This window comes from Pelodiscus sinensis, chromosome 3 (assembly GCF_049634645.1).
Source record: "Pelodiscus sinensis isolate JC-2024 chromosome 3, ASM4963464v1, whole genome shotgun sequence".
NCBI classification, from domain to species: Eukaryota; Metazoa; Chordata; order Testudines; family Trionychidae; genus Pelodiscus; species Pelodiscus sinensis.
In genome coordinates this window covers 106,446,926-106,566,354 of record NC_134713.1, presented here as the reverse complement: position 1 = coordinate 106,566,354, position 119,429 = coordinate 106,446,926, and the positions used below count along the sequence as shown (strand labels likewise).

The 119,429-nt window shown below is 43.1% G+C and overlaps 3 protein-coding genes across 9 annotated transcripts; 2 read left to right on the top strand and 1 right to left on the bottom strand.

Annotated features, from left to right (window-relative positions):
- The first annotated feature begins 201 nt into the window (after nt 1-201).
- On the top strand, nt 202-33,539 carry LRP11 (LDL receptor related protein 11). 4 transcript variants are annotated; one of them, XM_006115025.4, is made up of 9 exons: nt 205-990; nt 8,083-8,240; nt 14,240-14,381; nt 17,715-17,840; nt 19,499-19,705; nt 21,020-21,190; nt 23,404-23,460; nt 31,486-31,581; nt 31,918-33,539. In XM_006115025.4, the coding sequence occupies exons 1-9, from the start codon at nt 213-215 to the stop codon at nt 32,070-32,072; spliced, it is 1,890 nt and encodes a 629-aa protein (XP_006115087.2). In that variant the 5' UTR covers nt 205-212; the 3' UTR covers nt 32,073-33,539. The 4 variants fall into 4 exon arrangements, with proteins under 4 accessions (XP_075780538.1, XP_075780537.1, XP_006115087.2 ...); XM_075924421.1 differs by lacking the exon at nt 21,020-21,190; XM_075924423.1 differs by lacking the exons at nt 21,020-21,190; nt 23,404-23,460; nt 31,486-31,581; nt 31,918-33,539 and adding an exon at nt 20,357-21,005 and having other exon boundaries at nt 202-990.
- A 3,696-nt stretch (nt 33,540-37,235) lies between these two features.
- On the bottom strand, nt 37,236-98,840 carry PCMT1 (protein-L-isoaspartate (D-aspartate) O-methyltransferase). 4 transcript variants are annotated; one of them, XR_012902720.1, is made up of 8 exons: nt 98,603-98,838; nt 73,883-73,987; nt 69,163-69,194; nt 60,166-60,270; nt 51,738-51,858; nt 48,230-48,315; nt 43,710-43,939; nt 37,236-39,526 (listed from the first exon to the last, which is right to left on the bottom strand). XR_012902720.1 is itself a non-coding variant. In XM_075924424.1 (8 exons), exons 1-8 carry the CDS (start codon nt 98,832-98,834, stop codon nt 39,514-39,516), a joined length of 864 nt encoding a protein of 287 aa, XP_075780539.1. In that variant the 5' UTR covers nt 98,835-98,840; the 3' UTR covers nt 37,236-39,513. The 4 variants fall into 4 exon arrangements, 3 of the variants coding, with proteins under 3 accessions (XP_075780539.1, XP_075780540.1, XP_075780541.1); XM_075924424.1 differs by having other exon boundaries at nt 43,770-43,939; nt 98,603-98,840; XM_075924425.1 differs by having other exon boundaries at nt 43,717-43,939; nt 98,603-98,837.
- Nucleotides 98,841-104,271: 5,431 nt separating this feature from the next.
- On the top strand, nt 104,272-117,546 carry NUP43 (nucleoporin 43). Its single transcript, XM_075924420.1, has 8 exons — nt 104,272-104,499; nt 105,403-105,525; nt 105,786-105,863; nt 106,882-107,062; nt 110,182-110,317; nt 111,476-111,627; nt 113,739-113,861; nt 116,362-117,546. The coding sequence occupies exons 1-8, from the start codon at nt 104,380-104,382 to the stop codon at nt 116,571-116,573; spliced, it is 1,125 nt and encodes a 374-aa protein (XP_075780535.1). The 5' UTR covers nt 104,272-104,379; the 3' UTR covers nt 116,574-117,546.
- Nucleotides 117,547-119,429: the final 1,883 nt, after the last annotated feature.

Sequence of the window (119,429 nt, the reverse complement as noted above, 5' to 3'; positions counted from 1 at the left end):
GGCAAGAGAGTCCGTGGTGGTTTATCTACCATGGGAGTCCACCCCGCCCCCTCCAGATTAAATGTAACAATCTGAGAGCACGTTGACATTGGGAAGTTGAGGACAGGAAGCGAAGTAGAAGTAGAAGCCCGGGAGACGCGGCTAGAGGCGGGGCAGAGGGGCCGCAGTAAGCAGGAGGGGGCGGGGCCTGCTTTGGCCCCGCCCCGGGCGCGATGGGTGGGCGGGGCTCCCGGCGCTGTCCACGGGAGCTGGTGCTGAGCCTGCTCCGGCGCTGCCCGCCGGTTGATTCTGCTGCGTCCGGCTCCTCCCCGCACCTCCCGGGCGGGCCGGGCCATGCCGCCGCCTCCTGCCGCCTGGGAGCCCGCCCCCGCCCGCTAGGCCGCCCGCTCCCGCTCGGGCCCGGCCCCGCTCCCGCCCGCCGGGTGACTGCGGCAGGCGGGCCCGCCTCGCTTCGCCCCGCCATGGCCGGCCGGCTGCTGCTGCTGCTGCTGGTGGCGGCGGCGCTGTGGGGCCGGGCCCCGGGCGGGGAGGTGGCGGCGCCGCTGGCCGAGCTGCGCTCGCAGATCTCGGGCGTGGAGGCGCTGCTGGAGGAGTTCCGCCACCAGCTGCAGCCCGACCAGCCCGGCGGGGCCCGCTGCCGGGGCGGCGCCTTCTCCGGCCGGCCCGACTCCATCATCCGCACCAAGGACTCTCTGGCGGCGGGCGCCACCTTCCTGCGGGCGCCGGCGGCCGTGGCGGGCTGGAGGCAGTGCCTGCAGGCCTGCTGCGCCGAGCCGCGCTGCTCGCTGGCCGTGGTGCAGCGGGGCCGCCCCCAGGGCCAGCCGGGGGCGCTGAGCTGCTACCTCTTCAACTGCACCTACCGCGGCCGCGCCGTCTGCCGCTTCGCCCCGCACCGCGGCTACAGCAGCTACAGCCTGGGGCCCGCCAACCGCACCCAGCCGCCCGGCCCCCGCGGCAGCCCGCTGCCCGCCCTCCTCCCCGAGGCCGCAGGTAAGGGGGGGGGCTGCGCTGGCACCACAACGCCGGGGGCTCGCTGCTTACATGCCCCTCATTGGGGGGCTGAAGGGGGTGGCCCTGTGCCGGGGCCCTCAGCCAGTTGGGGGGTTTGGGCAATGGGCTGGAAAAAAAACACCTGGCAGGGAGCGTTAGACTGACTCGGCCGTGGGGAGGGGAGATATGAGCGCCCAACAGTTCTAGGATTACAGCAGCTCCCAGCCCGCCTCCATCCCTCCCCCTTCAGAATCCTATTGTGTCAGATCTGGAAGGAGACAATAGCTCTTGTTCCACCGAATTTACATTGGCAGCACTGTCTGGACCTGTTCACCTTAGCTGGCTGTTCACAGGGACAACAAGGCCACAGGCTTTCCCAGAATTCAAGCTGTTGTTGTCTGATAAGCAGAGGGTTGGGCCATCTGTTAGTGTATGAGTGTGGAATAAAAGCTTTCAATAGCAAAATTCTGGCACTGTTTATGAAAGGGGTTAAATAAACAGGAGACTGTGAGGAGGCTTGTTTTAGGTGTAATATTAGTAAACCAACAGCCAGACTGCAAGAAGCTATAGCATAGTTCTTGATGGGAGTGTAAATTGCACCCTCCCCCCTTTTTCTGGGAATTTTACAGGGGATGTTGTTGCCTGTGCATCTACATATGATTTGCTATCTCCTAACAGATTTGCCCCTGTCTAGAACAGTCTGATAGAGGGAGTCAGACCTTCAAGGTGTTAAGCAACTCCACTCATTTAAATCACTCAAGCTTGAGCACATAGGCACTAATTCTGCAAGGTATTTGAGCACGTGGCTTCCTTTAAGAGTCTTGAGCAATCCCACTGACACAGCTGTGTTAATGAGATCACATTTTGTTCTATGGATGTTACTTCTGTGATATCATAGGCTCTTCCCCTAACTTGATATCTGTTTTTGTGGGAGAAAAAGATCTTTATTATATACAAATTCTGGGTAAAATCCTGCACTTAATCATATGACTAAAGTTACTCAGGTGAATAGTGCTATTGAAGTCCGTTGAGTAGCTTTACTGGTATGTAGTTGTTTGGATGATGTCGCTTATACTGCACTAATTGTGAGTATAAAGAAGATAAGCTTTGTAGCTTTACCTTGCAATATTCAAGATGGCAATTTAATGAAGAGCAACAAATTGGGTTAAAACATTCATGAGTCCAGCCTTCCTTGCAAGAATAAAATAGATCATATTTATAAGGGTCTTGTGTGGAATTGTGAGTCCTAAGTATATTTGAAAATTGAGCCTCATAGTAATAGAACCTAGCACCATAGAATTTAAGGACCTGTACAGTAGCTGAGCAAGTTAGAGAGCTCACACAAAGACAAAACTGTTAGAAGAAGACTTCTACAAAGCAAACCCAGGACGGAAGATGAAGGGAACCCAACACTGTTTTCTTAGTTTTGCCTGCTTAAGAACTTCACTATCAGATCTTATAAGAGCAAAAAAGGAGGAAGAGACTCCATAGAAATGGAGCCTAGAAATGGTACTCTTCATCTTGAATCAGACAGATTAAGAGAAGCAGCTTCCAGAGCAATTCGAAGCATAAACACAACACAAGAAATCCTGAGCACTGAGATCTAGAAGAAAATGTGCATGGACCCAGCATTTAAGACTTGTTCTTGTCAGGATTCTTGACATCTGAAGCAAAGCTCTTTGACTCACCACTTCTCCTTCTACAAATGTAACTTAAAGGACAATCTGTTAAGCATAGTTATGGTTTCAGTAACTTTTGATGAAAATATTTTCTTATACACGAGGAATTCAGTATGTGTACCCAAATAAACTAAGGGTACGTCTACACTGTGTAGCTATTTTGGGATATCCCAAAATAGCTACCCCATGTCTTAACAAGCTGTCCATTATTTCCAAATATTTTTCTAAATAAGGGCTGTGTGCTATTTCGGCAACCCTGTAATCCTCGTTCTATGAGGGTTAAGGGATGTCTCAAAATAGTGCATTATTTCAAAATTTGGCACTGTGTAGACGTGACAAATTTCTAAACAAGTTATTTCGAAATATAATCGCAATAAGATATGCAATTTGCATAGTGCAAATTGTGTATCTTATTTCAAGTTTAGGGTGCTGTGTAGATGCACCCTTAGTGTATGCACATGATTGAGTAGCATGACATTTCAGAAACATGAAAACACCTAGGGTATGTCTACACTATGGGACAAAGTCAAATTAAGATATGCAACTTCAGCTACATTAATTTCATAGCTGAAGTTGAAGTACCTTAACTTGGCTTTTGGTACTGTCTACGCTGCAGGATGTTGAAGGAAAAACACTCTTCCTTTGACTTCCCTTACTCCTCATGAAATGAGGGTTACAGAAGTCAGAGTAAGAAGCCCATTATTTTGAAACAGTTTCAAAATAACGGGCTTGCTGTTTAGACATACACACTGTTATTTCAAAATAATGCTGTTGTGTAGACACGCCCCTAGAAAGCATCTAGGGCTATGTCTACAATACAGACCTTACAGTGGCACAGCTGCATCATCACCGCAAGGCCTCTGCAAGCAGGAGAAAGCTCTCATTTTGGTATTATTAAGCCACCTCCAATGAGTGGTGATGCCAACATGGCTCCATCTACACAGACTCCTTTTGGGGGAAACTCATGTCAGTCAGGAGTGTAGTTTTTTTCCACATCCCCTGGCCAACAAAAATTTTGCTGGCAAACATGCTAGTATAGACAGAGCCTAACACTATTTGACCAATAGAACTGCTTATTGGGGTGGAGACTTTGAATCTGATTTTTGTAGTCTGTCGCACCAGTTTTATGCCACCACAGCTTGAAGCACGTGGATACTGAATAGTGAATATTCAAAATAATTAATATAGTTATATAACTACTTTATTTTAAATTATATTTCTATTAAAATCGGTGTACAGTCCCTTAAAAGGTAGCTTTCATGCTTAATGCAATTTTAATAGCAATATGAAAATGAGTAAATTTAGCTCTAATTTATGCTCTTTAACCAGTTATGTTTGTCAGCTCAGGATGTCTGATTTACTCATTGATATAAAAATGTGTACCAGTAATGTCTGGCCTGCACTCATTTACCTCATTTGCACAATTTCCATTTAAGTCTGTCTGAGCAAAATTTTAATATCTGATCTAGAATAGTCTTCTTCAGAACCTATTTTTTGCTCATGATTGTAGAATGAGGATAGAAATTTGTCTCTTGGCCACACCTCTGAGGTGATCGGTGTCTTGGTTTTTCCAGTCTGTTTCTGTATGGGTTGGCTGTGATATCATAAATGGAATTATAACTATTTAATGCAATTAAGTAGGAGTCAGAGCAGAGCCGGGAGGCAGAAAGGTAATTTATTCAGATGTTTGACATCCCTGACATACACCAGGAAAGAAAAACTGAAGATTAAGTTATACTGAGGTCTAATGTGGTACTGCCCTTTCATTTTTGAATTAAACTGAAAAGTTATTCTGAAAATTAACATTAACATATCATGCAGCTACTGGCTTTATGATAATGTGCTCTATGTTTCAAGATTTTCCCCTCATACTAAAACCATACTTTACCTATTTTTGTTTTGATAAATCATGGGTTCATAACACACAGAATCTTTTTACATTTTCTTTTTGAGATATATATTTTTTAAATATATCTTTTACAAAACATAGCATCTTTACAGTTCTGAACTGTGGTGATCGCTAATGTTTCACTGCTGAAAATTACTCAAATAATTTAACAATCTCAACCCAGTTGTATTTGTAATTCTGAGAATACCTGTTGACAGATTTAGACTTTAGTCCAATGGCATCCCTGGGTTAATTTCACTGAAAATCAGAGGAGTTATGCTAGACCTTCTGTTTTAACCTGATACAATCTCTCTCTATTTTAACGTCCATATTCTCATGGTGTTACTTCACCTGCATGCCGATGTAACTCAGTTGAGTCAATGGTTGTATATTTAAATAAAATCTAGAGTAACACAGTTTTGAATCTGAGCCTTCATGTCTTTAATGATATGTTAAAAAGAAAAAATGAATTTATTAAAAGGAGGGGTTGTCTTTTTTGTCTTTGGTAATACTATTAGTCTTCTTTTAAAACTTTCCATGTCTTAAGAAGGGAAAGGGGCCCTGAATTTCTGACCAGCAAGTTAAGTTTCTTTGGGGTTCTTTTTACTCATGAAAAGTAGGGAAATTAATATTCTGGTAAACTGATGTCAACAGAAGTGTAAGAGCTTTTAATAAAGTGACCTTTTTACAACAAAGCCTCCATTCAGATGCCATCCAGTACTGCCTAACAGTTTTATTGGAGATGCTCCAAGTCTGTGAAAGAAACAAAAGAAAGGAGATCTGTTTAAATCTGCTGTTTTCTGCAGAAAAGGAGGCAGTGGTTTCCAAAGCTATCACTCCTTTTCTGCAGGCAGACACAATTTGAGAATGTTAAGTTATAAAATCTGCATATTAATATCCATTCTTAAACATTAATAAATCTTAAAAAAAAGTTGAAATTCGCACTATGAACTTGATTTTCCCCTTGTGCTTTGTCATCATTTACATCTGTGCAGTGTGAGTGTAAACTTCTACTAAATGAGAATCATGGCATTTGTATTCACTTTCTACACATCTAACTTATGAAGGTTGCCTCACTCTTCCCAATGTTCAGTTGCTTATTACATTGCCAGACATAAACCCCGTTGGCTGAAGTTTTTCATGTTGCCTGTCTGACTCAGACTGAGTTTTGAAGGATTCAGCAAAAATGGTTCACCTGTTCTTGAAAATGAGATTAAGGAAAATATGGTTCAACTTGTTTGTTACTGTTCAAAAGATTTCTACAGTTTTTTCATTTCTTCTTTAAGGATTTGACATTTGGCACAAGGTTACTTTGGTGTCAGGGATATTCTTTTCCTTAAACAAATTTGGATAGATTTTCAAAGTTATAGGCCAGTGAAAAATTGTTTCTACGTGTTCAGCATAGGTTGCTACCAAAATTCTATGTCCACAGAGAATATCCCATTCCTGGTGAATGGAATTTCTAAAACTGCTACTGTGCTGAAGACTGAAACTAAGTTCACAGAGACTTTTTCTCCTCTTATTCCCCAATACTGCCCTCTTGGCACCCAGGCATTGTGGAGCTGGAGGAAGTAGTGTGATTCAAATGCAGAGGGGTGAGGAGCATCAGATGGGGCAGAGACAGGCACAGAAGAAGGAAAATGGAGGCTTGCCTCAGTCTGAGCACAGGCTGGATTGCATCGAGGGAATAAATTAGGAATGCACAGTAAATTCAGCTTGTTTCTGTAAGATACCTGCATCAGTTGTTACCGAGGTTGGAAGATTTGTTGAAGAGCAGTTTTGGAAGTTTCCCATTGGAATGACTTCCCCTCCACCCCCCAAAAAAAAACCTTTGGAAAAATTGTTTTGCTGCAAAGTTTTGATTTTTCTATTTAAAAAAATCAATCTCATCTCCACAGTGCCCTTGTTTTTTTAATAGTCCACCAGGTGGGCTGCTGGGAAGCCTGGCTCTGGAACAGCTTGCTTGGTAGGCTGCTTCAGAGCTGGGGTTTCAGGATCCTCAAATCTGGAGTGGCCCTCCAGAGCTGTGGCTTCCAGTGCTTCTCCACTCCTTGGCAGCTCACCATATGGACTGCTCTGGATCCAGGGCTTCCAGGGTCTCAGCAACCAGACAACCCCCATATTGCCTGGCTCCCTGCTTGGTTCCACACCATTTAGGGAGCCTTGGAAACATTTTGAAAATAAAGATTAAATGTCATTTCATCTGTCACAATGAAATTTGGGCATTCCTGTTTGGTGGGAAATTTTGTTCCAAAAACAATGTGGAATGTCCCACAGAATGGGAATTCTCCACCTGCTGGCCAGTGGTAGTATGTAGTGAATGAGGCAGGGAACTGCAAGAAGGAAAAGGATAATCCAATGCTTGCGTCACTTTTAATGTTGCCCTGGGGATTAGAATCTGCCTCTGCCACAGAATTCTTGTGTGTTTCTGGACAAGTCACCAAAGCCAGTGTTTTCCAGCCTGCTGTTGACATCGTTTTATGGACACCCATCTTGAGAGACTGGTGGTCTGCTTTGCAGAAGTGCTACATGCTCACAAGTTAAATCAGTGAAAACTATGCTTTGAACACAAAATGGTATAAAATTCTAAATAGTCCTCTAGGATGTCCCAAGTTAGTAATTCAAAATTAGTGTTAGTTTTCTGGCCTTAATTCCTGTGCTTCAGACCTGCCCTCTGCAAACTAATGATAATACCACTTCACTAGATTGACTTATTTTCAAACAATTCATGTTTATAGAGCCTGAAGTTCCTAGAGTGATGAGGACCATGAAGAGGCTGCAAGGAAATTAATAATCCTGTATTAAGTGTTGGATCTGGGAGATGTAAAGCTCTCGGACCATACATTGTATGTTCTGCTTGTGTATTTTATATAATATTTATGTTTGCATTGGTCCTCAAATTAAATAAAAACTCTTCCAACCATCCTACTTGCTGTATAACTATTGCAACTGAAACATCTCTGTTTGCACCTGAGGTTTCATAACATGAGGATATACCAGTTTGCTTTCTAGATAAAGCTGGGATATCTTTCAGCTGTTTATCAGTATTGCACTTAGACATAATTAAACTTCACATTTTAAAGTTAAATTGCTTGCTTTTGTTATTGTTTCTGTCTCTTGGATTTGAAACGGTATGGCATCAGTTTACACTGTAAATACTGTTTTAAAAGCCTCTGTGTAGGAGAGAGAGAATTAATTAATGCTTAGCTTCTGGAGAACTTCCATGGGTATTTTTTCCCTTCAGCTTGTGTTCTGAATATGGAGTGCTTGTAATCAAACTTCTGATTGAATGCATTCAAATAACAGGCACACAGTCACTGAACTTATTTAATGCTGAATTGGCTGAACTTATTTAATTGGAATTCATTTTGAGGGACAGAAAACAGTGCTGAAAGCTGGTTTTCTCTACCTTTCAAATTAGAGAAAAGCAGAGTGAAAATGTCTTACAGAGAATATTTACTTTCAATTATATATAAAGAAGTCTATTTCTTCTGATGAATAACTAAGCTATTTTATTTTTTAAAGAAAATGATGAGCTACCACACAGCAAGGCAGGAGAAGATATTGTGCTGCAGTCACCAGTAGATTGGGTGATTTTGGATGGCCGAGAAAGCTTAGATGACCATGGAATCATACAGTATGAGTGGACTTTGCTGCAAGGTGATTCATCAGTTGATATAAAGGTACATACAGTATTGCATGCAAAAAAATCAGTTATTTAACTGATAACTATTCAGTTCAGTTGTAAATGTAGATGTCTCGTGTTAGTCTATTCACATAGGTGTGATTTGTGATCAATTAGGATAAACAGTGGGGGGAAAAACAGAGCCTAATTTTTCTGACTTTCCAGTAATGGTATGAAAAATTATTGTCAAAGGCGTAGAGCCAAAAATATATTAACTTTCTCTTTTCCATACATGTTAGCTTCTTTTTACTGGCAGTTGTTCAGCTTCCAGGATAGGATACTTCAATAACTTAGGGCTTGTTTACACTAGGAAATTATTTCAAACTAACTAAATTGAAAATAACTCTCAAAAATAACTATTTTGAAATAAGCTTATTCCCCAAGGAAAGCAGGCTTAGAGATTTTGAAATAATGAGCCCATTATTTCAAAACAACAGGCTTGGTAGTGTGGGTGCTCCGCTTATTATTTCAAAACAAGGGGGTTATTTCAAAATAACTCTGTAGTTTAGACCAGGGCTTAGTTATTAAAACAACTTTTTAAATATTTTCACCAATGACTTGTTGGAAGAGCTCAGAGAGAAGCTCAAAAGCAAGTCACAATAAAAACTATCTTAAGAGACTGTTTTAATTTATTCCTAAGAGTTCCAGTACCATTTTATCTTGATTTGAAATTAAACACCAAGGTAGGGATACCACATATCCCTAAAGGCCCAGATCCTGTATGCTGCCATGACAGCACAAAGAGACCAGAAGAGACCTATTGATGGCTGGGGAGACTTCCAATGGGGCAGGTAGTGCATAAGGTTGTGTTTGTGGCTTTACCCAGGACCAGTGTTCCCTAGTCTGTGAAGCTGTGCTGCCCCACAGGTGATTAATCAGCCCCACCCAGTCAGAGTCAGTTCCCTGCAGGGAGCCCTGAGCCTCTGACTGGGCTGGGCTGATTAGTCACCGGGGAAGCTTAGAGGGAACACTGCCCAGGACTCTTCACTAGTATGAACATTGAGGGGGTGCCTGTGACTCAAAGAGAGGAGGGGGTGTCAGGTATGGAAGGGAGTGGACCACGAGACATAATGCTTCTGAGATTCTGTATAGTGCTCCTGCCAAGTTGTTCTAGGAGAATCAGGAGGTCCTGAATGCCATTTAAAGCTCTCTTAGCCAACCCTTCCTCTAGGATGCACCTGTGTATGCTGTGCCTCCGAGAGGTGCCTCATACTATTCACTCCATGTCAAATTCTTCTTATTTACACTGGAGCAAATCAGAACTAACTCTGACTTCAGTGAAGTCACTCTGTATTTGTAATAGTGTAATGGAAAGCACTATTTGGCCCAACAGTTGTCAGGCAATCAGACTTTTAGTCTTAGGGTACGTCTAGACTACAGGGTTTTGTCGACAGATGTTTTGTCGACAAATACTGTCGACAAAGTTTCTGTCGACGAAGAGCATCTAGACTACATTCAGTTCTGTCGACAAAGCAAGCTGCTTTGTCGACAAAACCCTGTAGTCTAGACACAACCCTACATGCAATAACACCTTCTGTCGACAGAACTCTGTCGACAGAAGGCGTTATGCCTCGTAAAATGAGGTTTACTAGCGTCGACAAAACTGCTGAGTTTTCTGGAAGCATAGTTCTGTCGACAAAAGTATAGTTTTGTCGACAAAAGTCCACTTTTGTCGACAAAACTCTGTAGTCTAGACACACCCTTAGTTGATTATTTACGGTTTACTCTATCTGCATATGGATTCTTGCTAAAGGTCCCTGTATCAAAAGCCAAAAAAGAGCTTCTTTATAAACTGATAAGAAAGCATGTAGACTTCTCCGATAGCTAGTCATTGAATTTATGCACAGAAATTAATTTATTGCCACACTACTTGCAAAACACTCAGAATGGGATTTTTAAAAACTCTCAGCATTAGTTAACCAATGAAGAGCAGTCCTGAAAGTTTCACCTGCTATCTGGACCCACATCACAGAAACTACAAACACAATCAAGTCAATTGCCAATCATCCCAATACTAAATGACTAGAGGGGATTTCAAAAGTCTGGTATGTCACATGTCAATGCATCATAAACAATCTGGTTTATCTTAATTTACTATTGTGTTGATACAGAATTTAGGAAGTCTGCAAGGCATTTATTAGGTATACACTTTCCAAGTACTTTAACACAGGGAAATTGAATGATATTCAGAGAATACTTTTTACCTATATTGTGAATAACTGAATATCATTATCTAGCCACCTTTCAGGATTACTACATTTAGTTAAATAATTTTTATAGAATGAATAGATGAAAGGAATTGGCTATTATACAAACGTTTGTTTTTAAAAAGTTCCTTTAAATTAATATTCACTATGGGAGTATGCTTCCAGAAAACGAAACAAATCTAAATCTAAAGTTTAGATGTTAAAACAATACACATTATGTTTTTATGCTTAAGTCAAACCAAAGTACAGTAAAAAAATGAAGAGGTCAAACTTGGAATTTTGTAAACTTACATAAGTCACATTAGAGTCAATGGTGAGTCACATTAGAGTCAATTAGAGCTGACTGTGTGAAAGAACCACTGTATTGGAGCCAAAGTAAATACCTGTGAAGAGGTTGATCTGTTCAACAAAAATGAACACTTTTCACAAATTCATGCTTAAAAAGTGAAATCTTGGTTGCATCAAAGTCAATGGGAGTTTTGTCATGGTCTTCAATAGAGTCATGATTTTACCCGTTAAAGGATAATTAGCAGAGACCACATTCATTTGTTAACATTTAATTAATATTCATAATTATTCATATATATATTCCCTGTTTTTTATTTTTACTGCTTTGTGGTCCATTTTTTAAACGGTACACAAATCCAAAAGCATCACGGAGTCTGGAACGGTATGTTTAAGAGAAAAGACAGTTGTTACATTGCACTACGTAAGTACAAAAACGCCAAGTGGATGGCATAGGAGGACACAGGGGTGATTATAAACAGATCTTATCATATTGCAGCAGGCAGTCAGTAGAAAGAAACTGTTTTATCTTTCATGATAATTTAGCTAAAAATAATTTGTCAAATTGCTGCCTATAGAATGCAGCCATTGAAATATGTGACAGGTGGGTTATTATAATTTTCTGAGAATTTGCTGCTTAGTTTCACCCAAGGATTAGAACAAACAAGATAAACCTTGGACCCAATCCCAGTGCTAGGCAAAGAAAAGACCAAAGCCTTGTAACAGGGCTGGCCATCTCCCATGCACTGCCTTATGGCCATTGAAAAATCATGGCAGACAGGGGAGATTCCAGAAGACTGGAAAAGGGCAAATATTGTGCCCATCTATAAAAAGGGGAATAAGAACAACCCAGGAAACTACAGACTGGTCAGTTTAACGTCTGTCCCAGGGAAGATAATGGAGCAGGTAATTAAGGAAATCATATGCAAACACTTGGAAGGTAATAAAGTGATAGGGAATAGCCAGCATGGGTTTGTGAAGAACAAGTCATGCCAAACTAATCTGATAGCTTTCTTTGATAGGATAACGAGCCTTGTGGATAAGGGAGAAGCGGTGGATGTCATATACCTAGACTTTAGTAAGGCATTTGATACGGTCTCGCATGATATTCTTATTGATAAACTAGGCAAATATAACTTAGATAGGGCCACGATAAGGTGGGTGCATAATTGGCTGGATAACCGTAGTCAGAGAGTTGTTGTTAATGGTTCTAAATCCTGCTGGAAAGGGATAACAAGTGGAGTTCCTCAAGAGTCTGTTTTGGGACCCGTACTGTTCAATATCTTCATCAATGATGTAGATATTGGGATAGAGAGTACGCTTATTAAGTTTGCAGATGATACCAAACTGGGTGGGGTTGCAACTTCTTTGGAGGATAGGGACATAATTCAAAATGATCATAGCAAGTTAGAGAAATGGTCAGAGGTAAACAGGATGAGGTTTAATAAAGAGAAATGCAAAGTGCTCCACTTAGGAAGGAACAATCAGTTCCATACATACAAGATGGAAAGCGACTGTCTAGGAAGGAGCATGGCGGAAAGGGATCTAGGGGTCATAGTGGACCACAAGTTGAATATGAGTCAACAGTGTGATGCTGTTGCAAAAAAAGCAAATATGATTCTAGGTTGTATCAACAGGTGTGTTGTAAGCAAAACTCGTGAAGTCATTCTGCCGCTCTACTCTGCCCTAGTTAGGCCTCAGCTGGAGTACTGTGTCCAGTTCTGGGCGCCACATTTCAAGAAAGATGTGGAGAAATTGGAAAGGGTACAGAGAAGAGCGACAAGAATGATTAAAGGTTTAGAGAACATGACCTATGAAGCCAGGCTTCATGAACTGGGCTTGTTTAGTTTGGAAAAAAGAAGATTAAGGGGGGGACATGATATTTTTCAAATATCTAAAAGGGTGTCACAAGGAGGAAGGAGAAAATTTGTTCCTCTTGGTTTCTGAGGACAGGACAAGGAGTAATGGGCTTAAAGTGCAGCAGGGGAGGTTTAGATTGGACATTAGGAAAAAATTCCTAACTGTCAGGGTGGTCAAATATTGGAATAAATTGCCAAGGGAGGTGGTGGAATCTCCCTCTCTGGAGATATTTAAGAACAGGTTAGATAGACATCTGTCAGGGATGGTGTAGACGGAGCTTGGTCTATAACACACCTGTTGCTATAACACACCTGTTGATACAACCTAGAATCATATTTGCTTTTTTTGCAACAGCATCACACTGTTGACTCATATTCAACTTAGGTAATTTTAAATATGTTCTCCCAATACAGCACAAATTTATGAATCAAATGGTATATCATTCTAACATCGAGTATTTCAGTTATTAGAAAAGTTGTTTCACAGTGTGAGGAGAAAAACTATTTGAATATTTTGTCTTTTTACCATCAAAATTATTGGGCTTGTAGAAATATATATATTATAATATGCAGAGGTTCTTGTAATGTTTAATATATTGTCTCACAACAGATGGGATAGATAGTACTTCCTACTGTTCAAGTTTCCCTATACTTTCCATTATTTAATATAGTTTTCAGTTGCTCATCCCTTTGGCAAACTTTAACAGTTTGGTCTCACAGTTTTCATATTAGCTGCCTGCTTCAGACTGAATCTTTCTGGAATAAAGATATAAAGAATACAGCAATTTTTTATAATAAAAATCAGTCTTCGGGTTTACCAGGTGTTTACTTGCCAGCTTCTAGCAATTGATAGATAGATAGATATACATTCAGATATGAGCTTGCTTCTCTTGGAAGTTTAGATAGACTCTTTACACTCAGAAAAGCTTTCTTTTAAGTGTAGTGATTCTGATGTGACTGCATATTGTGAGACAAACCTAGGCTACAGATGAAATTTGGGAAACCACTTTCTAAAGCACTCGTTAGTTGCATATGCAGTATCTCCAAGCCCTTTAAATACTTTGGCCTAGTTTTCTAGCCAAATTGGAGCTACATATTTTTTACAATAAAAAATAAGATAAAATAAGCTTCCAAATTGGATTTTACCTATCATTCCAGTAGATACTTTAAATGTTCACATATCCTGTTTGTGTACTTGATAGCCACAGCTTCAACACCTGGTAATCAAGTATCAGAGGGGTAGCCATGTTAGTCTGAATCTGCAAAAGCGACGAGGAGTCCTGTGGCACCTTATAGACTAACTGAAGTGTAGGAGCATAAGCTTTCGTGGGCAAAGACCCACTTCGTCAGATGCATGTCACCTGGTAATTGAATACAAAGAATTATTACTAAGACCATGTATGCTAAACATGTGGTATTTTCAAGAAGGCATCAAGAGATCTAAATGTTATGAATTAACTATGTCTGACTGATCTGGCCTGACTTAAAAGAGAAATATTTAATCTTCTTGAGAAGCATCATACAGAAATGTTTCAATTATTGGTAGAAATTTATGATTGGTCAGATTTTGTTATGTTTCTATGTCAGTAAATGATACAGGACTAGAATTTTAAAAATGAACTTTCTGGCCCCTCTCTTTTGCTCAGGTACCACAGCCGGGAACATTGAAGCTTTCTCACTTGCAAGAAGGTGTTTACATTTTTCAGTTGACTGTGACGGACACTGCTGGTCAAAAGAGCTCAGACAATATCTCTGTGACTATTCTTCCAATGGTTCACACTGCCTTAGGTGAGAAAATAGTTGCAATAACAACAGCTTGTGTGACTGCTGCTGGGAGACATCTCTGAAAAGTCTCCCGGGCTAGTTGGGAATGCAGATACGTATCATAATGTTATTTTGTATTTAATAACTGCTTCCTTTCTTTTGTATTCCTATTTCCAATGGGGAAGGGGTTATAAAAAGCTTTTGAAACAGAAAAGGAAAATCCTTTTATGTGTTTGATTAATCTGTTCATTGCAGATGAATATGCAGGGCAGACCACGCAAAACATAGCTTCAGTATTACCGTCTGTATCAGGCATTTTATGATGTCTATTCTACATTCAATGCAAGATCAATAGAACATGGCAGGGCATATGCAGTTGTGAAAGACCCCTAAAGAAACAATTAGTAAGTGTAAGATCCATAGACTGTTGATAAAAAATTCTTTGTGAATTTTTATTCAAACTAAAGCAGATTTGGATTGTTTCTTTTTCTTTAAAACTTCCCTCAGAAGGACTTTTCAAATCTTGCACATGAGATTGGGATGTGGGGAGAGGGGTAACAAACTGCATGAACTCTGATAGAAACATCCATTCTGGAAGTTCCAGTTTTAGTACACAATGGACCTCCCTGGTCCCAGACAAGGGAGTTTTCCAGGCGAGGGAAGGTGGAAGGGGAAATCCCTAGCCTCTCCAGTGGGCTTCTCTCCACAGCCACCTGGCCCTGCCACCCTACAGGCTCTGCAGCCATAACTGCTCCTGCAAGCTCCGGCAGCCCTACCAGTCCTGTGAGCACTGCCAGCCCTGCTGGTGCTTGCAGCCCAGCAGCTGTGGACTCTGTGCCCTCCCCCTTTCCCAGCTATGGGCTCTACCCCCCTCCCTGTCCCATGGGCTCCAGCGGTCCCACCGGCTTCCTGGTGCAGTTGGCTGTGGGCTCTGTGCCCTGCGGGCTCTGCAGCTCCGCTGGCCTCACCAGCTGGCTCTGTTCCCAGCTGCCCACAACCTCTGCACTGGGGCTCTCTAGTCCAGCAACATCCACGGTCCTAATGGACCATGGATGTTGCTAGACCAAAGTCCTGGGCCACAGAGGTATGAGTCTTTCTACATTCGCATTTGTATAACGCTGATTCATGTGCAAAGCAGGACTTACACTGTTAGAGCATATTTTGGAATGCTACCAGATTAAGCTGCACCAGCACAGTACTTCTCCTTTAGGTGTTTGCACTAGTGTAACTAGTTAGATGAGTGGAAAAAAAACAATTAATAGCTTGTGCTTTCTACTAATTAGTAATATAAATGTGTTCAGGATTTTTCACTGAGAAGGGCTACATCATTATGGCACCTCTCTTGTGCAAAAGCCTATGCAAATGAAGCATGGATTAACATATTGCCACACTTCATTTGCATAATTAATTAGGGGCTGACTGCTCCTTTTTGCATAAGGAAGAACAGCTCTTGCACAAGAGGGGTTTTTTGCGCAAAAAGGAGCCATCTTCACAGCTCCTTTTTGTGCAAAAATGGCCTAATTAATTATGCAAATGAAGTGTGGCAATATGCTAATCCACACTTCATTTGCATAGGCTTTGCTTAAGAGAGGTGCAGTATAGACATAGCCAGGCTGTTTTTTCAAAGAAGATGAGGTTTCCTTTTAATGTTTCCCACAAATTATTGCAATCCAAATGATAATGATGTAATTATACTAGTAGATTTCCTTAATGCAGACAGCACCTATGGGCTCCGTCTACATTGGCAAGATTTTGCGCAAATACTTTTAACGCAAGAGTTTTTGCGTTAAAGTATTTGCGCAAGAGAGCGTCTACACTGGCATGTGCTTTTGCGCAAAAGCATCCGTGCCAGTGTAAATGCTTTCTTGCGCAAGAAATTCATGTTGCCTGTCTACACTGGCCTCTTGCGCAAGAAGCACTGATTTCACACATTAGAACGTCAGTGTTCTGCGCAAGAACTCCCCGCCACTGTACACAGCCAGCATGTTTTTGTGCAAAATCAGGCGCTTTTGCGCAAAATCATGCCAATGTAGACACAGCCATGGTGTTTTTAGCACTAAATGTTATAAAGTGTGAGTTTCCAAGTATAGTTTTTAGCTGACAGTGTACATTCATGCTGAATTTTCACTGTAGTTGCTGTTATGGAAGACATCAGTGTGTAGTAACTGCTCATTTGAGTTACTCCTGCAGATTAATCTTCTATTCCAATCTTAACGAAACACCGGAGTTGAGAGCATTTTACAAATCAAAGAAACATGCTGCCATTGGGAGAACTGCTGCAAAAGTGATTTGAAAACACTTGATAATTACATGGTCAAAATGTGCTGCAGGAAAGCCTTTACTATTTAACAGCAGTGCTGAAATGTCCAAGACAGACATTCTCATTATCAGAGAAATTTAAACATTAAGGAAGGCAGCAATCGAGTTCTTTCCAGTTAAGATAATTTGCAAGACCATTGGCTCAATGCTACTCATGTACATGCTACATTTGAAATTACTGGAGCTACTAATATGAATAAAGGATGCAAGATCATGTCCTTCATAAGTCCTAAAATCAGTTTTGACAAAATGCAATAGGAAGACACACAGCTTAGAAAACAATTGAGTACGTCTGTGCACATACAAATTCATGTCCATTCATAGATAGGAAATAAATATTCAGCTATGAAATGGTGTGTGCAGCAAGTGGAATTAAATCCACATCATTCAAAATGTTCCTATTTATTTGACTTGGGACCTGTCCAGGGTTTTTCAACTGATAGTCTAGGTCAGTGCTGTAGAAAGTGTGGTATTTGCTGCTCTGGATTTGTGTAGAAACAAAACTACTTCCACCATTAAGAGTTGTTGAGCAGAGCCCACAGGAAGGAAGCCAACTGCTGACTGTTGTAGCCAAATCTGTGCTCCCTCTGCTATTTGAGAACAGTTCTGAAGCAGGTTAAAACATCCTTCCCTTTATAGCAGCAGCCTAGCTAAGCCCCAAGGCTGGCTCTGTTTTTTGTTTTTTTGTTTTTTTTAAGAGAGCGCTTATCAAACTCACTCACTGAAGGAGCAGAAGCTCAGAGCTAGCTAATGAAAGTCAGGGACACTGTTTTGATATCTCCCAGTACAGAGTTTGAGGTGTTGCAGATCTCAGCTCGCAGTCTCGCTGTAGAAGGGCTACCAAAATAATGAAGCGGGTGCGGGAACACATACATAGTGTGAAATAGCAGCTTCATTCTAGTCTTTCTGCAGCATTTTATTTTACATTGTCTTTCCTGTGTTTTGCTATAACATTAAAATACAAATATCTCATTAGACTTAGTATCCTGTCTTTGGGCTTCCTTTCCTTCTTTTAATTTGGGAATTGTTCTAACACAGGCTGTGCTGGAGTTTGTTCTCGCTACCAATTTATCTGTGATGATGGCTGCTGCATTGACATCACATTTGCATGCGATGGAGTGGAGCAATGCCCTGATGGATCTGATGAAGCTTTCTGTCACAACTGTGAGCAAATAGCATGCTGGTTTCAATCTGGGAAGCAATGGCTGGGGGTTCTAACAAGAAATGCAATAAAGTGAATATTGAGTGCACCATTTGCTCTTTCTTTCAGTGGAACAAGTGGAATCCATTTCTTACACTGTGGAGAGGGAGGGGACACTAACAGGGAATACATGATGACCCTCCATGTGACTGTTCCCCACCCAGCCTGGGGACCCACATTCTCTCCAACCCCTCCCCAGGATCCACCATCCTTGCCTGGGAAAAGGTGGAGCTCCATCCTCCTGCTGTGTTTTGGCACTGCAGCAGGGAAATAGCACAACCCCTCAGCCTCACACCCTGCCCTTCTCTGGAGCTGCATCTTTGTACAGCAGTCCCACTGGAGGACAGGGTTGGGAAAGGAGCAGAACAGCAACAGCTCTTCTGGCACAGCTCTATTGCCCCCGCCCCTTCCAGCAGGGCTACTGTACAGACAGCAGAGGACTGTATTTGCATAGAGGGCTGGGGCGGTAGAACTGTGCCAGAGAGATGCCAGCATTCTCCTTTCCCTACTGTGGTTCCCAGGAGAGCCCTGAACTAGGGTGCTCTCCTAGGAACTGCAGCAGGGAAAGAAGCTGATGTGGGGCCACCAGGAAGCCCCATGTCAACAACTCTTCCAGTGCAACAGTGCTGCTGTATAGACAGAGAAGGTCTTGTGTGGAAAGACTGAGGGCAGTACTGCTGTGCCAGAGTTCCTGCTGATGTGATGCTATCCGGCAGCCCTGTTCTGCTCCTCCTGTGTTTTTCTGGTAGGCATATCAGCTATAAATATCTTGCTGGTACAGTGTACCGGACCAGACCATCCTGCTTGCACTGCTGTTAATCAGAATTGCTATTCAGAACCTTTCACTGAAAACTAAAGCTGTACTGGGTAGCTGTTGTCTTATTAGGTGTTCAAAAATTAACTGAAGTTTAAATAACTTTAGAACTGTTAAAGATTCCAGAGATAACATAGTTCTCAACACAACATTTGAAAAATAGTTCTTTCTTCACTTTCATCCCGATGCCATGGTTCTTATTTTCCTCTGAAGGAATAGCTAGTCTTTCTGCAGCATTTTATTTTACACCTTGTCTTTCTTGTGTTTGGCTATAACATTAAAATACAAATACCTTGATAGCCTTAGTATCTTGTCTTTGGGCTTCCTTCCTACCGGCGTTCTGGAGGTGGGAGTGTTGCTGCTTCCAGTGCCCGCCCTCCCTGTGCTCCAGAGTTGGGGAGGCTGGAGCCACGCACCCTCCTCCTTTCCCATGCTCCAGGGATACTGGGGATGTGCACTTTCCTCCTGCCCTCTCTGTGCTCTGGGTTGGGGGAGGCTGGAGCCATGTGCACTCACCTCTCCTTCTCCTCTTCCAATGGTGGGGGCGGTGCGGGAAGGCAGCTTGGCTCCTGTGGGGGGACAGGGCCTCAGTGGAAGAGGCAGGAGTGGGGGTGAGGGCTTGCCTTCCTCAGCCCTACCTTCACTGACTGCCCATGCTGCCATATAATAGGGGGTCTAAATGCTAAGTGGTATCAAAATCTGATAAACGTATTAAAACTTTATGCCCAATTCTGCCGACGTGATCACAACATTCTCATGCACTTTAATTCTACATATCAATAATTATTTTTATTTACATTAATTTAGTCAGCCTGGGCCGAAAGACAGTAACTCATGCAGCAATCAGCACTGACCAGCAAAGGACCATAGGATTGACTAAAGATGCAGACAATTCTGTGGAAAACACCCAGAAAAACACTATACGAAATCAACCACTACTTGCGCTGGATGCAGACAAGTCTAACCAATCTCTTTCTCAGGGACCAAAGAAACAAGTCAATGGATTTATTCCAGGTAAGAATAATTTTTTAAAAAGTTTTAAAGTTTACCAGGAATCATTTACAGCAATTAGTAAAAAGAAAAATTCCAAAATGCTAGAAATGCAGTCTAAACTGGTTTAGAGGCAAACAATTCAAAACACTCAAAGAGAATAAATTTGGAAAACTTCTGCTATTGTTAATGATTTATATTGAGCAACATCAGCATGGTAGGCAGTTTAGATGTGTAGGAAAATCGTTTCATTGGAACTCTATAGGTAGGATCCCGTGCTTCCCAGGAGAATGCCTTATTCCCTAGTCCACTCCAGAACCCACCCCACCTCCCTATCTTCAGAGGGTCACTTATCCTTCCTTATGCAGGAGGTTGCTCCATCCCTGGGGGAGCCTGTATTGGCTGTCTGACCCCTCCCAGGGGCCCCAACCCTGCGCTCCTCAGGCGAATACCCTATCCCCTAGACCACTCCAGAACCCACCCATCAGCCCTATCTTCAGCAGGTCCCCTTAGCCTGCTTTCATAACTGAACTGATCCAGAAAATTCCTTATGGTATGGTCACTTCCCTTTATAGAACTGCACTTTTAAGACTATGTCTGGCTGATGTCAATGTAGAGAAAATTCAGTATCTGATATAGCAGTCTTTTGACACACCTTTGTATTTTTACCAGTAGAGACCAACCCCATTCTCCAAAACTCTACATCCTGCTGCCTTTCTAAAGAAAGAAGCCTTTGTGAAGTAGAAGAAAAAAAAAGATCATCTCTGTTGGAAGTTACAGAACACTATGGATGTGTCTACACCATAACTCGAAATAAGCTACGCCAATTGCGTAGTTTTTTTCAAAATAGCTTATTTCAAATGTTGGTGCGGTCTACACAGCACTTATTTTGAAATAGAGCACTCTTCCTCAGACTTCCCTTACTCATAAAATAAGAGTTACAGGAGTTGGAGTAAGAAGTACTCAGCTTGACAGTATTTCAGCATTGTGTCAAAATAACTGCCGGCGGTGTAGACGCAGCCTATGTTATTTAGAAATAAAGCTAGTTATTTCGAAATAATGTTGCAGTGTAGACATAGCCTAACTTAACAAAAGCTTCAGCCAAACTGGACCTTTCAATGCAGTTAAAGGATAGGCAGTTCCTTTGCCAGAAAGCGGAAACAATCCAATATGGTTAACAAATGAAATTAACTAGAGCCTTTTATTAAAGAGTAAGTTATAAGTACACACAGAGTACCAGACCCTCACACTTAAATGAGTTTTTAAAGTTTAGATGTGTGTTTAGCTTCCAGAGATACAGCTGATTAGATATATGGTATTGTTTTCTTGTTGCAACAGAGCAGTGCTTAGTGCCCCCTGCTGTCGGCCCTTGTAAAGGGCACTTCCCTCGCTGGCACTTTGATGTTTCTTCAGGCACTTGCCTACATTTCATCTATGGTGGCTGCCAAGGGAATGAAAACAACTTCCTTCAAGAATCTGACTGCCTCAGTGAATGTGTAGGAATTCATGGTAAAAATTACCTCCATTGGGAAGAAGGGAATATATCTTTATAAAAGGTTTTATTTATTCATATTTGCTCCAGCAATGTAAAATGAACTCCCCAACAAAGGCTCTTCAGAGGAATACATTGAAATTTGCTATTCTGCCAGACATCCTTTTACCTCTTACATTTATTACTAACACCTAACATTATAACTGAAAGATGGAGGAAAATGGAACGGTAGCTTTTATTGAGTTTGTTTCCTTTTTGCTGTTGTCCACACTTCTGTACTGACAGCATCAGTGTTTACCTCTATCCATTCAGTTTTGTGGTCAGCTTCCCCGGTTATGTTCCTTTTTGCACACAAAGAGAAGAAATGAAAAAACATGTCTAAAAATGGGAAACGGATTATAAAAATCACAGAAATTAGTATGAGGAAGCAGGAATAAGAATAGCACCTGAAATTACTTATGTTTCTTAAGTGAACAAGATTTCCACCTGACCATCATTCAATTCTTGTGCTTTTATCATTACTTTTTTACAAGTTTGTTACAATTTAAACTTATTTCAGTGAACGTTAAGAATTTCCTTGTAGATTAGAATCTCGATGATCCTCTAACCCAGTACTTTTAACCAAAACAATGGTAATCTCTGCCCATATGTCAGCAACGTTATAATAGCTTAAATTTCTTAAGACTTCATCACCCTCACAATATATGCTTCAGTACTTTTACATAAGAGTAAAATTAACTAATACTTATAAAAATAATTGAAACAAATGTATTTTGTGACAAAGTACTCTTGAATTATCAGGGATTAAGTAAATAAAAGTATTATACAAGTGTTAGGAGTAACAGTGGGTTTGTTGGGCACTCATATAGTTAGCAAGTGCATTATTGCTTCATAGTCCCATGTTGGGATGTCTGCATTGATGAAGTACTAATACAAATCTAAATCTCGGCACATTGGGTGCTTGGGGTTTAAAAACTTAAGATATAAAAATTATCAGTTATTGCACCTGTAGGAAATACAGACTTGGCAGAAAGGTAAACATTTTGGGAATGTGATGTTTCTGTAAGACACGGTCAGGTTGAACCTCCCTGGTCCAGTGCCCTTGGAACCTGACTGAGCTTGGATGAGGGATTTTGCCAGACCAGGAGAGGTCATTTCTCCCTCACCCCATGGGCTTTCTGGCTCCCCCCACAGCCTGGCTGAGGCCACCCTCCCATAGTCCAGCTGAACCACATGCCAGCTTGTACTCCTACTCCTCCCCCACCACACAGCTGAGTCTCATGCCACACCCCCCATCACATCGGGCTCCTGGCTCCCAACCCCAGCAGTGTACTCTGATCCTAAAACATTGATGGTTCTTCTGGACCACAGATGCTGCCAGCCCAGAAAATTCCAGTTCTAGTTTATAGAGGTGCAACCTGTATTTCTTTTCTCCTGAAGAACTCTGAAGAAATCCACTAATACTTTGACACAAAATAATTACATGAAGCTGTGTGGTATGAGCATCTCAGCCTCAAATGATTTGACTCTTAAGACCTGTGTAGCACGCTCAGAGCACTGAAGCTTATACTTTAGTCTACCTTGTGTTTGATGTGTTTCTGTTGGTTTAGTGATAATCCCTTATTACAAAAAAATCCCAATAGTGACTAGTCTGGTGGTGATTTCATATAGAGGAATAATGGTAAATTTTGTTTCTAGCCCTGCTGCCTTCCTGGCTGAAAAGAGCCAGCTGATGAACAGCATTGTTAAGCTTTCAAAGACACTTCTTTAGTCCCCTGATTGAAAAGTTGTGGCTTCACTATGCCACAATTAGGGTTAAAAGCAATAAAGCCCATGAAGGAAAGATGGAGCCAATCTTCAGTGAAGAGAACACTGAGAAGAGCTAAGGATAATGCGAGTAGAAGCCATTCAGGTTTTTCACTCAATTCTACAAATGTGCTTATGTGTAGTTAACACTTCCATGTTAGTATTGGTCCCCTCTTAAGTTGGTATATCAAATTTTCTAGTGGCTCTCCAAGCAGGACCACATATATATCATGTTTATATCTGTGAATAACTAGATGAAGCCCCCCAAGCTAATTTTACCTGTAAGCTCAATTAAATTTTACTGTCTGTTGTGGCAAAGGTAATGTTATAAACCTCTGTGCCTCAAATATATTAAAATGAAGTTTTAATCTCAACCAACGAGACTTTCTTTGCAACGTATGATTTTTTTAAAATGTATTAACAGGTGCAATTTCACAACAGACTGCAACGGATCCATCATCTCAGTCCAATTCAGATCCAGGTTTGACTTGTTTTTAAATAATTATTTTGTATATTGTCACAAAATCATAGGATAGGAAAGGTAAATGAAGTAGTTTAATAGATGCAATGACTGGAAATAGACACTAGGCAAAAATCAAACAAGTGCAAATTTTAATAGCAAGGGTAGTTAACTATTGGATCTTACATAGGGATGTGGTAGATTCTTCATCAATTTGAATATTTTGAATCAAAACTAGCTGTCCTTTTGTGCTGTGTTCTAATTCAACTGTAAGTGATGGATTTGTTGCAGAAATTATTGGGGTAAATTTTGTGGACTGTGTTATGCAGAAGATCAGCCCTAGAAAGGGCCCCTTCTGATCTTAATCTAGAAAGATTTTCTTTGAGAGATTGCAGGAAGCAACCTTACTCTTCACTTTAAATTACAATGATTGTTAACAATGCTTGCAGGGACATGTTACACTTCCCTTCTCCCCACTACTAGGTACTAAGACATTGCTAAATAAACCTCCTTACTACAGGTGCTCAGAGAAGATAGTGTGGGCAGCAGTATAAAACTCTAATTAAATCAATCATTAATGTGTCTGTCTGGATTAACTGTGGACCCCCTGGCTACATTAGAAGAATTGACTAACTCATTGTCCCCTGGCATCCTCCCCAATTGGTGTTGGAAACAGTTTGACCACAAAATAGACAAAGCTTGTGATAGAAAAGGTAATGGACCAACTTGTGCAGAAAGTGCGCTTTCTGTAGTAGGACCATGGCTTGGCTCTGTCTACACTAGTACCAAAAATATTTTCATCTGTCACTGATATCAGATCCTGGGGGACTGGCTGGGAATAGTGGGCTAAGGGAAATTAACACCCTCTGAGTTGCGTAACTGTAATTTCCCGAGACCAAACTCATGTCTGCATTGCAGCTACTAAGTTGCTATCCTGAAGTTGCTCTCCAGCGTGGTGCTTACAATTGACAACATAGTGTGGTGCTATTATATTGATGAGATAGTGTCATAAAAGTTTGCTTGCAGTTAAGTAAACTGGAGTGACAAGCTGGCTGTGAGTAGCAAAGGCAGCTTTAGTCCTAGAGTGAGAGTTTAGGACTGCCCCATAGACTTTCAAATCCTAGGATTCAGGATGCATAAGTCACTATAGCAACTTTGCATTCCTCAGATTTCATGTGTCTCACTGTATCTAAACTGGCCTATGCCAACTGCCTTGCTGCCATTTGTTGAGGAAATTACAATCCTTGATTGACTCCCCCAAGCCATCACTTTACTCATGCTTTGGAGGCAGTGCCATCCTTACCCATACAGAGCTGTCTAGGTCACCTGAAAATTTGAGGTGCTGCTGGATCTTAATTGTCCATCCACCCACCCATCTTTTCCTATCCCCATTCTGTGGCTCTGCTTCGTGCCCAGAGTATCTAGTTAACTTAAAGGTGAAAAAAACCTGTCAGACCTATTCGCAGAACATCAAACCTATGAAAGAGTCATTCAAGTGGTGATGAAGCCAGTGGGTCAGTTTCTGAATTTACTGTGTTAGTCTACAAGACTTTAGTTCAAAATTTGTTTTTAAAATATGTCATTAGTGTGCTGAAGATTATACAATCACATCTTTTAAAAAAACCCTGTTTGGAGGCATATAACGGCATGAGTAAAAGCCTTCGCCCCTGTGATCCTGAGGAACCTCTTCCTACTGCTCCAAGAGATATGAGCAGCTTCTTATACAGGAAATGTGGTCACTCTTGAAAAAGCGACAAGGAGTCCTGTGGCACTTTATAGACTAACAGATGTATTGTTAGTCTATAGCTACAGGACTCCTTGTCGCTTTTGCAGATCCAGACTAACATGGCTACCCTTCTGATACTTGACTCTTGAAAAAGGTTCAGAGTGGGGAAGGGCAGAAGGGAACAGAATTGGATAGAATATCCCCTCTCTACCATTCAGAGCATCAAGCAGATGAAGGTGATGCACAAATAAGGCAGGATGGATCCAGTACTTTCAAAAACAAAAAAACAGTTACTCACATTTGTAACTGTTGTTCTTCGAGATGTGTTGCTCATATCTATTCCAACTAGATGTTCGCACACCACATGCACAACTGTCCAAAAGCTTTGCCTAGCTGCTACCAGCCAGGTCAGCTATAGAGCCCCCAGGAATGGTGCAGATGCAATGCCCTGTATAGGACCCTGCCGTCAGACCGTCCCATAGCACCTTCTTGCTGGCTACTCTGGCAGTGGGGAAGGAAGAGTGGATATGGTATAGATATGAGCAACACATCTCAAAGAGCAACAGTTACAAAGGTGAGTAACTGGGTTTTTTTTTCTTCAAGTGCTTGCTCATATGTATTCCAATTATGTGATTCACAAGCCTTTATCCTGGAGAAGGGGTCAGAGTCACAGTCTAGCTGATTTGAGAACTGCGGTACCAAGAGCCGCACCCAGATATGATTGTTGCATGATGACATAGTGTGACATGAATGTATGCCCTGAAGACCAAGTTGTGGCTTTACAGATTTCCTAGAGGGGTACATGAGATAAGAACACCACCGAAAATGCTTGTGCTCAGGTGGAGTGTGCAGTTAAGTGGTGGTGGAAGGACCTTGGCCAAGTCATAAGAAGTGCAGATGCATGCAGTGGTCAAAGAGGAGATACGCTGCAATGAGATTGGCTGTCCCTTCACCTAATATGCCGCTGGTACAAACAATTGCTGTGTCTTATGAAAGGGCATTCTGATGAGGCTTAGGGTAAAACATGGGAAGAAAGATATCATGCCCCCTATGAAAGCTGGAAACCATTATAGGGAGAAAAGCTGGGTGAGGGCGAAGCTGAATCTTGTGAAAACTCTGTACGGCGGCTCCAAGACCAGGGCACGAAGTTCAGAGACCTTGCGAGCAGAGGTGATGGCAACCAGGAAAACCACCTTAGAAAACAAGTAAAGTAAAGGGCAAGTTAATGAGGGCAGAGAGGATGAGGCTGAAGGCCCAAATGGGGACAGAGCAACAAGCTAGAGGGTGGAGCCTGTCCATCCCCTTGAAGAAGTGCTCTATTAGGGGGCTTGAAAAAACCATGAGGCCTGCTTTTGAGTGAAAAGCAGAGATGGCTGCCAGATGCACACAGAATGAAAAGGTCACCAGATCTTGTTGCTCCAGTGATACCAGATAGGCAAGCAACTGTGACTAGTTGTGACCAAAGAACTGCCAAGATGATTCAATTTGGCTCTCCGCCTGATGACAAGTGGCCTCACAGAAACCAATCTTGAGGTAGAGGAAGACTTGGATTCTCTACCATTGCCACGCACTTGGTCAAGACCCTCTATGCTGTCAAGGGCCCAAAGGGGAGGGCAGTAAACTGGAAATGTTGGTTGCCCACCAGGAAACAGAGGTAGCATCTATGCGAAGACGTAATGGTGATTTGTATATAGGTGACCTGCAAATTTTAGGTGGCATACCACTCTCCTAGATTCAGGGAGGGGATGATGGAACTCGGGGGCACTATCTGGAATGTGAGGTTGGCCACAAATTTGTTGAGTTCACTTAGATCCAGGATAGGCCGAAGGGCCCCCCCCCCATTTTGCCTTGGGGACAAGGAAATAACAGGAATAAAACCCCCTACCTCTGAATTCCTGTGGAACCTCCTCCACTGCCCCTAGGCTGAGGAGTGTCTATACTTCCTGCATCAGGAGTTGCTCACGAGAGTGGGCCCTGAAGAGGGCCAGGAGGGAGAGGAAGGGAATAGGGTAGCCCTTTCCAATATCCAGAGGACCCAGTGGTCCAAGGTGATTCCAGACAGTGGAAATAGGATAGTCTATCTCAGAAGGGAAAGGATCCAGCTGCACTGATACTCTCTTTTGGCACACTTTCAGAAGGCTTGCTTGGACCCCAAGGAAGGCTTGGACGGATCCTGGTTGTTACCCAACTGAGGCGCAGATAGCTTGCAACAAGACTAATGAGGGTGCCAATGTGAAGAGTCAGCCCTGGGCTGGGATGAGAAGGGCCTTTGCTGAGGCTGGGGCTTGAAAGCCTCTCTCTGAGTGGCTGAAGTATGCATGCCCAAAGACTCCATCATTTTGTGGGAGCTGGTCTGATCCACAATAAGGCAAACCATAGCAGAGATGGTCTTGAATTGTTTTTTGTGCCTCTGGGGAAAGGCCCAAAGTTCGGAGCAACAGCACACACCATGTGGCAATATCAAAGGCTAGGACCCGTGCCGCCATGTCCCCAGCATCCAAGAAATCTTGGATACAAGTCTGGCGATTCTACATTGCCATCCTGAACAATAGCCACAAACTCACTGCAGGAGTCTTGGGGTAGCTAGTCCTGGAATTTCAGGAGGGAGAACCAGGCCTTAAAGTAGCTCAGGATAGCCTCCTTGGTTGCCATAGGAAGCAACGGGCCCTCTGTGGAGTAGACCTTCTGGACAAAGAAGTAGAGGAGCTTAGCGTCCTTAGTCTTAGGAGCTGGGGCCTGGTAGCCTTCATGCTCCTTCTCATTCATTGCCTCCATGACCAGGGAACAAGAGTGGGTGACTGAAAAGATATTCAAAGCCTTTAACCAGCACAAAATATTTCCTTTCTACATCCTTAGCCTGCAGGGGGAGGAGAGGTGCAGTGGTGGAAACGAAGTGGGTGTTTGCTATATGGTCTTACCAGATGCCATCATGATCTTAATGACTGTAAGGGCCATTCTGAAGGGGCCTTCCATAATCAGGATGTCTATGATGGGGTCATCCTGCTTGACCACTTCTTTCACCGGGAGGGTCAGGCTAATGGCAACCTTTGGGAGCAGATCCTGAAGGGTTGCGTGGTCCATGGGAGGAGGGCTCAAGACTGAAAAGCCTGCCACTGCCTCATCCAGTGAAGAGGATGAGGAGGCCCCTAGGAGCCATTCATCCTGTCCCCCCTCAAGTTGGTCCTGCACTTGGCCTGAGGGTCTAAGAGAAGCATTAGGGGTGATGGGGGGGGGGGGGGGGGGAGACAGGGTCTGGCGCCAAAGAGTGGATACTTGTTGCCTCAGACTCTGGGTTTTGAAGGGACTGATGGAGGCCCCACAGGTAATGATCCCTCGGCTTAATGGTATGTCCATAGAGTCCAAAACTGCCACTGTGGAACAGGTTATTCCCTCAGAGGAGAACCAGCAGGTGTGGACCAGTCCAATGTCATCAAGACTTTTCTCTGAAAAGACACTAGTGAGTCCAATCTTGAAGGCCATGATGGCACCAATTCAGTAGCTGATGAGGAAACACACTGCTGTGTCCCAAGGAGTGCTTGGTGACATGCACTGGGATGAAGACCTCCCATGAGATCATGTTGGAACCTGGGAGGAAAGGCATTGAAACAGGGATCGGTGCCAAGACAGGATCACCAACTACAGTGGGATTAATGGCGAGAGTGAGATCAAGACTGGTGCTGAAAACAGTACGTTGACAATGGGTGCGTTGATGACTCAATGTTCCAAAGAAAGGTGCCAGAATGCTGAAGTGTAGTGCTGCTCCAAAGAGCAGCGTTGAGCGATGTACAGTGCGGTGACAAACTCAGAGAGAGATGGCAGCTCTGGGAGAGGTCACAGAGGGCACTGTCCCAGTGCCTCTGGTGGCATGGGGTCCTATGGAACGGTCAGAGCATTAAGACCGCACCAAACCAGACCAGCTCACCATGGGAGCTCTTGAATGGGAATGGCTCAGAGATCCAGCTGTAAATATGATGCCACAAGTCAGACCTATGGCACCAGGACTCTGGGAAAGGAGCAAGGGGCCCCCAATATGATAGGCTTTTCCTGTGAAGTCTGGTGGGGAGCAGGAGGTTTGTCTCGAGGAGACTGGGTCATCTCAATGAGGCCCCGAACATCCTCAAAAGGTGTCCGGCATGGAGGATGGTCCTACAGGCACTTCCTCTGCCCTGGAAGAGTCCAGGACAATTGGGCTTGCTGTATGGGCAGAACCCAATGCTTCTATGCCGCAGGGCCGAGAGTCCTATTTGCCTGTTGACATCGATGTTGCCAGGCCAAGAGTCATCAATGGTGCCACCAGCATAGACTCAGCCACCTTGGACAGTTGTGCCAGAGTATGAAAGGTGCAACTCTGGAGTCTTCGGGGACTTCCTGCACTGGGAGTCCTTTGGTGCCAATCCTGGAACCGAAGATTGCATGCTGTGGATTGAGGCGGTTGGTGCTGGGTCTGTGCAATGTGGATCCAGAGCAAATTCCACAAGGAGTTACTATAAATGATAGTCCTACGCCTTTCTAGTAGGAGGCTTAAAGGCCTCGCAGATCTTGCACTTACCTGTTTGATGAGATTCCCCCAGGCAGGAGTTGTAAATTTGTAAATTTAATTGTAAATTAATTTAGTTGTAAATTTTAGTAAAACTCCTTACATATAGGTTGACCTTCTTAATTTTAACTGTTCCTTAACCAATATAAAATGCCTTCTTATCCCTCTAGAAAAAAGACTTTTATAACAACTCTTCTACATTAAGTTGAAGAGCCCAAATCAACACATCCACTCTCCTTAGAGTATTTTTCCCACAAACTACCAGAAAATGTTTAGTTGCAGTATTATAAGATTTGCTGGATAGGGAGATAGGGCAGAGATAAAGGGCATTTATGGGACCTAACTGAATTTCCTGACTTAAAAAGATTAATTTTTTTCCAAAATTTTAACCATAATTAGAAATGTCCTGGTTTTCAAGTATTGTAGCTATGCTCTAGTGGTGTTTTAACTGATATTTGGTTATATCCCTAGCCACATCTTAGGCCTTGTCTACAGTGGCACGTTTTGTGACCAAAAACTGCTTTTTGACAACAAAATGGTGAGAGCATTTATACTACAATGCAATTTTTATCGGGAAAAAACAGCCAAATTTGGCAGCAAAAAAATTCCAGCCCTGCAAGAGACTTCTTTTCCCCTCCCTTTATTGTCACCAAAGCGCTAGTGTAATTCTGATGTTTGTTTTGTCCCGAGAATTGGCTTGCGCCATTATCCCACAGTGCCTGCCGCTGATGGCTGTGCTCAGTGTTTGTGGTCTCTGCTGTCCTGCAGGCATGTGCCCCTCCTCTTTCAAAGCTCCAGGAAGTATCTGATAGCTGCGTGCTGCTCCCTTTGGGGAACAAAGAACACATCATTGGAATGCTCCTGTTCTGCCCTGCTAGGAATGTAGCAGCAGGCAGAGATCCAGCTGTAGGATAATGCTGCAGGAGGAGGGCTGGAGAAACTGTTATGCTACTTCATTCTTTAACATGAAGAGCTCACAGACCTAAGGGAACCCCAAGAAGGGCAGTTATCAGCTCTGCCTTCCCACAAAACTGCACTGTGGAATGCTTACTCACATTGCTTTGCTGTGTCAACAGCATGCTAGCAACGTGGCCATGAAATGTTGACAATGGGAGGCAGGAAAACTGATTTGAACAGTTTTCCCTTTTGGCAATGTTGACAGTTTTCGTCACCAAATCTTCCTGATGTAAACATAGCCATAGTGAAGATTTTTGCTTGGAATTTGTATCTTTTGCCTAGCTAGTACACAGTTACATTAGGGATGTCAACATGTAGTCAACTACACAATTAACTGATAAGCCTGGGGTTTATCAGTTAATACTGTTGACTATATGCACTCCCCCACTTGCTGTCTCCAACAGATGCAGGGGCAGGCAGGCACAAGCTGCCTGCCCCTCCCTTCCATTGTCTCTATCAGAGGCAGCAGCCCAGAGATAGGGACAGGGGAGGCCACTGGGAAATAGCCTCTGTCCACACTGGGCCCAGCTCCCCAGAGACTGAATTGGCATCCCACAGAGCAGCCTCTGCTACCCTCCCAATTGTACTGCAGCTTCTGGAGGTAGCTCCAAGCCGGTACTCAGGGGGAGCCAACTTTTAAACCAGCTCCCCCTGTGGCCTTAATCAGCGCATAATTTTCAAAATGTATTAATATCAGCAGTTCTTTAACTTGAGCATGGTAAATTTATCCACTTGTACCTTGAGTACATTTTCACTGACTCAGAAGCAAATCCGTTTTCTCAATCACTGAATTGTAATATTAATCTTTGTATCGGTTTTTATGCAGGTAATATTTCCTCAGGGAAAAAGACTAAGAACGAAAATGGCATAGCTGTGTCAAAAAGTGATCAGGCTGCAGCAGGTCATCCAGTCCCAGAAACAGGTAAGACATTTTTTACCTACAGATTTTCTCTTATTACCTTTATGATATATAAAATCAGATCATTATCAGTTCAGCTAGTATTTTTCAGGTAGCTGTGACAGACCCAGATAAAAATAAGAAAAGGAGTCGAGTAGTACGCTACCCCAGCAGCATTTCTGCTGATATGTGACATGTGTATGCCAGTTTTCCAATGTAAGGTATACAAGATAGTTTTGCTGGTAGATACTTCTGCCAGGCAGCTGTGCCGATTACTTAAAAAATGCAAGAGAACTGTTGTTTTTTCCTCCACCCCATTTTTAGTATGTTAAAGTTTAAACTTTTTTAACTTCTCTTTAGGTGCTGTGCTACCCCTGGCTTTAGGGTTGGCCATCACTGCTTTGCTCCTGCTTATGGTTGCCTGTCGCCTGCGTTTGGTGAGACAAAAACTTAAAAAAGCTCGCCCCATTACATCTGAGGAGTCTGATTACCTCATAAATGGGATGTATCTATGAAGATGTAATCTTGGTTGCTTGTTTTCTCTACTTTGCAGTTTTCCATAAGCCTCTGCCTGCAGCAAATGACCATCTCTTTAGCTTAAAAGAAAACCCTTAGAGAAATCTTTTTAAAGTCTACAAGATGAGAACCTGTTCATCCCCTTTGGTTACATAGAAAAATCCTACTATCAGTTGGATAGACCCTGATGTGGTAAAAAGCTAGTGCAGATTATGCCTGAAAAATTACCTTATTTTAATCATATACAATAATGCTGTAGGCTGGAAAGCTAACCACTGGATGGCAGACTCTCTTAGTCTTTCACCTATTTACTCCCATCCAGGAACACAACTGAACAATTACATATTTCATGTGTGACAGTAAGCCAGGATTAATCAATCAGTATGGAGACACTGACAGACCTGTGAAAGAAAGCAGGTACAGTGCCAACCAATACCTTGCCTTGCTCCTCCTCAGTGCTGTCAGAAGAGCTGCCCTCTAAAATACACTTTCAACATGTTAATATACTGTCTGGGAAGGATTTGTGCATCTGTTAAAAATGCAGTTTATGCACTGGAAATACTCTTAGAGATTTTTGTCCTTGTTAATTAATAGCAATCTGTATCTAAGCAAAAAGCCACCTTTTGAATTGCAATTCTGATTTTGTAAAAAGTATTTCCCTAGCCTCCATAACTTAAATCCCTTTACATTGCAAACAAGTTTCACTCCAGTGAAAATCAACAGCATATTTGGACCTATCCAGTGCCAACAGCACATGTGTGAGAGATCATGAGACTGTCTCCTCCCATAAAGTTCATAACTTGTTCAGTCTTTTCTATCCCTAACCCAACAGAGAATTTTTAAAGAATTACATGAAATGACTTCCGTTTGTTCTTGAGCCTGGCCCTTTTGTTAGAAAAGGCCGGATTTGTTCTATTCGGTTTTGTCAGTTATAAGTAAAGTTAGTTCCAGCCAGACTTACACTATCAATGTTATTGCTGCTTCTACTACAGTATGCTTGATTCTCAGGACTACACTTTCCATATAAATACAAATGAGACATTGTTCCTACTTCTGGAGAAGTTTCCAAATTTTATCAATTGAACCTTTTAGCTCCCAGCAAAGCTTCAAAGCTTCAGTAACTATCCCAATAAAAATCTAGAATTAGAGCAAGTAATTGATGTGTGAATGAATTTAAAATGTGCTAACAGTAAAATGTGTTTAATACCTGTTAAATATATGCTGTGCTGCTTATCCTGTTTGTCTGAATATGCAAGGGTGTCATATCCACCAACAGTCACAGTTAAAAAAAAAATAAAGGCAAATGAGGCATGCATCTTTTTGTATGTCATCCTTCGTACTTCAAGGAATTCAAGTCAATTTGAATGTTGCTGTGGGATAAGAATCACTAATCAAGAGGCCCATGATGTTCAAGTCTTGATTACCTTTATGTAAAATAATGATAATAAACCTATTTTATTCTTAAATTTTGTACTGTGTTCATTTGCAGCTAGTTTAAATTCTCATGGTAACACTGTCCTCAACACACAGTTTGTATTTTCCTGGAGGAAAGGAGAGATCAAAGCATCATGTCAATAGTGTATTCACCCCTTCCCAAACACCATTAAAAGAGGCTCAAGTTTTTATTTCCCAGAGTGGACTGATTTTAATCAAAGCTACTAAAGTCACTGATTTTAATCTTTTGCATTTATGCTTATTTTCCTGAAAAAAAGGTTGATTTTTATCAGTAAGCAAGCATTAAACCATGTTGATTTGCAACTAAATATATAATATTTGGTGCTTTTTTCTTAACTAAGAGGATGTACTAACTATACCAATATGAGGGATGTGAAAGTGTAACTGTGTACACTGTTAACAGATGAGTCTGTATCAGTGGCAGCAGTACAGGGACAGGGGGAGGCAGGGAGAAACCACCTCCATCCCTTCCCACCCCCCCAGCATGTAACCATATAACAACTGAAATTTCCATCGGTTACACATTTACTTACATACATTTCAACATCCCTACTCAATACCCATTTAAACAATTAAATAGTGCAACTTATTTAGCAAATTATTTTTACATTTTATTATGTTAGGAATGGGTGAATCATACATTTCTTATATACTACACTGATTTTTTACATATGATTTGCATCAAACCCTATCTGAATGGAACAGAGACCCTTTGAAGTTTTTCAACACACATGCACACACCAAAAAAGGAAAATACAAATCATTAGCCACCACAGACCAGCAAATGATTAGAGTACTCATGTAGAAAGACCCAACCTCCAGTCACTACTCTGAATTAGGTAGGTTAAGGACTAGTCAACTATCCAATAAGCAAATGCTGCCTTTATCAGATAGAGGCAGCATGGGGTGGAGAAATGGGGGGGGTACTTCAAAACAGCAGCGCCACACAGAGCCCGGGATCAGCTGGGGAGTTCCCAGCTGACCCCAGGCTCCATGTGGTGCTGCCCCATTGAAATGCCACCACAGCATTTCAAAGGGGCAGTGCCGCCCTATTGAATAGTCGATGCAAAAATGCATCGACTATTCAATTAGTCAATTACATGCTACAGGCAACCCCTGACATGCGACCACCCCACATTTGTGGTCGCCCTGCTCCAGGAGCCGCAGGGCCACCTACGGCCTGGCCCAGCCCCCAGCCGGCTCAGGGCTCCATTTGCACTGTGGGGCTGCCTACTGTCCAGCCCAGCCCCCGGCTAGCTCATTGTGCTGTTCATGCCCCAGGGCCGCCTACTGCCCAGCACAGCCCCCAGCCGGCTCAGGCGCCATTTGCACTGCGGGGCTGCCTGTTGCCTGGCCCAGACCCCGGCTGGCTCATGGCGCCGTTCACATCTCACCGCTGCTTGCTGCCCAGTGTAGCCCTGGGCTGGCTTAGGGTGCCCTTTGCGCTGCGGCCTACTGCCTGGCCCAGCCCAGCTCAGGGCGCCATTCACGCCGCAGGGCCGCCTACTGCCGAGCACAGCCTCCTGGCTCCAGGAGACTACAACTTCCAGGAGGCAAAGCGGGCCAGGAACGGAACCCCCATTCATAACATTGCCCCATGGGCAATAAGGGTTCGAGTTACGATGGCCCTACTTACAACTGTTCTCCAGGAACCAATCAGGTCGTAAGTGCGGGGTTCAACTGTACTTAACATCCTTACTCAGAAACAGGCAGAATAGAGAGCTTGAACCTGAGTCTTTTATATCCCTGATGAGTGATTACACCAGCAGAATACAAGTCATTTTGCTCTCTTAATCTCTCCTGCTGAAGCTGTTCCACTCTGTATAACTAATTAGTCGTTGGACAAGAAACATTTTATAGACCAGCTGTCGGGCCACTGACCCAAGATATAGGAGCCTCAATCAAGTTCCTACTCCGGTACAATATTTAATTTATACAAAGTAGAATAGCTCCAATAGGAAAGAAACTAGGATAGCCAAGAACCTGACTGATGGAGGACTCACATGGGTTCTAAGAGTCCAAATTCAAATCAATGGATTGAATCAGCTAGGCTCTCGAATCCAGGGCTTCGCCATCCTAGTCATAGCCCTTACCAGCTAGCTATTTGGGGCTGGGGTAATAGTTCTTTTAGCCAGAAATGTTATCCTGGACTTGAGAAGCAATTTTCTAAAAGACTATGCCAAAACTATATATAACTCAGTGGTGTCCAACCAGTAGATCAGGATCTACGAGTAGAACTTGGAGCCTCTGACAGGTGATCTTGACTGGTTTGGCCAAGAAGCTGTCAAGGGCTGGCACGTCCGCTGCCCCTTCCTCCACTGCTGTGCATCTCCTGCCCTTTGCCTTCAAGCTGTTCCCCTCTCCCACTCTGTATTCTATAGCCACAGAACAGAGGAGGGGGGCACAATGGAGTTTGGGATGGCGGGAGTTACTGGCTGCTTTTGGTAGTTGTGCAGGGCCAGGGCAGGGGTGAGCCTGCCACAGCCACACTATACCACCCCACAGGAGCCATCTGTGTTAAGTAATATCCAGCTGGAGCCTGAACCCCTGTCCCAGTCATAAACCCCCTCCTGTACTCCAAGCCCCTGCCTTAGTTCTGAGCCCACCAGAACCTAGATTTCCTTACCAAGCCTTACCCTGAACCACCTATGGCACCCCAACCCGTGCCCCAGGCTCAGCTCAGAGCCCTACCCACACTCCAAATCCTTAACCCAAAACCAAAGCCTATGCCCCAACTCTCTGCCCCGTCTGATGAAAGGGAGGAAGGAAGGATGGAGTGAGCAGGGACAGGGCTTTGGATAAGGGGCACGTAGGAGGTGGGGCAAAGGTATTTGGGTTTGAGGTAGATCCTAGATTGCACTTCAATTCAAAAAGTGATCTCATACTTTAAAAGGTTGGAGACCACTGCTGTAACTCATATGCAACAGCTATTCTGCTCAATTTTTAAAATCAAAGTGCAGAATTAAACCAGATTTGCAAATACTGCTACTTTTAAAAATGATACTTTAAGCGTGACATTCATATATTCACAGAAATATCTCCACTGATTTCAATGGCTTAGAAACTGAAATCCCTTATATTAAACTCCTGTCAGGAATCTTATTAGAACACTGCCAAGAGCATGAGAGGGCTACCCACACTAGCCTTTCACAGAGCAGACCACGGATGAAGGCTCTTTATTTTTCTGACTTGCTCTCCCATCACCTGCAACTCTAGAAATTTCTGTTGAAGAGAACATAACTGGTGTAACTAGGGAGAACTGCAGGTATGTGATAAAATGATGGGTGGCGAGGAATTAGCTGAGCTCATGCCTGGATAATGCCTTACTCTAGCCAGTACTGACATTACCTTGGTAATTCAGAAGCCAAACTAGCACAAAATCTCCTAATGGCACTGAATCCCACAACATAATTAGGACTAGTCTATGAGCCCTAATTATGAACTGATTGACACGAGTATGAATTTCAACCAACATAAATCAGTACAAGGAATTAACACCAATATAAAGCTGATGTGAAATCATTAAGCTTACTATCTCAACTATCTGAGCATAGCCAAATTAGGTCAGTAATTAATTTCTGGTCATTCTCTAAATGAAAACCTATAAATATGTAAATGAACTATATATTTCTAATCATTTTTGTGTCCAAAGAGAAAGTGACAGCTTGATGTAAAACTACTTGAAAAGAAAAAAATACTTATATGGGTTCCTCTCACTCTTAATTTTATTTGGCAAAGTAGCAATTCAGAGAGTTTACACCACATTTATTCAAGCTCTTCAAATCCTATGCATTACAACTTCTATTCTCCAAGAAGCCTTTAGACAAGAATCATTGCTTCAATCCCCACAGAGGAATCTCAACTTTCAGATTCTTAATATTATGCGTATATTTATATGAAAGTAATGTTGAAAGCATCAACCCTTCCTGTCCAACAGGCATATTACTCCAACAGCCTTAGTCCAAGAAATTTTGTAGCTCCTGCCATGTGCATCTCATACACAGAAAATTTCAGATCATATCTACCACATCATCCAACATAGGCTACCTTGTTACATTTCATCTGGAGAGAAGAATTTGGATACATTTCAGATCTTACTCTTCATTTAACAGATTAAATTAGTAAGAGACAAAGTTGAGAACTTAATTAAGAATGACAGTGACCAAAATGTTAAATATTAGGGTTAAGCTCATGTTATGTTGAGCTATTTTATCCTTCTGCATGTATCATTTCAAATATCACTTTAACACTAAGAATAGAATCACAGTTGATTGTCAACTAGCACAAATTTGGCATTCAATGCAAAACAATTTTTTTCATTGTAGTTGCTACAACAAGTACCCAGTAATTAACTGACTTCCTTAATTTGACATTAGTCTGCTTACGGAATGATTGTTGAGTATGTGCTTCCAAACATCAATTCAATTATCAAGGGGAGGTGATATTAACCTCCTAAGTTTTTAAATAAATGATACAACAAATATATTTTACCAAGGAATAGAATGGGACTGACGTTTGCATGAAGGTAATTTACTTGTTCTTTCGTATTTCAGAAGCCTTTCAACAATACCCTTCAGACGTTTAATAATTAATTCCATCACAGAAAAAAGTCTGTTTTAACATAAGCAGGCTGAATACTTTTCAAAAAGAAACACTGGCCCCTTTGAACCAAATCACACAGGTTCTTATTCATCTCACTCTGCTTTTTTGTAATAAAGGCAAAAGAGCTCAATATATATTTTATCACTCAGGCGCTAGTGATCAGGAGTTGCAGGAAGAACACATGCACCCTAAAGCAATCCAAGAGCTATATAGTTTTTAAACTTACTTTGGATTTTCCTGATGTTATTAACTGCAGTAAACAGAAGATAAAACCTGGGCCTCAAGAATGTTAATAAAAGTCTTTCAATTACTCTAAAATGGATATTTGTAGTGTAGTGTACACACTACATATTTATTTGGCCATTGTTTTGGGATTTATCAGCTTTCTCGTCTATAAAAATTTAAGTTAATCTAAAATTTTAACCCAACATTTTTCCATCACTGCCTGTATTCGGAAGTAGTTTATAAAACCATAAAGATTTTGTGTAAAGCAACTAATTTTTAAACTAAATGGATGTTACTTTTATTGGAGTACAGTGTTCTGCATTCCAAGCAGTTATACTTGACATACTTATTCTGATATTCCATACAAGAAGCACACAAAAATTTTTTTGCTTTTAACTTTATTTGGCAAAGCAGCACTGCATAAACTGTTCAGTGATTAGGACATAGCTTACACAGTATGTGTTATGTTAAATTATATAATCAGCAGTGAGCTACAAAATAACACAGCTACAAGTTTCTTATCAGATGGAAAAAAAAAACTATGTCAGTTATGTCCAACCTGAACAACAGAGTTTATAACAAGAGCTGTCACCTCTGATGTCTTGAAGTTGAAGTTCACAAATGCCCACTTAAGGTACTAAAGCAGCTGATTGTATCTACTACATGCTAGTCTGTGACACCGTGTCAAAAGCTTTAAAAAGGAACTTCATCTCATTTTCTTAGTAACATCTAGCAGACATCTGAACATAGAGAACCTGCCATTGTGCATGTAGTGTTATAAGGTGCACAGAAGCAATTTTACCAAGAAACAATGGAGCTGAAATAAAGTGTTCAAAAAGTACCCGCTATCAAAATTAAAGAGTTCACAAACAGTAGGTCTTTGCATTTTTGCAGAAATTCATTTCTTTAACCAGATGAAAGTAAAAAAAAAAGGCATGTTAAAAAGAAACAGCCCAAATTTAAACTTTCCATCATTTCTTTACCAGATTTGCCACAAGCCTCTAAAAAAGTAAAATAAAGACACCACGCTTTTCCATGCTGATAACAGTAAAACAAAATCCAAAACAAGCTGCAATGCTGTTGGTTTTCAAAAAGCTATTAGAACTGGAGATGGGCAGTCCACTGTAACACTATGTTTGGATCAAGATGATGTAGCTTTTACAATTCATCCCTGCAGAAAGAAAATAAATGTAGTTATATTCTTCTCCCCAAGGAGTTTGCTCTTGCAATTTAGCTATTAAAATCAATGAATATGCAGCAGTGCTCAAATACAGCAGCAAAACTTCAGAAATCTCAAGCATTTATGCCACAAGGAAAATCAACAGCCATCCAACAATACCTCATACTACTACGGATGTATTGTGCAATATGGATCCTTTTTCCTTCACTTTAAAGTATATCATTTGCTTGCATGATAAGTCAATAAAATTATCAACAGCTTAAAAAAAAATACATGACTACCTTTTGTCTGAAGAAGTGACTGTCTTACACTCTGGGTCATTTACTGGAGAGAGACTTGTTTGAAACTATGGTCCAATTATTCTCGGTACCTGCACAAAAGGCTGCAAAATGTGAAACCTGAGTTCAAAGTTAAACTTTAGTTGTAGTGTCTGGTCAGTGCTGGGTACATCTCACGCTGATGAAAAAAATTGGAAAAAATATGGCACTATCTATATGTTTTGTCTACTTATTTCACAAAGCAACAATCAATTCCTGAAGAAACTACTTAGGCCAGGGCTACAAATAATGAATGCCTCCATCTTCTGAGTGAGAAATTAAAAGCAGGGAGGAATAAAGATTCAGACTAAAATAAAAGTAACAAAACAGTTTCTCTAATCATGTTTTGACCAATAGGATGACCCCAAAATACCAAGGTTTCAATTATTAATTTTGGTTTAAAAACAGTGAAATACAGAACTCCTATTCCAACCATGAAATGAAGATCACTAGATCCCAAATATTCTTTTTTTTTTTTAATTAAGAAGCACTTATTTCAATTCAGAATTTTCCTACTAGTCAAAGCTGATAGAAATGTCCATAACTATACTGTCCATAACTATCATCACAAGGAAGTTTTATTACTATAACAAAATAGTAGGTTTGCCTTTACCTTCAGAGAATAAAATACTTGCCCAGTTTATTTTAGTGTACTCTACCTCAATAATATTAGAAAAGGCACAAGACGTTTTGATTAAGAGCAACTATACTAATGTGATTCCTGGCAGAATACAACAGTATTTCAATCTATTAACGCAAGCCAGCCCACAAAACATATAGCTACATGCATATAAGTAAAAAAGTGTTCAGATCCCAAAGAGGATGCATTTTGATTCATAGCACGGAACAACAGCATATGCAACTTCTTAAAGTCAGCTGATGAAAGGCTTTACCTTAGCAAGACTAGAGTTTAAAGTTTGAGTTTTCTGAAGTTGATACTAATTCCTAAAGCAGTCAGACATCTGCAACCCTTACAGTAACTGGCTGCTTAATTTTGGATCTGAGAAGTAAATTTTAAGGGCAAGGAGAGGGATTTAGTGGTGCAATTATAGGCAGTTTTGAACATATGGCTAAACTATTTACAGCTTTTAGTGCCACAGCTTGTAGTATTCTCCCCATCAAAAAAGTTTGACTATTTCACCCTAGATATTGCATTTTTCTTAGTTGCAGGTTACTGTTTTCCGCCCCGCTACCCCTTTGCATTTGTGTTCTCAATGATGGTTACAGCACCTTCCAATTCAATATCTTCAGCAAGTTTCATTAAGATGTAATTACCTGCCCCTTCTTGATTGATAAATACTAGACCGAACACATATACTTGCAACATCCTAGTAGAAGCATACAAAACCTGAAACATTGCCTTTTTCACTGTCCTTTGTAAGCTCATTAATTAGTGTTCTGACAGTGTTCATATGCAAGCCAATTGGAATTGGCACAAGTGCAGTGTTTTATAAAAATCAGTTTTCATCTACTAGACCAGTCAAAATGTAGTACGTGTATGTTTCTTAATCCACGGATTTTTATTAAACTGAAAAATCTATACATTTTCTGGGGAGATTGCCCTTCCTCTCTTTGAGTGAAAAACCTAGTCTTAGTAGTGTAAGGAGCTTAAAGGAAATCCCACACACACCTCATTGAATTTGAATGGAAACTGGGCACCTAAATTCCTTAAGGTCATCTGAAGTACAGTAGACTTCCGATAATGCGGAACCTATGGGACCTAGGTGGTGCTGGATTATCAAATATGCCAGAGTATCAGGAGGTACTGTAAACTGGTTATGTATATACAGTATATACTGTATATAAAGTGTCAACCCTTTTTATTGTACATACTGTATACAGTATACTGTAATGTTTTAGTTTAACCCTTTTTACTCTTTTCGCTCAGTTCAGCTGCTGCCGCTGTTACCTTGTGACTCATTCTTTGCCGAAGCTCACTCACTAGGCTCTTGCCATTTTGATGCCAGACTATCAGACGTGCCGGATTATTGGATGCTGGACTATTGGAGTTTTACTGTACTGACAATCAACTTATTTCTCTAACCAGAGACAGATGTAAAATTATTAACCTTTTCTGAAAAGGTAATTAAACATATTACACAACTGGGGTGAAATCCTGAGTCCCCCAAAGTCACTTTTGCTGTCACTCAGCAAGAAATTAAACTCATGGGTTTCTCCTTTATGGGTTACTTCATTTTGAATCTCAGAAGGGTAGCCGTTTTATTCTATATGTGCAAGAACGAGGAGTCCTGTAGCAACTTAGAGACTAGGTACCACAGGACTCCTCATTGGGAATTTTGAATAGGATTTCTTAAAAATCTCAGTTAATGCAAAAACAAGAAATATATTAAATAAAACACAAAGTCAAATCTGCTATATAAACATTTGGTGCTTATGACTTATTATCCCCTTCTAAATCTGCTCTTCATATTAATGTAACTATTACTAATAACTGAAGTCTTCTGAAGATAAAACAAAAGGGAGATCCTAATTTAAATAGATGGTAATTTAAAATTACAATCAGCCAAATTTTAAATTCCAACACTGGGAGCTGTCAAAAAAGGAAGCTTCCAAATTACAGGACAAAAGCAGGAAATCCATCAGTACAGTGCAAACAGAGCATTGGGTACTTGCTATGACAAGGAATTAATGTTAAATTAGCTTTAGAAGCTATTTGCTAGATAGTAACTCATTAAACTCACTCTACAGTGCTTTACTGTAAGTGGCAACTATGGAATAATCAGTCAAAAATTGAAGTAGGCTTCAATAAATAAACTGTATTCAGATTAAACTAATTGCTTTATTATTATTGACATTTCTATAAAGTAAATGCTAGATGTCAAAGCACTCAGTACATGCTATAGATAACTGATAGTAACGAGAAAAAATATTTATCGAACAATTAATGTCAAAACTTGCAACCTATTTGGAAAGCTCAGTGTGCACGTGTGTACTTCAGTTAATGAAGCTAATGTGTTCACAAATATATTCACAAATATTTCTACTCAGGAGGCAAAAGGGGACTTTTAGCTTATTCATTTGCATACTAATGCCTGGTATGATCCCCCCCCCACCCCGAGTGACAGCTGTGTTGTATCTTTTCTGGATTAGGAAGCCAATAAAATTAATTCCACTACTCCTAAAAGTGACTTATTTAGAACTGATGGACACTTGCAGCTTGCTGTATCAGAAAATACAATATGCCCAAATGACATGACAAACTTTAGCAAGGCATGAATAAGACAGGATCTTTTGAACATTTATAAAACCACCATCTGTCTTATGTTTGGGAAAGAAAGGGCATATAGTCTCTTCACTATTATTTTTAGGGCCAGGAAATTAAGTATAATTTAGAAGACTAGCTATACCAACTCAATAAGGATCCTAAATGACTTTCCTTAATCATCAAGTCTTCAATAAATGTACTGTAATTGATACATTTTCTTTTTCCCCCATTACCTATTACAAGTAGATCTACTTGATAAAAACATAGCAGCTCTATGAAGATCAGTGCAAACTCATATTTCATCTCAAGTATCCTTTTATATTTTATCTTTGCTATCTGTGTAAATATAACAAAAACAGCTACATTAGATGAGATGTTTAAATTCAGGAACTACTGCGTTCAAAACAATGGAGATAACACTTCAGCACCAAAACAAAACCTCAAGAAGCCATGAGTTCAAATGAAAAAGCACAACCCATGCAATATTTTATCTGCCTTTAACTTTACTCAAAAAAATTGGCAGAACCTCCTCATAATGATGTAACTATACAGAGAAGGTCACTTTCAATGGTATGGAAGAGCAGAAAGCAGTGACAGTAGCAAAGGCAGCCCATCTGCTTAAAATCCACACCTTTCACCTTGTATGCGTGTATGTGTGGAAGAAGAAAGTGGAACAGAAAATCACTTCCACCTGGACCATTGCTTCTCTTTATCTGTTAAAGGCACGTATATCACTCCCATCAGAGGCTTCATTTTGACACTGCCATCTTCTAGTTTATCATATTGTTCCAGCATCTGGTTTCCACCTGCTGGGCCGACTGGTAATATCAATCTTCCACCAGGTTTTAATTGGTCTATGAGCTAGAATGCAACATACAAAAATAATTAGAATATATATGTATAGCCGTCCACTTCGGAGAATTTGAACTTCATTCACTGCACAAAAGTAAACAGTTCTACAATATTTTATCATTGCTAAAACTGCATAAAAACACTATTTCAACTGTTATAAGATATTGGCCTTACAAAGCCAAAATCTATTTTTCTAATTTAAGTGCATTTGACCTGTTGGTACAGCCACTGGTATTTAGAGAATTTATTATAAGTATCTGAAATGTAATAACTCATGATCATTTACATAAGCTGTAAATAGAATAGTCACTTGTTAGCAGTGATATAAAAAATAGTTTAAAAACATAACTATGTAACTGCTAAAAATCCTAATGGTTACAGTTACACGTGATGCGGGCTCTGAAGTATAAAGTTTAAAATAGAGCACTCAGGGAAGCTGCATAAGGGGGCCGGGCAGGCCTGCCTTGGACAGGGGCTGCGCCAATTGGCCCGTCAGAGCAGCCCCTGCCTGCAATGGACTCTGTAGGACTGAAGCAGCCCCCTTGCCTGGGGTGGGCAAGGAGCTACTCCAGCCTCCTATCAGTTAACAGGAACCACTAAGCCTCATCTGTTAAGGCTTACTGGTTAACCAGTTAACCATTTTCATCCCAAATAGTTACATAATAATGGCCATACTGTGTTAGATCATAGGTCCATCTAATCCAGCCCAGTATCCTGTCTTCTCACAGTGGCCAATGCCAGGTGCCCCAGCAGGAACGAACAGAACAAGTAATCATCAAGTGATCCCTCCCTTATCACTCACTCCCAGCCTCTGACAGAGGCTAAGGACACCATTCCTACCCATCCTCACTAAGAAGCATTGATGGACCGATCATGAATGTATCTAGTTCTTTTTTGAACCCTGTTGGAAGTCCTGGTCTTTACATCCTCTGGCAAGGAGTTCCACAGGTTGACTGTGCATTGTGTGAAGAAATACTTTCTTTTGTTTGTTTTAAACCTATTACCTCTATTTAATTTGCTGACCCCCTAGTTTGTATGTTATGGGAACAAGCAAATAAGTTTTCCTTATTCACTTTCCCCAAACCAGTCATGATTTAGTAGCTATGTTTTTGTAATTCTGGTTTCTCCATAAGAGCAGAAATTTTACCTGAACATGGTTACAATTGACTTTAGTGTAGACATGGTCTTAGTCTGCTACAGATTACCATTAGAGAGCTTACTGCACTGCAGCACAGCTGTACCAAAGCAGCTGTGCGACTGTAAGATCTCCCATATAGCAATTTTATGCTAATGGGTCAGTGCTCTCTCATTAATATAAATTAAATCACCCCCAACAAGGAGCAATAGCTATGTGGTGGGACAGCATCTCCCACCAACATAGTGCTTTTCCACACTGGTATGTCTGTCAGTTGTAACTTCTGTTACTCTGGTTTTTTTCCACATCCCAAGCTCAATTTCTGTCGAGTCAGAACAAGGTACAATCTAAGACTATGCACGTACTACAAAAGTTGATATAATTTAGGTCACTCAGGGATGTGACTAAGCTTCCCCCTTATGATATGCAAGTTATGCCAACCTAAGCACTGGTACGGATAGCACTATGTCATCAGGAAAGACCCTTCTGCCAACACATCTGCTGCTGCTCACAGGCACTGCATCAATATCACTGAAGGTCTATAATCTAGCAACAGCCTAACAATATAGGGCTGCTGATCTCCTTGAACATCGTGATCATTTGATCTTGACTTGAAAAGCTATTTAGGGACCAAAATCTTTAAATAAAACATTATGTTAGAGAAAGACAGTCTCACTATTTAACTACAGGCAGTCCCCGAATTACGCGGATCCGACTTATGTCGGACCCGCAGTTACGAACGGGGTTTTTCTCGCCCTGGACGATGGGAGCGGCGAGACGCCCAGGTGCGCCGCAGTCCCACCGCCCGCGTCCTCCGGGGCGAGAAAAGCTGCTCCGCGTCTCCCTGGTCTGCTGACCCCCGCCCCCCCAGCAGACCAGGGAGACGCTGAGCAAAGCCGCGGAGCACGCGGGCAGAGGGACAGCCCAGACGCGGCGCGGCTGTCCCGCTGCCGGCGTCCTCCGAGGCTTTGCTCCCCGTCTCCCTGGTCTGCTGGAGAGGAGCAAAGCCACGGAGGACGCCGGCAGCGGGACAACCACGGCGCGTCTGGGCTGTCCTGCTGCCCGCTGCTCCGTGGCTTTGCTCAGCGTCTCCCTGGTCTACTGGAGACCAGGGAGATGCGGAGCAAAGCCGCGGAGGACCCGGGCGGCGGGACCGCGGTGCGTCTCGGTCCGCCGCCCGCGTCTCCCTGGTCCACTGGGGGGGGGGGGACGCAGCTAGTGCGCCCCCCCCTCCCCCAGCAGACCAGGCTTTTCTCTGGACACCTGTGGTAGAGTAGCTGGGGCGCTGCCGGTTGGTCCCGCAGCGCCGCTCTGGGCACTACTGGACCAACCCGGCAGCACCCCAGCTGCTCTGCCCCAGGCGTCCCCAAGTCAGCCGCTGCTGAAACTGACCAGCGGCTGACTACAGGAAGCCCGAGGCAGAGTTGCTCTGCCCCAGGCTTCCTGGAATCAGCTGCTGATCAGTTTCAGCAGCAGCTGACTTGGGGACGCCTGGGGTTCTTAAGTTGAATCTGTATGTAAGTTGGAACTTGCGTCCAGATTCAGCCTGTTGAAACTGATCAGCGGCTGATTCCAGGAAGCCCGGGGCAGAGCAACTCTGCCTCGGGCTTCCTGTAGTCAGCCGCTGGTCAGTTTCAGCAGCGGCTGAATCTGGACGCCAGTTCCGACTTACATACAGATTCAACTTAAGAACAAACCTATAGTCCCTATCTTGTATGTAACCCGGGGACTGCCTGTACTTGGCAATTCTTGCCTTTTCCCATAAAAAGCCACCTCTTTCAATGCTGAGGGAATGTGTTATGGTCACTAATGAAACATCTAACCAAAGACACAATTTATCTGATGGTAGGTAAGAAAGGGAATTGCCTGGAGTAGGAATAACTTTTCCTAGGTTTTCAGTCTCTTTTATGAGCAAAACAGGTTTCTAGCAGAAACGGCAATAGGGATCAAGTGTCTAAGTTACATTGTGACATTATGGAAAGAAAAGGTTTTTTACAAAGTTGAAAGGAAGCATTTTACTAACCTGTTAAGACTATGTATTTTTTGTTATAGTTTCACTGTTGAGCAAGGTTAAAAAAAAATTAAGATTTTCACCTGCCAACACCTATTGCTTTCCATTGCAAAAGTAACTGGTGACGGCTAATCACCCCACAACATCCTAAAATGCAGTCACAGTTCCACGACATCATTTACTGAAGTTTACAGGGATTTTCAATTATAATTTACCATGCCACTACCTTTCTGAAGGTCACATTAGATCAGTGTTTAACTGTGCCACATCTCACCACTCTCTTGGAGGAAAGGGAGAAAAAGAAGTTTCCCTTTCAGAACCCTAATTCCCACCATTTATACTTGCTTAAGTCTGTGCATTGTCCACCATCATTTCTTGAAAGAACTAATGAGACTTGTTTTTAAGATAATAAATTTTACTCAGTCACTCTCTTTTACCAACAATGGCAAAAGCACATTACTCTGCATAACACTTCCAATCCTTTCCAACCCAAGAAGCAAGGAATGAGGAAAGTATTTATACTTTATTCACTAACAGTTGATAAAAAACAAGGGATTCTATTAGTTTATTTAGCCAAAGAGTTCCAAACAAAAATAACAACAACAAAACAATATGTGTAAACCATTGTTAAATATTCTTATTTAGGGAAAAAGTGTAACATCAGGCAACATTTTCATACGGACTGGAAGTCTAATGAAAGGTTTTTTTTTTTTTTTTTTTTTTTTAAAGAGTCTGTGCCTATGGATATCCCAACTATATACAGTAAAACCTGTGTTATCCGGCATGCTTGAGGGTTAGGGCGTTCCAGTTATCTGAGGGTACCATCAATCTAGGAAAAACCAATGGACAGTAATAGTAAAACTCAGGTTTTTAATATTGGTAGTTTTGTAGTGTGAGGCAATTGGTCTCACATTTCTATTTTGAGTTAAAGATGATTAATGCTTCTTAAATAAAAATTGTTAAGCCAATCATGGTAAACCACACCAGGCCTGTGCACCTGAAGATGTGACAGTGTTGTGGCGGAGGGAAATGCCAGTTAAAGTTTTCTGTTTTACAGAAAGCCGGATAACAAAGATTTCATTGTAAAACTGCCCGCATTTTAATTACGAAGCTAACTAATCAATGATACACTCAAAAACATAAAAAGGCTTACTGCTTGGGGCACAACTGGTGCTGCAGCTCCTACATGAATAGCATCATAGGGAGCTTCTTCTGGATAGCCCATTCTTCCATCTCCCACTGCAAGAAAGAAAATCCTTTTAACTCTTACTAGGGATGTGCAACAGCTGGTTAACATTTTTCAACTTATACTAAGCTTCAAATAAGCGGCTAACTTCCATTTTAACTGAACTGTGATAAGAATATGTGACAAGTCACTTTAATATGAAGCATTTAACTGTAGTTACACATGTAGTAAGCAGGGATGTAAAATTCTGTTTAATCAGTTAACCGGTTACACGTTATGTTTAGTCAGTTAACTGTTTAAAATGGGGTAAGCTGGGTAGGAGCAGTTCCTCCCCTCACCCTGTCATAGGCAGAGGCCTGCCAATGGACTAGAGCAGACCTTCCCTGCTGCGCTGGAGCTGGCCTCTTCTGGCTAGGATGGAGTTCCTTGCCCACACTCACCTGTGGCAGTTCCCATTTACAGCAGGAGCCCCTCCAGCTGGGCAGGGGGATGCTCCAGCCACTGCTGGTTAACCATAACCAGTTAACCATTCACATCCCTAATAGTAACTTCAATCAATGAAGAAAATATACATAACAGTAACTGAAGAACTGTTTTTAAACACCTGAAACCATGAGAGGTTAATTTTAAGAAAGTAATCCATTTGCTCAAGGAAGTTAACTGGTTGTGATACAATACAAAATAAGCAGCATTCAGGCTACAGAGAATATGATACAAGTTTTTTATTTTCTACTATTTTTGTGTACCATCATTTTATTAATCATGTTTCTCCTTCTATTCAAAAGGAATGACATTTTCCTTAGGAACAACTAATGTTTCAAATATGGATATTTGGATTTGCAACTGGTATTTTAAATACAGTTTTTTATTTAAGCAGCAAAATAGAACATCTATAAATGTTACTTCCACAAAAAATTTAGAAACATTTGGACTTTTGCAGTCAACATCTACAAGTATTCAATATGAGTACAGAAATTAACCAGGATTTGCCTGACTCCCTAAATCAATGGGAAACACAAGTTCCTGTCTGTGCTCAGTCTCTGGGCTGGAGCACCTGAAAACTCTGCAGAAGAAATGTGCTCGGTTTGCTTGGAGGAAAAGAAAATGACCCTCATGTCACTTAGCAACTTCTATCAGGCAATCTAGACCTCTGATAATGCGAAGCCTCCTAGAAGAATATTAAAGGTTTTTGAAGGATGAAACATGCCTTTCAACTACAAACATTTTACAGAAAAAAATATTACCCTCACACCAACCTCCACTTTACCCAGGCTCCTACTTGAATATTCAATTTAGGTTAGCTATTTGGGGTCTTGTCTATACTAAAGACTTCAACTGCTATAAGTAACTACATCATCTCTACACTAGCTGTTCCGTTTTAGGAACATGAAAGTAGAAATTCTGCCTTGTTTCTACACTAAAACTATATGCAGTTGTGATGCTCCCTGGGTGCCTATCCTGTGATTCACAGCACAGACCTTAAGAGATTTCAAAAAGGCCTTCTGAAAGTCCTGTGGAAATTGTGGTGAGTCAAGGTCAAATTCAAAATGTGAGAATCTTAAAAGTCCCCTGGCAATACTGGCATCATTTCTAAGTCCTTCTGTAGCCAAGTTAAACACTTAGCTCTTGTTCCTTGCTCAGCAAGAAGCATTTCTTTTGGAGCTTTTGATGAGCATTCATGAGGTACCTAAGGTAGTTGTGAAGAAGAGTGCAAGATAGTCCACAAGTCCTAACTATCCAGTTTTCTGAGCTCATGACAATGTAACCAAATGTCATCTTTTCTACTGTATCCATGACCTTCTCAGGGTCCTGACTCCCACCCAAAGAGATTCCAAAATTCGAGTGTTTGATACACTATTTCCTGACCTGGCACTTTTTTTAGTTCATCCAGTTCACAGAATCACTGTTTCCCCATATCCCTAACAATCTAACTGTCAAGACTTGCTGTACTTGTTCTATCTGTAACAAAATGGACTAATGGACTAGCTAGTTGGCAAAAGCCAAAATAGTGGGGCCAGATTATCATGCAATGGGCACATTTTCTACCGTGAGTTATTATTGTCGTCTTGGGGTTCATTATAGGCCATCAGTACTTTTACTGTCTCATGGCACTATCCATCACAGCCAGCCATTTGATCACTAATTATGCACTTACATATGACAGTTCCGATGGCCTTATATTTTAAGAGATGGCCCCTAGATCCTGCCAATGGCTTTGGCATACCTAGCAGCACATTAGTAGGATAGTTGTCTTACGATATATTCTGGTGACAGAACAAAAGTGCAGAAACAAAAGATACTGGATGCTGTGAAAACACACAGCTCAGCTGCACCGGGTAGTATACTGCTATACTCAGTTGTGAGAGTTTCAGGGACCACGACACCTGTGCAATGGAGTGCAGAAAACAGACCAGATAAGCCGCCTACACAGCAACTAATGCACTGTATGATAGTAATGGGAAAACTATTTGCACTCTGAAGGCTATTACAAAAATGATATCTGTGCACTCTGGCATTGACCAGATTAAGATGGTGAAGGTTAACACCACAACGAACCTCGGTCAAAGAATACCTAAATGAAGTGGTAGTGCACCATGGGAAGTACTTGTACATGGAAGCAACGTGTATTCATAGGCACGCGGTCACAGGGCAACCATATTGTGATGAGCACATAATTTCTCTAGTTTAGAAAAGATCTGGAATATCCACACTTTTTGGAGAAGAGAAACAAAAGTCAGAATTTTTGGAGAGCACCGCAACCATTGGAACCAAGTATAAGACAGAATAGTTTGCTAGCAAAATTTTATAATTATTATTATTTTCACAGAAGCACCTAGTGATCCAGCACCAAACCACTTAAAATACACCAACAAATTGCATTTTAGTTTAGTAATTATTATGACGGAGCATTCTTCCCTCACCAACACTGATTTAATTATACTGCCTTGGTTTCCATTTATATTACCAAAATATAGACACTGGTAGTACATTTTAAGAACTAGGTAAGCTGATTAATTCAATTAGTGCACTTTACTATTTTAGTAATTTTCACTTTTGCAACTTCATGCCAGTAAGACTTTCAACTATTAATGTACACGCACAGAGTGCCGATACTATAAAGCTCTAATTTTGTAACCAAGTTCATTCTCACAAATATAAGAAAGCTGTCAATGCAGGTCTGATTTTAAAAAGCATTAACATTTTAATTAATTCTCGTTCAGTTATGTTTTACTACATACACTATTATGTCAGAGAAGTGCATTCAGTCTTTTTTTAAAATGCTAGAAAATAAAGGTCATAAAAAGGGAAGGGAGAGATTTTCAAAGGCCTAAAGGGTGAATCAGATCTTCAGCTGTTGTTGGGTACCTAATTCTTTGTATCTTTGAAAATCCTCCTCAAAGAAACAAAACCAATTAGGTTTCCAAATTGAGGTCATTTGCAGTCAGCTTTTAATATCAAAGTCGTTGATACTCACCAATTAGTTTCACTCTTCCTGAAGACAGCAATGTAGGATCATCCTTTTTGACATTATTTATCGAGTCATCTACTAACTCTTTGATATGATCAATTCCTACAACTTGTCCTTGGGGACCGACCTGGAAAAAAATTACATAGTTGAATAGTTTGCTAGATTTTTTTTAAATGTCACTATTTCCATTTTCTAAGCTAGTTTGTTTCAAATAAGTTTACTAAGCTAGTAAAGCAATATATTACCCCAGCGGTTCCCAAGAGCTGGTCTGTGGACCGGCAGCAGGCTGTTAACCCCCTGCCTGACACGCTGCAGCACACTGCCACGCCACGCCCCCAGCTGCTACTGAGACCCGTCCACTGGGTTCCCCATAAGCTGCTGCCTTCACACGCACAAAAAATTCTCTGACTGCCCTCTTCCCCATTCTGCAGCAGCGTGAGTGGCACAGCAGGCAGCCAAGGCTGCAGTGAGGCTGTGCCTACTGTCCCTACTGGGTTAGCCTCACCATCGCCCAAGTTCCAGCTTTGGAAGCTGCTACACAGCCCAGCTGGATGGCCACGTGACCGGCAGCGGAACCGCTATGCAGCCCAGCTGGCGGGGCCACATGATGGGTAGTTGAGGCGCTCAGCCAGGGCCAAGTACCATGTGGAGGGCAGCTGTCCCAGAGAGCCTATTCTCCTTCCTCCTGCGCTGGCACTGTCAGGCAGTTCCCTCCTCCCTCCCCACTCATTGGGAGCCTCCCCCAGCCTCCAGATGCTCCCTGCCAGCATGCACATGAAGGAACCTGCTGCCGCTCAGCTGAGCTGAGCCCTGGGAGTTTAATCCTTCTTGGGGGCTTCTCATGCATAGAAAGCCAGGGAAATCAGGGTTCCAGGAATCCAAAAAGCAAGTCACTTCCTTGATTTTGACATGCACTATACATTTACTTTTCTTATCCCAACATGTGCATTTTATATATTTGAAGAGCTCCTTATTATACTGGCATTACAATTCAAGAATTCATCATCTTTATTCCTCTGATAAAGTCCACAACAACCCCAGCCCTGTTAGCCAAGGATCCACAAAGCTGTCACTCATTTATGCATGCTGCAGTTTCATTTTTTCCCTGGCTGAATGCTGCTGACATGAGGGTTAAAAGCCTACTGCCCCATCCTGCGCTGTCATTAATGTTTTATGAAAAGAAAGCATTGTCCATATTTTTAGTGATGTTTTGTAATTCTTGAATACTACTTTGGGGGGGAAGAATAATACTTTTAAAAAACTGTTACAAGATATATATTGTTAGTGTACAGATGCAAGGTAGAACAACACAACTCCTTAAAATGAGTTACCACAATAAATATGCAAATAAATTACCATGGTGAATCTGAAAAAGTTTCAGTGCCTGTCTGCCAAATATTTTTCAATGAGTTTGCCAGTCCACAGTATGAAACAGTTTGGGAACCATTGTATTATCCCAATCCTAATACAGCTAATAAGGATGTTAAATATCGAGTAATTGACTAGTCGACAAGCACTTCCATATTCCGGCTTTGAAATGAACACGAGCCTCCACTGACATTTCAAAGGAGGAATGAGGAACTCCACGTGCAGCCCAGGGCCAGCTGGAAGTCCCACTGGCTCTGGGCTGCACGCGGTGTGCCAGCTTTGAAATGTACACGAGTCCCCAGTGGGGGCTCTTGTGCATTTCAAAGTAGAAGCTGACCACAGGCTCCATGCTGCGCTGCCACTTTGAAATACCATGTGGAGCCTGGGATCAGCTCCATGCATTGATTGCCAGGTTTGGGAGGTATCAGGTTGCACACATGCAGAATAATGAGTGCACTATTATAATGTTGAAATTCAGCACTGGAGGAACATGCTTGAGAGGGTGATCTCAATTACCCTCTTATTATTCTTTGCATGGAAGACTTTTCAGGATTTAATAGATAAGTTAATGGAACAATGATAATTTCCTCAGTTCAGTAGAGCTCCTTGGGAAATACAATGTCATGTGTGATCACCTACGTTGAGTAATTTGTAAAAAAGCTATGGCCCATTATTGCAGTGATAATTCAAAATGAACTGATTGACCTTATGCAAGGAAGGTACTTGGTAAAATATTGATGTGACTTAGCAAAGCCAAGTACTACTCCGTAATAATGGAGTGCACTCCGGACATTAATTACAAGGAGGAAAAGTCATTTACAGTAAGATTTGCTGGCAATGAGAATGCCTGTATCCAAGTAAACAAATACTGTTTCCAATTTATGCATCCAATTTTCAGGATTAACTATCGGGTGGAAGATCTTCATGGACAATGTACAATGTTACAAATCTGACTAAAGCCACTAGGTCAGGGGTAGCCAACCCATTAAACGAAACAGCAGCGGAAAAAAATGCGAAGAGCCAAAAGTTCAACTAGCCCAGTAGCCCGTCTGCCGACAGTGGCCAGCGCCAGGTGCCCCAGAGGGGGTGGACCAAAGACAATGATCAAGCGATTTGTCTCATGTCATCCATCTCCAGCCTCTGACAGAGGCCAGGGGCACCATTCCTACCTGGCTAATAGCCTTTTATGGACTTAATCTCCATGAATGTATCTAGCTTCTCTTTAAACTCTGTTAGAGTTCTAGCCTTCACAGCCTCCTCTAGCAGGGAGTTCCACAGGTTGACTATGCACTGTGTGAAGAACTTTCGTTTATTAGTTTTAAACCTGCTACCCATTAATTTCATTTGGTGTCAATCTAGTCCTTATATTATGGGAACTAATGACTAACTTTTCTTTATTCACTCTCTCTACACCACTCATGATTTTATATATCTCTATCAGATCCCCCCTTAGTCTCCTCTTTTCCAAACTGAAAAGTCCCAGTCGCTTTAGCCTCTCCTCATATGGGTCCTGTTCCAAACCCCTGATCATTTTAGTTGCCCTTTTCTGAACCCTTTCCAAGGCCAAAATATCTTTTTTGAGGTGAGGAGACCACATCTGTCCACAGTACTCAAGATGTGAGCGTACCATAGTTTTATACAGGGGCAGTAAGATATTCTGTCTCTTATTTTCTATCCCTTTCTTAATAATTCCTAACATTCTATTTGCCTTTTTGACCACTGCAGCACACTGTGTGGAAGTTTTCAGAGAACTATCCACGATAACTCCAAGATCTCTTTCCCGATTTGTCGTAGCCAAATTAGCCCCCATCATATTATATGTATAGTTGGGGTTATTTTTTCCAACATGCATTACACTTATCCACATTAAACTTCATTTGCCATTTTGTTGCCCAGTCACTCAGTTTTGTGAGATCTTTTTGAAGTTCTTCACTGTCTGCTTCTGTCTTGACTACCTTGAACAGTTTAGTATCATCCACAAACTTTACTACCTCACTGTTTGCCCCTTTCTCTAGATCATTTATGAATAAGTTGAATAGGACTGGTCCTAGGACTGACCTTTAGGGGACATCACTAGTTACCCCTCTCCATTCTGAAAATTTACCATTTATTTCTACCCTTTGTTTCCTGTCTTTTAACCAGTTCTCAATCCATGAAAGGACCTTCCCTCTTATCCCATGACAATGTAATTTACACAAGAGCCTTTGGTGAGGGACTTTGTCAAAGGCTTTCTGAAAATCTAAGTATACTAGGGTATGTCTACACTACAAAGTTAGTTCGAACTAACTTTCATAGGCGCTACACTAGCGCTCTGTTAGTTCGAATTAAATTCGAAGTAACGGAGCGCTTAGTTCGAACTAGGTAATCCTCACTCCACGAGGATTAAGCCTAGTTCAAACTTACTAGTTCGAATTAAGGGCTGTGTAGACCCTTAATTCGAACTAGTGGGAGGCTAGCCCTCCCCAGGTTTCCCTGATGGCCACTCTGGCCAACACCAGGGAAACTCTATTGCCCGCCTCCCGGCCCCGGACCCCTTAAAGGGGCACGGGCTGGCTACGGTGCCCGTGCCAGGTGCAAGCCTGCCAGCACCCAGCCAGCAGACCCTGCACCTGGCACGGATCGAGCCACCCACCCGATGCCCCCCAGCCCTCCCCCTCTTCCCGGGACTAGGCTGGCGGCTCCTGGGAGCTTGCCCGGGACCGCAAGAGACGGGCACCCGCCTGGGCTAGTGCGGACATCGTGGACCTCGTCCCCATCTCCGCACTAGGCACAGGAAAGTGGCCGTCTAGGGCAGGAGAGCTTCCAGCCTGGCCACCCAGGAGCAGGAGTGCATGAAAATCAGAGTGGTCCAGTGAGACCCCTGACCCCTGAGCTTAGAATGTCCGTACTGGGTCAGACCAAAGATCCATCTAGCCCAGTAGCCTGTCTGCCGACAGCGGCCAACCCTAGGGACCCTGGAGGGGATGGACCGAAACAATGACCAAGCCATTTGTCTCGTGCCATCCCTCTCCAGCCTTCCACAAACCTTGGGCAGGGACACCACTCCTACCCCCTGGCTAATACCACTCCATGGACCCAACCTCCATGACTTGATCTCACTTCCCTTTAAACTCTGTTCTAGTTCTAGCCTTCACAGCCTCCTGCAGCAAGGAGTTCCACAGGTTGACTCTTTGCTTTGTGAAGAACAACTTTCTGTTACTAGTTTGAAGCCTGCTACCCATTCCTTTCCTTTGGTGTCCTCTAGTCCTTCTTTATGGGAACTAATGAAGAACTTTTCTGTATGCACCCTCTCCACCCAACTCCTGCTTTTAGAGACCTCTATCCTGTCCCCCCTCTGTCTCCTCTTTTCTAAGCTGAAAAGTCCCAGTCTCTTTAGCCTCTCTTCATATGGGACCTGTTCCCAACCCCTGATCATTTTAGTTGCCCTCCCCTCTCCCACCTCCTTTTCCCCCAGTTTTGTTCAATAAAGACAGATTCCATTTTTGAACACAATTGTCCTTTATTTTGTACATCAAGAAGAGGGGCTAGGGAAGGGTAAGTGGAAGGAGGTGAGGGAGGAATGGGGCACGAGCCCCCGATGGGGAGGACTGGGCTGGCTCTGCGGGCTTTTGGGGTGGAAGCTCTCCTGCAGCCCCCCCCCCCCCCCCGATTGCTCCCTCTCCCCAGATGGCAGCCTGCGGCAAGTGCAGTCGGGCTGATGGCCGAGTGCTGTGATGTGCCCAGTGTGGGTACTCTGGGCACTCCAAGCCAGGACTGCTTTGCAAGCGGGGCACCCCTGAGAACTGTCTGTCCGGGGTGGGGGTCGGGACCCTTTAAGCACAGCCCTCGGCTAGCCTGAGACAGCATCTCCACGCTCTAAGTCCTCCTCTGATGCCCTGCTGGCACTGCTTCCGGCCATCCTTAAGCCTGGTTCAGGGTCCACTTAATGTGGACATGCTAGTTCGAATTAGCAAAACGCTAATTCGAACTAGTTTTTTAGTCTGGATCCGTTAGTTCGAATTAGCTTAGTTCGAATTAACTAATTCGAACTAAATTAGTTCGAATTAACGTTGTAGTGTAGACGTACCCCTATATCCACTGGTTCCCCCTTGTCCACGTGTTTGTTAACCCCTTTAAAGAACTCTAATAGATTAGTAAGATACGATTTCCCTTTACAGAAACCATGTTGACTTTTGTCCAACAAATTACGTTCTTCTACGTGCCTCAAAATTTTATTCTTCACTATTGTTTCGACTCATTTTCCCGGTACTGACGTTAGACTTAAAACAGTCTGTAATTGCCGGGACCGCCTCTAGAGCCCTTTTAAAATATTGGTGTCACATTAGCTATCCTCCAGTCAGTAGGTACAAAAGCCGATTTAAGGGATAGATTACAAAACACAGTTAACAATTCTGCAGTTTCCCATTTGAGTTCTTTTAGAACCCTTTGGGTGAATGCTATCCGGTCCTGGTGATTTGTTCACGTTAAGTTTTTCTATTTGTTCCAAAACCTCCTCTAATGACACTTCAATCCAGGACAGTTCCTCAGATTCATTTCCCACAAAGGACAGTGCAGGTTTGGGAATCTCCCCAACATCCTCAGCCATGAAGACTGATGCAAAGAAATCATTTAGCTTCTCCGCAATGGCTTTATCATCCTTGATTGCTCCTTTTGTATCTCGATTGTCTAGGGGACCCACAGGCTTTTTAGCAGGCTTCCTGCTTCTAACGTACTTAAACATTTTGCTATTGTTTTTTGAGTTTTTGGCTAGCTGTTCCTCAAAATCTTTTTTTGCTTTTTTTATTATAGTTTTACACTTAATTTGACAGTGTTTATGTTCCTTTCTATTTATCTCACTGGGATTAGACTTCCATTTCTTGAAAGATGCCCTTTTGTCCCTCACTGCTTCTTTTACATGGTGGTTAAGCCACGGTGACTCTCTTTTAGATCTCTTACTATGTTTTTTAATTTGGGGTATACATTTAAGTTGGGGTATACATCTAATTTGGGGTGTACATTTAACTTTTCTAAAGAAAAGTTAGATAAATAAAGCACCATACTTTTTTGTATGACCTTTGTAAGCTACCAGCAGACAGGGAAACACTCTTGAACAACTGGATGGACCATCACTGGACACTGACACCTGGGGAATAATTGCCCATCAAAGATAAAGATCTCTATATCGAATTGGACAACACCACCCATACTATTTTGCCACACAGGAAACACTCTCCACTCGAAGATCCCCCAATTCATTCATGATGCAGACCTGAAGGACACTTTTCCTAATGTGTGGATAGCTCACGCTTCCAGCCATAGTGACCAGTGAGTGCAGCTTTTCCAAGTTCTAGATCATTAAAAACATCATTTATACAAACTGTGCAAAGATATGGGCTACAGCTGCAGTAAAAGTAAGGTATCTAACATTTTAACAGCTGGAGGGAGGGTGTCGAAAACACTCCTTACCTCGGGTAGCATTTGCTCTAGGTCTGACCCTACCCAGCAGGATCCAAATGTAGAGGGGATCTAGGTGTGTGGTGAGAGCATTCTGCATTGGGCAATCTGTATACAAACAGCTCAGCAGAGATTCCAGGTGCACATAGTTGGGGCTCAGTGGGGATGGCGGGGGATGGAGCTTAACAGGGAGGTCTGGGTGGCTCCGTGGAGGGATTCAGGTGCAGCTGAGAGGGGCTCAGTGGGGGCTGTACGTAGGGGATTTGTGGTGGGCCTATTGTATGGGGATGGAGGAAGTACGGGTATAAGGGGAACGATCTTAGCATAGGGTCTAGGGAGGGAGTCTGGATGAATGGGGGTTTGGCAGAAGGAGGGGACAGCTCCCCTTAGAACCCCCTATGGCTGAGAAGCACTGGGAGAAGGGAGAGCAAAACTGGAGGAAGTTTCTGGGAGTGAGTCTGATTTGACCCTGACCGCTCTATGCAGGGGAGGTACACTCAGACCTAACCTGGACTAACTGTTGAGACTAAGGATGTTAAGTATCAACCAACTGACTAATCGAATAGTCAATGCATTTTGCATCAACTATTCGCCTCTGCCTTTGAAGTGTAGCAACAGCCTTAGGGGTCAGCTGGGGACTCCCTGCTGACCCTGGGCTCCGTGAGGCACTGTCACTTTGAAATGCCACGTGCAGCCTGGGGACACCCCAGCTGGCCCAGGGCTGCACGCAGAATTTCAAAGTGGCAGCACCATGTGGAGTCCAGGGTCTGGCCCCAAGCTTCAAGCAGCGCTGTCACTTTGAAGTACCCTCTCCTTCCCCCCCACCACGCTGCCTCTATGTGACAGAGGCAGCAAGGAGAGGAGGAAGCAACTAATCGGCTAGTCCTTCACATCCCTAGTTGAGACTGGTGCAGGGTAGGGACCATTGGCCAGCATGGGGCTGGAGATATTTAGGTGTGGAAGGATGGGGCTTGGGAAGAAGGGTCTGAGTGGTATGGGATTCCAGATGCAGTGAGAGAGACTCAGTGGTGGGGTAAGGTAGAAAAGATGGGCAGTTTTGTGGGCAGCAGTGTGAAGCTTGGCAGCAGTCCAGATGCATAGGGGTTTGATGGATGGGACATCCGCAACACACTTCCCTCCCCAGTGATTTACATCTCCACCAGCTGCTCTGGACACCCAAACAATGCACCTATGCTTCTGAGGAGGGGCATAGAATGCTCTTACGGTTTCTCTTTGCTTCCCACTCACAAAGTCTGTACATGCACAGTGGCCAGAATTCCCCCAGGAGTAATAAATCCTCATGCTTCAGAATGAGGAAACTGCTGACTGAGGTTACGAAGAAACTTCTCTTTAACTTTTTCCCGAGTTGTCCATTATGAGATTTACTGCACCTTTTTCTGAAATATTTGGTGTTAGCCATTATCAGAACAGAATATTAATCTAGATGTTCAGCTGTCTGACATGGTAGGTAAATTTCAATAGTTCTTAGAAAAACTATAATCCAGTTTACTATAAGATAAGGATGCTAGAAATTTAGAGATTATACATTCATGTTGCTATTTTTTCTTTTAAATTTAACCAGAAAAACATTGAAAAGTTTCTTCTCGTTCAAGTGGTAAAACAGGTTGCTCACCATTCGTGAAAAACAAGCTGTAAGAATACCACTTCCAGATCCTACATCAAGGGCTTTGGCTCCTTCATGTAACTGTTCGTATAGTAGTTCTAGAGCATATGCATGCTGGGGAAAAAAAGAGAAAGAGCACATATACTTTTAAAACTTCATTTTAACCAGTACATAGTCACCTTTTCAGAGATTTCAGGTAATACAGGAAAAATCAATGTTACTACAGGAAACCAACAGAGTTCTTCTGTACCACAGCAAGATAATTATTTTCATGCTTTTCCATGCAACTTTAACACATGTTGTTCTCAACTATTTCCTCTAATAGCCATTTCAGTATCTTTAGGTCTGTCGCACATGGTCATTTTTAAAATGAAGTAATTGGTAAAGAATCTACACTGCATCCAAGATCCTTTGAAACACTCCATGAAAGATGTAGCCAATTGAGAATTCTGCAACATCCAAAGGAGTAGTGCTGGCACAGGATATGGTTTAAGTACTATGTTCCAGCTATCCTCCGCTTGCAGTCTCTTGGAAACTATTTGACAATTGGAATACAAAAAAAGCATCCCATAGGTTGCTCTAACCTATATAGCACCAACACAAAGCTAGCATGAGGAAGCCACGAAGAGCTCCCTGATGGCTGCCACCCAACTAACGCCCCACCTTGTATCAACCAAGGCCTCATATGGCAAAGAATCTGGGACCAAACAAAAAAAAAATCAATCATCTTTGGAAAATTCATCATGAACATTACCCTACAATTTGGTTTTAAGTTCATAATTAAAAGGTTCATATAATGACTCATTTATGAGCTGAGTTTTCTGCTGCATCCACAGCTCAGGTACAGCAGAGAAGGAGCTTGCAGGAAGCCAAATGCTGCTCCCCGAATTTGTTCAGATTAGCTCTAATTAAATCTGTAGGGTGCAGCTTTATATATATATATGGCATAATGTTCCTAATGTTAACAGCAGCAAACTGGAGAAAGTGGAGCCTTGTTCTGCCACCCTTCTTCCCCTTTATACTAAGTAGCTCAGCCCAGTGGAAGAAGGCAGAAGCACAGCAGGCGGAGAAGACAGCATAGCCAGCTTGTCCTGTATTATACTAACCCGAGTCTCACACAGGGCAATTCTCCAATCAGTTTCAGTTCACTTTGTACCTGAACTGAGCGGCCACTAGACTCTGGGGCACATGAAGTTTCATTAAGCCATATTTTTAAGTTGGCCACATGCAATTCAATCAAATACATGAAAAAAATCTGAAATCTACCAATTTTTTTTAAATTAAGCCAAAAAGTAATCACAACCTGAAAAGCTCCAGAAGAGACTATGATTCTACTGAAGCAATCATTAACATGACCAAGATGTCCTGCATTTAGGTACTTATACTACAATTGGTATAGAATAGGCCTTCAATATCGTAAGAATTTTATTCAAGATTACATCATCATGGAGTGTAAAAACCTTATTGCTCAAGTATTATCACAATTACAAAACAACAGATATTTAGAATTTCAGATTTCTCCAGATACCGATAATTTTTATATTTATAGTAGCATGTTCTCAGTTTAAATTATGGTCTGAATGCATCAGAAAAATGGTGGAATAGTCCCCATGCATAAGTTTCTTTCAAAATTAATCAGTTTTTTTCACAGGCCAATTTTCTGTTTGGGGCACTAAGGGCAAGCTCTGCTGCTTCCTCCATGTTTGTAAAAAGCCTTCTTAAAGAATAACTACAGTGGTTTTTGCCCTCATGCAGAAGGTTTTTGGGAGACTACAGATTTACCCTCTGAGAGTTGAGATTCCATGTACAGGACAGGAGGATCCGCTGTTTCTTAGTCCTTTCCCTTCTCTACTCCATTATAGAAATACTGATAGTGAACAAATACTCCTCCTCATTCCCCGCCTAAATTTCTGGACAATAATATGTAACAACTCTGAATTTAGTCTTAGCAATTGCTGCATCTCACCTAGACTATCAGACTCCCAGGAAAATTATGCAACTAGTTTTAGAGGTTGGTTAAATAGCAAAGTTAGTTTTCTTCAATGAAAAAAACAGTCTAAATAGTAAACTGATGACCCAAAACAAAAGCAGCATTTATTTAAAAGGTAGAACAAAAAATGGGAAATTAAGGAACATGGTGGGGGGGGGGGGGGAAATCAAGTGCTCTGTTATTCTATACCTGTAAGTAGCTTCATGATTCTGTTGACTTTGTATCAGGAATCAACAGCAATACAGCTTAGAGTAGAGGTTGCTAAAACCTACACTCCTTTCCCAAAGGGCTGAAGTTACTTACTTACTTAGAACAGAAATCCAGGATTTAGAAATCCATGTGGACTAGACATGTAAGAATTTAACCATTTAACCAATAAGCATCAGCTTATCAGTTTCCATTGCAGTTAAACTCTTGTGCCCTGCAGTCACATGCCAGCTCGCAGCTGCTAGTCCCACTCTTGGGGTTGAGCTCTGGGACTAAGCATGAGCTGGAACTGAGCTGGGCTGCCTGCCCGCCTGGCTCCTAAAACTCTTTAAATGCAGAGCTGCAGTGGGGGTAGGAGCCACACTGCTGGCCAGCCTGGTAAAAAATTTACTGGCAGGGAAGGAGGAAATGCATATAGCCCATAGCATTAACCTATAAGCTTTGCTTATCGGTTAATTGATTAATGAACTACACTATTACATTCCTAGCTCCCAGCCCAGTTCCCACAGAACCGGCTCACGCTGTGGGCTCTGATACTGCAGACTTCGCAGCCTGGGGCAGCAGCTGGCTCCCTAGGAGCAGGACTGACAGACAGTGCACAGCAAGAGCCAGCTGATAAGTCGGCTCCTAGCTCTGCTCCTGGGCAGCTGGCTGCATTGCGGGCTCTGCAGTATAAGCCTTCCACTGAAGAGCTCAGAGGGGGTACCCCTGCAGTATCCTTCCCTCTCTAGACCCAACCAGCCAAAAACGGTTAACCATGTAACCACTAGGATTTTTAGCAGTTACACGATTACTTTTTAAAAGTCCTTTTTGCATCCCTAGTGTGGACAAAGAAAGAATGTACCAGAGTACTACCATCCTTGATGGATATAACTTGATTTTCTACTATTGATTGCCCTAATAGAATCATTCTTCTTATAGCAAATCTAACTCTTTGTTGGGAAATAGCCTATTTAAGGTTGCAAAACTTTCACATTAATGAATTTTCCTTTTTCTATCACCTTTGAGAAGAGCCTTCATTTTTTAGAACAAAATCCGAACAATCTATTGACTTAGACAAGAACAAAGTATTTTAATCACAACTTAATATTACAACACTGGAAATGGCTGAAGCTTATAATTACAACTCAAATATTTGAGTAGCAACTTTGGTAAGTTTGGAAAAAAGTTAGTTTAATAAATTTTATCAATGAATGTGTAACTGATAAAAAACCTGTATACAAAGCACATTATATTGGGTTTTTTCACCCAACACAGGTCTTCAGTTTCACTAACCTAAAAGGAATAGGCTACATAAACTATTTATGCATATTTTTCTTTCTAACTTGCTTATGTGATGGACTAGAGTAATAATATGGACTCAGTGAATTTACACTGATCACTAAGGGCAATTACTGATACAGGTTGGACCTCCCTGGTCCAGGATCCTCAGGACCTGACTGATCCCCAAATGAGGGATTTTTCTGGACCAGGGGAGGTCAACTCCAGCCACTCTGCTGATGGACTCTAGGGTCCATCAGCAGACCCCACCAGGTGGTCCCCTTATCAGCTCCACTGCTGGCTGATTTGGCTCCACTCCTCTCCCAGGGCTTCACTGCCCCACAGCTGTTGGGGCTTCACATCTCTGAGGCCTCCAGATCTCCACTCCTGAGAGGAGGGGGAAGGTGTTCTGGAGCCACTGGAGATCTGCTGTTCCAGGGCTGACAGGGCCACTGGAGCTCCCCCACCCTGGGGCGTCCAGGACTTCACTGCTCTGGGGCTGCCAGAACTCAGTGACTCCTGGGCTGCTGGGGATCCACTGACCCAGGGTTGCCAAGTCCTTCAGTGTTCCACTGCCCCAGGCCTGCTGGGATTGAGGGCCGCTGGAGCACTGCTGCTCACAAGTTGCTTGAGTTCTGCAGTTCCAGGGCTGCCGGGGTTCTACAATCCCGGGGCTGCCATAGCTCTGCTGCCCTTTGCTGCTACTCTGTGGGCAGCCCTGAGACACAGGGCTTCTGGCTCTACCTGTCTCTGGGCTTCCTGGTCCAACATCATCTGTGGTCCTATTGGAATATTGCCAGAGAGTGTCCCAGACCACAGAGGTTCAACCTGTACTGATTTACTGTAATGCAGGCTAGCTTAATGTTCCACTAAGAATTCAGAAATACCTGATACACATCTTAAATAACGGTAATCAATATAGTTATAGTAGATTCTTATTCTGAACTCTACTTACTGTTCTATTTAAAGAATCTTGTATACCCTCTGTGCGTGTGACATGTGTCATCAGTGGTAAGTTTAGTAGTGTGAGAAACACATATCTACATTAAGATTCTATAACAACTACTATTGTTGTCATTTCTCTGAAAGCCATGTTAACTTGTTTAAGATATAAAAAGCCAATCTTTCAAAATGGATAGTTTAATTTAGTCCCTATCCTTTTGAATTCTAAAAAATAATTTTACGACAAGACAAATTCAAAATGATTTGGACAAACTGGAGAAATGGTCTAAGGTAAATAGCATGAAGTTTAATAAGGACAAATACAAAGTACTCTACTTAGAAAAGAACTATCAGTTTCATACATACAGAATTGGTCTTGACTATCTAGGAAGGAATACTGCAGAAAGGGATCTAGGGGTCATAGTGAAACTGTTACAAAGAAACCAAACATGATTCTGGGATGCATTAACAGGAGTGTTGTGAGCAAGACACGAGAAGTCATTCTTCCACTCTACTCTGTGCTGATTAGGCCTCAATTGGAGTACTGTGTCCAGTTCTGGGCACCACATTTCAAGAAAGATTTGGAGAAGGTCCAGAGAAGAGCAACAAGAATCATTAAAGGTCTAGAGAACATGAGGTATGAGAGAAGACTTAAAGAACTGGGCTTGTTTAGTTTAGAAAAGAGAAGTCTGAGAGGCAACATGATAGAAGTTTTCAAGAACCTAAGAGTGCTACAAGGAGCAGGGAGAAAAATTGTTCTCCTTAGTCTCTGAGGATAAGACAACAAGCAATGGGCTTAAACTGCAGCAAGGGAAGTTTAGGTTGGACATTAGGGAAAACCTCCTGTCAGGATAGTTAAACACTGAAATAAATTGCTTAGGGAGGTTGTGGAATCTCCATCTCTGGAGATATTTAAGAGCAGGTTAGATAAACTTCTATCAGGGATAGTCTAGACGGTCCTTGGTTCTGCCGTGAGAGCAGGGGATTGGAATGATGACCTCTCAAGGTCCCTTTCAGTTCTAGTGTTCTATGAAATAGAGCATAAGCTATAAAAATGTTGCCCTTCTTTCTCACAAACTCTGATTCTCAAAATACTAAAAGGGCAAAATATGACCAATTAATTCTTAATTTCAAATACATGAAAACACTGATATGGAAATAGTTTAGTATCTGTGATATTTCAGTGCACTGAAATATCTCCCAACGTTCACTTATTAAGCCTCATCCATGAACTGTCTGGGTCTCATTTAGCAGAGAGCTCATCTCTCAATATAATTTCATTCTTAATATTTAATTTCAGAAAGGGGAACTACACATAAATGAGGAAGCTAGTTAAACAGAAATTAAAAGGTACAGTGGCAAAAGTAAAATCTCTGCAATTTGCATAGAAACTATTAAAAAAGACCATAATAGAGGCCCAACTTAAATGAATACCCCAAATTAAAAAAACACAGTAAGAGAATCAAAAAAGTGCCACCGTGGCTTGGCTTAACCAGGTAAAAGAAGTAGTGACAGATAAAAAGATACATCGGAAGTTATTCAAATCCTAGTAAGGAAAATAGAAAGGATCGTAAACTTTGTCAAATTAAGTGTAAATATATCATTAGAAAAGCCAAAAAGGAGTTTGAAGAACAAAAACTCAAGAAGTAATGGCAAAATGTTTTTTCAGTAGATCAGAAGCAAGAAGCTGGCTAAACAACCAATGGAGCCCTTGGATGATAGAGATGCGAAAGGAGAACTCAAAGATGATAAAGTCATAGTGGAGAAGCTAAATGAATTCTTTGCTTCAGTCTTCACGGCTGAGGATATTGGGGAGATTCCCAAACCTGAGCCATTCTTTTTAGATGACAAATCTGAGGAACTGTGCCAGACTGAGGTGTCATTAGAGGAGGTTGTGGAACAAACTGATAAACTGAACAGTAACAAGTCACCAGTACCAGATGGCATTCATCCAAGAGTTCTGAAAGAACTCAAATGGGAAATTGCAGAACTTTTAACTGTGGTTTGTAACCTATCCTTTAAATCAGCTTCCTTATCTAATTATTGGAAGATAGCTAACTGACACCAATATTTAAAACGAGCTCTCCAGGTGATCCTGGAAATTACAGACTGATAAATCTAACGTCAGTACCAGGCAAATTAGTTGAAACTACAGGCAGTCCCCGAGTTACGCGGATCCGACTTATGTCATAGTTACCATCGGGGTTTTTCTCGCCCCGGAGGATGGGAGTGGCGGGACGCCCAGATGCACCGCGGTCCCGCCACCCACGTCCTCCGGGGTGAGAAGTAAAACCCCCCCAGCAGACCAGGAAGACGTGAAGCAAAGCCGCGGAGCACGTGGGCAGCGGGAAAGCCCAGACGCGCCGCGGCTGTCCCGCTGCCGGCGTCCTCCAAGGCTTTGCTCCCCGTCTCCCTGGTCTGCTGGTCTCCAGCAGACCAGGCAGATGGGGAGCAAAGCCGCGGAGGACCCGAGCGGCGGGACCGCGGTGCGTCTCTGTCCGCCGCCTGCGTCTCCCTGGTCTGCTGGGGGGGGGGCGTGGAGGGGAGCCGCAGCTAGTGTGCCCCCCCCCCCCCTCCAGCAGACCAGGCTTTTCTCCGGACGCGTGTGGTAGAGCAACTGGGGCGCTGGCGGTTGGTCCCGCAGCGCCACTCTGGGCGCTACTGGACCAACCTGGCAGCACCCCAGCTGCTCTGCCCCAGGCGTCCTGATTCAGCCGCTGCTGGTCAGTTTCAGCAGCGGCTTCATCAGGACGCCTGGGGCAGAGCAGCTTGGGTGCTGCTCTGCCCCAGGTGTCCCCAAGTCAGCCGCTGCTGAAACTGACCAGCGCTGACTACAGGAAGCCCGAGGCAGAGTTGCTCTGCCCCGGGCTTCCTGGAATCAGCTGCTGATCAGTTTCAGCAGCGGCTGAATCTGGACGCCAGTTCCGACTTACATACAGATTCAACTTAAGAACAAACCTACAGTCCCTACCTTGTACGTAACCCGGGGACTGCCTTTATAGTAAAGAATAAAATTGTCTGACACATGGATGAATATAATTTGTTAGGGGAAGTCAACATGGTTTCTGTAAAGAGAAATCGTGCCATACTAATCTGCTAGAATTCTTTGGGGGAGGGGGGTCAAACAAACATGTGGACAAGGGGGATCCAGTGGATATAGTATACTTAAAATTTCCAGAAAGCCTTTGACAAGGTCCCTCACCAAAGGTTCTTAAGTAAAGTAAGTTGTCATAGGATAAGAGGGAAGGTCCTTTCATGCATTGATAACTGGTTAACAGAGAGGAAACAAAAGGTAGGAATAAATGGTAAGTTTTCCTAGTGCAGAGAAATAACTAGCAGGGTCCCCCAAGGGTCTGTCTTGGAACCCATACTATTCAACTTATTTATAAATGATCTAGAGAAAGGGGTAAACAGTGAGGTGGCAAAATTTTCAGACACTAAGATAGTTAAGACCAAAGCAGACTGCGAAGAGCTTCAAAAAGATCTCACCAAACTAAGTGACTGGGCAACAAAACAGCAAATGAAATTTAATGTTGATAAATGTAAAGTAATACACATAGAAAAAAAATAACCCCAACTATATATACAGACAATATGATGGGGACTAATTTAGTTTCAACTACTCAAGAGGAGAGATCTTGGAGTCATTGTGCATAGTTCTCTGAGAACATGCACTCAGTGTGCAGTGGCAGTCAAAAAAGCAAATAGTATGTTAAGAGTCATTAAAAAAGGGATAGAGAGTAAAATAGAAAATATCATATTGCCTCTATATAAAACTATGGTATGCCCACATCTTGATTACTTTGTATAGATGTGGTCGCCTCAACTGAAAAAAGGTATATTGGCATTGGAAAAGGTTCAGAAAAGGGCAACAAAAATTATTAGGAGTTTGGAACAGGTCCCGTATGAAGACAGATTAAAAGGACTCGGACTTTTCATCTTAGAAAAGAGGAAACTAAGGGGGGATATGATAGAGGTCTAGAAAATCATGACTGGTATGATAAAAGTGAATAAGGAAAATGTATTTACTTATTCCCACAACATAAGAACTAGGGGGGGAGGGGGGGTCACCAAATTAAATTAGTAGACAGCAGGGTTAAAACAAACAAAAGGAAGTTTTTCTTCACTCAGCACAGTGTCAACCTGTGGAACTCCTTGCCAGAGGATGCAGTGAAGGCTAGAACTTTAACAGGGTTCAAAAGAGAGCTAGATAGATTCATGGAGGTTAGGACCATCAATGGCTATTAGCCAGGATGAATAGGAAACAGTAGCCTCTGTTTCTCTAGAGGTACGTGTCAGGGGAGGGATCACGTGAGGATTACCTGTTGTGATCCCTCCGTCTGGGGCATCTGGTATTGGACACTGTCCGCAGACAGGATACTGGGCTAGATGGACCTTTGGTCTGACCCACTATGGCTGTTCTTATGTAAAAGATTAAATATATCACAATAACTCCACTTGGTTGAATTCACATATTATAGACAAAAGGACAGGCAAGATTACCAGAAATTGCTACCACCAATAGATACAGTGAAAGTTGTTAGAATGAGTGACTAGATTATTAGTAATCTTCACTAAACCTTCTGTGTTATAAATCTAATGCTTACCATGTGTGGAGCACTGATAGTTGCTTGGAAACCTGTAAAACAAGGAAGAGGTAAACCTACTGATGATACAAGTTAGTATTGTAACATTCCTATCCAACTTATGTATGAAACATTGCATCCCTAGTATAAACCTTTAGTTTTGTAAAGCTATACTGCATGAAAGCTGCCTATGTAACTTTTACATCCCACAAGTAATGTTTCCCCTTTCCACTGTTATTTCCCACATTCCAATCTTGGCTCATAATTGTCATGTTTTTGCACTAGATTATGACCTCTCTAATGTAGGGACCATGTCTGTAAATCAAAATATATTAGTGATGGGCAACCTAGATTAATGAGTGGGCCACATGAGAGGCCCTCCATCTTAGTGGGCCACAAGATTGCTGTAAACCAAGATGATCTCCCAAGATAGATAGTTTGTGCTAACTGCACTTGCATACCTAAAATTAGCAGGGCATGCAGATTAAATCATAACAGTGCTATAATTGGATGCAGAGGAAGTACATGGCTCTCACAATGTTGTGAGCAATCAGCACGCACCTCACTTCACGTGCATGTCACTGCAGTAATTCCGAGAAAAAAACATACGTGGACAAAGACCAGTGTAATCTGGCTACCCTGCACATGGAACGTGGCCTGCAAGAAAATGTCTTGCAGGCCACATACAGAACCCCAATGAGCTGCATGTGGGCTGCAGATTACCCACCACTGGCATACATATACATCAGTTTTTCTCAAAAGTGGTACACAAAACCACTCTGAGAACAAAACGGTTACTTACCTCGTAACTGTTGTTCGAGATGTGTTGCTCATGTCCATTCCAGTTAGGTGTGCACAGATTCCAGAGCTTTTTCACTTAGCAGTATCCATTGGACCAGCCAGGGAGCCCCCTGAAGTGGTGCCAGCATATCGGCAGCTGGCCGTCTACCCCCTCAGTGCCTTCTTGCCAGAGTCTTCCGACAAAGGGAAGGTAGGTGGAATTTGGAATGGACATGAGCAACACATCTCAAAGAACAATTACAAGGTAAGTAATCGTTTGTTCTTCTTGGAGTGCTTGCTCATGTCTATTCCAGTTAGGTGATTCCTTAGCAGTACCACAGGAGGTGGGGTCGGAACCCTATTCTGCAACAGACTGCAAAATAGCCCTACTAAAGGCTGCATCATCCCAAGCTTGCTGTGCAATGGCGTAATGGGTTGTAAACATATGGATGGAGGATCACATGGCTGCCCTACAGATCTCTAGGATCAGCAGTTGTGTGATAAATGTTGTTGATGAGGCCTGTGCCCTCAGGGAGTGTGCCATAAGCAGGGGCACCATCCATCCCAAGCACGTAACATACTCAGACACAGGAAGTGATCCACGAGGACAAGCTTTGGGCCAACACTGGGAAACCCCTCATTCTTTCTACTATAGAAAGAACAAGTTGTGGTGACCTCCTAAACTCTCATGTCCTATCAATGTAGAAAGCTAGGGCCCTCCTCACATCCAGAGACTGCAGGGACTGCTCTCTCAGTGTTGCGTGGGGCTTAGGGAAGACAATAGGGATGACCTGGAACATGTGAAAATATGACATGACCTGTGGAATGACATAGCCTAACCCTGTCTACAAAAAAAACTGTATAAGGGGGCTCTGATGTGAGGGTCCTCAGCTCTGACACTCTCCTGATGTAATGGCAACGAGGAACACTACCTTCCATGAGGCCCCATCATAGTCGGTACCGGAGCCTGTGGTACCATGGGGGATGGTGCTGATGATACGGTCGGTGCCCAGGTTTCCGTATTGGTCGGTGCTGATGGTATCAGCAGTACCGAAGCGAGTACTGGTACAGAGTGCTGCTGTTGCTGCACCGTCGGTGCTGGTATTGGAGCCAGGATAGGCACCGGGATTGGTGCTTGTACCGGAGCCCGCAACTACACCAGCAGTCCGGTGCCAATGAAGATGCCTGGTGTTCATCATCATCGATCATAACTGGTCCCAGAGATTAAGTGAACTCTATGAGCTTGTGTGCCGCACTTAATGCTTCCAGAGCCAATGGCTGCTAGACCTCTGCAATCACCACATCCAGTGACGGACTCTCTGTGCACACTGAACTCAACCAGTGCCGATGTGACACATGAGCCTGACGTGCTGTTGAGCTAAAATCCCATCTCCATGGCACACTTTAAGACCATGCTTCGTAGAGGATCTTCCCCAGTGCTGTCTCTTCCTGGATGGTGTTGGAGACTGCAACTAACGTTTTGATGTCAAAGGTTTTGCCAGTGCCATCTGTTTCAGTGCCGAGGAAGGTTCACAGAAACCAGAGTGCTGCATACACCTGGTACCACTTCCGGCACTACTGGCTGAAGCAGGGACTCCATTAAAATGAGCTTCAGGCAGGAATCATGTTCCCACTTCGTTCTCGGCCTGAAGCTCTTGCAAATTTGACAGCTGTGCAATGGCCCTCTCCTAAGCACTTCACACAGGAGTCATACAGATCACCACAGGGCATAGGTTTAGAGCCCTTCACACATGGTTTAAAACTATGTGATTCTGGCATCCCCTCCCGGGGGGGGAGGAGGGAGAGAGAATGTGGGGAAAACTCCCCGATAAAAACGGTCAACTTTAAACTGTTTACACTACTAAACTAATCTAATCTACAAAACTAAGAACTGTATATACTCTAAAGCATAGACTAACTAGTTGAGCACTCCAGCTACCATCAAGGGTGGTAAGAAGGAACTGAGGGGATGGAGGGTCAGCAGGGGGTATATATGCATCGATATGCCGGCATCATTCCAGGGAGTTTCCTGGCTGGCCAAACGGATACTGCTAAGGGAAAAAGCTCTGGAATCCATGCATGTGGTGCACGCACACCCTAACTGGAATGGACATGAGCAAGCACTCCAAGAAAAAACGGCTAACTGGCTGCTCCGGTGTGTTTACTGGCTCCTCAGCCACAGATCCTTGTAGCTCCCAATGGCTCTGGTTCGCCGTTTGCAGGCAAGGGAAGCCACAGGAAGCAGTGTATGTTGTATATATGCAAATATACATATGTGTATGTATACAAATATACAAGCAGTTCAATATGAATTAATCAACAATAAGTACTACTATCTTTCACCATCAACCAATATGAAAGCTTCAGAAATGAAAAATAAATAAGCTTTGACTTCTCAAAAAGAAAAAAAAAATAAGGGTCTAGATGGGAGCAAGCAAATTCCAGAATTCATGATCCTTCATTGAAAAATGCCCTACCAGCTATGGATGTTAAAAAACTAATAATAAGTCAACTGTGTAACTGCTGAAAATCTCAGAAGTTACACTGTTACTCACGCTGTGGGCTCTGCAGTATAAAGCTTAATTTTATACTGCAGAGCCCACAGTGAAGCCTTCTGGGAAGTGAGGCTACCAGTTCCTGCCAGCCTAAAACCCGGCAACTCTTGCCCGCCCGGCTCTCCTACTTCAGTGAAGCCTACTCCCAGGGAGCACAGAGGGCAGCCTTTTGTCCACCTGGCTCCCAAGAAGGAGGCTTCACTGAGTGTAACCAACACTGCTAACCAATAAGCGGTTAGTCATTTACAGTCAAACATCCCTACTGCCAGCAGCCCCATCTTATTTAACCTCTTAGGTCAGTGATCACCAACCAGCAGATTGGGATCTACTGGTAGATCTTCAAACCTTTGACAGGTAATCCTGACAGGCGTGGCTGGGAGGCTATCAAGTGCTGGCACTTCATCTGCCCCTCTCAGCACTGCCGTGCTGCTCCTGCCCTGGAGGTGCTCCCCACCCTTAGGAGAATTCTGCTTGCTGTGCAGTGCACAGGAAGAAGAGAGGGGTGCTCATGTCAGGGTGCCCCTCCCCTCATCCTATACCCCATCTCCACAGAGCAGAGGTGGGGCAGGGATGGAGGGAATTTGCTGGCTGCTGCCAGGAGTGGTGGAGGACTAGGGTTGGGGTGAGCATGCCTTAGCTCCCTACATCACCACCCAGAAACCACCTGTGGTAAGCAGTGCCCAGCTGGAGCCTGCATTCCAAACCCCAGCCCCAGTCCTGAAACCCCCCTTCACCTTAAAACCCCACCCTAGCCCTAAATCCCCCTGCACCCAAACTCCCTCCCAAGCATCCACAATGAACCCCCTCCCACACTCCAAATCCTTTAACCCAAGATCAGTGTCTGCATTCCCCCTCCCCCACAGTCCAAACCTCTGCCTCCAGCCTGATATATGTGAGTGAGGATGGGAGAGGAAGAGAGAATGGAGAAAGCAGGGGCAGGGCCTTGGAGAAGGAGCAGGAAGGAGGTGGGGCAACAGTGTTTGGGTTTGAGGTACATCCTGGATTGCACTTAAATAAAAAAAAAGTAATCTCATGTTTAAAAAGACTGGAGACCATTGTTTTAGGTCAAGTACCCACAACAGCTGATAAACAGCACTATTATACAAACAGAAAGAACATCTCTAATGTAACTAGAGCCAAATTGTTTAAGGTTTTATACAGTAAAGCCATCATGTCAAACTGGTAACACAATGAAAAACAATAATAATTAGAGCACTACAATATATTCTGCACAAGCCAAATTTTCAAATTAAAAAAGGCTGGATCAGCTCATTGTAAGGAATTAAAAAGGCTCCTATATACATTTTTAAACGTTTCTTTAAAATATAAACACTTTCATATTCTTATCACACACGCCAAACTCACATTCTGTTAAGAACAGATGTTTTAGATAGATGGTCTCTTACCTATTGCTTGAGGAGAGTCCATATAAGGGTTGCATTTTGCATAGTGGCAACGGTCTGTAGCCAACATTACTTCAAATACTTTATCTGATTTGATTATTCCATTTTCTGAAGAAGAAGAAAAATAGATTTGTTTACAAGAAACATGAAAGCAACTCCTTTTTTACAATATATCTGTTCAAGAACATAAATTGTAAAATAAATGAATTCATAAATTAAAAAAAATCATGTGTTACATATACTTTGGCTTGTACTTAGCTTCATTTTAAGCTTCGACTAATATGCAATACATAGAATTTTGAGTTACACCCCAAGATTTTCTAAAATTAAATGCTTTCAATTCTATAATATGTTGAAGATTTTATATTCCTTTTTAATATTTTATATTCCTTGTTAGAACCCTAAAGCCCCCTCAGGAAAATGGATTTTTTGCATACTTTTGCCACTCATTAAAGAAATACTGTCAAATTGGTTTAGCATTTAATATTCAACATAATGTGCATTGTTCTGCTAACAAACAGTTGATGGTTCCTCTATATATAAAGGAAGGAACAAAGCCACAATTGAGAAACTAGAATATATTTGCTTATTTGATAAAGTGATTTGTTTTCAAGTGCTGTTTCACTATGTCTTAACAAATCTGTTCCTCTTATAAAGAAACTCCTATATCGTCAGGCTTCTGACTTCTGACACTTGGTCTTAACCAGCCCACAAGTGTTCACATCAGAATGGTTACATCTCTCCCAACCAAATTATAAACTGCTTTTATCATTTTTACATTCATGCGCATTACCAGTTCAGTCAATAAAAATGTTTAACTTGTGATTGAGTTCTTTGTTTCTAAAATGATTTAGCCTCATTTTCCTTAGTGCTCTGAAAAGTCATACACGCAATCACAAAAGTAAACTAAAGTAACTGAAGTAAACAGCATACTTCACAGCTAGTCACTTACGTAACTAAAAGGTTTGCAGTTTAACCTAAAAACAAAATTTTAAAAAAATGAAATGCTCTGTGAAGCAATATACATTATATAAGGAGTAAAAAATTTAAAAGCATCTAAGCCATTTTTTAAAGTGGGACTTAGGCTCAGACATTAGGCACTTTTGAAAACTATGCCCAAGATCTAATAATTGAAACCTAACTCTTAAGCTTATAATGGGGCTATTTTTATTAAAATTACTTCAATGCCTTTTCAAATCAAAAGCAAAAATATCTAAGGAAGCACCTAATAAGCAAAACCAAAGAAGCTTCTGTAGATGTAAAGCAACTGAGGCAGCAAGCAGGAAATATACCATCAAAAAGCATGGTGGCAAACATCCCAACAGCAATATCATATATAAAGTTATTCTTTACTTAGAATCCTTCTGTGTCAAATGTCTTCCTAGCTAAAAATCTTTCCTCCATCACATTACACATATAATATGCTCCGGTTTCATTAAGAACTGAATACTTCCATTGATTCTGTATTGAAGAATCAAAGTGCTACCAAACCTGCACAGAACTTTTCATTCCGGAAATAGTACTGCAAAATATCCATAAGAACATGGAAATTTCATAAATTTGCTGAGCTGCTATTATACTGCTATCACAACAAAATGGTTAGTTCCACAGATCAATTATAATTAAACATACAACAAGAAACACTGGTGTACTACAAAAAAGGAAGGGGTGAGAAATATCCATATACCCATTGAATTAGACATTTGAAATCTGGTAAATATTTACGTACTACCAAGTAGGAAAAAACTCCTAAATTTGTTCTCTGACCTTTCCATTAGAGGTCACCAAGAGGCCTCCACCATTCAAGTGCCTTTCTGAGATCAAGTCTTGAAATCTCAGTAACACTTTTGTTATTGGCAGCAAAGGAAAGTAAAATAATGAATGAGTGCCATACTGACTACAGTATTACTGTATGCATACAGAGGGGCTTCTGAGATGTAAATAAGGTACATGAGTGTTCAGGAAAAATATTTCTTCATTGAGATTGTAATGTTGAACATGAAGCCTCCAATTTAGAGAAAGTAGGGCTAAGGTTAAATAAAACTATTTCAACTAAAAAAAGATTAAATGTTAACAAGTTGCTGCAGTCACCAACACTGATATGTACATGCACTCAAGGGATAAACTGTTAATCATCTAATATACTAAATTTCTTCAGGGCCTTCCATTCAGGGGATCTTGAAATGCTTTGTGAACATTAAACTTTGCTCCAATTATCTTATTCTCATTTTATAAATGGAAAATTTGAGCAAGAGAGGTTGCCTAAATTCAGACAGCATGAAGTAGAACCAGGAATGGCGATCTGATTTCCTTGACTCATGCTGTTCAACTACAAGATAATGCTCCCTCTTGAAAAGTATTTAGATCTATATTACAAAAAAGGAACAATGATTTACATAATGGTCTACAATTTCTCAGATTGCTGCTCCATTTTTCAAATAGTGACCATTGTACAATAAATATTACAATAGTCCAGGCAAACATGTCAAATGATTTTATTAATCCCAAAGTAATGGTAGCAGGAAGTTTGGGGAGGAACTTCCACAATGTTAATTATAAAACCAAAACTTCCTTCTTAATAACAATGAGGGATGCCAACATGTAGTTGACTACATGATTAACTAATAAGCTTGGGTTTATTGGTTAATCTTGTGGACTACACACCCCCACACCTGCTGCCTCTGTATCAGAGGTATACGGGATAAGACATGAGCTGTATCAGAGGCAGCCAGGGAGGAGGTGGGGGGGGGGGGGGCGGTGAAGCAGGAGCCAATGCCCATGAGGAGCTGGCTTTAAGCACCCCACAAGCACCAGATCCACCTCCCTCCTCACCCACCCGTTGCTGCCTCTCAGAGGCAACAGCGCAGAGGGTGAGGAGTTACAGGCTGGAGGGGATACACGCAGAAAGCTGGCTTTCAAGCAGGCTTCCCATGCATGCCAGCTCCGCAGACCTATCTGCTCCCCTCCCCGCTCGCTGCGTCCTACAGAGGCAGTGGGGGATGGACAAACAGGAGCTGGTGCTGGCAGGACCTGGCTATTAAGTTTTACGGTGCCACTTCCCTGCCCCTCCCCACGCTGCTGTCTCTACCAGTGTCTATCCGTGGGAAGTTTGGACCCCCACAGATAGAGGGCACCTGACTGCCCTGGTGGACCTGCTCCCGCCTACCACCGGCAGGAGGTTCCCCAGAGTGGGGCCAGGAGTGTACTGGCTGCCGGCCCCACGTGCAGGGTCTATTGAATAGTCATGTAACCACTAAGATTTCATGTGGTTACATGACTATTCAATCACACAATATCAAACATCCCTAATAACAATTCTGAGTCTCAATGTATCTCAGAGTCTCAGGCTGACTAAGAGAAATAAGATGCTCTAAATTTTTGGCCCTGTCAGAGTATGCTGACACTTCTGTAAGGAGAATGCCTCCCAATCCTGGAAGACAGATTTGTGCCAGCTTTGATCTAGTCTAGGTCATGAACTAAAAATACCAGTGAGGACATGGCAATCCTGACCACAACTTGAACTAGCCATCAGAGTTCAAGCCTACTACTGACATTCTTCTTCTATATATTGGGGGACCACTCTGTTACCCCTATTTTCATCATTTATATATAATTGTGATATTATGCAAAGAAAAAGGTTGTGATCTGCTGAAAGCCAATCTAAATTATATATAAAATCAATAAATACGAAATTATAAAAACTGTGTTGTATGGTTGTCACTGAAACATGCTGTACATTGGGGAATTGGCCAAATATTACTCTTCAGAGACAATAGCAAGGAAATAACCATCAACAGCCATTGTTCAGCAAGGGAGCTACAATTCAACCCATCAACTCCATATGGCCACACTAGGGGAATTGCTCAACCTTTGTTGGGGACTAAGCCATGTCCACCAGACATGTCTGAACTTATGTTCTCTAAGCACATGAACTAAAGGTATAAACTATAAGTATGTTAAAAATCATGTAATATGGTAACCATGTAACTGTTAAGAACTCTGTCAGTTGTACAGTTCATTGCTACTTTTACAAAGGGAATTTACTACAGCCTGCTGCAGGCTCTACAGTAGGAGCTGGCAGCCTCAGCCCTAGCACATGTTGGTCCCAGCAGCTGCCCCCACTCCGAGGCTGCCCCTGCTGCGGTTCTACATTTAAAAATTTGGAGCCAGCTGGCAGGCTGGCTCAGTCGTGGCATGCATTTCACTGGAATTTGGCAAATATTCATTAAACTATATTCAACGAACTAAAGAATCAGACAAATAAAACTACTTAAATAAAAAACTGAAGCAAAGCCAAGAAGTGAGAAGATATAATAAGAGCATGAGCTGCATGAGTAGTTTATTTGATTAATATATTTAATTAATGTCATAGGTATCCTATGAAGATACTCACCTTTTCTTTTTCTTTCTATTAGGCCATGCCAAGTAATAAGTTACATATTTTTAGACTGTATTAAAAAGATGTTAAATTCAGAACAACTTTTTCAAATTAAATTTCATGAGTATAGTTGGTAGTGCATCTGGCAGAAGAAACAGTTTGGTGGCTGTTCATAGTAGGTGGCTTAGTCCCTGGGCTGGATGTCAGATTAATTTTTCAAATCTCCAGAACTGGTTTTCAGTTAAAATAACAAACAATATATAGCAACTCTACTATAGAAGCAATTTAAGGAACAACCATAGCATCTGATCAACAGTGAATATAGGCAAGTGAACTAAACATCTATTTAAGATATTCTGATGCAATACAGTCCACTTAAAAGTATTAGAAAATTGAACAGACAATAATTCAAATAGGACTTTGTTAAATCATAACACAGGTCTTACATTTACATTAAAATGTTCATCTTTTCCACAAAAGACAGTGAATTTACTCATTTGCCATCACTAGATATCTATTTTGAAGGATGTAGCTTTTTCGAGAAAAATATTTACTTTGGATTTCAATTAAAATAATTAACTCCTAAGACAAAAATGTTCTGATTTTCAATTGACCTGCTGTTAACTTTAATATGGACTCTGAATCTAACTACAAAAAAGACATTTATTTCATACTAGTTTAGTGACAGTTTGACCTGGTAATTTTCACTTCAGGGAACTAACAAATGGAAAAAAATAGGTTTATTTTAACTTGAATGGTGTACAAATAAGGGTTGTTAAAAACAAGGGTTATTGGTAAATGTGTAACCACTCCTACAGAGCCTCCAGGTCTCCCCTTCCTACCTCTCCCTACTGCCTCTGTATCAGAGGCAGCAGAGGGGGAGATGGTAGTTCCCCAGCAGCCAGTGCTCACTGGGAGCTTGCTTAAAAGCTGGCTCCATGCAAGCACCAGCTCCCATGTGCTTACCCCCGCCCCCACTACCTCTGATACCGCTTAAACAGAAGCAGGTGGGGGAGCCCAGCCAGGCTGGTACACCCCCACCAACACCACAGCAGGCTCTTCCAGCCAGGCAAGGCCAGCTGCAGTCAAGGACTGCTCCCCATCCATGGCATAGTGGAGAATCTGAGGTGGAGCACCTCCAGCCCACACCACAGGCTGGGGGCTGCTTCAGCCTAGCCAGGCCCTCCACACTGTTCTGAAAGCTGCTCCAGCCAGACTGGGACCACTATGCCGCACCGCAGATAAGCAAGGGCAGCTCAAGCCCAATCAGTTAACCAATTAACCACTGGCATCCCTAGTGTAGACGTGCTCTAACGTATTAAAAATATCCAATTAATTAATAAGACTCTGAAAATACTAAGCTAGATATAATCACTTAAATACGTTTATATAATTTCTGGTGGGTCCTGTTAGGCAGCAAAAAGATGCATCAAATCAAGTATCAAGGTTCTACCTGAAAATCAAATAGAACAGCTAAATCAACTGAAACAAATGCACCTTTCTTCAGAAAATAAAGTACAAATTGAAAAGCTTTAGCAAATTTTAATCTTAAGTTTCAGCAAATTTAGTTAAACTTTCTATTTGGTGGCTTACATAATGATTTAAATCAAGCCACCCTGTGACGTATTTATTAATACTCCCCAGAATATTATTAGCCATTTGTGACAGGTCGGAAGTGACCCGCACTGAAGCTGGCTCCCGAAGCACCGCGGGAAGCAGCTGTGACAGGTCGGAAGCAACCCGCACTGAAACCGACTCCCAAAGTGCCATGGGAAGCGGCAAGGCAGCCGGCGGAGGCTCCGACGCGTTCCAGAATGGTGAGGGGAGCAGTGCCGGAAGCGTGAGCCCCAGCGCATGCCAGAGCCAGGGGGTGGGCCTTCGAGGTGACGTCTGCCCCAGCAGGGAGATTCAAAAGGACCCGCCAGCAGGCCGGAGGGGGAGACTATACCTCTGGAGGGCAGTGGGAGGACAGCCAAGGTGGACCACAGGCGGACGTGGGAATCCAGATGGAGACAAGTATGCCAGGAATCACGGTAGGACTCCTGGCCAAGAGGAGGGGCACCATGGACGCAAGGAGGGGAAGGAAGCAGCCCGGAACAGGGCTGTTCTGGCACCCGTGGGCTGGCGCGTTTCGAGGGTGTGCCCCGCCAGCCATGCAGGGGAGCATCTATCCCGCACTACAGGGCCCCAGGCTGGGACCCGGTGGAGAGGGAGGGCCTGTCTCGGTGAGCTTCGAGTAATATAATGGTGCAGAGCCCTGCGGAGGAAACCGAGGGCCCCAAAGGGGTAGTTGGGGGAAGTTCAAGCCCCGAAAGGGGCAAGCACTATTTGAGAAAGTGACTCAAGCTCTTCGAGACCGCTGTCAGTTATTAGGCATTGCGCTTGCAGGGCCACCCGCCCAGACTCGGGCGGGAGCGGCTTGCGCCCTTAAAGGGTGCGACACGGACCATTAGACGGTGGGCTCGCAGGGCCACCTGCCTGGGCTCAGGTGAGAGCGGCTCGCACCCGTAGAGGCCGCATCTAGATTAGTAGGCAGTGGGCTAGTGAGGTTGCCCGCTCAGATCTGGGTGGGTGTGACCATGGCCGTGGACCACCACACCACTGTTGGTTCCTATTTAGTTTGCGATCCACTATAACCTCCAGATTCTTTTCAGCAGTATGACTGCCTTGCCAGTTAATTCCCATTTTGTAATTGTGCATTTTCTACGTGTAATACTTAGCACTCTTACTACATTTAATCTCACTGATTTCAGACCAATTCATTTAATTTGTCATCCTTGGTTTGAATTCTAATCCGTCATTCAACATGCTAGTAACTCTTCCCATGTTATCTGCATGTTCTATAAGCATACTCTCCACTCCGAAATCCCAAATCATACCAGATGTACAGACTCTTCAAATGCCCCCACTAGATATATCTCTCAAGTTGGATAGCATTATTGAGTATGTTTTCTGAAATAGCTAAACCACCTTACAATAGTTTTATCCAGATCACAAGTCTCTGGTTTGCTTATAAGACTGTCATATGGGACAGTGTCAAAAGCCTAATTAAAAATCAAGATATCTGATGTCTACTGATTCAGACAGGAAATAATCTTAAAATATGCCTCACAATAGGCTAAACGGATGACCAAAGAGGTCAAGAAATATGTTCAGAAATCTGTCAGCAACTAACATGGAAGATTCTTTGCTAACAAGGATGCTATTGCCACTCTCAAAAGACACAATACTGATTTAAGTAGTTTAATAAATGAGACACAAAATCTATAAATAAGTATATTTAGCTTCCCTGAGAGCAGAATGACAAATATCTGTGAACAGCCTGCCTATCTTACTCAAGTAAAAGCATGAGCTAAAAAAAAAATCCACTCATCCAGGCAAAGAATCACCTCAAGTGAGTATCTGAGCTATTTAAAATAAGTTTAATTTTTTAATTTAAAAGTTCATATCCCATATATGTTATAAAAAAAAACATTCTGAAGGTGAACCATGAGGGAAAGCAACAGGAAGCAAGCAAAGATAGACACAAATTATTAGGCAGAACCTTGAAGGCAAAGATGAGGTAGCTTGATGAGAGATCAGAGAAGAAGCTAGTAGTGGGGATCTGAGAATGTATGAGGTGGGTTATGGCATAGCTGTGACATGACTAGAGAAGTAAATAAGGAAAATTATGTTTGGAGAAGATAGAAGAGAAATAAAGTTGAAGAGGAAATTGCAATAACCTAAGTGAGACATGAGTAGCCCAACATTTTAGCTGTGGAAATTGTGAAAAAGTATCAGATTCTGAAAGTGTTCTAGAGCATGAAGCAATATGATTTGGCAAGATCCTGGGCATGAAAGACAGGAAGAAAATTCAGATGACCCAAGTGAAGGTTATAAGCTTGAGGAATTGAGACGATAGCACACTTGTCAACAGATTAAGAAAAGTGGAAGAGAACCAGTTTAAAATCCTACACTGAGAGCTTCAGCCAAGAAGTAATCAATGATAAACTATTATACAATAGTACCAACTCCCGCCTACCTCCCTGAGCTGCTGCCTATGACACAGATCAGCATTTCCCAAACTATGGGCCGCGGCCCAGTACTGGGACGCGGAAAAAAATACTGGGCTTCAGCATGGCTGATGGCTGCCGGCAGGCTGGCCTTAGGCCGATTCGGGCCCTGAACCCCCCGGAAGTGCCGGCGAGTTACAGAGCCAGGGGCCCTGTTCCATCAATATGTGGAGCTGGGTCTCTCCCCTGGCTCTGCCTGGAGCTGGCCCGGGCCCAGGCCCCACCCTCCCCATGCGTCCTCCCACCCCGCCCCCAGAGCGTCCCCGCCGTGCGCAGCTCCTTCTCACCGCTTGCTGCTGCCCACGTGCGGCGTTGCATGTGGGCGGGGAGGACGCCCGGGTGTGACATGTCGTCACGACCCGGGATTTTAAAACTCTTCGAAGGCACGTGGAGGGGTCACGCTGGCTCCGGGGCCGGCCTCTGGGGCCTGAGCACAGCCTCCGGCCCCGCAATATGGAAGGCAGAAGGTAGGGAACAGGCTTGGGCGGCGAGGAGGCGGCGGCAGCAGGAGGGGAAGGCACTAAGGGACAGGGTGCAAGAGAGAGACACAAATGCCAGGGGGCTAAGTGCAGACAATGAGGAAAAGGGCAGGAGGGGAGGTGTCAGTGGGAGGGGGGGACAGGGTGATAGTGGGAGAGGAGAAGAAAGGGGAAGGGCATTGGGGGCTGGAGGAGGAGGTGCTGGGAGAAGGCTTGAAAGAAGGGGTGGGCATGAGGAAGGCCAGGATGGAGCAAGTCATGTGTGAGGGCACAGAGCGGCAGGAGGGGAATGGGGCAGAGAGTGGTGAGGGGGTGGGTATTAGGGAAAGAGGGCAAAGGGGGCCAGGGCAGTAAGGGAAGGGGGAGGCACCAGGAGGGTGCAGGGCTAAGGGAAGGTGCAGGTGCCAGGGGATTCTGGGGTGAGGAGGAGGGGAGAGCTGGCCACTGGAAGCAGCACTGGATGGTGGAATCGGGGCAGGCTGTGGAAACTGGTAGGCCGGTGGAAACAGGGCTGCCCCAGGGGGTGCGAGGTTGGGGGCAGGGAGCTGGCCGGGGAAGATGGGGCGGGGGAGGGAGAGAAGTGGCCGCCAGAAGGAGGGCTGGACGGGGGCAGCGGGGCTGGCCAAGGAAGATTGGGAGGAGAAGCGGGGGAGAACTGGCTGCCCGGGAGGGGGTTGGGGGAAGTGGGGCTGGCCAGAGGCGCAGCGGGGGGAGCAGGGGGGGGAGGAATGAATCGGCCTGCGGGGAGTGGGACTGACCCGGCCATATGAAGATCTTGGGGTGCTGCCCCCGTTCTCCCCTCCCCCCGCAAAGCACGAGTTAGTCCGGCCCAGGGATTCTATTGTTCCCCCCCCCCCCCCCCCACACACACACACCCTCGAATAGTTGCGAACTAGCTGGCTGGTAGACACACTCACGCAGCCTGAGCACATTTATCAGCCAGCCAGTTCGAAACTACAAACTGATACATCTTACCTAATGAGAAAATACCAGACATGTTATATGTCTGGTATTTTCTGAGTTTGTTTTTTGTGTGTTTATATTTTTGGGCTGCGAAAAGCAGTATTGAAGAAGAAAAAAAAAGGGGGGGGTTCCTACTAAAGTAAAATGTTTAGGAAACCCTGGTCTAACCAGCTTTCTGTCTGTCTTACAGTCCATTTATCCAATCCATATTCCTGGCAAGAATATTGCGGGTGACCGTATCAAAAGCTTTGCTAAAGCTGGCACTGAGGGTTTTGGGAGGACCAGAAACAACTTATTTGAATATTCATCATTTTATTAATGAATATGCAAATATGCAAATGAACATTACCAGTCCTTCAAAAGTTCGTGAATGGATTTACTGGTCCCCGTGTCAAAAAGTTTGGGAACCCCTGATTCAGAGGGAGCAGCATGGATGGGGGGCAGCTCCCCAAGAAACTGGTGCATGTGGGGAGCCGGCTTTTAAGCCAGCTCCTCGCACATAGCAGACGCCTTCATATAACCATGACTATTAACTGATGAACCCAGGCTCGTCAGGTAACCGTGGACATTTAACAGGCAGAGGTGTAATGGGAGGGAGGGGCAGGGGAAAGCCTGGAATCAGCTCCCCCCAGCACCAGCTCCCCCCTCGCTGCCTATCTCTGATAGAGGCAGCAGGGAGAGGAAAGTAGAAGCGACTAGACGAGTTCCTACTCGCCTACCTGATAAGCATATGCTTATCAGGTACAGGGCTGGATGGAGGCATGGGCAAGCCGGCCAGCTGCCCAGGACGCCAACTGATGGGGGGTGCCTGATAGCAGCTGTAAGGGGCACGCAGCGTCCCTTACAGCTGCCATCAGGCGCCACGCGCCCGGCTCCCGCAGCACCGGCCTGCCCACATCCCCACGGCACTGGCCAGCAATGCCCTTTCCCCCATTGCTGCGGGGTCCTACACGGCCTGGCATGCGCACCAGCAGCAACAGCCGGGCCGGACTGGGCCGCGCTTGCACAGTGCGCCCTAGGGGCGGGCATGGGCTGCACGTCAGCAGCTGTAGCCGGGCCGCACATGCGCCATGGGGGCGGGCCTGCGCATCTTCGAGGGGTGGGTCCGCTCCCCACGGGCGGGCTCACGCATGCATCATGCACCCGGGGGCGGTGCCGCGCGCCTGTGCCCAGGACGCCAGAATACCTCAGGCCGGCCCTGATCAGGTAGCCAACTAGTTGCATACATCCTTAGACCACAGGCCCTGTGTTTGATGGCCTCCTAGCTGTGCAGCCCTCCCCAATGCCAATATGTCCGTCACAAGGATTAAGATGGGCTGGAAGTTACTGAAAGGGACTCCCTGGCACACTGTAGCTGGTCTAACCATTGATGGAGAGACAGTACTTACGCTCCCATAAGAAGTTCTATAAAGTCCAGCCTTTCATGTTGGGGTAAACGGAGGTAGATCAAAGCTAGGCATGTTTGGAGCCTTCTATGTCTGGTGTGCTTGACCAAGCTGTCATGTGGCTGAAAAGTGCCATACTATCCCTTACCATTGTAATCAGATGTAGCATGAGGCTTTGAATGATGCCTACTATGGCCCGAAATCACATCTCTTGAAGGAATGCTTTGGCTTGTGCCGAGTCCAACACTGCCTCTATGAACTCTATTCTCCGAGTCAAAGATAGAGTGGACCTGCACACATTGAAGAGAAATCCCAGTCTCTGAAATGTGGATTTGGCTAGTTAGACATGAAAATCCACCTTCTCTCTGAAATGGCCTTGTATTACCCATTTGTCTAGGTAGGAGAATATCTGCACACACCCGTCCCACCAAGCCACTGGATCTGAAGGAAAGCTACCACCACAAACATACACTTGCTAAATACCCGAGGTGCAGTGGATAGGCCAAACTAGGAAACTGTGAACTTGTAACATTCCCTGTTGATAACAAAACACAGGAAGCGTCTGTGCTGAGGAAGAATGAATATATGTATCTTTCATGTTGAGAGCAGCGTAGCAGTCCTCCTGGATCCAGGGAAGGGATAACTGTGCTCAGGAAGACCATGCCAAACTTCAGCTTTTGCATGACTATGTTGAGTCTGCATAGGTCAGGCCCATGCAAAATACAGCCCGCAGGCAGAATCTGGCCCACCAAGCCTCTGGATCTGACCCGCGGAGGCAGCGGAGAGCCCCAGGCAGGCTCCCCACCTTGCTCCGCACGCCGTGCAGAAACATGGCTGCAGGGCTCCATTTCTGTTTTAAAACTGGGGGGGGGGGGAGGGGAATTTTAGCAGCTGCCCACCCCCAGCACATTCCCATCAATAGGAACTGCTTGTTAGAATAACAGGCAGCTAAGAAGAATCACGTCCTCTCTCCTGGGCTCAGTTATTCATCCAGCACATGGCCAGGCAAGCAAGCTGGCTGGGAAGCATTTTAAGCTCATCAGACAGGCTAGTTTGGCAGCTGACAAGTAAGTCTCTTGGCCAGAGCCTGCTTCTGGCACGCCAGCCCTTTCCTGCCACAACTCTTTGCCTTCCCCCACCCTCCACTCCACATATCCAAACCCTCTGTTCCCCTCTTACAACCATACCCCCTCCTAGATCTGGCACCTCAATCTCCTGCCCCACATCACAATCCCCTCCTACCTTAGGTCACATCCCAAACCCTTGCACTCCAGTCCCCTGCCCTAGGTCACAACCGCCTGCTTCATCCCAATTCCCTCCCAGATTCCAGTCTCCCTCCTGCACCCCAGTCCCTTACCCCACACTCCCTTCTGCACCCAATTTCCATTCTAGACCCCTCATCTTCATTAATATCATGAAAGAGTGTGGCCCTCGACCACTTTCTAAAATCTTGGGAGTGGCCCCCCATCAAAAGTTATTGCCCACCCCTGGCACAGGTCCAAAATAGGTGTGAGACTACCCTTTGCCTTGGGGATTAGGAAATAGTAGAATTCCTTGCTTCTTTGCTCTTAAGGAATCACCACCATTGCCCCTACATTGAGGGGCAATTGCACCCCCTGAATAAGGAGTTGCTCAGGAGAAGGGCTCCTGAAGTAGGATGGGGAAAGGGATGAAAGAGACAGAGGGAAAAAGCAAAAATTGAGAGAATAGCCTACTTTTACCATGCAAACAACCAAGCAGTCTGATGTTATTTGGGACCACACACAGCTGAAGCAGGATAGACAGTTCAGGATAGTCAGAGGAGGATCTGACATTAGAGGTGTACCTGCCACAAACCCTTGTTCAGGTCCAGAGAGAGGGCTGCCTTTGTCCTAACTGGGAGTATGGCAGTTTCTGTATGGTAGCAGAGGTCAAGGACATGGCAGGTAAGATCGTTTATATTGAGGCTGGGTCTTAAAATTGTTTTCTCTGATGAGTTAGAATAGGTTTCCAAGTGATTTCATAGTTGCACAGAGTCCTTCAAACTGTTAAGTCAATCTGGTCTGAACAAAGGCCTGTACCCGCAATTGGGAGGTCCTGCAATGTTGCTTCACCTCCAGGTGCAGGCCAGTGTTCCCTGTAAGCTGTGCACTTGTACAGCCGCTCAGGAGAGATTCAATGAAGATGATTAACAAAGTGTCCACAGCTAAGTTTATTTCTACGGGTGGATTCACACAAGCCACAGTGCACACAACTACATTTACATTATCAATCTGCACACGGATGGAAAAGATTAGAGTGAACATTGGTACATACCAGACAATTTTAACAATGCCACTCTTCTCTGGGCTATGCCTGACAAGTGTGTCTGGGCAGCTGAATTTACCACATCCACCAGAGCTTGAAGGGAGGTTCTTGCTACTGTTTTGCCTTCTTCAACAACAACCACAAATTTGACTTTGGAGTTTGATGGGATGAAATCTTTGAATTTCAACATAGAGGCCCACAAACTGACATTATTCCTGTAGAGAACAGGATGGTCTGATATTGCTATCCTTTGATATAGAGTATAACTATAAGGTTGAATAGACCTTTGTCCAAAAAGGTCTACTTTCTTGGATTTCTTCAACTTCTGAGTCCATCCCTGTTGTCTCCGCTTCCTTCCCCCCCTCCATTAGCGGAAGTGACCACCAATGAGCACAGGTGGGGATGTGAGAATCAGTACTTATATCCCTTTGAACGGCTAATGTATTTATGTTCTAGCCCCCTTGTGATAGGGAAGATGGATGTAGGGGTCTGCCAGAGCCTTTTAATGTTGCTCTGAATAGGTTTTTATCAGAGAGTTAGGGCTATCCTAAACAGAACCTCTGGTGTGAGAATGTCTATCATTCAGTCCTTAGGGTCAGTCAACTTAAAAGTCAGTTTGAATTTTACAGTTTGAAGTGTGAATTGAGTCTGATTCCAGGGAGTGCTAGCAGTTTCAGTTTCAGCTTCTGTGGCAGTTGGGACTGAGAGCCTGCCATTGTTCCCTTGATTGCCTCTGATTAGCCTCAGGCTCAGCCTTCCCCTGTGTGACTCAGAAGGGGGCAGGCCTGACCTAGGCAAGCAGGCTTTAAAAAGCCAGAGCAGTGCGACCAGGGGAGCGAAGCGGACAGGGGACTGCAGACAGGGGAGTTGAAGAGGGAGTGACTGATGGTGATGAAGACCCGTAGCGCTTGTGCCAGTACTTCTCCTGTCTCCTCCACCTGTGCCTGTACCCAGACAGAGAACCTGAGCATGGATGCCTCTACCCAGGTCCTGGTGTGGTCTTGCTGTATTTGTGGCTTGCAATTCCCACTGAGTGATCTCCAGGCTGGGGGAAACAACCGTTGTGAAAGGTGCCTGCTGGTGGAATCTCTCAGGCAGCAGGTGGGAGAGCTACAGGAGGAGGTGGCCAGGCTGAGGAGCATTCGAAGCCATGAGGAATTCCTGGACAGTATTCCTGTGGAGTCCACGGAGGTCACTGTCCTAGGATGTGGGACTGTTGACCAGCCACTTATGGAGGAGGCAGTAGTGCAGGGTGAGCACTGGCAGCTGGTTACTTCCGGCAGCAGGCAGTGTTCCACCCCTGCTCCTAACCCTCCCACTGTGTTGTTACATAACCGTTACTCTTTACTTTCAGCAGGAGACAAGGAGTCACCCCCCACAGTGGAGGAGACCAGGCCTTGCACCACCAAGGTTGAGCAGTCTCCTGCCACCACTGCGAGGAGGAAACGTAGAGTAGTGGTGGTTGGAGACTCTCTTCTGAGGGGAACGGAGGCACCCATCTGTCGCCCTGACAGCTCATCTCGAGAGGTATGCTGTCTGCCAGGGGCCCGTATCCGAGATGTTACGGAGGCATTGTCGAGGATTATCCGGCCCTCTGACTACTACCCCATGCTACTCATCCACGTGGGCACAAATGATACTGCCAGGTGTGACACTGAGCGGATCAAGTGTGACTACAGGGCTTTGGGAGTACAGGTGAAGGAGTTTGGAGCGCAGGTGGTATTCTCTTCTATCCTTCCTGTCAAAGGTAGGGGCCCGGGCAGAGAGAGGTGCATCCTGGAGGTGAATGCCTGGCTGCGACGATGGTGTCGCCAGGAGGGATTCGGCTTCCTTGATCACGGGGTGCTCTTCCAGGAAGGACTGCTTGGCGGAGATGGAGTTCACCTTTCCAGGAGCGGGAAGGCCTTGTTTGGACACAGACTGGCTAACCTTGTGAGGAGGGCTTTAAACTAGGTTTGTCGGGGGCAGGTGAGCAAAGCCCACAGGTAAGTGCTGAATGTGCGGGACTGGGAGATGGGTTGGAAATGGGGGGGACTACGGCCTATAATGGCAAGGAGAAAGGAGGGTCAGGGCACAACAGGGAGGCAAGATCAAATCAGTATCTTAGATGCCTATATACAAATGCGAGAAGTATGGGTAATAAGCAGGAAGAACTGGAATTGCTAACCAATAAATACAACTATGATATCATTGGTATTACAGAAACCTGGTGGGATGGGACGCATGATTGGAATATTGGTATGGAAGGGTACGGCTTGCTCAGGAAGGACAGACAGGGAAAAAAGGGAGGAGGGGTTGCCTTGTATATTAAAAATGTACACACTTGGACTGAAGTGGAGATGAACGTAGGAGATAGCTGTGTAGAGAGTCTCTGGGTTAAGCTAAAAGGGGTAAAAAACGAGGGTGATATCATGCTAGGAGTCTACTACAGGCCACCTAGCCAGGTGGAAGAGGTGGATGAGGCCTTTTTTAAACAATTAACAAAACTATCCAAAGCCCAAGATTTGGTGGTGATGGAGGACTTCAACTATCCAGACATATGTTGGGAAACTAACACAGCGAGGCACAGGCTATCCAATAAGTTTCTGGACTGCATTGGAGACAACTTTCTGTTTCAGAAGGTTGAAAAAGCTACCAGAGGAGAAGCTGTTCTGGATTTGGTTTTAACAAATAGGGAGGAACTAGTTGAGAACTTGAAAGTGGAAGACAGTATAGGGGACAGTGATCACGAAATAATAGAGTTCATGATCTTAAGGAAAGGTAGAAGGGAGACCACCACAATTGAGGTTATGGATTTCAGGAAGGCAGATTTTGATAAGCTCAGAGAACTTGTAGGTAAGGTCCCATGGGAAGCAAGACTGAAGGGAAAAACAACTGAGGAGAGTTGGAAGTATTTCAAAGGGACGTTGTTAAGGGCCCAAAAGCAAACAATTCCGTTGTGTAGGAAAGATAGAAAATATGGCAAAAGACCAGCTTGGCTTAACAAGGAGATCTTGCATGATCTCAAAATAAAAAAGGAGTCATATAAAAAATGGAAACTAGGACAACTAACAAAGGATGAATATAGGCAAGCAACACGGGAATGCAGGGGCAAGATTAGAAAGGCAAAGGCACAAAATGAGATCAAACTAGCTACAGGCATAAAGGGAAACAAGAAGACCTTTTATAAATACATTAAAAGCAAGAGGAAGACCAAGGACAGGGTAGGCCCACTGCTTAGCGAGGAGGGAGAAGCAGTAACAGGGAACTTGGAAATGGCAGAGATGCTCAATGACTTCTTTGTTTCGGTCTTCACCGAGAAGTCTGGAGGTGTGCCTAACGTAGTGAATACAAGCAGAGAGAGGGTAAGTTTAGAAGATAGGATACACAAAGAACAAGTTAAAAATCACTTAGGAAAGTTAGATGTCAGCAAGTCACCAGGTCCTGATGAAATGCATCCCAGGATACTCAAGGAGCTGATAGAGGAGGTATCTGAGCCTTTAGCTATGATCTTTGAAAAATCATGGCAGACAGGGGAGATTCCAGAAGACTGGAAAAGGGCAAATATTGTGCCCATCTATAAAAAGGGGAATAAGAACAACCCAGGAAATTATAGACCGGTCAGTTTAACGTCTGTCCCAGGGAAGATAATGGAGCAGGTAATTAAGGAAATCGTATGCAAACACTTGGAAAGTAATAAAGTGATAGGGAATAGCCAGCATGGGTTTGTGAAGAACAAGTCATGCCAAACTAATCTGATAGCTTTCTTTGAAAAGATAACGAGCCTTGTGGATAAGGGAGAAGCGGTGGATGTCATATACCTAGACTTTAGTAAGGCATTTGATACGGTCTCGCATGATATTCTTATTGATAAACTAGGCAAATATAACTTAGATAGGGCCACGATAAGGTGGGTGCATAATTGGCTGGATAACCGTAGTCAGAGAGTTGTTGTTAACGGTTCTAAATCCTGCTGGAAAGGGATAACAAGTGGAGTTCCTCAAGGGTCTGTTTTGGGACCTGTACTATTCAATATCTTCATCAATGATGTAGATATTGGGATAGAGAGTACTCTTATTAAGTTTGCAGATGATACCAAACTGGGTGGGGTTGCGACTTCTTTGGAGGATAGGGACATAATTCAAAATGACCTTAGCAAGTTAGAGAAATGGTCAGAGGTAAACAGGATGAGGTTTAATAAAGAGAAATGCAAAGTGCTCCACTTAGGAAGGAACAATCAGTTCCATACGTACAAGATGGGAAGCGACTGTCTAGGAAGGAGCATGGCGGAAAGGGATCTAGGGGTCATAGTGGACCACAAGTTGAATATGAGTCAACAGTGTGATGCTGTTGCAAAAAAAGCAAATATGATTCTAGGTTGTATCAACAGGTGTGTTGTAAGCAAAACTCGTGAAGTCATTCTGCCGCTCTATTCTGCACTAGTTAGGCCTCAGCTGGAGTACTGTGTCCAGTTCTGGGCGCCACATTTCAAGAAAGATGTGGAGAAATTGGAAAGGGTACAGAGAAGAGCGACAAGAATGATTAAAGGTTTAGAGAACATGACCTATGAAGCCAGGCTTCATGAACTGGGCTTGTTTAGTTTGGAAAAAAGAAGATTAAGGGGGGACATGATAGCGGTTTTCAAATATCTAAAAGGGTGTCACAAGGAGGAAGGCGAAAATTTGTTCCTCTTGGTTTCTGAGGACAGGACAAGGAGTAATGGGCTTAAAGTGCAGCAGGGGAGGTTTAGATTGGACATTAGGAAAAAATTCCTAACTGTCAGGGTGGTCAAATATTGGAATAAATTGCCAAGGGAGGTGGTGGAATCTCCCTCTCTGGAGATATTTAAGAACAGGTTAGATAGACATCTGTCAGGGATGGTGTAGACGGAGCTTGATCCTGCCTTGAGGGCGGGGGGCTGGACTCGATGACCTCTCGAGGTCCCTTCCAGTCCTATTATTCTATGATTCTATGATTCTATGAACTCCTCTTCCTACAGCCCCATATTGTGGGCAAGCCTGCAAAGGTGGTCTTGGTAGGACCTATGATCTATTGGAAGCAGAGCCCTGAAGGCAACGGGATGATCCTCTACGTGGAGCAAGGTTCTCTTGACCTTCGAACTTTCTGGTGTTCTGGGGTTCGCTATTGCCTGTGAGCTATCTGCTGTTGTGGCAGTGACCGTTTGGGTTGGCTACAGAGGATACCTCCATGACTGTGCAGGATGGTGCTGCCTCAGATCCCTTAAAGTCCCATCTTCCTGTGTGCGGGCCTCTGGGGAATGGCCTTTGGGTCTAATGGTACACCCAACACGTCCAAAAGGGCCACTGGGGCTCAGATTTCCATTGAGGTTGTCCAAGACACAAGCATCTCACTTCTGTGCCTGAGACAAAAGTGCTCACTGTGGTGAGAGAAAATGGATGCTGCCTCTGATCCCAATGATCTCAATCTGGATTTGGAAGACCACAGAGGTGCTGACCCCTGCTGAAGGGGTGAACAGTTGCACCAATGCTTAGTCCATGCTGGAGATACTGGCACCAATGCTTGGCCTGTGCCAGGGATACCAGCTGTAATTGGGAACATAACTGCAAGCAGGAGTGGCACCCAGGAGAATAGTGATGGACAGATGAGGGAGAACAGTGGAATCACTCTGGGAATCAAAATCAACAACTCTAGTCCCCGAGTATAGGGTGTTGAGTGCTTCTGCTGGGGATGAACTACTGTTGGCCAGAAAGGATGAAGTGCCCTGGTTGGTGAATAGACCTTCAGCTCCTTCTTCCTCCTATGCAGCACAGGTGAATGAAAGCAGTGCTGACAACTCTGTGGTCCGAGAATCCCTAGACTGCTTCTTCAGTGAAGTGTTGCACACAAATGTCGAGGTTCTCTGCACTGATTCACTCAGACCCAGAATTGGCGGTCAGTGAGCACTCCATTAAGATTTTATTTTGGTTTAACTTTTACTTTAATCTAAACCACTCATGTGGGTAACTCATTGGCACAGACTTGCTACAAATCTCATATGGCTTAAACCCCTGGCCACGAGGCATGTCCTGGAGCCAAGGGGAGGAAAGGGAAAAGGTAGAATCCAGTCCCTAACCAAAACAGCTATTCTAATAGAAACTTCAACAACTATGGAACTAGCTAACTAACAAGCTAAGGGAGAGCAAAGGGAGCATTTGCTAGGCAAGTCAAACACTGTTCCAATGACCATCACAGGCGGTAAGAATGAACTGAAATGGGGAAGAGTCAGCTGGGTAACATCAAGCACCACTGCAGGGAGCACCACAGCCAACTCAACGGGCACGGCTAAAGTAAACATTTTCCAATGATCAGGCATGCAGAACCCACACACCTGATTGGAATCAACATGAACAAGCACTTGAAGATGAAATTACACTTACTGTCCTTAAGTTGTCCAGAACTGATCTCTGCTCAAAGAGGAAATTGAGAAGAAAAACAATTGAAATTTTTTTTAATAATTGTTAAAAAGTGTATTTCTTAACTGGATTCAAACAATGAGGAAAAACAGCCTTCAATGAGCCTTTGAATATTCCAGCAAAAATTATTCTCATTTACTAGAGTTGAGAGCCTCTGGAAAAGTCAGTTTGTCCATGACCAACATTTTTGTTACATTTTAAAGAAAATCTTCCTCACATTTTAAGAAAAGTTACAGCAAGTTATGCATGAATTAATGACACCGTAATAACTTCACTGGGCAAAAATTACTGAAGGTTTGTAGTGCATTAGCAGGGGTCTGTGCAAAGTCCTTTGCTTCAATCCGTGAGCATCTTTAAGAGTACTGTTGTGCACCGAATATGAAACAGAAATCTGGAGCCCTCCTCATTCAGTCTGTACCGTCTAAAGTATTAAACTACTGGATAGGTCTACAAACCAGCTGGGAAGTGTGATTTGCATATGAAGCTAACCACCCATGTATGATCCTGCCCAACACCTTGGGTATATATTTGGAAAACCAGCCCAAACCACCATGATCACATTGCTGGTTTTAGTATGCTAGCTCAAGCAGAGCTAGCAAATGAATGTTTACCTGTGCTACAAATAACACCTGCAAGCTACTGTGAAGACACATATTCAGTGTGACAGACCTCAGAAGAAATTCTAGCCAGATTCAGTGTGCAAGAACACAAAGCAAAAATCTAAGGACTGATTTACTAAAATAAATGATTAATACCATTATGAAACAATGACAGTTCTATAGTTAAGGTTACAATTGAGCATACAAGCTCATAAGTGAATAAAATTACACAAATGTCATATTTACTCATGCTAACAGCATCTTCTAACATTTAACTCTAAAAAAGCAATTAAGAACTAACTCAGCTACTACACACTAGCCTGGCAGAATTTTTTTTCTCTTTTTATTTATCCTAGGATTATATACATACACAAACACACACAATTGACTCATAAAATATATTGTTTCATTTGTGTTTTGCCATTCTGTCCCTTAACAGATACGTGAGTACTGGTTACAAATTTATAAAAATAAAATAATACAATTTAAAAACATACAATGCACAGCTGATTTCCTTCCCAAATGTTGATTTTGAAGCAAAGTCTAGAACCCTTTCTTGCATGCAGGATGCACATTTTCCTGTACTGCAAATCAGAAAAATAAACCTAAGTGATTTCTATTAATAAAATGTGTATAATGGAATTAAACTCTACATGACTCTGCAGATTTTTAAATCTTTTTTTTTCTATGCTAGGTCAAAATATTAAGAATTATTTTAATTCTTATTCAGAATTTCCGACCCCAGACCTGAAGTTGGCTCCACTCTGATATCTGGAAGAGCACAGAAACACTTAAGTCAATGGCACAATCCTCACAGAAGATAATAGCTTTGAATAAATTAACAACTATATAATTCAGATTTTCTATAAATATATTTAACACCACTTAAATAGTGTCTTAATAAAAGCACTGAAAATAAAAGTACAATTTTAATTTCTTTACAGCATGTGTATTTTTATATTACTACTAGCAGGCTGTGCCCCCTGATCACTACCCTTGCCTAACCCCTTTCCCCCCACCCCCAGACGCATTCATTTCGCTGACAGAGCCTGTTGATGCTGACGACATCACTCTGTCACCCGGCAGGAACATTTTGTTGTCCAGCAAGAAAAACTTTTTTATATACAGGCAGTCCCCGACTTACGCGGATCCGACTTACGTTGGATCCGCACTTACGAACGGGGCTCTCTCGCCCCGGAGCTCGCAGGCAGCGGTCAGCCACCTCGACCTCCGGGGAGAGAAAAGCTGCTCCCGGTGCCCCTGGTCTGCTGGGGACCGTCTCCAGCAGACCAGGGGCACCGGGAGCAAAGCCGCAGCGGCGGCGGGTCCCGCACCAGAGCAAAGCCTCAAAGGCGCGGCACCCCGCCGCTGCGGCTTTGCTCCCTCTGTCCCTGGTCTTTTGGGGGGGGGGGCCGCAGGTAGTGTGCCCCCCCCCAGCAGACCAGGCTTTTGTTGTGGACCCTGGGGCAGAGCAGCTGGGGCGCTGCCAGTTGGTCCTGCACCACCGCTCTGGGCACTACTGGACCAACCTGGCAGCACCCCAGCTGCTCTGCCCCAGGCGTCCTGATTCAGCCGCTGCTGGTCAGTTTCAGCAGCGGCTGAATCAGGACGCCTGGGGCAGAGCAGATGGGGTGCTGCTGGGTTGGTCCAGTAGCGCCGAGGAGCAGCACTACTGGAGCAACCCAGCAGCACCCCAGCTGCTCTGCCCCAGGCGTCCCCAAGTCAGCCGCTGCTGAAACTGACCAGCGCTGACTACAGGAAGCCTGAGGTACAGTTGTTCTGCCCCGGGATTCCTGGAATCAGCAGCTGATCAGTTTCAGCAGCAGCTGACTTGGGGTTCTTAAGTTGAATCTGTATGTAAGTCAGAACTGGCGGTCAGTTTCAGCAGTGGCTGAATCTGGACGCCAGTTCCGACTTACATACAGATTCAACTTAAGAACAAACCTACAGTCCCTATCTTGTACGTAACCCGGGGACTGCCTGTATAGGAAGAGATTTAAACTTCTTCAAATCAGAAGTTTAAAAATTCATTTTAACTTTTTATGCTCTTTGACATTTTTGCATTTCTCTCATCTTAGACCAAGCAAAGCAATGAAAGCAATTTCACTTTCAGATTCTCAGAGCAGTAAACCCTAAAGAAGCATACATGTTTTTAAATTGTTTTAAGGCTTGAAAAAGTCCACATTTCTCTCTGAAAGCCTTCCCAGACAAGTGAGGAGCTTTATACAATCAGCACTTGAGGACCCAAAATTCATTTTAAAACATTTTAAGCAATTATTATTGAAGAGCGTCTTCCAAATGTTAATAAACTGAATGCTAGCTTCCTGCATCAGTGGAAGAGACAGCTCCAGTGCCTCGACAACTGGGTGCCTCATCTTCCTAATTCAGCTAGTTTCACAGGCTTTATCCAGAGTTCAGAAATCAGTATCAAACTGAAAATAATCACAGCATATGCTCTGCTGCAGCATGGGTAAGGTATGAGTGGATTTGGAAGGATTAGATTTTTATCAGTAAATGTCAGTTTGTGTATGGTAAAATGATGCTTACTAAAATCAGCAATAATAATTAAAGTTTCCAACGACGGAAACCAAGAGAAATACTGCTTGACAGCTTATTAGAGTTTGATTTAAGAATATTTACTTTGCATATTTTTTACTTTGGATTTTGCTTTAATGGTTACCAAACTAACCTTTTAAATCTAAACTTCTACTGTCATTAAATATTTATAGTCTGACAACCCCCATAATTTCCCATAACCGAATATTTACTTTTTTTAAAACTTCAATGTTTTTATCAAAGGTATTAGTTATCTATGAAAAATATAAATTCTGCCTAGCTGTGAACAATGACAAAGGTAAACACTGAGATACCCATAGGAAAAAGCTTTCAAATAAAGGAGCTAGGAAAGATTGCCAAAAAAAAAAAAACATTTCCTCCCCAAGAAACAAGTAGAGTGATTAAGAAACATCAACCCTTCCAGAACTCAGAATTGCAATTTGTGAGGTAAAAATACTGGAGGTAAACTATTAATGCAGTTCACAGAAAAGGTAAGTCCTTCTTGCAAGCTGCACCTTGCCTCCTCCAAATGTTATGGGGACACTGGGAGAAAAGAGATTATTTATCCTTCCAGCAGTGGGACGCTACAAATGATCCGACCAGCCAAAGACTAATATGAAAGATGGTGGAACTTAATCCTACCCCTCTCAATTTGGATCACACGCGCAAACCAGTCCTCGTTTCCCTCCGGGCTGCAGGCCATAGCAGAACACTGCTAGCTGTGGGCATCAGGCCCAAGCCGCACCCAACACAGAAACAGGGCAAGCCCTGGGAAAAGGGGGAGGGAAAACTGCACTTCAGCCGGGCTGTGGAAGGCGGGGTGACATCAGCCGCCACACAGCACTTTCCACAGGAGCCGGTAACCTGGACGAGCTTCTCCAGCCCGAGACACCAGCCGAGCCGAGCGCCCCGTGGGGAGGAAGGAGCTGGAGTCCTCCCAGCACGTTGCCCTGGATGTCACTTGCGCATCGCGGCCACCTCCCCCGCTTCTCCCCAGCCCGGCCCGTGCCCACGGGATTCCAGCAACGGCCGCTGCAAGCCACGCGCCAGAAAGCGGCCGGCGACACTGATACAAAGAGGCCGCGACACGCTCAAGTGCCGCCCCCCGCAACGGCCTCGGGCCGTTCAACGCTCCCAGCCGCGCTCACCAACGGCTCGCGCCGCCGGGGCTCGGTCGGGAGCCGCAGCCTCGCCGGGGCCGGGACCCCCGACCCGCTGTGGGCTCTCACCGGGCTCCCAGCCCCGGCCACGCGTCGCCCCACGCAAGGGGCGGAGAGGAGGGGACGCGGGGCAGGCGGGGTGACAACAGCCGCCGCACGGCAGCAGCTCGGGTCGAGCCTGAGCCACCGCCGCATCGCCAACAGCAGCGGCGGGCCCCCAGGGCGGGGCAGGTCCCTCCCTTCCCCCTTCAACACACAGACGCGGCTGCGGCCCCGCGCCCACAAGAGCCGGGTCCCTCGCCAGCGCGCCCCGCCCCGCCCGCTCAGTGACAGTTGGTCTCTTCCCAGCCCAGGAGGCAACGTGACGTGCTTGGGGCCGGTAACGGCCGAGGAGGGGGGTTCGAGCTGTACACGCCGCGGCCCCTCCCTCGCCTGGCCAGCCGCAGACTCACTGCGTAAGTTGTGGATGAGCTCGGAGTGGCTGGAGCCTCCCGACTTCCAGGCCATGGCCAGACACACTCTGCGGAGCAGGTACAGAGCCGCCTTCAGCGCCGCGACTGCGCACAAGAGCTTGCCTAGGAACGACACAACCTCTAGCGCCGACCCAGGCGCCGCCTCCTCTCCTCCAGCCGCGCGCCCGCCAGGGGGAGGGGCCGCGCGCCCACCGCCCCGCGCGCCCGACATTCTCAACGGCCGCCACCCGCTTGCTCTGCGCATGCGCACCCGTAGAAGGGCAAGGGAACGCCATGGGGAGGGGGTTGAATAGCTTCGCTGAGGGGGGCGTCGGGAGGAGGTGTCGCAGCGTTCTCGCTGCCTCGTGATTTTAGCTGCTGCTCACGTATTCACTGCACGGGAGGATGTGTGAGGCCTGCATAGGGAGAGGCTGGGACAGGCAGTCGGGGTTAGGGGGGAGCAGCGGGTACAACCCCACTCTTCACTCCAGCAAAGACTGGAGTGTTTGACATTTGGGGCTTTGTTCAGGCCAATCTGTTATACAGGCAAGGGCAGAGATGTGAAGTTTGAACCTAATGCCAGGCTCCTCCAGAATGTGCAGAAGTGCTGTGGTTCTGGGGCTGGCCCATAGTTATTAAATGGACTGTGACAGCGAAGGTGGAGTTTACAGCTTTTTCTGTGACTTCCATCCTGGCAGTAGATGAGTGACAAACATGATCATTTTCTGCAGTGTCCTTGAAAAAACCGGATAAAACTAAGTCTCGGTGGAGTCCAAGAATGCAAAAGTTATATATGCTTGTAGGTCAGTATTATATGTACCATGCCTAGGGGGCAAATGTGTACCTTGGGACATTATTGATTGCTGTGTAATTACTATGATTATATAGCAGGAACTGGCAAGATATGGCCTGCAGGCTGGATAAAACCACAAAACCTTTTAATGTGGCCTGTGGCCCACCCCGTGATACGGAACACCTCTGCTCAATGCAGCTGATTGCTCCCTCTGGCTCTCTGCACTGCAGGAGTAGGAAAGGGAGAAGGAGGCTTCTCATGTTGCCTCTGCCTCCAGCAACATTTCTCTGCTCCGATTGGCTGGAAACTGATTTGCTGGGGGGCAGCACATGAAGCTTCCCTCTGCAGCGCATAGAGCCACATGGAGCTTTGAGTGGTCAGGGGCTGTATCCCTGCCTGAAAGTGCTGCTGGCTGGGAGCTGCATAGGCACCCCACCTCCATCCACGTTCCAATTCCCTCCCGGATTCTGCACCCTTTCCTACACTTGTCCTTCAGGCCAGAATCCTGCACCAGGTCACCAAATGCTCTACACCCTCCTGTCTCTCACCCCAGGTTACAATTCCTTCCCAGAACCTGCACCCTCTCCTACGCCCTTCCCTAGCCAGAAACCTGACCTGCATCCATACCCCCTCCCAGATCCTGCACCCCAATCCCTTGCCCCAGGTCACAACCCCCTCCTCCCAAATTCCCTCTCAGACCCCAGACCTTTTACATCCCAGTCTCCTGCCCCAAGTTTCCTTCTGCACTCAATTTCCATCCCAGAACCGCACCCCCTCTATAGAAAAGTGCAACCCTTGATTACTTACTAAAATTTTGAAGTGGCCTCCCCATCAAAAATTATTGCCCACCCTTGCTGTACAGCTAATCTGTGTCATTCTATTGATTGTAATGAGTCAGTGTTTTGAGGACAGTTAAATACATGACAGAGTACAGGCAGTCCCCGGTTACGTACAAGATAGGGACTGTAGGTTTGTTCTTAAGTTGAATCTGTATGTAAGTCGGAACTGGCGTCCAGATTCAGCCGCTGCTGAAACTGACTGCCAGTTCTGACTTACATACAGAATCAACTTAAGAACCGCAAGCGTCCCCAAGTCCGCTGCCAGCTTCCCCGAGGCTTTGCATAGCCGCGGGGCGGGGGGGCTCGGCCAGCAGGGCATCCCAGGCGTGCCTGGGCTGCCCCGCTGCCCGAGCCCCTCCGCGGCTTTGCTCTGCGTCTTCCTGGTCTGCAGACCAGGGAGACGCAGAGAAAGCCCCAGAGTACACGGGCGGCAGGACCGCAAGGTCCCGCAGTCCGTGTACTCGGGGCAGCCTCGTTCGTAACTGCGGATCCGACGTAAGTCGGGGACTGCCTGTATCTCATTGCTAGACTACTTGGTCCACTTGTCACTGACCTTTAAAGATTCTATGGCTGCATGCTAGCTTAGATATCAGTACTTGAAAGACTTCACATGGCATTGCTATCTTGTCTGCACAACAACTGAGGCAGGTGCATTCGGGACATCTTAAAGTGCACACACATACAATGGGCCTCAAGGAATAGGCTCTCCCTTTACATAACATAGATGTCACTAACACAGACCTCTAAGCAAGTACAGTGAAAGCTTTGTTATCCAGCACATGTGGAGAATGCGGGTTGCCAGTGTGAATATGCCGGATAACAAAATGTATCACCCTGCCCCACTGACACATCTAGCTCCTGACAGCTTGAGGCAGGCTGAGAGGGAAGGAGGCACCTGCTGATGATGTCAGTTGGCAGCGCAGGTTGTCAGAAGCCCTGCAACGGCTGGCTGGACAGGCAGGAGTCAGGTGCACGTGCCTGAAGTGGTATTGTTGCTGGGGGCAGTTAAAGTTTTCCAGTTAGCATAGTGCCAGATAACACATTTTTCATTGTAATTCAATTGTAAATTATGTATTAGAGTAACCAGTATTACTTGTCAATAGAAAGTTTAGTGTTTATATATGATTAAAAAAAACTAAGGAAATTTTCAGAAAAGAACTTTAAGGCTGTTTTGTAGTGATACCACAAGGGGGAAAATATGTAAAAGAAAACAAATTAAGGTTTCAACAGAAGTTAATTTAATCTCGTCTGGGACATCAGACATTCAAATACCATCATAACTATATGATTATTGCATGCTGTCATTACAGGGCCGAGTAAAGGTTGGTTGGGTGCCTACATTGCATTTTTGTATTTTAACATGTTTGGGTTTCTCTGAATTTCAAGAGTTTATAATGCTTGTTTTTGTGATTATTACAGGTCTTCTAATTTTTTTTCTTCTCTTAAGTTACCAATGCATGTTCCCAGCCTTTACTGCATCTTAACGTACTTTTTGTCTGAGAATTTATACTGGTTTGACATTTAATTAAGGCTTATAGCCCTTGTTCCAAGCAGTTAAATTCGCCCCCAAAATGACAACAGACTCCCTAAATTGGGAACTGGGAAAGTGACAACGGTGAACTGTGGAGTGGAAATGTGGGGGCTATGAGAGTGATTGCATCTAGCAACATATCAACTCATTCCTTTAAGATATTTAATTTAGATAACATTAGGGAGTATAGTTTAAAACTCCATCCAACCCTAGGGCAACATAGGATTTCTGCTTTTAAATGGCCTACAAAAATCTACATTAAATTAACTGCAAAATTAGGAAATACCAAATTAACATTAGACTGAGCTATGAGTCAGGGCTATGGATATGCTACAGACCTAACAGTGGTGCAGCTGCACCAAACTAAAGGTTCTAAAAATAGATTTAATCATTAAAGGAAAAAGAAAGAAGAGAAATACAAGTGATTAGAAGATCAATATACAGACAAGTGACTTCCAAAGTTCATCATTCAGGATCAGAGCAGTGATGGAATGAACTGCTAGCTTGCAAAATAGTATCTACAAGCTAATTTGTTTATATTGTTAAACTTCTGACAAGATATACATGTAAATACAGATGAATGCCCTACCTTTGATTTCTGTTACTATAAATAAATGAATTGATTATTGCTAGTCGAATACATCTATTTGACACTAGTGTCTTCTGTTAAGTTCTTACGGGTCGTAAACAGACTGACTGGTCTGTCAGTGTCACAAAATAAAGTATAATTCAAGGCAGAGTGGCCTGTTAACTGCTCTGCAGTTATAGGACAAAAAGAGGGGAGTACATGTTGTTGACATATCTCCACTGCTACAGTGACCAATACCTACCACCTCACCTTGGAACCCATACCTGGTATCTTCAGACAATTACAACCCATACTCAATGGGGGACCTCCATCCTAAAAGCTATATTTCCAGAACTTCCACTCCTGGCCTTCAAACAACTTCCCAACCTTTCTGAGATCATCATAAAAAATAAGCTCCCCCTACACTAGGACACACCAACTTAAAATCAATAAGAAGTCCGGTGGCATCTTAAAGATTAACAGATTTATTTGGGCAGAGTGTTTTTGCCCATAAAAGCTTATGCCCAAATAAATCTGTTTGTCTTTAAAGTGCCACAGGATTTCTCATTGTTTTTGTAAATATCAGCTCAAAGTGGCACCAGAGCCTGCCAGAATTACAGCTGCAAAACCTAGACACATATCTCTACTACTACAGTGATCAACTTTCCACACAACACATCTTTCAAGATATAGGGATCCTACATATGCCTATTACAACATACGATATACCTCATCCAGTGAATGAACTATGTGACTCAAAACATACAAACATTATGCTCTCAAACTCACACAGGAAAATGATAAAATACAAAAATGCCTTATCACCTCTGGTTGAACACTTCAGTGATCGCTCTATTTCTGACCTCTCAATTCTCATCCTCAAAGGACACCTGGCCCTTTTAAATTTCTGGGCTCTAGGGTAGTAATAGAAATGTAGCCATATTAGTCTGGTGTAGCTGAAGCAAAATACAGGACTATGTAGCACTTTAAAGACCATCTTGTTAGTCTTTAAAGTGCTACATAGTCCTGTATTTTGCTTGGGCTCTAGGGTAGTTGCTTTTTTTTGCTCCCACCATCTCATCTCCCCCCTCCCTACTATGTCAGTAATAGACCTAAAAGCATCAATGTCAGCTAAGTACAAATCCCAACAGGTGGTTACTTTCTTAGTAGTATACGGTACTAGTCCACTTTCACCTGTGGTATTAATGGCTAATCTGCAGGTCCAGAGTTGGCATGCTACACCGTAAATGTGGTCAGCAGGATCCTGTTTGAGATTTTTGTGAAGCTCTGTTAGGCTGTGTCTACATTGGCATGATCTTGCAGAAATACTCTTTAATGCAAGAGTTCTTGCGTTAAAAGCATTTGTGCAAGAGAGCGTCTACACTGGCATGTGCCTTTGCGCAAGAGATGTGCTTTTGCGCAAAAGCATCCGTGCCAGCGTAGACGCTCTCTTGTTCAAGAAAGCTCTGATGGCCATTTTAACCATAGGGCTTTCTTGCGCAAGAAATTCATGTTGCCTGTCTACACGGGCCTCTTGCGCAAGAACAGTTGCACAAGAGGGCTTATTCCTGAGCAAGAGCATCATAGTTCTTGCACAAGAAGCACTGAGTTCACACATTAGAACTCAGTGTTCTAGCACAAGAACTCCCCACCAGTGTGGACAGGCAGCATGTATTTATGCAAAAGTGTGTGCTTTGGTGCAAGATCATGCCACTGTAGACACAGCCTTAGGGTTTGGAGGAACCATATGGGTTAAATGCAAAATGACCTATGAGCACGAAGCTGGCCTAGGAAACAGGCAGGCGTACAGTGCAGTCCCCGCCCCAGGCAAGGTTCCATTTACTCCCGTCATGTCCCGCCCACCTCTGAGCGTAGTTGCTGCCACAGAGATTTGTACCTCCTCTCTTGCCGTCTGCCGGGAGGCTTCAGCCAATCGGGGAGAGCTTGGGCGGAAGAGGCGGGGTGACGGCAGCGGGAGCCTATCGGGGCTGCGGACGAAGTTTGTGCTTCTCGGTGGCGCTTGTCCCTTTCGTTGCCGCCGCCAGCATGGAGGATTTTTCCGCCAAATTCGTGTCCCAGAAGATCAGTAAGACGCGCTGGCGGCCGGTGCCCGCTGCCGCCCTGCAGCCCCCCGAGCTCTTCGCTACCGGCTCCTGGGACAACGAGGTACCGGCCCGTGGAGCCTCTAAATCCGCCCCCGCGCTGCTGTCGCGCCCCTGCCCGTGGGCTCGAGCCGTTATTAGAGCGCGTCTCGCTCCGCGCTGCCAGGGGCTCCCGGGTGGGCCGCTGCTCAGCGTTTGTGGGGGGCGGCGCGTTTGTAACAAGTGTCATCAGCGGGGGGTGCCGGGCGAGGCCGCGTTTGCCCCTTGCTGCGCCTCGTGTTGCAGCGGTGCCCCGGACCCCTCTTCTCTGAGCGGTGCCCGGAGCCGCCTCCCTCCTCCCTGCCACGGGGTTGGCGTGGTTTTCTGTATTTTCATATCCTACCGGTGGTACACGGGCTTTCAGCTTTCTCAGTTAAATAAGCTGAGCGCTATGTAGCTAATTGTGTGAGATCTTAACAGCTAAGCTCCTAGTTTCTCATCGTGAAGGCTGAAGCTCCTTGCTGCACAGTCTCTGTGTGTGTTTCGTTTGCCTGGCTTAATGACCAAAATTTCCTCCTCTTCCGTGTGTGGTGTGGACTGGCTCTCTCCTCCTTGGAACTGGCTGCATTTGGTGATGTAGATTTTATTAATGCTTAGCATTTTTCGAGATTAATATGCTGTGTAAATACACACCAAATATGGAATATTAATTTTCTTGTATATTTAATCTATCTCTATCAAAATGTAATAGTTTGTTAGTCTCTTTAGGAAGAGAGAAAATTGAGTTGACTTATTGTTTCTATTGTAGCTGTAGCTTTGTTGGTCTCAGGCTATTAGACATGAATGAAGTAATATATTTTATTGGACCAGCTTTTCTTTCTGACAATATTTTTGTAGCACAACATTCTACCTCTGCCATCTTGTCTCAACTGACTTTTATGGCAAGTGTGTCTTAAAATAAGCTTGTTTCACTACTCTTGTCATACAGGAAAACAAGATCTCAATTTGGTCTGTTGGAGACTTTGGAAATGTGGGCACCAGTGGGGAGTATCAAGGAGAACCACAGTTGCTGTGCGATATCAGACACCATGGTGATGTTATGGACATGCAGGTAAAATAGTTATATCCAGTAGCTGTTTTTTTTTTTTCCTTTCACTTTGTTAGAAAATGTATCAGTAGGATATCAGAATATTGAGAATCAACTAATGTCTGCTAGGGGGATATTGTCTAAATACAAAAAAATTATGTTTGGAAATTTATATGTACATTCTGAAATTATCTAGCAACCAGTAAGACTCACAGATTCACATAGTAATGCTTCTGTGATAATGTGCTCAAACTGTGTAACAAGCTTAAGATATTTCTCTTTAGTTTTTTGACCAGGAGAGAATTGTAGTTGCTTCATCAACAGGAAGTGTAACAATTTTCCGTCACCATCAAAATAATCAGGTAAATAATTTGTTGTGGACATAACTTTCTCTTGGTTTCAGTTACTGTTGCTTCTAGTACAAGTTTTTTTGGGGCTCTCAAATGCATGACTTTTCAGAACTATCAAAACATAACGCAGCTGAACTCAATTAGGGATATAAGTGACTAGTCAACTACCCGATATACATAAGCTTATCAGATAGTCAAGTAGTCACTCGACTAGTTGCTTCTCCCCCCTCCTAAAGCCAGATGGCCCCAGCACTGTCTCCACGGAGTAGCAGGGGAGGCAGAGGCATCCCTACTGTTGCATGCCTCTCTGAAATGTACAAGAGCCACTTGCGGCTCTTCTACATTTAAAGGGAGAGGCGCAGCGGGATTGCAAGTGCCCCCTGTTATCGACTAATTGAGCAGTTGATGGGAACTCCATCAGCTACTTGATTAGTTGATTAATCAACATTTAATATCTCTAAACTCAATAAGTTCTAAATTCAGTAAATCAGGAATTAGGTTATTTTTTAAAAAATGTGTAGAATAGTCTGATATAGGGATGTAACTGTATAATTGTTTACATGGTTAACTGATAGGCCTGGACTATCGATTACCATTAATGATTACACGCAGACTCCTGCCTTGCTCCCGGGGAGCTAGCTGTCACTCCACACTGATGGCTCTGTATCAACAGTTACACAATTACCCAGTTACCCCTTTTTAACACTGTGAGATAATGTTCCTGTCTATTGGTCACACTGACTCTTAAGAATAGAGCACTGAAAGATCACTGTGTCTGTCCATGGATATTCACATCTGCTGATAGAAATGTCTATCTGCACAGGACTCTATGCATTGGTGATTAAAAAGGAAAGCTATCCTCTGATCTGTAATGATGTGAATGACTCTTGAAATAATGCAGTGTGCTTTGTTTATTTCAGAACTAGTTTCTGATCTAACTTCTTTACATATTTCAAAAGCTTTGGTTTCTAACGCTGTTGCAGGATTGTTAATTAGCACTGTTGATACAGTCTCTTTATTTACTGCTTAGACTTTATCTATTAATCAACGATGGGAGAGGGCTCATTATCATGTGGATCCGGATATCCCTTTCTGTGGTGGAGCTTCATGTACAGGGGTCATCTGCAACAATCCAGAAATTGTCACTGTTGGAGAAGATGGTCGAATAAATCTTTTCAGAGCTGACCACAAGGAGGCTGTGAGAACTATAGGTAAGGCTAATAACCACTTTTTAACAAATGGGGTCTAAAGAATTTATCTGTACTCACAAAATGACCAACAAAAAAAGAAATAGCTAGTAACTTCAGAATTGTTCTGAATGTCTCAATAGAATCTGTAATGAGCAATACACTGGATCTAGAATATTTGCTATTTTACACTGCATTTAATCAATGCAAAAAATTCAGGCTTAGAACTACCTGCACGCATGCTTTTTTCCCAGCTTCTGCAGTCTTGCATTATTTGTCAGTTCTTTAAAATATATTTAAAAATATTTCCTTTTGAAACATAATTATCAAGATCTTGACCATAAGTGGTCAGTATGAACCCATTCTTCTTTCAGAGATGGTTTTTCTTTGTTCTGGACAAATTCCAATTTTTGTAATTTTGTTTTGTTAGCTTCTGGTATTACATTGGTCCTTCAGTTCTCTTGCAATTTTTTTGTGGTTCTGCGGTTTTCTCTGTTTGTGGGACACCCTTATTTGTACAGAAGAAACAATCCTCATAAGAGGTGAAATATATGAAGTAAACTGAAAAATATTTTTTCTCTAATTTTTCTGTAATAATAATACTGGATCAGTCCCTCACTTAAATATCTAACAGATTTTCAGATACATGTGTGTAGGAAGAGGTTAGGTAACTTTTCTTTACTTCTCAGGCAATGTTCCTTCTAATGTTTTATGGTCCGTGTACGGAATGCATTTTGTGTTCTCCAATACAGAAATGATGTGTGACACAACATGTCCATATTGGTGCATATAAATTCCGTGCACATTCTGCCTACTTAATAATCTTACTGTTAAAAAGCAGCTGCAATATAGGATTATTTACCATTCCATTCCTAATCGGGGGAGGGTGGAGGATTTTCTGTTTAGCTGATATGTTCAACATATGCTAAGCAGTCAGAGTGCTATACTCTCTCTCTCTCTCTCTCTCTCTCGCTCTCTCTCAAAAAACAAAAACAAAAGCTTTTCCTGCCACATGACAGGATGATGTCATCAGGCTCTCTGGCCATGAAAGTGGGGGATTGGCGAGCATAGCAAGCGGGGTTTTCATGACCAGAGAGCAAGGAGTTGGTGAGCTGAGTAAGCAGGGAGCATCCCCTAGTGTGACAATATTTGTATTAAAATCTACTGCACAACAGGGGATCTTAAAAAAAATATTTCCCTGGCCTTTTTAATGAAGGGACAGAATATGTGTTAAAAAGAAAAGATGTGCTAGGAAGGATTTTCTTTAAAGGAAATTTGTGCGTATGAGCTAGTCTGTGAAACTTGTCTTAAGTGACACTCTGTGAACCAGCATCATATGCTTCTTTGGTATGGACAAAGGAGATGTGGATGTGGGGAAGTGAGAGGATATTTTGGAATGGTCTCAAGATGGGGTTCTTTATAGAAAAAGGCCTTCAATGTGTATTTCGCTTTGAAATTTCACTAAATAATATGGACTAGAAGTTGAGCTTATTAAAACTGTAATTGGGCAACTGAGCTAACTGCTATTATAAGTTAATTATAAATAAGGACATTGAATTTTACGTAGCATTTTGCTCAAGTAGGTATTGCATCTCTACTTCTGATTAAATAGACTACGAAGTTACTATCTTCAAAAGCAAAGCTAGAAGGGGAAGTCCATGTAAATACTTGAGACCAATATTCAGTAATGCTAAAAAGGTGCAAGCGTTCTAAATTCTTCTAGTAGTTCAGTATTTGCTGAAGTTTTAATGGAATTGGGTTTTCCTGGGTTTGTGCAGTATGCATAATGTCATCTAGTTCACTTTTTTTAAAGAACATTCTTTCTATTTTCAGTTGAACACATAAGCAGAAAAATACAAATATTTCTTGGATTTTTGTTTAATCTTATCGAGCTTACCTGAACCAAATAGCTATCGTGTTTAAGTACTCATTTAAATGAAGGTGTTCTTAAGTATGAATTACCAAGCACTATGCAAAAGCATCTAAAAAGGAGACCAGCATGCTTTTCATATATATTATTTCACCACAGTGTAAAACAAAGTATGTGCAATATAGAAAATAAGTTAATGAGACCAAGTAGCATAAGTCTAAATTAGAGCACTTTATTTAAAAAAAAAAAAAAAAAACACCCTATTGCAAAGCAATGGAGCAGGCCACAGACACTGACTTCCTTTTGTCAATCACTTGTAGTAAACCTTTGCAAGAAAAAAAAATCACTTCTGATTCTTCTAAAAAAACTCAAATTAGGGATGTAAGTGACTAGTCAACTAGTGATGGCGAGTATGGCGATAAGCATAAGCTTATCGGATAGTCGACTAGTGATGGCAACTAGTTGCTTCCCCACCTTGCTACCTCTATGAGAGAGAGGCAGCAAAGGTGGAGAGCAGGAGCCAGTGCTGGAGGGAGCCACTTTAAAAGCTGTTTTTTTTCCCCCCAGCACCGTCTCTGCGAGAGGCATGGGAGATAAAACCACAGTGGGGACTGAAGCAGTCTCCACTTTAGCCAGTTCTGCTGTGATTCTGCTTTTGAAAAGTACAAGAACCCCAGTGGAATGTTGCTATGCTTCAAAGGCAGAGGCACCCATCTCAGCTAATCGAATAGTCGATGAAAATAGACTGTTCGATAAGTTAATCTAAATTGAACATCCCTAACTCAATTTAGAAAGCACAGACTAACCACCTCACTGTCAGAGAACTGTACGTTCTGTAGAGCATCTATATTTTTTCCTATGTATATTCAGGTATAACTTAATTTTTATAAACCACAAATAAAGTCAGTAACAATAAAATTTTACATTTAATTTTACAATCCTTCAATAACTTTTGTTTTGAACAAACTTGTAGGAGGGAATTCAATTTAGGGAAATGACTCTCTTGATAGTCTTAGGGAGAAAGTATAACACTACAAACAAATTGTGAACATAGAGGATATAGCTAGAGCATATTGGAAAAATAATTAAAAATAAAAGGAGACAATGTTCTTAGCAGTGAGTTTCAAGAACAAACTCTTTGAAAACTAGTTAAGTTAAATCTGCAGGTCGGTAAGTTTTTAACAGGCAAAAAGAGAATAGATAATAATAGTGCAAACACTTTGCTTAAAACTATGTGACTAATCAATCTTTTCTTATTCCCTTCCTCTTGCAGAAAATGCAGACAGCAGTACACTCCATGCTGTGACCTTCCTTCGCACAACTGAGATTTTGACAGTAAATTCAATTGGACAGTTAAAAATATGGGACTTCAGACAGCAAAGAAATGAGCCATCTCAGATATTTTCCTTGTAAGCTTTCTATTTTCAGCTTTGATTTTCCAGGAAATGAGTTTTAAACAAGAAAACAAAGTCTATTGCTTATAAATGTCTTGAACTATACTTTCTTGATAACAGACGGTACACAAATGAATTCAGATATTGTAATGGAACTTAGAAGATGGCAGTGTTTACATTTAGAGAATTTTTCTTGCATGTCTGAATTGGGCATGTAATCAAGTAGTCAACTAGGTTTATCTGTTAATCATGTTGACTACTTGTTTCCTCCACCCCTTGCTCTGTATCGGAGGCAGGAAGCGGAAGCAGGGGAAGGGAAGCAGGAGCTGGCTTAAAAGCTGGTTTCCCCCCAGCACCATTTCCGTGGTGCTACCTGTCCTACTCCACTTCTGTTAGAGGCAGCAGCATCGGGGATGGGGGCACAGGAGGCTTGGAGCATGCTGGGACCCCTTGGAGACAGGGGCTGCTGCTACAAAGCAGCTCAGCTCTTACTACATTTAAAATTTAGAGCCGTGGCGAAGGTAGGTCCCAGACCTGGCATGATCTGGGACTGAGCTGTGCTGTTTTCCCATATCAACTAATTGAGTAGTCAATAGAATTTTTGATTGCTTGAGTAGCAAGTTAACCACATCTTAACATCCCTATTTTGAATAAACTGTATTTCTGGTTATCACTGTCTAAAATTTGGCACATTTAGCCTTCAGAGTGCTTTATGAACATTAATTTTCTGTGTTTCATGAGGTAGGTAAGAAATTTAGATTTAGGCCTAATGAAAATTCCACTGATGTCAGTGGGGAATCAGGCTTACCAAGTGTGAGAGTGAGTGACTCTCTTTGCAACCTGTGTTAAACTTGCATTCCTAATTTTAGTTGTAACATCCCATTGTAAATATAAGTGTACCTATATTTTTTTACCCCCAAGCACCCTTACACTTCTAATGAAGTCCTTATTAAACTTTTGTAGGTGATCAGTAATAAGCCACAAGTTACAAACCTGGTGCTTGTCTAATTAGAAGTACAATAAGTAAGTTGGAGTGTGTGTCAAATTGTTCTAAACTTAGTAAGTTACTTGAAATTATACAACCCACATAATTTATTGTGATCCGAGAGTGTTGTGTTTTGGAAGTAAAAAATTGTTTAATGGAAAATTACTTTTATTTTTCCCCGCTCACAGGACAGGTGACAGAATTCCACTACACTGTGTTGACAGACATCCCAACCAGCAGCATATTGTAGCTACAGGTGGCCAAGATGGAATGTTGAGTATCTGGGATGTTAGACAAGGCAGCATGCCAGTGTCCCTGCTCAATGCTCATGAAGCTGAAAGTAAGCATCTAAAGAGAAACAGATACTGGGTCTCTCTTTAAGTTTTTGTATATTTTTGGACAAGATTTTAACATTGCTTTTTTTATATTGTACCTACTACATTTTTGTTCATCCAAACTGTTTGCTTCTAGGCTTATTTTTTGTCTAACAGCAGCTAGTTATTACAGTCTGTTGTGGCTAACTAAAAGCCTAGTCCAACAAAAAAAAGAATTGAGAAAGTGATGATTGTGGTTTTGATTTTTTGTCAAAATGGATTTTATAACTTCTTTGAACGTACGTTGCTCTGTGTTTCTATAAGAATTACTTATTTGTGGTCCTTCTAGCTTGTCTAACACCTATTCGTAGTTGATAGGAATCACATGAGAACAGAGCAGGATTATAGTACAGGTTTCACCCCTATAAACTGTGACTCTCTGGTCTGGCAGCGTCTGTAGTCCTGCTGTTCCAGGATCAGAGAGTACCAGCTCACTGCAGCGGTTGAGGGGGTTGGGAGCCCAGTGTGCTGCAAGGGGGCAGGAAGAGCCCAGCATGCTACAAAGGGGGAACAGGGCCCAGGAGCCCGCGTGATGCAGGGGCGAGAACAGCATATCTTCAGATATGGGTACATTTTTTTCAAAAACACCTACATCATTTATGAGTAGGTATCATACATTTATGAGTATCCTTTGACTTTCAGTGGACTGAAGTGTGTTTGTTTTTTTTTTTTTTGTTTGGTTTTTTACTTTTTATGACTGTCAACTTAGTTTATGGAGAAAATATACATTTGTTATACTGCTTAATTTGTATGGGGTGAGAGGCCAGGAAAAATGCTACAAGTTCCCTTTATATCCATTATATTGAATATACAACTAGGCTGTTAGTACAATACTATGCTTCAGATTTTACCATAGTAAGGTATGGTTCTTTCAGGAAGGAACCCAAAAGTTGTATGTCTTTCACAACCCTACCTGAGCTATAGTGAGTACCGTCTAGATAACATGGCTCTGGTGGTCTTTCTCTTTCCATTGATCCCAATAATGATAAAAGATTATGCAAGTATTGTAATGTTATTTCTTGCTTACATCTGTCCTATCCTGTCTTTCATTAATTTGCCCTGGGTTTCCCCCATTAGCGCAAACTGAGGTCCTACTATATCTTGCATTTGTTTTCCAACACTTCTTGTGTGACGCTTCATAAAAGTTCATAATGTGGTCTGTTCTGATACAACTGGGTTTTTAAATGTATTGCTCTTTAAGCAAACTAAATTTTGGTCTGGCTGGTCACAGGTAACTTCAACATTAAAGTAAACAGAGGAAAGCATTTAATCTTAAGGAAGTACATGTAGCTGAGTTAATGCATTCATTCTAATTTTCTTGTCCTTTTTCCTTTCTTGGGTTTTGTGTGGGGTGTGGTTGATTTGTGGGGTTTTTTGTTTGTACTGTCTACACTTTTAGATAGTATCTTTCTAGGAGCTTTGTAGATCAACTTCAGAGGAGAGAAGAGACGCAGTGAAACAGGAGAAGCAGTGAAACTAGATATACATAATGCACGATATAAACCAGGGAGAAACTTTTTTAGTCTTTCAACTAAAGTACTCAGAAGTGATATTTAGAACAGTGACAGTTAAACTCCATGACTGATTCAACTTTTAAGGTCGGGAGGGACCTCAGATCATTTTGCCTAACCTCCAGTATCTGTCATGGTATCAACACAACCCTCTACCTACACATTAAATCCAACAGTCAAAATGAGACCAAAGTATTATAGCTCACAGGAGACTAAGCTGCCAATGTGCCACTGAGAGGAAGAGGGACTAAGGTGAACATGCACCCAAAGTTCAAGACCTCCACAATGACAGAGAAATGATTGCAAAAGAAGTGAGGGTTTGTGGGCTTTTTATTACAAATATTTTATTGTTTGTGTTTTGGTTTGGAGGACTTTTTTTTTTTTTTTAAGTTAAGACTGAAAAGCTCTAGAGATCGTTCATCTCCAGTACATTGAATGAGGAATTGCACTGAATACCTTGATTTGTAGTTTGTTTCTCAGAAAATTAAACTCTGTGATATCATTGTAATATAGATTGTTTTTTATATAATCATGGGTAATAAACTTGAATTTCTTGACTTTTGTAGTGTGGGAAGTGCACTTCCATCCGTCCAACCCAGATCACCTATTTACATGTTCTGAAGATGGCTCTCTTTGGCATTGGGATACCTCTACAGATGTGTCAGAAAAGCCATCTTTTTTCCATCAAGGTAAGGATTTTTGAAGTAAGGAAAGCTAAGATCTTAGGCTGAGATTATGCAGACTAGTTATAGTTCATTAAGTAATTGGCTTGAGGACACTACTCCATGCTCTGTTCATTTATATCAAAGGCTGTTGAAGATGGAAATATGATCTCCTATTAGAAAGAGAAGAGTGTACAGGTTCTCTTGAGGAGAATTTCAGTGGTTTCACTTGTTTCCCTAAATACTACCTCCTATCTGATGTGACTGTGCTCATCAACAGATATTCAAGGGGTGCACCTAGAATTTTCACAGCTAAATCCAGATGACTTTAAAAAAATAATAGAATTATTGATTTGGAAGGGCAATAAATGCCATATAACTGTGTATCTTTGAGGGAGACTTCAAGAATGACATACATAAGGAAACCAAAATATGACTAAGGGAACTCTTAATTGCGCAAATACTTTAGAGCAGGGGTTCCCAACCTTTTTGATACGGGGACCAGTACATCCATTCGCAAGCTTTTGGAGGACTGGTAATATTCATGTGGCATATTCATTAAGCAAATGATGAATAGTCAAGTACAGGCAGTCCCCGGGTTACGTACAAGATAGGGACTATAGGTTTGTTCTTAAGTTGAATTTGTATGTAAGTCGGAACTGGCTCCAGATTCAGCCACTGCTGCTGAAACTGACCAGGGACTGACTACAGGAAGCTGGAGGCAGAATTGCTCTGCCCCCAGCTTCCTGGAATCAGCCACTGGTCAGTTTCAACAGCGGCTGAATCTCGAGCCTGGGACAGAACAGCTGGGCTGCCAGGTAGGTCCCTGCAGGACCAACCTGGCAGCACCCCAGCTGCTCTACCCCAGGGTCCACAACAAAAGCCTGGTCTGCTGTGGGGGGGGGGCGGGGCGGCGCACTTTGCTCTGGCAAAGCCTCAGAGGTGCAGGACCCTGCCGCCGCTGCGGCTTTGCTCCGGGTGTCCCTGGTCTGCTGGAGACGGTCCCCAGCAGACCAGAGGCACCGGGAGCAAAGCGGCAGGACCGTCTCCAGCAGACCAGGGACACCGGGAGCAAAGCCGCAGTGGTGGTGGAGTCCCGCGCTTCTGAGGCTTGTCCTAATTTTTTGAGTGGAAAATTTTACTTCCATGAAAAAAATATACTTACAACATGGAAACTTGTAGAAACAACACATTAGAGTAGCTAAACATAGGGAATATATTCAGATTTACTTGTGACATAACCTCACTCCCCTTGCTCAAAGTGTCGATTGATGTCTTTATAGGGTAAAGCTGATGTAACTAGGAGACTAAAATAATAAATCTAGTTGCACTTGGCTTGTCAGTTTATCAGGTTTGCCAATTACATACCCTGAGTTTCAAACAACTATTTTTTTCTCAGTCCATGACTTCCTTCATTTTTAATCTTGTAATGAAATTATAATTCCAGTGTGTGAAACTTGTTGACTCTGGTTTTGGTATGGAGAGAAGTAGTCCAAAACCTGATATTTATTATTTGTAAAGAATGAACAGGATTGGAGGGATGATTTGGATCACTGTCTTAAAGACAAACCTAAAACAGTAATAAAGAAAAATGCTGTCTAAGCAAACTACTTGCACAGGTCCAGCTTGCATGTGGTGTGAATGTTAGTGTATCTAATACATGGTATAGTCATTTCTCATTGTAGACTAACTACTATACATTACTTAACTGACAGAAGTAATGCAAAATATTTTTGGTCTCCTGGGCTGTGTCCAGACTCAGGGGTTTTTTCGGGAAAAGTAGCCTTTTTCCGAAAAAACTTCACCTGCGTCTAGACTGCAGCCGCGTTCTTTCGAAATTAATTCGAAAGAACGCGGCTTTTCTTTCGACGGCGGTAAACCTCATTTCACGAGGAAGAACGCCTTCTTTCGAAAGTGCTTCTTTCGAAAGAAGGCGTTCTTGAATGTAAATAGGGCTTCTTCGAAAGAGAGCATCCAGACTCACTGGGTGCTTTCTTTCGAAAAAGCGGCTTGCTCTTTCGAAAGTTCCGCGTGCAGTCTAGACGCTCTCTTTCGAAAGAGGCTCTTTCGAAAGTATCTTTCGAAAGAGGTATCAGAGGGGTAGCCGTGTTAGTCTGAATCTGCAAAAGTGACGAGGAGTCCTGTGGCACCTTATAGACTAACTGAAGTGTAGGAGCATAAGCTTTCGTGGGCAAAGACCCACTTCGTCAGATGCATGTGACATGCATCTGACGAAGTGGGTCTTTGCCCACGAAAGCTTATGCTCCTACACTTCAGTTAGTCTATAAGGTGCCACAGGACTCCTCGTCGCTTTCGAAAGAGGCTCTTTCGAAAGAGGCTTGCAGTCTAGACATAGCCCTGGAGACTCAACTAAACCCATCAAATCAATTCAATCTGGAACTTAGCCTTAGATTGGTATTCCCAATATTTTGGTTGGATGCTTAATATGCTACCTCAATACAGAGACTAAATAAATCAAAATTAAAGCTAACCTATTTTGTTTGTGTGGTTTTGTTTTGTTTTTAAGGTGGAAGAAGTATTACAGTTCTGTCTCACACGGCTAACCAGTCTGTAATAAGTGCCTGGCTAAACAACAATCCTACCAAAGACCGCATGGAGATCACCAATTTAGTTCCAAATCAGACGTTATCCGTGAATACTTTGGATGTTTTAGGACCCTGTCTAGTATGTGGTACTGATTCAGAAGCTATTTATGTTAATAGGCACCTCTTTTCTTGAATATACTTTAAAGGACACTCTTGAGTTTAACCACCTCAAAAACTAGTAGGAAAGGTCCTAAGTATTCCAGGTTTTTTTAAAAAAATAAAGCCTGGTAACACAAGGGCCTATAACGTAGTCCTAGTAGTTCAGAGGGACAACCTACATAAGGCTCTTGAGAACTTTTCCATCACCATAGATGCTTATGCATCCAGTGAATGAAACAACAGTTAGCATACATTATTAAGTACAACGTTCTTTATTCCCAACTGCCTTTTGCACTTCTTACTTGGCAAGCATAAAAACAATCAGTAGTGAAATAAATGGTATTTTAAATATAGTGTTATAAGGGTGTTACAGTAGCTTAAAAGTGTGAAATACTTGAACTCTGTTAATGTTCATGCTATTGTAATAATACTCAAGTATTTTGTTCAGGGCCAAAACTTAGGTTCTTTTAAAGACAACCTAATAGAAATATTATTACTTTTAACTTGACATTTTTATATCTAAACATTCCCATGCAATTGTTATGCTGCTGCATGTCAACTAGAAGGGGAAATTGAATTTAATGGAATGCAGAAAAGATTGTTTAAATGGTGGATAGTTAAGTCCCATAAATCTAAAAATCTTGGAGCTGTAATAATCTAAGACAATGCTAATAGCACTGGTAAGGGCAGGTTAACGTTTGATATAGACATTATGCCTATACACTTTTGATCTGTAGAAAAATTATGTTTATAAGTTAGTCTTTATTGGTGCTAGACAGACAGACATCTGACAAGCATTATCCTGTTATGGTCAAGTTCAGATAATAAAGCATTCTTGACAAAGCTTCAGTCATGAGTTTTCTCAAAATTGATGGATTACTAAATCTAAGTGTTGCCAAACAAAACTCTCATAAAAGTGCCTAACACATGAATAACTTATGTCTAGCTTTTATAACAAGGAACCCTTTCTGCAATGTTTTTAATAAATGTGTGTTTTTCCACCAGAATTCTATTTACTCATTCTTATTGTTTATCTTTGACTTTTTATAATAAGCTAAATTTGGCCATTTTATAGGTTTAGTTCAGTGTCATTGCAGTTAACTGATAGATTATGTTCCCATTACACTTCTGGCCCTTAGGACAGCAATGAAGCTCCTCCATTCTTGTTTATTTCTGGCAAGTCTTGTAATATTTTCCCTGCCTGTGCCCAAGTTTTTTAGCTTTGCTTCCACAACTCTTCATAATGCTTCTCTCAAGCAACCTTGTTTTCACTTGCCTTCAGAGGTTTCTCGTTGCTACTCTGGTAATGGAATTAGTTTCCATCTGAAGTTGATCTTAATATGCAGCATGTGCACTTTAAGGCCCCACAATATGGTTCTACACTGGAACAAGGGTCCACTGGTACAGATTAGCATGTGTGATTGGGCCTGAATAGCTTGAGTTCTCAGGGGTGTAAAGCCACCTCCTAATTCTGTTGTCCTATCAGTCCATAGGTATATTGGAATATCTTCATCCGGGCAAATGATGAATAGCTAGCTTTTCAGCAACACAATTCACCGTTTGAGTGATTACATAGCTGTAAAGTTATAAAGCCTATGATATTGTCCAGAGGTAAAACTATAGGACAGTCATACATTCTGACTTCTATTCTGCTGATTTGCCTTGTGGCTCTGGGACAGTCACCCTTCTATGCAACTTTATTTCTAAAAAGAGTAATTTTATAAATCAAGGTGAACTGCTTGACAGGATAAAACTAAGAATTAGAAGACCGTACTTCATAGTTCTGCCTGTGATTTGGTATGGGCAAGTAATATCTCTGTTTGTTTTATTATTTATAAAATAAGGCCAATCGATTTTATTTACCTTTTGTAACATAGTTTGAGCTCTATGAAGAAAGATGACTGTGTGGAATACAAGTGTTAGACAGTAAAACATTAGCTCTTTCTAGCATTCAGGCTCACTGTATATCATGACGGTTGATTTGTCAACTGATACTTCTATGTGTGACTCATTACATGCACTTGTTAGGAACAGCTACCTCGAAGTGGTGAAAATTCTTGAAGGTTGGGTTCCATCTATACTCTGTATTTCTTTTTGTACCAGTATATGTACATCATTGTAGCTATATACTCGTGCAAACCCCTAATTTATACATTCTCCCCTATTGTAAAGGATAATATGTACTATTGCAGTTTACCTGTAAAAGATGCACTTGTACACGTTGAAATGATTTGTAGATAGACTATGTCTGCTATCAGTCTTTGTAAATCCCAACTGGGGACATGACTACAGATCTAGGATCAAGATAGAGATCATAGTGTAAGCATAAGCTTCTCTGCCACCAAATAACCACAGGAAAACTGGAGAGTATTCTGCATAATAGAAGAGAGAGTGCACCACTTAAATAAAATGCCTCAATTATAATTAAAACAGCTGTCCTTTTGACCATTTGCAGGTTTTGACAGGAAACTTTAAAACACTTTAAAACATGTTTATATTAAATAATTGGACATTTGTAGAATGCATAGGAAAGATTGACTTTCAGAACTGTACGGCACGTTATTTTTCTGTTCTTTAAAGGTAACCTACAGAAAAGCGGGTGGAGGAAGATATGTTTTGTTTTTCTGTTTCACGTAAGAAGTGCTGAAAGATGGGGTTAGGGATGGAGATGGAGAGATGTCTTAATTTTGCTAGCTTCGGGGGTAGCCAAGTTAATCTGTACAGGAAAGAACAACAAATGGTCTGGTAGCACTTTATAGACTAACAAAACATGTCGATGGTATCATGAGCTTTCGTGGGCACAGCCCATTTCTTCAAACTCTGCTCATCTGAAGAAGTGGGCTGTGCCCACGAAAGCTCATGATACCATCGACATGTTTTGTTAGTCTAT

Coding starts and splice junctions, on each gene's coding strand:
- NUP43 (XM_075924420.1), top strand. CDS start 104,380: ATGGAGGATTTTTCCGCCAAATTCGTGTCCCAGAAGATCAGTAAGACG. Junction 105,864..106,881: donor GTCACCATCAAAATAATCAG/GTAAATAATTTG, acceptor TTTACTGCTTAG/ACTTTATCTATTAATCAACG. Junction 107,063..110,181: donor GGAGGCTGTGAGAACTATAG/GTAAGGCTAATA, acceptor TTCCTCTTGCAG/AAAATGCAGACAGCAGTACA.
- PCMT1 (XM_075924424.1), bottom strand. CDS start 98,834: ATGTCGGGCGCGCGGGGCGGTGGGCGCGCGGCCCCTCCCCCTGGCGGG. Junction 69,195..73,882: donor GGACTCTCCTCAAGCAATAG/GTAAGAGACCAT, acceptor CTTGTTTTACAG/GTTTCCAAGCAACTATCAGT. Junction 48,316..51,737: donor AGGAAGAGTGAAACTAATTG/GTGAGTATCAAC, acceptor TCTTTCTTGCAG/TGGGAGATGGAAGAATGGGC.
- LRP11 (XM_006115025.4), top strand. CDS start 213: ATGGGTGGGCGGGGCTCCCGGCGCTGTCCACGGGAGCTGGTGCTGAGC. Junction 991..8,082: donor CCTCCTCCCCGAGGCCGCAG/GTAAGGGGGGGG, acceptor TATTTTTTAAAG/AAAATGATGAGCTACCACAC. Junction 8,241..14,239: donor ATTCATCAGTTGATATAAAG/GTACATACAGTA, acceptor TCTTTTGCTCAG/GTACCACAGCCGGGAACATT.